Source organism: Hippopotamus amphibius, chromosome X (genome assembly GCF_030028045.1).
Source record: "Hippopotamus amphibius kiboko isolate mHipAmp2 chromosome X, mHipAmp2.hap2, whole genome shotgun sequence".
Taxonomy (NCBI): domain Eukaryota; kingdom Metazoa; phylum Chordata; class Mammalia; order Artiodactyla; family Hippopotamidae; genus Hippopotamus; species Hippopotamus amphibius.
In genome coordinates this window covers 82122065-82266243 of record NC_080203.1, presented here as the reverse complement: position 1 = coordinate 82266243, position 144179 = coordinate 82122065, and the positions used below count along the sequence as shown (strand labels likewise).

Below are 144179 nucleotides of genomic sequence, written 5' to 3'. Positions count from 1 at the left end.
AAGCCAAGCAGGAAATCAATTTTCAAGATCATTTCATTTAAATATCATTTGGCTGCATAAGTTCCACCCCAGCCCATAAAATATGCTTCACCTGCCTAAGCCCCTGTCACTACCAGATGTCCTCCATTTTCCATCCAGTTATTATTGTTTCTGCCCATGACCCAGCTTTCTAAGCACCCCTTCCCTTCCCCAGACTTCCAGCAATCAGCTCACTCAGGATCCCATATTTTGGACAGATTCCTGGAACTTGAAACTCAGATGAGAGAGTAATGAAGAAATATTCATTTATCCCAGAACTCCTGCCTGATTTATAGTCATCTGCCCCTAATTTCATCCTGAAACTAGGCTAGGGCCAAGCCTCATTTCCCTGGCAGCCCAACTCCACCCATATCGTTCCTTCTACCCAGGCATCCAGCCATAAGCCAGCTGATGGTCAACAATGATGGCTCATTGCAAGGGCCAAGCAGGTGGCCCTGGCTTAGGTTCAGCCATAGGGAGCTTCTTGTTTCCTAAACTTCCAAGAATCTCCATTCCCAGATGAGGCTTGCTGTCAGTTCTTGGCAGATGACACAAAACCTGTCCCCCTTTCCCTCTTCTGCATGAAACGAAACCTCCCTTTCCTCTGACCTACAATGTAGAAGATTCCTGCTAGGAACTGAACCAAGAAGGCTTTCGGAGATTAATTAGGGTATAGTTCTGTGTCCAAAGAGGGAAAAGACTAGTTTCTTAACCTCCAAACTAGCTTGTTTAAACCCCTATTGAAAGAATCTGGGACTACTTTCTCACACCATATACAAAAATAAACTCAAAATGAATTAAAGACTTAAATGTAAGACCTGAAACCATAAAACTCCTAGAAGAAAATATAGGCAGTATGCCCTTTGACATCAGTCTTGGCAATATTTTTTGCATATGTGTTCTCAGGCAAGGGAAACAAAAGCAAAAATAAACTAGTGGGACTACATCAAGCTAGAAAGCTTTTGCACAGTGGTGGAAACTATCAACAAAACAAAAAGGCAGCCTAATGAATAAAAGAAGATATTTGCAAACAATATATCTGAAAACAAGTTACTATCCAAAATATCTGCAAACAATATATCTGAAAACAAGTTACTATCCAAAATATACAAAGAACTCATGTAACTCAACATCAAAATATACAAACAACCTAGTCAAAAAATAGGCAGAGGACTTGAATAGACATTTTTCCAAGAAAGACATACAGATGGCCAACAGACACATGAAAAGATGCTCAACATCACTAATCATCAGGTAAATGCAAGTCAAAACCATACCTGTCAGAATGGCTATCATCAAAAAGACAACAAATAACAAGTATTGGCAAGGATGTGGAGAAAAGGGAGCCCTTGTGTACTGTCAGAGGGATTATAAATTGGTACAGCCACTGTGGAAAACAGTATGGAGTTTCCTCTATAAAATAAAAATAGAACTACCATATAACCCACCAATTTCACTTCTGGATATTTACTAACTAATTACAAAATATATATGCACTCCTATGTTCATAGCATTATTTATAATAGCCAAGATATGGAAGCAAACTAAGTGTCTGACAATAGATAGATGGATAAAGAAGATGTGGGGGGGGGATGTGATGCAGTATTACTCAGCCATTAACAAAGAATGAAATCTTGCCTTTTGTGACAACATGAATGTACCTTGAGGGTATGATGCTAAGTGAAATAAGTCAGACAGAAAAAGACAAATACCATATGATTTCACTTATAGGTGGAATCTCAAATACAAAACAAATGAACAGACATAACAAACCAGAAGCAGACTCATAGATACAGAGAACAAACTGGTGGTTGCCAGAGGGGAGGAGAGTGGGGAGATGAGTGAAATAGGTGGGGGAGATTAAGAGGTACAAACTTCCAGTCATAAAATACATAAATCAAGATTGGGAATATAGTCAGTAATATTGTAACAACTTTGTATGCTGACAGATGGTAACTAGAATTATTGTGGTGATCATTTTGTAAAGTATAAAAGTACATAAAGTCATTATGTTGTACACCTGAAAGTAATATAATATTGTAAGTCAATTGTACTTCAATAAAAGAAAGAAAAAAGAAAGAAAGAAAGAAAGAAAGAAAGAAAGAAAGAAAGAAAGAAAGAAAGAAAAAGAAAGAAAGAAAAGTAAAGAAAGGAAAAGAGAGAGAAAGGGAGGGAGGGAAGAAGGGAGGGAGGGAGGAAGGAAGGAAGAAGGAATGAATCTGGGAATGTCCACTTCTCCAGCCCTGAGACCTGGCTCTTCAAATCTGCAAATTCTGGAATTCTGGATAGGGAAGTCTGTGCCAGGATATGAAGCCAATCCTCAGCTGGCCAGATGTGGCAAAGAAATTCAGTTAATATCCAGCCCATCAGCACAAGCCCTGGGATCAGTTTTCAGAGCTGGTTCAGGGAAGGAAGGTCTGAATTCCCTTTTCTAAGTCCCTCCAGGAAGCCTACCTCTCTAGTTCCCAAGCTGCCTGCTGTCTCCACTTCTCCACCTTTCCTGTTAAAGATGTGGAATAATGTTTGGGTCCTGTTCCTTGCCTGCAGAAGGTGGGGCTATGTGGATATCCTGTGGATTATCCTTGGAAGGTGACCTCCCTGTCCCCTCATCCTTCAGGAGAGAAAGGAAGAGCAGGATGTGGCTGGGAATTGCACTTTCGAAGAACAAGGCTGGTAAATGAAGCTAGGCCTGTCAGCCACTGTGTGGCACCATTTACCCACTTTTCTGTGCAAGCCTAAGGGATAGTAGCTGTGTGCAAAGCAAACTGAACTTAAAAAAATGAACTTAAAAACATTTCAGGGATTTAGTTCTAAGTTGGTTACTAATATGATGAAGGTCCTTGAGCAAATCCCTTGCCCTCTGTGAGTCTCAGTGCTCATCCCTGGCTATTAACTGAATGCTTCTTTGCCACATCTGGCCTGCTAAGGATTGGCTTCACATCCTGGCATAGGCATCCCTATCCAGAATTCCAGAATTTGCAGATTTGAAGACCCAGGGTTGTTCCTGTTCAGTTCCTTTTGTGAACTGGGAAGCAGATGATGGGGGGGGGGGTCCCCAAAATGTATTCCAGCTTCATTTTTTGGCAAGTATATGAGTATACTCCAATAGTCACCTGAGTGATGCAATTTTGGGCCTTTGGGCCACACAGAGGATGAGTATAGAAAAAGGCACAAGGGCCAAATTACTTGTGTGGAGTTGGGAGTGAGGAGGACAGGGGTCATGGGAGCAGGAGGACTTATAACACATATAAGACTTGTCCTGAGCCTTCCATGGTACCAGGGTAAAGATGAGAGAGCCATTCATTTGCTGAGTAAACACTGCCTGACCACAAATTTGGTGCCAGGCACTATGTGATGGAGGTAAGGCTGGAGTGGTAGGTGGAAGTGGAGTGGGTGATGGGTGGGATACCAAGGTGAATAAATCCAAATCTATTTACCAGCCAGTGGGGAAGTAGATGAGTAAGCAAACAACCAGCACACAAGGGAGAATGGAGTCCATGCTAAATAGAATTACAAACTGCTGGGAGGATGGAGAAGAAGGAGGGATAAATTTAGACAGGATGGTAAGGAAGATCTCATAGAGAAGGAACCATTTTAACTGGGCTTGGAGAGATGAATAGATGTGGTGGTGGTGGTGGTGGTGCTGCTGCTGTTGCTGCTGGTGTGTGTGTGTAGTTTAAGAAAGAGAGGGCAGTATGGGGTAAGAAAGGCAGGCATTCTTGGCCGAAGGAATGGCTTAGGGAAAGACAAGATCATTCATGCCATTTTAGGGAAATAGAGAGTAGTCTTAGGTGACAGGAGGAATAGAGTTTGCACAAATGGTTTGGGGCCAGATTCTGGATTTACAGAGCATTTTTCACATGCCTAGCTCTGTACAGAGTATAGAGGACGAACTCCCAAGATATGGATATGGTACTAGTTCTCTAGCTTGAGGAAGGCAAGACCCACTCCTTCACACATATAGAAGGCTACCAAAGAACAGTTAGGTGATTGGCACAGGCAGGCCTGACTAGATCAAAGGAGGGAGTGTCTGGGAGGGCACCCTGAAGGAGGATGGTCTTCCTGTGGAGAGTATTCACTCTCCTACTTTCCCCTGCAACACAGATGGCAGAGGCTTTAATGATCTAACCTGTGAGGAACAGGAAGAATGGGACAACAGTCCTGGGAGACTTGGCTAACTGTCCTTGCTATGGCTGCATTGGCAGGGCTTGCTATCAGTTTGTTTCCAGTTAGATCTCACTAGCCAGAGGCAAATAGCAAAAGGGTTGAGGCAACACAGGACCTGGCATCTGTCCAATTAGGGTAACAAAAGCATATAAAATTTAGGTTAGATTTATGGAAGTTTCTGTTCTCTGAGAAGTGAGAGATATGGTAAACGTGACAGGTTATAACATGTGTTGGCTCAATTACTGATGAGTGCCCACTCTGGGCCAGACACATAGCTGGAGGGAGGAGTGCGGGGTGGGGAGTTGCAAATATAAATCAGTCATGGCTTAGGCCTTCGGGAATTCATAGTTGAGATGGATATGGTAGGTAGAATAATGGGGCCCCAAAGATTTTTATGTCTTAACCCCAGAAACCTGTGAATATGTTATATTATATGGTAAAGGGAAATTAAAGTTGCAGATATAATTAAGGTTGCCAATCAGATGATGCTACAATAGGAAGATTTTTCCTGGATTATCCACATGGGCCCAATGTCATCCCAGGGTCTTTATGAGTGGAGTAGGGAGGAAGAAAAGGAGATCGGAATGATGAGGTTTGAGAAGAACTCCACTTACTGTTGCTGGCTTTGAAGATAGAGGAAGGGGGAAGAGAGCCAAAGAATGTAAGTGGCCTCTAGAAACTGGAAAAGTCAAGGAAACAGATTCTCCATTAGAACCTCCAGAAAAGAATGGAGTCCTGCCAACACTTTGATTTTAGTCAAGTGAGACTACTGTCAGACTTCTGATGTACATAACTGAAAAATAATACATTTATGTTGTTCTAAACCACTAAGTGTGTGGCAATTTGTTACAGAAGCAATTAGAAAACTGATACAATGGGGCAATGGACACATAGATAATTATGTTCTACTATGAAAAGTGCTCTAGGAAAAAACCCAAAGATGATTGTGAGAATGCAGAGGACAAGACCTTTTCTTAGGGAGGATTCGAGAAGACTCCCCCAAAGAGGTGGCATTGGAGATGGCTGTGGAAGAATAAGTAGTCTCATTGATAGATAGCAGGAGGGGATGGGACAGTCATTAAGAGACTGGCTGAAGACATCGAAGCAACCTAAATGTCCATCAACAGATGAATGGATTAAAGAAGATGTGGGAGACTCCTCTCTGCGCAGGTGGTGGGAGCGGAGGTGTGGATCCGGCTTCATGCAGTTTGCTGGCTGCACCCGGCGTGTGACGAGCCATGGGATTCAGTTCTGTTGAAAACACAAAGCAAGCCTAGGAGATGCATCAGGAATACCTAAAAAGATATAATAATTCCCATAGAATACTGGCTGAACACTAGCAGAAGACCTTGGACACCAGAAAGGCCTGCAAGGATCCTGACAAAACTGGGTAGGGTGGAGGGGGGAAGAAAAGGAGAAAGAGGAGGAGAAGAAAGGAAAGCGATGAGTCCTACATCCTGAGGTGGGGGGAGTTGAAACAGAGGAAAGATTGCCGAATTCAGGGAAACCTGATGGGGAAACCACCTCTCCAACAGGGAATTTGATTGGTCAGAAGGGAGGCATTTGGAACTGTCCAAAGAGGGTGAAGTGGCTGATCTGTGGCAAAGGGGAAAGAGTGAGAAACACACAAAGGGTCCGTACCATGGCTCTGCGTATCCTGGACTAAGACCTGGGTTCACAGCAGTACAGGGGGTCTGGGAGCTGGAACGTGGGAACCGGAGGGCTGGTTTATGGTGAGAAACATTGTTGGCTGTGGGGAGATGGATGGATGGGACAGGAGGGCAGAAATCTGCAGCAGAGAATGCCTACTGAGGAAAGCTGTGCGGCCATGGTGGTGGGGTGCTACTGCTGTCACAAGTGGGGGGAGGAGCCACCGTTGTAGCCTCTATTTCAGCACCCGTGATGAATAATGGAGGGGGTCCCCTCTGGGCCTGGCTGCCGCAGTCAATAAGGGATAGAAAAAGTCCTCTGGGGGCGCTGGCCTCTTGTGCCTGCTGCCAAGAGCCAGAAGAAGTCCACAATGCAGGCCATCTCTGGAAACCTTCCGCTTATACACAAGACTTCCCTCTGCAATTGGCACCGCTGCTGCCAGGGCTCCCACGACCCAGGCAGGGCACTACTGCTGAGTCACATGCTGGGGAAGAAGCCACTATTGTACCCTCTCTCTTCCCACACACTGGCACCTACAGATGAACAATAAAGGAAGCTAATCGTACACTCTAAATGTATGCAGTTTATTGTCTGTTAACTGTATCTCAATAAAAGTTCTTAAAAAAAAAAAGGTCCCCAAGGGCTGCCCAACAGGCACCTTGCACTGGGCACCAGTAAAGAACCACACTAAGGCCAGATTTTCTATACCCACAGCCACCTGTGACCCTGCAGATCTGGCATCATCCCTGGGGCTCTGATGATCCAAGCAGGGCACCACTGTTGAGTCACATGCAGGGAGAGGAGCCACTACCAAAGCGTCTCTCTCCCCACATACCTGCGTCTGCAGATGAACAATAAAGGAAACCCTCACTGAGGCAGACCCAAAGAGCTCCAAGGCAGCCTCAGGACCAGACTCTGATGGTTAGACCACACACAGAAGCAGGGACAAAACCAAAGCTGAACACCAGGGACAGGGGGACCAAGGCAGAGGTTCTAAAATCTTTCCATCAGATATACATGCTGCAAACTAAATCCCTGTGATCAGCTAGGTAGACCCTATGTCTTTGAAATATCTGAGTAGACAATGAATGTTCCCACAATGAAAAAGGTCTAGTTCTGGCAGCTGTGGACTGTGGGATCAAGCACAGACAGGAAATGGGCCAGATCAGAGCCTAAGTGGACACCATAGGACCCACAGCCAAGTCCAGAGTCCAACCCAGAGGCAGAGGAGGGCCTCTAGGGGAGGCGAAGGTGGCCTGGGCCTCAAGGCATGTACAAGGACATTCACAGCTGAGACCCCAAGGAAACAGAATTATTATTATTAATTCTATTGATCTGATCCTTTCTGTTTTCAGTTCTAGCTTTTTCTTATAATTGCAATCTTAGTCCTAAGAGATCTTCACATTTTATAACATACTTTTATTCTATTTTTACTTTTATTTTTAGGCTTTTTTATATATTTGTATATCTAGCTAGCTTTTTTGTAGTGCTGAGTTTACCTCCCCTAACTTCTTTCCTCCTTTATCTTTAATACATTTCTATTCTATTTTCTCTTTTTCTTTTTATATTTCCAGTCATACTACACTCTTATGTTGCTCTGTGCTTATCCCTTTTTATATTTTTTATCATATTATACTTTTAATCAATATTATTGGTCTGCTCTGTTTCCTTGCTTTTTTCTTCAGATGACACACTGCTTTGGATTTTCTGAATAGGTTTTGTCTTCATCTTAGTTCTAACTATAATTGTTTGATTTCATTATGGGGATCTGCAGTCAGTCTGGTTGTTCTCTTGCTTTGTTATTTTTGCTCCTTCTTTCTACTTGGTCCCTGTTATATTTGGTCATCCTTTCAAAATTTCCCTGGTGTTTTTTGGTTTTTTTTTTCTCTTTAATTGTCTGATTGCCATTTGGGGTTCTTTTGTCACCTTGTTCTAGTGCTTTATGTTCTATTGGGTTCTGGTTTTGTTTCCCTTGTGCATGTACGTGTTTCCTTGATTCAGTATTTGTTTGTTTGACTTAACCTTTTACTATCAATCTGGGGCTTGGACAGTATTTTTTTAATTAATTAATTTATTTATTTATTTGTTTATTTTATTGGCTGTGTTGGGTCTTTTTTGCTGTGCGCGGGCTTTCTTTTAGTTGCGGTGAGTGGTGACTACTCTTTGTTGTGGTGCATGGGTGCCTCATTGCCGTGATTTCTCTTGTTGCGGAGCACAGGCTCCAGGCACATGGGCTTCAGTAGTTGCAGCACACGGGCTCAATAGTTGAGGCTCACGGGCTTAATTGCTCCACAGCATGTGGGATCTTCCTGGAGCAGGGATCGAACCCATGTCCCCTGCATTGGCAGGTGGATTCTTAACCACTGTGCCACCTAGGAAGCCCTGGACAGTCTTTTTTTAATCCCCTTTACTACTATGATGAGTGACCTCTGGAGCCTGGATTCTTCAACAAGAAGTCAAGTCAGAGGCTGAGGATGGAGCACCAAGTCCAGGACACTAGACCACTAGAGAATTCTCAGCCACAGGGAAGATTAACCACAGAGAACTCTCTTGGAGGCCTCTATCAGAGACTAAGCCCCAGCTTCACCAAACTGCCTGCTAAGGCTAGTGCTGGATACCTTGCACCAAACTACAAACAAGACAGGAACACAAACCCACCCATCAGCACACAGACTACCTAAAGGCATATTAAGCTCCCAGATACCCTAAAACACACCACATGACATGGCCCTGCTCATCAGAGGGAAAAGACTCAGATCCAAACACCAGAAAGAAGGCAACAGACACCCCATCAGGAAGCCTACTGAAGATACTGGGCCAACCACACCACAGGGGGACAGAGAGCAGAAACAAGAGGAATTATGACTAGCAGCATAGGGAAAGGAAAGAACAAATACTACAAATTAGACAAAATGAGAAAACAGAGAAACGCCTTGCAAGCAAAGGAGCAAGATAAAAACCCACAAGACCAAATAAGTGAAGAGGAAATAGGCAAATTGCCTGGAAAAGTATTCAGAGAAATGTTAGTTAAGATGATTCAAAATCTCAAAAACAAAATAGAGAAAATACAAGAAACATTTAATAAGGACCTGGAAGAACTAAAGAGCAAACAAACAGTAATGAACAACACAATAACTGAAATTAAAAATACTCTAGATGCTATAAACAGCAAAATAACTGAGGCAGAAGAACAAGCAAGTGAGTTGGAAGATAGAATGGTGGAAATAACTGCCACAGAGCAGGAAAAAGAAAAAAGAATTAAAAGAATGGAAGACAGTCTCAGAGACCTCAGGGACAATATTATTCATACCAACTATCAAATCATAGACATCCCAGAAGATGAAGAATAAAAGAAAGGGTCTGAGAAAATATTTGAAGAGATTATAGTGGAAAACTTCCCCAACATGGGAAAGGAAATAGTAAATCAAGTCTGAGAAGTGCAGAGAGTCCCATACAGAATAAACCCAAGGAGAAACACACCAAGGCACATATTAATCAAACTAACAGAAATTAAACATGAAGGAAAAATATTAGAAGCAGCAACAGAAAAGCAACAAATAACATATAAGGGAAAACCCATATGGATAACAGCTGATCTTTCTGCAGAAACTCTGAAGGCAAGAAGGGAGTGGCAGGATACACTTAAAGTCTTGAACAAGAAAAACCTACAGCCAAGAATACTCTATCCAGCAAGAATCTCATTCAGATTCAATGGAGAAATCAAAAGCTTTACAGACAAGTAAAAGTTAAAAGAATTCAGCACCACCAAACCAGCTTTACAACAATTGCCAAAGGAACTTCGCTAGGCCAGAAACACAAGGGAAGGAAAAGACTCTATATTCCATGCAAATGTAAATCAAAAGAAAGCTGGAGTAGCAATACTCATATCAGACAAATTAGACATTAAAGTAAAAACTATTACAAGAGACAAGGAAGGACATGACATAATGATCAAGGGATCCATCCAAGAAGAACGTATAACAATTGTAAATATCTATGCACCAAACATAGGGGCACCTCCATTCTTAAGGCAAATGCTAATAGCCATGAAAGGGGAAATTGACAGTAACACAATAATAGTAGGAGACTTTAACACCCCACTTACACCAATGGACAGATCATCCAAACAGAAATTAAATAAGCAAACACCAGTTTTAAATGACACATTAGACCATCTCGACTTAATTGATATTTATAGGACATTCCATACAAAAACTACAGAATACACTTTCTTCTCAAGTGCACACAAACATTCTCCAAGATAGATCACATCTTGGGTCACAAATCAAGCCTCGGTAAATTCAAGGAAATTGAAATCCTATCAAGCATCTTCTCTGACCACAATGCCATGAGACTAGATATCAATTACAGGAAAAAAAAACTTAAAAAATATAAACACATGGAGGCTAAACAATACACTATACAACAACCAAAAAATCACTGCAGAAATCAATGAGAAAATCAAAAAATACCTAGAAAAAAAAATGACAATGAAAACACAACAACCTAAAACCTATGGGATGCAGCAAAAACAGTTCTAAGAGGGAAGTTTATAGCAATATAATCCTACCTCAAGAAACAAGAAAAATACCAAACAAAGAACGTAACCTTACACCTAAAACAATTAGAGAAAGAAGACCAAAAACCCTCAAAGTAAGGAGAAGGAAAGAAATCGTAAAGATCAGATCAGAAATAAACGAAAAAGAAAGGAAGGAAACAATAGCAAAGATCAATGAAACTGAAAGCTGGTTCTTTGAGAAGATAAACAAAATTGATAAAGCATTAGCCAGACACATCAGGAAAAAAAGGGAGAACATGCAACTCAACAGAATTAGAAATAAAAAAGGAAAAGTAACAACCAAAACCGCAGAAATACAAAAGATCTTGAGAGACTACCACAAGCAACTATATGCCAATAAAATGGATAACCTGGAAGAAATGGATACATTCTTAGAAAAGTACAGTCTTCTAAGACTGAAGCAGGAAGAAACAGAAAATATGAACAGACCAATCACAAGCACTGAAATTGAGACTGTGATTAAATATCTCCCAACAAACAAAATCCCAGGCCACATGGCTTCACAGGCAAATTCTATCAAACAATTAGAGAAGAGCTAACACCCATCCTTCTCAAACTTTTCTAAAATATAGCAGAAGGAGGAATGCTGCCAAACTCATCCTACAAGGCCACCACCACCCTGATACCAAAACCAGGCAAAGATGTCACAAGAAAAGAAAATTACAGGCCAATATCACTGATGAATATAGATGCAAAAATCCTCAACAAAATACTAGCTAACAGAATCCAACAGCACATTAAAAAGATCATACACCATGATCAAGTGGGGTTTATCCCTGGAATGGAAAGATTATTCAATATATGCAAATCAATCAATGTAATACATCATATTAACAAATTGAAGGATAAAAACCATATGATAATATCAATAGATGCAGAAAAAGCTTTTAACAAAATTCAACATCCATTTATGATAAAAAAAAAACTCTCCAGAAAATGGGCATAGAAGGAAATTACCTCAGCATAAATAAGTAAAGCCATCTATCACAAATCAACAACCAACATCATTCTAAATGGTGAAAAACTGAAAACATTCCCTCTAGGAAAACGAACAGTACAAGGGTCCCCACTCTCACCACTATTATTCAACATAGTTTTGTAAGTTTCAACCACAGCAGTCAGAGAAGAAAATGAAATAGAATGAAACCAAATTGGAAAAGAAGTAAAATTGTCACTCTTTGCAGCTGACATGGTATTATACATAGAAAACACTAAAGATGCTACCAGAAAACTGCTAGCTCTAATCGATTAATTTAGTAAAATAGAAGGATACAAAATTAATGCACAGAAATCTCAGGCACTCCTATATACTCACAATGAAAGAGCAGAAATAGAAATTAAGGAAACACTCCCATTTACCATTGCAACAAAAAGAATAAAATACCTAGGAATAAAACTACCTAATGAGGCAAAAGACCTGTATGCAGAAAACGATGAGACACTGGTGAAGGAAATAAAAGATGAAACAAACAGTTGGAGGGACATAGCATTTCTTGGATTGGAAGAATCAACATTGTGAAAATGACTATAATACCCAAAGCAATTTACAGTTTCAATGCAATCCTTATCAAATTACCAATGGCATTTTTCACAGGACTAAAACAAGAAATTTTAATATTTGTATGGAAACACAAAAAAGCTCGAATAGCCAAAGCAATCTTGAGAAGGAAAGATGGAGCTAGAGGAATCCAGCTCCATGACTTCAAACTATGCTACAAAGCTACAGTGATCAAGACAGTATGGTATTGGCACAAAAACAGAAACATAGATCAATGGAACAGAATAGAGAGCCCAGAGATATACCCATGCACCTTATCTTTGACAAAGGAGGCAAGCATATACAGCGGAGAAAAGAGAGCCTCTTCAATACATGGTGCTGGGAAAATTGGACAGCTACATGTAAAAGATTGAAATTAGGACACTTCCTAACACCATACACAAAAATAAACTCAAAATGGATTAAAGAGCTAAATGGAAGGCCAGACACTCTAAAACTCTTAGAGGAAAACATAGGCAGAACACTCTATGACATCCACCAAAGCAAGATCCTTTTTGACCCACCTCCTCAAATAATGGAAATAAAATCAAAAATAAACAAATGGGACCTCATGAAACTTAAAACTTTTGCACAGCGAAAGAAACCATAAACAAGACAAGAAGACAGCCCTCATAATGGGAGAGAATATTTGCCAATGAAACAACTGACAAAGGATTAATTTCCAGCATATACAAGCAGTTCATACAGCTTAATACCAAAAAAGCAAATAACCCAATCCACAAATGGGTGGAAGACCTAAATAGACATTTCTCCAAAGAAGACATGCAGATGGCTAATAAACACATGAAAAGATGCTAAGCATCACTAATCATTAGAGAAATGCAAGTCAAAGCCACAATGAGGTATCACCTCACACCAGTCAGAATGGCCATCATCAGAAAATCTAGAAACAATAAATGCTGGAGAGGCTGTGGAGAAAAAGGAACCCTCTTGCAATGTTGATGGGAATGTAAATTGGTGCAGCCACTATGGAAAACAGTATGGAGATTCCTTTAAAATCTAAAAATAGAACTACCATATGACCCAGCAATCCCACTCCTGGGCATATACCCTGAGGAACCATAATCCAAAAAGTAACATGTACCACAATGTTCATTGCAGCACTATTTACAATACATGGAAGCAACCTAAATGTCCATCAACAGATGAATGAATAAAGAAGATGGGCACATATACATAATGGAATATTAGTCAGCCATAGAAAGGAATGTAATTGAGTTATTTGTAGTGAGGTGGATGGACCTAGAGTCTGTCACACAGAGTGAAGCCAGAAAGAGAAAAACAAATACTATATGCTAACTCATATATATGGAATCTAAAAAAATGATACTGATGAACCCAGTGACAGGGCAAGAATAAAGATGTAGATGTAGAGAACGGACTGGAGGACACAGGGGTGGGGGAGGGGAGGGCAGTGTGAAGGGGAAGCTGGGACGAAGTGAGAGAGTAGCACTGACATATATACACTACTAAATGTAAAATAAATAGCTAGTGGGAAGCTGCTGCCTAACACAGGAAGATCGACTCGATGATGGTTGATGACTTAGAGGGCCGGGATAGGGAGGGTGAGAAGGAGTCATGGGAAGGAGTCAATATGGGGATATATGTATAAATACAGCTGATTCACTTCGTTGTACAGCAAAAACTGACACAGCAGTGTAAAGCAATCATATTCCAATAAAAAGCTTTAAAAATACTTATAAACAAGTTAAATGAACAGTTATACCCATTTAAAAATAAGAACTAGCTTTTTTTTTCCATATTACTAGCATTTGGGCGTCTTTTTGTAAAATAAAATATAAAACTCAGGAAAAACATAAATTACAATTTGAAATTCTACCAGCAAGGATTGTATCTTAAACAGCAGACAAAGTAAGAATAAAATTTTTGTCACTATTATAAAATAGAACAATGAAATGTACAAAGCATATACTTTAAATTTAATCTTTCATTTTAAGTTGATCTTCAATATTTCAGAAAGTACATTAACATTGCCTACACACTACACATACATACTAGTTAGCCCTGAATCAAGAATTTACAAATATTTAATGTTTATAAAAGGACGAAGATTCTAAATTATGACTTTCATGAACTATTTACTGTTTTTGTGGAATTATAATGTGATATATTAAATAATGGGAATGAACATAATCGTACTGCTATTACTAATAATTATATCAATAGCCTCTATACATGGCTGTTTCAAACATTTATTAACTGAAAATCATGATTCCTCCCTCCCTTCTAACATGAACATCCATACATTAGCAATATACACACACACAAAAATGACCTAGTTCTGTATGTGTAAATTATTTTTCTATATTTTCTAAATTTGAAAAATGTATTACCTCATTCTCGACAGGATCCCATTTACATTTATTCCACTATGTTTATGGTTTTGTGACCAATTTGAAAAGTGGTATATCATTAAAAACAGATTAAATTAGCTCCCTTAACTCCTTTCTATATCTGGTAACTGTACTAAAGAAATAGGCACTGGTTTTGAACATGGTAAGTTACAGTTTGTGAAACAGTTGTGGGTAAGTAAAGTTGTTGTGCAGAAGTAAGCCATAATATGACTAAAAGTAAACTGTCACTACTGTATAGGAAGAAGAAAAATATGTAGGAAGAAATCCATTATAGCAGCAAATGTGACCTATTATTTCCAAATTTTTCAGATATTTCAAAATTACAAGAATTAAAGAGTAGTCTTTTCTAAGATGTATAAATGATTTACTTTTAATAATAAATATGTATTGATTTATAATATAAATAAGAAAAATATAGGTAATTTGAAATCAAAAAATGGAACACATAAAGTATTTTAATACAAATCATTAGAATATATTTATATTACATATAAATCTACACATTAGAAGATACTACTGAAATTTTGCTCTACAGAATATCACTCTAGAATTCTAAAAAAAATCACTGGGAAGAATTAGATGATGACTGTGAAACAGATTCTCCCATTACAATACTGCGTCTTTCATTTAAAGTTTTTTTTCTTAAAGCCATTTTTATTTCACTGGAGGTATTAAGTACAAAATAACTTTGTAATTAGGATACTGTATCAGTCATTAAAAAAGGAGAAAACAGGACAGTATGAAGAGATTTACAAACAAACAAATATATAAGCTGACAGACTTAATGGGCAACTTGAATGGGATTGCTTTTTTTTCTTTTAGAGAGGCTAAGTTTTCTTAACAGAAAAGGACAAATAAAATACAATGCTCTAAATATGTGTAACCATGAAAACAGGAAAAAGCAGTCATAAACACTTATACTATTAGTACAAGAGACAGCATTGCTTCTATTAACAGCCTTTGCCAACATGTGCCTACTCCCTTTCCTAGCTGTAAGGAACAATTTCCTCTAAGAAATACTAGTGCAGCATAACCCCTAAATAATTTTTTATTTTTAAAGTTACAGTATACAGAGAAATTAACACTTTGTCAGTCTAGAACAACGCAGGCAACCATTTGCACTTCTCTTAGAATAAGTCCCCTGGGCTGGTAGGATGAGGTTTATACTATAGAACCTTCTCTCCCACAGCCAAGAACCCCCTTCTATGACAGGCCCCTACTGCCCTCGGCCCCCCATCCCCACACCGGCATTCACCTTTTTCATCCCAAAAAGTGCAACTCACGGTAACCTTTTACAGAAAATGATTTTAACGAGTGTCCCAGCAAATTCACTTTTTTAAAAGCCCCTCTCTGAAAACCAGAGATGATGAAAATGAATTGTGTTCTTAGATTTTTTTTTTAAGCCTTCACTGGGTTGAAAAGGTGTGGTTCAGAATATTTGAGTTTTGTCTTGTGTACTTGTTTTTCCCTGGGATCTAAAGGGGCGAACAAAGCCATTTTCCCAAACGAGCGAGGCCCGCTGGGGCTTAGCTTCCCAGCCCTTTTCCTGGCTCGGGGTTTCCCCGGGAACCAGTTATTGCTTCCACAACACTGGCAGTGAACGTTCCACAAAGCCCGTGCGCCTGGTCACAGCCCACCTGCAACAGCAACTCTGCGCTGAAACACACACCAGCCCGAGAGCTCTTACCCAGAAGAAACATCTTCAGCCCTCAAGCGCACTGAAACGTCATTAATGTAGTTTAGAGGAAACGTTTGGTATCTGGCATATATTAAACGATTATTGGCACAATGTTCTCCATATAGTTTCATGTATAAATATTGATATGCGCTTGGGCCAGAGCTGCGGCTGAATCAGCAGATCTGCACCACGATTATGTCTGCGATGACCCTGTCCCTACCCTTCGAGCCCTGCAGGGACAGCTGCCATATCCTGTCCTGCAAGGCCTGGCCCTCCGGCTCTTGCCACTGTCACTGCTGCTGCTGCGGAGACCCCGATGGTTGCTGACTTTGTCACTTGTCTATTCTCTGCCCCTTCCACCCTGACTCCTCGCTCCACCTCGCACTCGGAGGAGGAGGCCCCACTGCACTTGCTGCGGGGCCCCAGCACTGGGAACATCATCCCAAACTCCGACAGGGACACAGAGCTGGACAGGTCATGGCTGCCAGGCCTCACGGCCACGGGGAACTGCTCAGGCATCTCTGACAGGCTCATGGGTCCCGAACTGAAGCTGGACACGGACTGGGTCTCCGAGTCATCTTCAGACACAAAGGTGCTGCAGTTGACATCTTCGAAGACCTCGGAGGCCACAGAAACAGCGTCAGGCTCGGGCTTGCACCCCGGTAGGTCTTTGGCGGCGGGGCTGTCACCCTCGGCCCCAACGCCGCTCCCTTGGGGCCCCATGGCATTGGAGCGCCACCGCTCGTCGATCTCGTCCGAGATGGTCTCCAGGTTCTTGTACTCGCCCTTCTCCAGGGCCAGCTTGGCCTGCAGCTCACCCACCGTCTTCTTCAGCTGCTCAAGTTGCATGTAGTTCAAAGTAAGGTTTGGACTTGATGGCTCTCTTGAGTTTTTTCTCCAGCTGCCTCATGCGGCCCATGGCTGTGTTGTACCTGGCCGCCCTCTCCTTGTGCACCAGCTCACTCCCTGTCTTGGTATGCTCCGGCTCCATGAACCTCTGAGTGGTGTGGTTCAGCATCTCCTGCCAGGCCGAGTGGAACTGCCACTTGTCATCCTCCCATAGCCGCTGCTTGGCCAGGGAGATGGTCTCCTTAATGGCACGGAACACCTCGGTGGCCCTCTGGAAGTCCTGCGTGGCTCTCTGAGCTCCCAACTGCGCCTGCCTCGCCACCCTCCACGCCTCCCAGTAGGGCTTTGAGTCTTCCACGGCTTTGCCAATTTTCTTCACCAGCTCCATCCAGCTTCACCATCGCCTCAACCAGCACAGAGCAGAACTTCTGACAAATGTCCTCAAGTTCAGTCTCCCGTCTGTTCATATCATCCGTGGATTGATTTAACTTCTCCAGTTCTCCCTGGATCCAGGGATCCACCTCTTCCTCCTCCAGCCCCGGCTCTATCATCTCCTCCTCCCCCTCCCCTTCCCCCTCCCCCTCCTCCTCCTCCTCCTCCTCCTCCTCCTCCTGTCGCGGGCAGGCGGCAGGAGCTCGGTCCGCTCCTCCAGACAGCTCCGCTTTGGCGTTGCGACCTTGAGCAAGGCTGACTTGGGAGCATGGGGGTGGCGGCCGCAGGCTGGGCGGGAGCCCTCTGCCTGTCTCCTGGTGCACTTCGAAGGTGCAGCTCGCCGCCATGGGTCCCTGGGCCCAACTCAAGAGGAAGTTCCTTTAAAGTTTTGACAACAGTTGTAGCTGGAGACTGGAGCACTTTACGAGAAAGCCTCATTCTTCCATCAGGTGGATCACGTCCAAAGTATTTCACCTGTGTTAAAGAAAAAAATATACTTTAAAAGTTACAGCGCATTGACTGATACCCAAATTAAAAGATATTTAAATTTACATGGTCAAAATAAGGCAATGATTAATGTTTTTACTTGTTCACTGAAATCACAGCTCAGTGCTAACTGGTGGTATATGCTAATAAATGTAATTTGGTTAAGTAGTGATTATAAAAAGAAGAAAGACAGGGGTATTTAGTTGCCCAGTTATATTCTTGTGTTAGACTTATCTGTGCCTTCTGATTCTCTCTGGGCCAGGTGCCTGTACTGGGAGAACAGTGAAAGCCACAGTGAGTAAATCTAGATAAGGGCTTCCTGAGCCTATGTGTGCTGAAAACTATATAGGATTATGCTTAGGTCATTCACACTAACACTCAAAGGACCATCTATCACACTGGAGGTTATTTAGCTTGACCACAGACATTAAATTTAATAAAGACTTTAAAAAAGGTCCACATCAAAAAAAAATCTTAAAAAAAAAAGTCAGGGGGAAATGTAGTTTTTAAGCCCCTTCTGATGTAAAAAAAAATCTTATACAGAGAGATTATGTTTTAGTTTTTATCTTTCCCTAGAGGCTGCTTGAACAATGGGCTACAGATTGAGAATAAAGTAGAAGTCTTAGTTATTCAGGTCATGGGTATTAGGTACAATTGGAACAAAATATGGTGCAGCCAAAAAACCAAGAAACAAACAAACAAACAAAAAAACCGAGATTGGCAACCACTTCTCTCATCTACTCATGCAGCACTATTAAAAAGTTCAATTTTGTTATCAAAATTCTAGAACTGACATCTGACATCATGGCTTTAATCAAACTCAAAAACTTTTAGCCTCAAGCAATATAGAAGAACTAAAGTCTCAACTCCTCAAATATGATATTCAAAGAGCTTCAACAGTTACCTTATCAAATTTTTTATGTCCTGTCTCCAAATCATTGACTCTACATAGCCATCACTGACCTGCTCATGTATTTTTAAAAGCTCAAAAGGGGATTATTGTCTTAACCTGTAAGCTCCTTGAGGGAAAGAATTTTATTCTAAATCCCTAATGAGTCTGTTTTAAGCAACTCTAAAGTTAAAAAAGAAGCACAGCATATAAATAATATAAATCACAGATGCTGATTTGATTCTTGCAGCTTATTTGATGAAACAAAAAATTGAAAATTCAAGTATAATTTACAATTTTAAGGCTAAAAGATTGAATACAAGTACCTGAATTTTTTGGCCAACTTCTAATCCTAAAGCAGTGGGATGTTTAATCTGAACGAGAACATGTTAATCTATTAGCTATCATACATAATTACCTACTATCCATAGTAGTACACATTTTTTTCCAAGTGGAAAACAGCTTTATTGGTTTCTCTGATAATAAAATCTGTTAATTACAAAGATTTAAAATAATACAGAAGTGTTCAGATGATAGTAAAAATCATCCAAAACCCCTCTGCTTGTAGATAACCAATGCCAGCACTCCAGTGAGTATCCCTTCAAATATCTATTTAGTGTGTCATTGTATTTGTAAAAATGGGTCTTACTCAGCTTATTGTTTTATAATATGCATATTTTTACTCAATATGTTGAGATCTTTGCATATTAATAAATGAAACATTACAATTGAATATTGAAATTGTATCATTTGTTTAACCAGTCACCTAAAGATGGTCATTTAATTTGTTCTAAATTCCAGTGTTGCAAATGTTAATAATCAGTGAAACTAGGTGAAAGGTATATAGGTGTTCGGTCATTTATTTTTTCAACTTTTCTGTAGGTTTAAAAATTTTCAAAATAAAAAGTTGAGGGACAGATGGTTCAAGAAGGCGAAGGAGAAAGAAGTGCGTTCACTCCCTCTTACAAGAGCACCAGAATTACAACTACCTGCTGAACAATCATCTGCAAAAAGACACTGGAATGCACCAAAAAAGACACCCCACACCCAGAGACAAAGAAGAAACTGCAGTGAGATGGTAGGAGGGGCACAATCGCAATAAAATTGAATCCCATAAGCACTGGGTAGGCAACTCACAAACTGGAGAGCAATTATACCACAGAAGTCCACTCACTGGAGTGAGGGTTCTGAGCCCCACATCAGGCTTTCCAACTTAGGGGTCTGGCAATGGGAGGAGGAATCCCCAGAGAATCAGACTTTGAAGGCCAGCAGGATTTGACTGAACGACCTCCACAGGACTGGGGGAAACAGAGACTCCACACTTGGAGGGCACACAAAAAGTAGTGTGTGCACCAGGACCCAGGGGTAAGGAGAAGTGACCCCATAGGAGACTGAACAAGACCTACCTGCTGGTGTTAGAGGGTTGCCTGCAGAGGTGGGAGGCAGCTGTGGCTCACCCCGGGGACAGGGACACTGGCGGCAGAGGTTCTGGGAAGTGCTCCTTGATGTGAGCCCTACCAGAGTCCACCATCAGCCACATCAAAGAGACTGTAAGCTCCAGTGCTGAATCGCCTCAGGCCAAACAACTAACAAGGTGGGAATGCAGCCCCACCCATTGGCAGACAAGTGGGTTACAGTTTTACTGAGCTCTGTCCACCAAAGCAACACCCAGCACTACCCACCAACAGTTCCTCCCATCAGGAAGTGTGTACAAGCCTCTAAGATAACTTCCTCCACAAGAAGGCAGACAGCAGTATCAAGCAGTATCAGCAGTATTTCGTTCTGTGGAACTGGAAACCACAGCCACAGAAATATAGAGAAAATGAAAAGGCAGAGGACATTGTACCAGATGAAGGGACAAGATCTAACCCCAGAAAAACAACCAAATGAAGTGGAGATAGGCAACCTTCCAGAAAAAGAATTCAAAATAATGATAGTGAAGATGATCTAAGACTTTGAAAAAAGACTGGATGCAAAGATTGAAAAGATGCAAGAAAAGTTTAACAAAGACCTAGAAGAAATAAAGAACAAACAAACAGAGATTAGCAATACAATAACTGAAATGAAAAATACACTAGAAGGAACCAATAGCAGATTAACTGAGGCAGAAGGGAGAATAAGTGACCTGGAAGACAGAATGGTTAAAATCACTGATGCAGAAAAGAATAAAGAAAAAAAGAAGAAAAGAAATGAAGACAGCCTAAGAGACCTATGGGACAATGTTAAACACACTAACATTCACATTACAGGGGTCCCAGAAGGAGAACAGAGAGAGAGAAAGGACCCAAAAAAAAATACTGGAAGAGATTATAGTTGAAAACTTCCCTAACATGGGAAAGGAAATATGCACCCAAGTCCAGGAAGGACACAGAGGCCCAGGCAGGATAAAACCAAGGAGAAACACACCAAGACATATAGTAATCAAACTGACAAAAATTAAAGACAAAGAAAAATTATTAAAAGCAACAAGGGAAAAATGAAAAAAAACATACAAGGGAACTCCCATAAGGTTAACAGCTGATTTCTCAGCAGAAACTCTGCAAGCCAGAAGGGAGTAGCACAATATATTGAAAATGATGAAAGGGAAGAACCTACAACCAAGAATACTCTACGAAGCAAGGATCTCATTCAGATTCAATGGAGAAATCAAAAGCTTTTCAGACAAGCAAAAGCTAAGAGAATTCATCACCACCAAACCAGCCCTACAACAAATGCTAAAGGAACTTCTCTAAGTGGGAAACACAAGAGAAGAAAAGGATCTACAAAAACAAAACCAAAACAATTAAGAAAATGATAATAGGAACATACATATTGATAATTACCTTGAATGTAGATGGACTAAATGCACCAACCAAAAGACACAGAGTGGCTGAATGCATACAAAAACAAGACCCACATATATGCTGTCTACAAGAGACCCACTTCAGACCTAGGGACACATACAGACTGAAAGTGAGGGGATGGAAAAAGATATTCCATGCAAATGGAAACTTAAAAAAAGCTGGAGTAGTGATACTCATATCAGATAAAATAGACTTTAAAATAAAAAATGTTGCAAGAGACAAGAAGGGACACTATATAACGATCATGGGATCCATCCAAGAAGAGGAGATAACAATTATAAGTATATGTGCACCCAATATAGGAGCACCTCAATACATAAGGCAAATGCTAACAACCTTAAAAGAGGAAATCAACAGTAACAAAATAATAGTGGGTGACTTTAACACCCCACTCATACCAATGGACAGATCATCCAGACAAAAAATTAATAAGGAAACACAAGCTTTAAATGACACAATAAACCAACTAGGTTTAATAGACATCTACAGGACATTGCATCTGAAAACAGCAGATTACACCTTCTTCTCAAGTGCACATGGAACATTCTCCAGGATAGATCACATTTTAAGTCACAAATAAAGCCTTGGTAAATTTAAGAAACCTGAAATCATATCAAGCATCTTTACTGATGACAATGCTATGAGATTAGAAATCAATTACGGGAACAAAACTGTAAAAAACACAAACACATGGAGGCTAAACAATACGTTAGTAACTAACCAATAGATCACTGAAGAAATGAAAGAGGAAATCAAAAAATACCTAGAGACAGATGACAATGAAAACACAGTGATCCAAACCTATGGGATGCAGCAAAAGCAGTTCTAAGAGGAAAGTTTATAGCAGTACAATCCTACCCCAAGAAACAAGAAAAATCCCAAATAAACAATCTAAACTTATACTTAAAGAAACTAGAGAAAGAAGAGCAAACAAAATCCAGAGTTAATAGAAGGAGAGAAATCATAAAGGTCAGAGCAGAAATAAATGAAATAGAAACAAAGAAAACAATAGCAAAAATCAATAAAACTAAAAGCTAGTTCTTTGAGAAGATAAAATTGAAAAACCTTTAGCAAGACTCATCAAGAAAAAGAGGGAGAGGACTCAAATCAATGAAATTAGAAACAAGACAGAAGAAGTTACAACAGATACCACAGAAATAAAAAGCACCATAAGAGACTACTACAAGCAACTATATGCCAATAAAATGGACAACCAGGATGGGCAGATTCTTTGAAAGGTGTAACCTTCCAAGACTGAATTAGGAAGACATAGGGAGTATGAACAGACCAATCACAAGTAATGAAATTGAAACTGTCATTAAAAATCTTCCAACAAACAAAAGTTCAGGTCCAGATGGCGTCACAGGTGAATTCTGTCAAACATTTAGAGAAGAGCTAACACCCAACCTTCTCAAACTCTTCCAAAAAATAGCAAAAGGAACACTTCCAAACTCATTCTATGAGGCCACCATCACTCTGATATCAAAATGAGGCAAAGATGTCACAAAAAAAAGAAAATTACAGACCAATATCACTGATGAATTTAGATGCAAAAATCCTCAACAAAATACTGGCAAACAGAATCCAACAACATCATTAAAAGGATCATACAGCATAATCAAGTGGTGTTTATCCCTGGAATGCAAGGATTCTTCAATTTATGCAAATCAATCAATGTGATACACCATATTAACAAACTGAAGGATAAAAACCACATGATCATCTCAATAGATGCAGAAAAAGCTTTTGACAAAATTCAACACCCATTTATCATAAAAACTCTCCAGAAGGTGGGCATAGAGGGAACCTCCTTCAACATAATAAAGGCCATACACTACAAACCTACAACAAACAACATTCTCAATTGTGAAAAACTGGAAGCATTCCCTCTAAGAACAGGAGCAAGACAAGGATGTCCAGTCTCTCCACTACTAACCAACATAGTTTTGGAAGTCCTTGCCACAGAAATCAGAGAAGAAAAAGAAATCAAAGGAATACAAATTGGAAAAGAAGTAAAATTGCCACTGTTCACAGATGACATGATACTATACATAGAAAATCCTAAAGATGCCACCAGAAAACTACTTGAACTAATCAATGAGTTCGGTAAAGTTGCAGGATATAAAATTAACACACAAAAATCTCTTGCATTTCTATATGCTAACAATGAAAGACCAGAAAGAGGAATTAAGGAAACAATCCCATTCACCATTGCAACAAAAAGAATAAAATACCTAGGAATAAACCTAACTAAGGAGGTAAAAACCTGTACTCTGAAAATTTTAAGACACTGATGAAAGAAATCTAAGACAACACAAACAGATGGAGGGACATACCATGTTCTTGGATTGGAAGAATCAACATTGTGAAAATGACTATACTACCCAAAGCAATCTACAGATTCAATGTGATCCCTATCAAATTACCAATGGCATTTTTTACAGAACTAAAACAAAAAAATCCTAAAATTTGTATGGAGACACAAAAGACCCTGAAGAGCGAAAGCAGTACTGAGGGAAAAAACTGGAGCTGGAGGAATCAGACTCCCTGACTTCAGACTATACTACAAAGCTACAGTAATCAAGACAATATTGTACTGGCATGAAAGCAGAATTATAGATCAATGAAACAAGATAGAAAGCCCAGAGATAAACTATGGTCAATTAATCTACGACAAAGGAGGCAAGGATATACAATGCAGAAAAGACAGCCTCTTCAATAAATGGTGCGGGGAAAACTGGACAGCTACATGGAAAAGAATGAAATTAGAACACTCCCCAATACCATACACAAAAATAAACTCAAAATGGGTTAAAGACCTAAATGTAAGGCCAGACACTGTAAAACTCCTAGAGGAAAACATAGGAAGAACACTCTTTGACATAAATCACAGCAAGATAATTTTTGACCCCCCTCCTAGAGTAATGGAAATTAAAAAAAATTAAATAAGTGGGACCTAAGGAAACTTCAAAGCTTCTGCACAGCAAAGGAAACTATAAGCAAGATGAAAAGACAGTCCTCAGAATGGGAGAAAATATTTGCAAATGAATCAACAGACAAAGGATTAATCTCAAAAGTATATATATGGCTCATGCAGCTCAATATGTATATAAAAAAACCCATTCAAAAAATGGGCAGAAGACCCTAATAAGCATTTCTCCAAAGAAGACATACAGATGGCCAAGTCGCCCAGGAAAAGCTGCTCAACATCACTAATTATTAGAGAAATGCAAATCAAAACTACAATGAGGTATCACCTCACACTGGTTAGAATGGTCATCATCAGAAAATGTACAAACAGTAAATGCTGCAGAGTGTGGAGAAAAAGGAATGCTCATGCATTGTTGGTGGGAATGCAAATTGATACAGCCACTATGGAGAAGAGTATGGAGGTTCCTTGCAAAAGTAAAAATAGAGTTACCATGTGACCCAGCAATCTCACTGCTGGGCATATACCCAGAGAACACCATTAATTCAAAAAGACACATGCACTCCAATGTTCATTGCAGCACTATTTACAATAGCCAGGACATGGAAGCAACCTAAATGTCCATCAACAGATGAATGGATAAAGAAGATGTGGCACATATATACAATGGAATATTACTCAGCCATAAAAAGGAATGAAATTGGGACATTTTTAGAGACATGGATGGACCTAGAGACTGTCATACAGAGTGAAGTGAGTCAGAAAGGGAAAAACAAATATCGTATATTAACACATATATGTGGAATCTAAAATAATGGTACAGATCAACCAGTTTGCAAGGCAGAAATAGAGACACAGATGTACAGAACAAACATATGGACACCAAGGTGGGAAAGCCAGGGGAAGGGGAGGTTGCAGTGGGATGAACTGGGAGAATGGAATTGCCATATATACATTACTAATAAGAGAAAAAAAATCAAATTTTACCCTTTAAATATATGCAGTTTATTGTAAAAAAATTTTGAGGGAAAATTAAAGAAATAAAGATGTGGCATATATATACAATAGAATATTTCTCCACCATGAAAAGGAGTGAAATTGAGTTATTTGTAGTGAGGTAGATGGACCTAGAGTCTGTCATACAGAGTGAAGCCAGAAAGAGAAAAACAAATACCATATGCTAACTCATATATATGGAATCTAAAAAAATGATACTGATGAACCCAGTGACAGGGCAAGAATAAAGATGCAGATGTAGAGAACGGACCGGAAGACACGCGGTGGTGGGGGAGGGGAGGACGGCACAAAGTGGAAGCTGGGACGAAGTGAGAGAGTAGCACTGACATATATACAGTACCAAATGGAAAATAGATAGCTAGTGGGAAGCTGCTGCATGAAACAGGGAGATCAACTCGAGAATGGATGAGGACTCAGAGGGCTAGGCTAGGGAGGGTGGGAGGGAGTCACGGGAAGGAGTGGATATGGGGATATATGTATAAATACAGCTGAATCACTTTGTTGTTTAGCAGAAACTGGCACAACAGTGTAAAGCAATTATACTCCAATAAAGAGCTTAAGAAAAGAAAGAGAGACTGGCTGGTTTAGGACTGTTTTGTTTTTTTCGTTTTTTTTTTTTTTTTTTGTTATGGCCATGCCTTGCACATGTGGGATCTTAATTCCCCAACCGGGGATTGAATCTGTGCCCCCTGCAGCGGGAGCATGGAGTCTTAACCACTGGACCAGCAGGGATGTTCCAAGACTCGCTTGTTTAGGGAATCAAAAAGCAAATGGACAAGTGTGGATGAGGAGCAGGACGTCTGAGGCGAAAGGGGCAGGGATGGATGGAGTGAGAGAGGAAGTTGCTGTTGCTGTCACTTGGAACTTGCCCAAGTTATTTTCTGCCCTTTCTGGCTGAGGTAAGAATTAGGCTTTACAGAACTAAGGCCTGAGACTTCCCTGGTGACACAATGGTAAAGAATCTGCCTGCCAATGCAGGGGACATGGGTTTAATCCTTGGTCTAGGAAGATGCCACATGCTGTGGAGCAACTAAGCCTGAGAGCCACAAGTACTGAGCCTGTATGCCACAACTACTGAAGGCTGTGTGCCTAGAGCCTGTGCTCCACAACAGGAGAAGCCACCGCAATGAGAAACGCAAGCACTGCAACAAAGAGTAAACCCCGCTCTCCACAACTAGAGAAAGCCCTCCCACAGCAACAAAGATCCAAAGCAGCCAAAAAATAATAAAGTTCTTAAAAAAAAAAAAAAAGAACCAAGGCCTGACACAACTGTGTTTGTCACCACCACCCTCTCCTCCCTCCATTCTCACCATGAGGTCCACTGAGGTGACCCTCCCTCACAGCAGCCCCCCAGCAAGGCAGTGACCGAGAGGGAGGAGGAAAGCAATGTCTTGAAACTCTCAGTCCAACAAGGCCCTTCCAACAAGGCCCCGGCTCTGAGAGATGGGCTGAAAAGGAAGAGTTGGGGAGGGTGCTGGATTGCAATAAGAATCTTCATTCCTCCTGGGAATTTCTGGTCTAGTGATATGGGAAAGAGGTATAGAGGCTGGGCCAAGGAGTGGGGGCAAGGGCTGTCTTGGAGTTTAGGATCATCTGGGTGCTCCATTGGCAAACTCTCATCAGCAGCAAAATAAGAGACTGGCCAAATTCCCAGGGAGGATTTCTGGAGGAGAGGTTGTGGGAGAGGGGGAGGAGATATGATTTGTCCCAAGGGGCTGGAGCCCCTGCCAATCCTGGCACAGGCCATAGGCAAGCAGGCTTCTCTCTGAGGTGGCTTCTTCCCTTGCCCTTCCCCTTTTCCCGTTCATACCCCCATCCTTGGCACCAGGGCGTCTGGAGAAAAGGGAAGAAAAGTGAATGGGCAGAAACAGCTGGATACAGCCAGGAACACATCTGGCCTCCCAGGCTGTCTTCTGGTTATCACTTTTCCCTCCCCCCCACATCCCTTTCTCCTTTGCAGGCTTTGGATAGGAGAACTGTAATGGAGATGGGGGGAGGCAGAAAGAAAGAGAAAGTTGTTCAAAATATTAAAGCAGGGATGGGTTGGTTGCGATTGGGGGAGAGAGTTATTTGAAATATTAACTGGTCTTGTGAGGCCTCTTGGCTGGAGCTTGACCACCTAACTTCCTGTTTTTCCTCCAGCTGCCTCCTCCCCTCCCTCTGCTCTGGGCTGGAGCTGAGCCTGGGGGAGGAAGGAGGAGCAGCAAAGTTGGCCAGGGTCTCTTGTCTGATTCCCAGCAGGCTGGGGTCCAGGACAGCCTCCCTAAGCAAGCAGGCAGGAACACATATAGTCTTGAATCAGTACTTGCTCCTCTGGCCACAGCAGGAACAAGAGGTTCCTGGAAAACCCCACCGCCTTGCCAGCTCTTCCATGAGCACACCCTGATCCTGGGGCCTGTTATCTCTCCATGCAGGAGCAGTCACAAACTCCGGAGGTGGTGGCAGTGCTGGCTACACGACCCATCCCAGCGCCACTGGCCCCGATGCCCAGCCAGCTGCCAGTCCCTTCACTGCCAGTGTTTGTGGACCACGCAAAACAACCAAGTGAGTGAGCAAGGGATGACCAATGGGTCAGGGGAATTGTGGGTAGCGGGTGTGAGGTTCCCAAACTGGAGGTGGCCGCCTGTGTCCTCTTCCTTTTTTGCCCTCAGGGACAAACACAGGAGACCCCAGCAGGCTGCCTGTCAGAGGATAGGGAACACTGAAATGTTGATCTGTGTAGGTGTTTTGACTCCCCTCATTTACCTTTCTGTGATCATCCCACCCTCTCTTTCTCTTCTGCCCCACCCCACTGTGTTCTTACTCCTTTCTGTTCCCAGGCAAGGAACACATTAAGCCCAAAGCAATTTTAGGGCACCCAGTAGAGAGATCCACAGAGCTTGCTGCTTCTGCTGCTAGTGCTGGTGGTGCTGGCAGTGCTGCTGAGGAGTGCCTGGGACCGGGTGCCAGGGAAGTCAGAGTCAAAAACCATTGACGTCAAGTCTGCCAACCCCCCAGCCAGTTTCTTGGGTTAGGCACTTCCTACTCTCCGTGGAGGCCTAGGGATTTCTAAGGCCCTCCAGTTTCCCCTGTCATCCCCATCCTCACTCCCCATTCCCTGCACTTAACCTTCCTCAGCGCTCCTCTTTTTATTCCCTCCCCCATGCCACCCCATCTCTGTCCCAACTTTCCAAAGTGAGGGACAGAGGATTGAGAGACATCCTTGTCCCCATCTGGGCCGTTTAGTCTGTGTTTGCCTGTCTGTGACTTATCCTGCTGTATACCTTGGCACAATTGTACTCTCAAAGTCATCAGGCCAGGTGTCTCCCAAGAGCCTCTGAAAGACAAATGTTTCCACGCTAGGCTGATTTTTCTCCTGAAATTGCTGGCCCAGGAGAAATTCTGGCTATTCTCTATGACCACACCTGAGAGGTGGCTGTCCTCCTGATTCCTGAAGACCCAGGAGGAAGAGACACTCCCAGCTCCCTGCCTGGGGTAGCCTCTCTTGGGTGCCTGGGCTACTACATCACTTCTGTGGCCCTTAGCCCTCTGCCTGCTCTGGCCAAGCCTGGGAGGGGAGAGGAAGGCAGGAGGACCCTGTCCTAGCCCTTGTCCTTCCTCCTTTGCTAGAGGATCCGAGCCAGCCAAGAAGCAGGCTGATGGTTTGTCATGGAGGGCTTGGACAATAAACAGATCCTGAATGTAGAGGGCACACACCACAAGGCCTACATCAGTACTGTGCAGGCCTTTCCAGGCACCCTCCTCTACAAGTTGACCTGAGCCACCCCCACCTGGCATCCCAGCTGCTCAGGGTCCACCTGTTTGAGAGTTTTTCTTTGATCGAAATTCTGAGCTCTTTGGCTATGTGCTGGGCTACTATCATACTCGGCAGCTGCACTGCCCTGCCAACATTTGTCAAGATGTCCTAGAGGAGGAGCTGGCTTATTGGGGCCTGGCAGAAGCACCGCTGGCATCTTGCTGCTGGTTTAAGCTGAGTGGCAAGGACACCCAAACCCAGGACTTCCTGTCTTGGGAAGCCTGTGACAATGCCCACGTGGATAAGCACCTTCAGCAGAATCCCATTGAAGGCCAGAGACTGCAGAATGCGTGGAAGTCATGGCTCTGGGTGCTTCTTGACCAACCCTAGTCTTCCCTAGGGGCCAAGGTAAACTCATTAAAAGTGTGTGGTGCCATGCTAGACACTTGTACTCCCAAAGGGCCCTGCCAAGTTACCATAATGGCTACACACTTGGCATGGTGTTTGGGCCCTGAATCTGAACAGATGCCCAGAACAATTTGAGGGAATCTCCAAAAGGGGGGGGGGGGAGGAAAAAGGGTGGGAGTCTAGTTAGAGAGGTGGGATGACTGGTAAATGGGGGTACTTCTGACATGCCTCTTTTCCCCCACTGCCTTTCCATGATCTCCACACTCTTTGCCATATGTGCTCTGGTCATCTTCCAGGAGACAGAGGTCCAGCTGGATTACTTCTCTGCCAGCTTCACTCCTATGGGACATGGGATGGGGGCAGGGAGAAAACAGCAGCAGCAGCAGCAGCAGCAGCAGCAGCAGCAGCAGAACAACAATATCGTTTACCACCATGCCTCTTACCTACTCTACCTGGAACTACTCTGTGCCCTTTGGTTTGGAGCTGAGGTCTTTGCCCATTTCCTGCCCTGATAAGGTGTGCTTCCTGTATGGCCCTTTCAATCTAGCCTACATCTTCTGTCTGTTCCCTATGCTGGTGGAATTGGTAGTGGGTAACAAGGCTGAACCATAACCCCATCTCTGCCTAATGCTCAGGGCCATTCGTTCTGTGTCCTCAAGCTGGTTCGTCTCCTGGGCTTCCTTGACAAGTCCCTGGCCATTAGAGTCCTGGTTCATACCCTCTATTCCTCCTGGAGGGAAGTGTGTGCCTTGTTCCTGATGTGGGTGACTGAGATCTTATTCTTTGGCTTGCTCTTCCTCTATGGAGAGCTCTTGGTATGTCTACCCCAAGGCAGGGTGGGTCTCACTTTGGAGACATCTTTTACATGTCTCTGGTGGACTGTCATAACTCTCACCACTGTTGGCTCTGGAAACGTCTACCCTTTCTCTGCTCTGGGCCAGCTCACTGCTGCTGTCACAGCCACTGTGGGCATGTGCACCAGTGTCTTGCTGGTGCCTGTGCTCCTTGTCCACTTTCAGTGCTATTTTGCTGTAGCCCTAAGGCCCAGTGGGATCCTGTGATGGGCCCAGTAGTCTAGAAGGGTGTACCCCACCTTCTCTTCCTTCCTCTTGTCAGTTTTTGGTTACAGATAAGGATTTCTGGCTTTGGATTTAGCAAAGAATCCTTCAAGAGTAGTTCCAGGTCATGGCAACCCCTGCTAGTCAGGATCAGCTAGCCATGGCCTGAAGGGTAGGCTCCTCCCCATCATCAGGGGGGCACTCTGAAGGAGGCAGCTTAGGGGCAAGGCCAGCTAGGCTTCAGCTTCCCCTTGCCCCACCCTAAGCTTTTCTCTTAATCCTAGAATGACCAGGAGGGATAGAGGATAGTTTTTCTTGGATTGGTGCTATATCCCCTTCTCAACAAGTTCTCCCTTCCCATCACCTAATCCCAGTCCCTCAACTAGACTGTAGTCTAGATGGGGGACTTTTGAGTGGTGGTAGCTATAAAATATCAACATCAATCACCTATAGATATCATTGGTGATTTGCTGTGGATATCTGACTGGTTATGGGTATTGATGGTGAACGGTACCAGCAATGCCCAGGCATAGCCAGATTGTAGCATTGCTCCCTGTACTGCTCCTGGCACAAATCTCCTTAGAATCATAAAGGGGCCTTTGAAGATTCTCAGAGACTTTAAACAGATGAGAGTCAGTCAGGTCTGAACCCACAGAAGCACTCTAACTCCACAATCCCATTTTGTCCTTCCCCACTTCTCCCTTCTCCTTCCCATCTCTGGTTTTTGCAAAATATTTTAGATATAATATTAACCATCATTAACCATGATATATTAGTCATTACTAGCCACACTGTTTCAGCTATGATAACAATATGTAGTCGCCAATAGACAAAAATGTTATTTTACATTGCATAGACAGGAAGGAGGAAATTGGATTTGTTGGCAACAATAGGCAAGTGATTTCCTCTTCAAGATTTTTTACATATTGTTGGATTTTTACTCTCTACAAATACTTTAAAAAAATTCTTTTAAACATTTTTCAGTACCCACAATGGGTCTACCTCCAATCCTTACTGCTATTGAATATTCCCACTTTCCTACCTTTTCTTCTCCTGCCTCTCCTTCTCCCCTCCTCCTCTTTCTACTACATGCATGCTCTTGCCTCCTGGCTTTTCCTGTGGTGCCCACAAGCATGCACCTCTCTTGGAACTGGCTTCCAGGAAGGAAAGAGGGGACCTCCCCAGGTCTGACTTCAAGTCAAGCCACTGGGATGTCTGAGGAAGTGCCCCAGGCAACTAGGCTGAGATTGAATTGAACTCTCACTATTACTGAATCTGTGAGTTTAATTCTGTTTACAAAACTTTTAAATAAAATATCCTTTGAAGTCTCCATTCCAGGGTCCATCTGTGGTTTTTCTGATGGTAGATCACGGGCACCAGCAGGGATGGGGTGGCGTAATAAACTAATGACAAGATATGTGGGCAAGTCATTTGATAGGATAAAGAGCATTTTTCTATCTTTATTGTATGTGTTCCTCACAATAAACTATTATTACTCACAGACACCTTGACTAGGAAAGAAGAACTTTTTGTTTGTGGTGGGAACAGGGTGGGGAGGGGAAGGAGACAGGTCCGGGAGTTGAGGAAGTGTAATGGAAGGCTGGCATTCCTGTTTAGGGCACGGTGGTAGAAACCCTTATCATAGGTGGGAGGTTGGGGACGGAGAGGTTTCCATTTAAGAAGCACTGAAAGAAGATCAAGAGTATGACAAAACATCAAAGACAATCTCCATCTTCTCATTACCTAGAAGTGAAAGAAGTTGGAACAGTTAGCTGCTTTCAGAGACCATTCTAGTCCACTGTCCTTAAGTTAAAAATGGAAAAAATTAGGTATAGCAAAGGGAGGGGATTTTCCCAAAGGCACACAGAAGTAGTGGCAGAGTTGGGAGTTCTGTCACTTCAGAGGAATATTGTATCAATCTTTGTTAACTCACCAGCATCAGAAGTGGATGATTAGAATTTCCAACCAAAAGTAGAGAAGACCGTACCCCGTTGTAGGCAGCAGCAGTGGTAGCAATGGGATGAGGGGATGGAGGTGGGTTGGGATGTTAGGGAGAGCCTTGAAAGCCCTTAGGGAATGGCTAGGCCTTATTTGGATAGGAAGAGAATGTAACAGAACATTATACAAAGAACCAGGTAAAATGTCAGGCCTGGGAGAAGACTGGGAGCTCATCAAGTCCAACCCCCTCTTGTTTCAGGTGGGGAAACTGAGACCCAGAGAGAGTCTGGGACTTGACCTAGTTTATATAGTGAGTCAGGAGCAGAACTAGACCTGCAACCACCTCTGTCACATGAGAACACTGTCATCCTTTGTTTTCCCCCTTGCATCTGCGTTGGACGGTCAGACTTTTTAACCAAGAAGCGGGGGAGGGAGTATATGGTTTCATGACTTGCCTAGTACTTTTATAATGGAACATAGAATGACAGCAATAAAAGGTTTAGTATGTGCCTATTTCTGTAACAGAACTATATATCTGAATTCATCCTAAGCCTCTAGCACATAATGCCCTGCAAGAATGAGTCTGCAGGTTGTCCCAAATGTAGTGAAACTCTAAGACTAAGCCCACAAATCCCTTGAACCTTAGGGCCTTCCCCAAATACTGGGCATTTTCCAGTATTTATTCTTGTTATGGTTTAGGTTCTCAGTTCTATACTAAGGTCATACTGGGTCTTCTGCAAAGTCATGAATTGCTTCTACTCTGAGGAGGGCAAGAAGTAGGTGAGGATGCTAAACACTTTAATTTGAGCATATGGTAGATATAAGAAGAGTTCTTTGCCTCACGTGTGAAAACTTCTCAATCACAGGATTAACCTATTCTTATACTCACCATCACAGCACACTCACAGTCCCCCCCCAAACACTAAGCCCCATCCCCCCAAATCTACCTACTTTACCCATGGCAGAGACCCCACTGGCCATGGCCTCTGTACAGCACTGGAAAACCTCTTGCTACTGGTGGCTGGGAAGGAAGGTACAATCTCCTAGCACACACTTCTATCTGGATCCCTCTCATTAGGGAGGAGCCAGAAAGTCTGCCAGCCAAGCCTAGTTTATGTGTCTGGCTTTCTCTGGTGAAACATCCACTTGTCTTCTGTGTCCCACCCCTGCCTCAGCTCTTTGGCAGAGTTGGCCTCAGTTGGTCAATCGCAGTTGGGCCTGCGCTTTCAGGCCAGACCTATAGAGGGCAACCACTGCTAGTTTATGAGAAATTATTCAGGGTGTAGTCTCCCCCTCCCTGCACTTCATTTTTAATGTCTGTAAAATTCTAGAACCATAGGCTATCAAAATCAGAGGGTATGGGACTTCTCTGGTGATCCAGTGGTTAAGATTGCGATTCCACTGCAGGGGGCATGAGTTCCATCCCTAGTCGGAGAACTAAGATCCTGCATGCCATGTGGCGTGGCAAAAAAAAAAAAAAAAAAACACACACAAGAATCAGAGGGTGGTATGTCTAGACAATTTATATTTGGATCCTTTTATAATATAAACAGGGGAAATTGAGGCCCAGAGAAGGGATGAGACAAGTCTAAATTCAGACAATGATTCAGCCTGGCAGTTAGAGCTAGAACTCAGAGTTTCTGAATCTCAGTCCAGAACTTTTGAAACATGGCACTAAACCTCTAATCCAAATGCTTCGTTTTATAGTTGCAGAAATTGAGGCCCAGAAAAGAACTTGTCTAAAGTCACGCAGTTGTTTTTCCAGAGCTAGGACTGGAACCGAGATATTCTAGAGTCTAGTCCAGGACTCTTGAAAGATAATGTTAGGCATCTAGATTAACCTATATGTTACAGATGAAAAGGGCTCAGAGAGGGAATGCAATCTTCCTGAAGTCACAGAATAAATTAATTACAGTCAGAACTAGAGCCCAAGGCTGGCTGTAGAATAGAGACTGATGAGAAATTGGGGATTCTGACTTCTGATGCCTCAGAAGCCCCAATGGCTTGGGGACTTGGTAACTCTGAATTAAATAGCAGATACTTGCAGTCCTTGCTTAAACTGGACATTTAGTCCCTAAGAGGCTGGAATCTGGGGCACAGTGTGTGTGTGGGGGGGGAGGGGGTCCTGTCCACCCCTGTTCCAGCCCCCCTTCATGGAAAAATCTCTCAACGAAAGCCTCACCTCATTTCTCCTCTTTCAAGGCCTCTGGTTTGAGAATGAGAGGATGACTCATTCGGCACCCACAGTTGCCCCTGCTGAGAACATAATTGCTAGCTGGGACATCACCATAGCACCCAGCCATCACATTTGCAGAGTGCTGTCTTGTTTTTGTCAAAGTTCTTTCCTATCTTTTTTCTTTCACTGCAACTGCTCCAAGCCCCAGGGAGCCAGATGAGGCAGATATCATTACTCCTTTTACAAAGAGAAACTGATTTATGGGGGCTGGTGAGGGGGGAACTCTTGACTGAAAAGTTTAGAACAAACTGAGACTAAATGCCTTGATCCTTTGATTTCCAAGTTTCTGGAGTTTTCCACATAAATACCCAGAGCCTCAGGGGAAGCATCAGTGTCCCCCAACTGCCCTGATGGCAGGTCCCTCCCTCATTTATTCATCAGTCTGACACTGACACTGATGAATAAATGAATATATTGAACTCTCATTGGAGATGAAGAAGATCTGGACCCTGTCTTCAAATATTCACAATCTGGGTATCTATCAAGTCTCCACCCCAGCCATCACTATCCTCAGCCTTCTCTTCTAGCAAAATGCTCTGAAAAGTGCCTTTCAACTGATGGTGTTGAATCAATTTCATATCTTTTCAGAGCACTTGATTAGGAGTCAGGAGACCAGCATTCCAGTTCTAGTTCTTCCATTACTTCACTGTGGAGTGGTGGGTCATTCCTTTCCCATTATCTGTGGGCCTCCATTTTCACATCTGTAAAATGATAGGGCTGAGGAGTGGGAAGATGGAGCATTTGGGTGTTAAGAACCTCTGTCTCAGATCATCTAGGAGATGGAGATCCTTGTGGTCTGTGGGCCATGCCCTCTCTTTGGGTGAAAAGCTGAAGGGTAGGAGCCAGCTGACTCTGCTGTGAGGCCTTTCATCCTGCTGCCTTCCTCCTTAGCAATATGAGCCCTTTCCTAGGGGAGGGGTGAGGGATTTGAGCTTCCTGAGGCCCTCAGAGGGACCTCATTTCTACCTCTACTCTCTAGCAACATTCAGGAAGCATCAGAGCTGTTTTTGAGTTAGAAGCTATTCAGCCAGATTCACCCCCTGGGGTTGGGGTGGGGCAGAGACAGAGAGATAGAATCTGAAACAGAGACATAGAAGAGAGAAGCAGAAAGGAAGAGGCAGAGAAACAAAGAAGGAGCAGAGATGGAAGGGCAGAGAGGGAGGAAGGGAAGAGAGAGAAGAAAAAGAGACAGAAAGATGGAAGGGGAGAGAGAAGGAGAGGGGAGAGAGAAGGGAGGGAGAGGGAAAGCCAGTGAGACTGAGAGAGAGAGAGCGGGAGAGAGAGAGGAAGAGACAAAAAGACAGAGACAAAGAGAGGGAGAGAGAGGAGGGAGGGAAACAGAAAACAGAGGAGAGAGAGACACGTGGGGGAGGTGGCAGAGAAAGAGAGAGAATGATAATGAGAGTGGATATACCTAGTCCCTGACGTCCTCATGGGAGTAACTGCATAAAACCCTGCAACTTGCAATAACAGAATCCAGAACTGGAAGTATCCTTGAAAAAACTGAGGCTGGAGAGGAGTTAAGACTTACCCATAATCACACAGCAAGCTAGTGGCAGTGTCAAGACTCAAACCCATGACTAGAATAAGGTAACCCAAAAAGAGGCTGGACTGAAATTCCAGAGGCCTGGGCTTTGTCAGTCTGTCTTTGCTGTACTGTAGGCAATGCAATAACACAAGAAGAGTCCCAGCATATTGTCTACCCCAGAGGAGGAACTAGCGCGAAGGAATTTCCTCCTTTTCCCCCATCAGCTCTCTTCTGAGGACCAAGACACACATACCTGTGAAGGCTGAATGGTAAGTTCTGTTCTCTTATACAGTACTTTTGGGAGATTTTAGAGGTAGACTTCATGGAAGAGGTTACTTTAGGGTTCGGCCTTAAAGGATGAAAACATTAAAAAAAAATTTAATGACAAAAATGAAGTCATTCTTCTGAAAAATTCAAACATGGGTAAGATTTTGATAAGTGCAGAGAGAGTGGTTCTAGTTCAAGTGATTAGCACAAGGGACAGGAGAGCTTGGGGTGGGCAGAACTCCCAGTCAGCTGTCTTTTTTTGTAGCTTCCCATTGGAGTGTGTGTGTGTGTGTGTGTGTGTGTGTGTGTCTGTGTCTGTGTCTGTGTCTATGACTGAGTGTCTGTGTGTGTCTGTGTGTGTGGGGGTGCCCTTTTTTATTCTGTGTGTCTGCTGCTCTGAGTGTGTGTATGTTTGTTACTTTGTGTCTCCCAATGTACATGTGCAGCTTCCTGCATCTGTGTATGGATGTGTGTCTCCAGGAATCTAAATGAGTCTATATTTTCTGTGTGTTTCATCTAATCCATGCTGTGGTTAAATTGTTGGCTAACAGAATGACTTCACATTGTCTTATGCACTTTGGGGTGCAGGAATAGTCATCCTTTTCCATGAATGTGCTTCTGGATTCTACTTGCTAATCTAGGCTGTGATGAACTTGATTGATTAAAAGAGCTATTTCAAATTGCCTGTGCTCTATGTCACAGCTACAGCTTGAAATCCAATTACTGCTGGCTGTAGGAACTACCATAATGTGTTTGGCTTGATTTCCAGACAATAATTTAGGACCTCATCACCTTTCTATGCAAATGTACCCAGCTAAATGAGACCAGAACTGGGAAAGTTTTTTGCGAATGGAACTCTGGCTCAATGAGAACTTTCTGCTGCCTTGTGAATGAAGTGGGGAAGGGGCTGCAGCCCTGAAGGACCTCAAACCCCCGATTATGGTTTGATTCTGCCTAGGGACAGAAGCATGGAGTCCACACAGGCTTTAGGTCATTTACAAAGTTTAGACCATCCACTTCATTTTCTTTCCATTTCAACCTGTGAAATGGGGAGTATTTCTCGTCATGCTTTCTCCTCATCCCTAGGAGCCACCAGTTCTGCCAGGTGCAGTAGGCTGTCAATAAGTATGTCTTGCCTTGAATTGAATTATGGCTGTCTAAGCCAAGGCTCAGGAAAAAAAAAGAAATTTTATCTAAGCTCTCATAGAGGAATTGGAGCTTGACCCCGATTTCTGAATTTCCTGTCAAGAACTCTTAAAACTATATCATCCTGCTCGGGCTTGAGATAGCTCAGGTTCAGACCTCTGGAGTGGATGGCTTATGCTGCACTGACCAATGGTGTGACTGGAACCAGTTCCTTTTCCCTCTCTGGGCCTTAGTGCTCTCATCTATACCATGGAAAAATTAGACTATGGGGTCTTGAAAGGGCCCTTACAGTCCTGTTTCTAGGAATTTGTGACCAACACTGAGAACATAAACTTGTATGCCCCTGGGTGAGGTAGAGAGGGGAGGAAGCAGTTAGGGCCTGTCTCAGAGTCTGTGTGTCACACCCTTCTCCCCTTCTCCTGACTCCAAGTTTCCATTAAAAGAAGTAAAATAACTTTTCCGGTTTAGGAAATCTTGCTCTGACCCATAAGCCACTGGGCCTCTGGGAAGTGGGACATGTCCGGCCTGCAGCCTCCAAAACCTTATAGGGCTAGAAAGGCCTAAGCGGCTGGCTGGGCAGGTGGGGAATGGTTGGCCAGAGAAGTTTTCCAGTTCCGGAGGATCTAACGCTGGTGGGGAAGGGGGTGCAACTGCCACTCAGCCCTGGGCAGATTGGCAGGCTGGGCCAAGCCAGTGTGTTCTGGAAAGGCCAGGAATGATGTCATGGGACGCTTTGGGCTGCAACAACAGGAAACCACTGAGTGTTTACATTGGCTTGTAGAGCCCAGGCAGCCTGTTTTTTCTTCACTTCCTCAGTCTATCTGTTTCCTCTGATTCAAATACTATGAAGAGGGACTCACTGCCCAGGCCAGGAAAAGCGGAAGGGAGGACCTCAGAAGAAACAGCCCCCTTCCCAGTCCAGAGAACTAGATGATTGGGAGGGAAGGCAAGCATTACTCTAGCTGGGGCCCTGCCAGGGGCAGACCTTAGGATAGGGGAAGCAAGGTAGTTAGGACACGCTCTGAGTGTTCTACAACCATAATGCCTCCTCCATAATTGTACTGAAGTGACTCTGACCCACCTCTCCAGACAGGGTGGTTGAGAATGTGGTCTTGGTGCCAGGTGGACCTGGGTTTGAATGTCTACCTTGCCACTAACCATTGGCTGTCTGAAAGTGAACAGTGGCTTTGCTTTTCCAAGCCCTTACTTCTCTAGCCTCAGTTTCTTCATTGGTCACATGAGGATAATAACTACCTCACAGGGCTGTTCTGTGAATTAAATGAAATAATATATGATACATTTGGTGTCCAATGCAGAGTTAGCTCTTGATAAATGGCAACTTCAACTACTATCCCTCAAGCTTTTTTTAAATCTATCTTAACTCCTTTATGCCATCTGAAATAGGATCCTTTCCCTTAAAGCGTGCTTCAACTGGTAGGGTAAAGACATCATCTAGAGTAGTGCAATCACCCCACTGAGGCCAGTGAGGGTGAAACAGTGTGCCCAAGGTTACACAGAGAATGAATTCTATAGCCATGACTGGAACCACTACTAGAGCTAAAACTTGGATTCTCCAGAATCCTAGCTCAGCGATGGTTCCAGTGCACCATGCTGCACTCACGCAACACCAACTACTAGATCAAACCCTTAACCTTTAAGGTTCATCAACTGGTAATACTACTTTTCTCTAAGAGGATGTGTATATTTGTGTGTGTGTGTGTGTAGTATCACTACTGCTAAACGAAAATACTAAAATTTATTGTTTTCTTATGAACACTTTATAAGTATCAACTCATTTCATCCTAACAACAACCCCCTAAGGTAGGTACTATTATTATTAGACCCATTTAATAGATGAAAAGATAGGCTCTGATAGGTTATGTGATTTGTCCAAGGTCACATAGTGGAAATGACAGGTCCAGGATGTAAATCTAAGTAGCCTGACTCCAAGTTGATGAGCACTTGAAATGTGGTTAACCTTACTAAGGAACTTAATTTTAATATGATTTTATTTTAATAAATCTAAAGTTAAATAGCCACTTGAAGCTAGTGGCTACCATGTTGGACAGAGCAAGTATAGGCTATCCTGCTTCTCCAGACTCCAGAAGGATAGGAATCATATGTAATAAACTTTTGTTTCATGACAGTGCCCTGTACAGTGCATGGCACATCTATTATGTTCAAATTCAGCTAAGTTAAGAGGATCTTGTGATTCAGGCAAGAAGGGAGTCTATACTATGGCAGTCACAGTCAGGAGGGATATTTGAGAAGACATTGTTATCATCACCATTATCATAGATAGCTAACAGGTATTAACTACTTAGTTTGTGCTAGGCAACTGTTCTAAGTGCTCTACCTAGATTAATTAGCAACTTTATGAAGTAGGTATAAGTACTGTTATCATCATTCCCATTGTGCAGGTGAAGGCACTGAGGCACAGACAGTTTAAGTGACTAATAAGTTGCAGAACCAGCATATAAGCCAAGGAAAGCTGGTATTAGAACTCAATCTCAACCATGAATCTATACGGTGCAGAAGATAGTATCTGTGGGACTCAGTGTTGGGTTAGATGTGGGGACTAAGAGCAGTCAAAGAAGACTTACACGTTCTTTGGTCAGGGAACTCTGGGTATCCAGGAGGACATTTTTGCATCTAGGGAACACTGGGGCAAAGGAACAGATGTACAGGGAGCAATATGAAGACTTTGGTTTAGTTCATAGTAGTGTTGTGTTGCATGTGGGATGTCCAGGGAAAGATATCCAGTAGATGGTTGGTCATGTGAGTTTGGAGCTCAGAAAAGTGTGCAGAGCTATAGATAGAACATTGGAAGTCATCAGAATAATAGTGGTATTTGAAGTCACAAGAGTAGATGTGATCTCCCAGGGATAACTTGCAGTGTTAACAGAGGCCAGAAAACTCTATGCATCAACATGAAGGAGAGATTCTCTGATAGTGGAATTTCATGTATGGACTCCTTTTGAAGCTTGTTGCAGACAGGCAAGAAAAAGTAAAAACAAAAACAAAAACAAAAAACAAAAACAAACAAACACAAAAAGGAGGTCAGGGAAAGAAACTGAACATTTTCCCTTGTTGGGGAATTGTCTCTGGGTTCCCCCAGTGGGAATGTCTTTCCTCCAAACCTATTCTTATCTAGTGGTCTCTAGCTCAGACTATGGCTCCATCATGAACACAACTGGATAAACCCCAAACCTGGGGATCATCTTTGACTTTCCCATCTCCTTCATCTATCACATCCAATCTATTAACAAGGTCTGTTGGCTCTTTTTCCAAAATATATCCTAAACTTGACCTCCTTCCCCCATCTCCATTTCCCCGGTTCAAGCTGCCATCACTTTTTGCCCATATGACTGAACTAGCCTCTTTCTTGGTCTTACTTACATCTCTGCCTCCTTACAGTCAGTTCTCAACCCAGCATCCAGAATGATAATGTTAAAACAAAAGTTAGTTCATGTTGCTCCTCTGCTCACAACTGCCCCAAGTCTGCCCCAGCACACTCAGGACTTATAATTCTATTAAAGATTCCCAGCCCCTCTCTTGGGCTCCAGACTCATGTTTAACATCTCCATTTGGATGTCTTCTGGTAAACTGAAGACAACTGAAACAGAACTTCTGTTTCCCCCCACCTCAGAGCCTGTCCTTCCACAATCTTCCCTATCAAAGAAAGATGGCCTCACTATGTATACCCAGGTGGCAAGTCAGAAACCTAGGAGTTATTTTTGTCTCCTCTTTCTCTATCACCCCCTCATTATCCAGTCTATCAGCAAGTCTTGATTTACTCAGAATATATCCCTAATATATCCACCTCTCTCCTCATTTACTTCTAACTGTCACGTCTTAGTCCCCATCATCTCTCACCAGGACAACTGCCCTAGCCTCCTAACAGGTCTCCTTGTTTCCACCCTTACCCCCTACAACTCATTCTCCACAAAGAACCCAGAAGAATCTTTGTAAAACATAGATTATGCCTTTCCCCTGCTCAAAACCCTTCAGTGTCTTCCTATCACATGAGGACCACAAACCAAATTCTTTACCATGGTCCACAAGACCCTACATAATCTGGCCTCTTCCAGGCTCTCTGATCCTACTTCTTGCTACTCATTCCCTTTCTCACCACAATCCAGCCATGCTGACCATTTTCTGATCTATGAATGATCCAAGCTCATTGCCACCTTTTCTTCCTTACTTATCGTCTGATTCGCTCCTTCTTCAGGTTCAGATGGTCACTTGCTGTGGGAGACTCCCTCTTACCTTCCAGACTAGGAAATTCCTTTTGTGTGTCATTCTCACAGTATCCTCCCCTCTTCTTTCATAGTATTTACCCCAGGTTCAATTACTGGTGTGGTTATCAATTTAAATGACTAGATTGTAAACTCTATAAAGACAGGTATTGTCTGGCTTAGAACTCTGTCCCACATGCCTAACACAGTGCCTGGAATATAGTATTCATTCATTTGTTCATTCATTCATTCAAGAAATATTTATCAAGCACTTATTATTTTCCAGGCCCTGTTCTAGAAGCTTGGGGTACAAAACAGACATAAAGCCTCTACCCTCAGGCTTCCCTGGTGGCACAGTGGTTAAGAATCTGCCTGCCAATGCAGGGGACATGGGTTCGAGCCCTGGTCCGGGAAGATCTCACATGCTGCGGAGCAACTAAGCCTGTAAGCCACAACTACTGAGCCTGCACTCTAGAGCCTGTGAGCCACAACTTCTTGACCTGAGTGCTACAACTACTGAAGCCTGCATGCCTAGAGCCCGTGCTCCACAACAAGAGAAGCCACAGCAATGAGAACTCCATGCACTGCAACGAAGAGTAGCCCCCGCTCTCCACAACTAGAGAAAGCCCATGCGCAGCAAAAAAGACCCAATGCAGCCAAAAATCAAAATAAATAAATAATAAAATAAGTCTTAAAAAAAAGCCTCTGTCCTCAGGAAGCTTGCATTCCAGTGGGACACACAGTGAGTGGCAGGTATTATATTTGATATTTATTTGGCCTGCAATCCTGAGCCTGAGTAGAAACTGATTATTTTCAATGAACCAGGAACTTTTTCATCCTTTCATTTAATCCTCAAAACAACCCTATGAAAGAGATACCATCATGAACCCCATTTCTAAGACAGAGCAACTGAGGTCAGAATGATTTAGGAACTCACCTTAAGTCAGATGACTAGTAAGCAGTCAAGTGCAGGCAGTTTAGCCATAAGGCCTGCTAGCTTACTCATCACAGTATAGCATGCTACTTTTGACCTGTCAGTTCTGGGCCTAAAATGATATGCAAGAACCCCTGCAGGACTGCTGACCCAGAGGGAGACCTTGAGAAAATGCAGCCATGCAGAAAACTTCCAGTCTAGACCAGGCCTGATATGACTTCCTTTACATTCTCCACCTCTCATAGTGATAGGGTAGAAATTATAATTGGTTTCTATTTGACAGATGGGGGAAATAGAGACAGGGCCAGGAAAGGAGTCACCTAAAGGCAAAGTGACAGTGAAGAAAGACCCTGGCATCCTTTTATTTAAGGGCCCATAGAATAGGGCACTGAGGGTTAACTCCAGAAAGGGGGAAGGTAGTGGTAGCTATAGAACAAGTACTTGATTGTCACTCTAAAACCTGAACTCCTAGGGAAGACACCACTTCCATGCCTTTATATGAGAACTGATCTCCAATTCCTCCTTACCTTGGGCTAAATATCAGATAAGAGCCAAAGCAAATGGTTCAGTGGTTCATCTTCTCCCACTATAAAGGCAGATATAGAGAAAAGACTCCAACACTGAAAGGGGAGTATGGTGCAAGGACAGGTAGAAAGGGGCATAGTGCTACCAGACTGGTCTTCCCTGAGGTCCAGGGTAGAGCTCTGTCTGCATAGCCACCTTCTGCTAAGTGACTCCCAATCCACAGTGCCAGGGAGACAAACAAAGGAAGTAGGGGAGTAGTTGGCAGTTCCTGGGTGTGGCCTGGGCTGGGCCTATCTGTGAGTATGAGCCTGTGCGTGGGGTCTGTTTGTGGGTAAAATAAAGACAGCTTGGCATGGAGATAGAGCAGGTCTGGGAAGGGAGAAGATTCAAAGGGGGATATGGCAGAATAAGTGAAGAATATCTGTGCCTAGTTTTGTTGCCAGAACACAGTGAATGGGAAGGAGGCAGGGCTTATTATTTACAGGGCCTGTGCAAGCATATGTGTATGTGTCAAAGTGCCAGGGGAAGAGGAGTTATACCAGTGTCTTTGTATGATGTCCGTATGGATATGCATGTTAGTTTCTGTGTGGTATTCAAGAAACACTAGATATAGACAGTATATCTAAAAGAGATGTTACATGAGAGGTATGCAAGAGAAACATGGGTGAAGTGAGCAGTGTGTGCTGTGGATTGTAGGGGTACATTGAAAAGTGAGGTGTTGGCAGAGTGCACGGTGCACTGACTGTGTGGAGTATACATGAGCTGTGGAATGGCCTAGGTACATCAGGCCCCTCAGTGATCTTAGCCATGTCTTTTTGAATCTCAGTTTCTCTGCTGAAAAATGGGGAAAATCCCCACCCCTACACAGGGTATTATGAAAAGTCAGTGAGTTAATCCATGCGACATGTCCAGCACATAATAGGTGCTCAAGAAATGGTTATTTACCATTATTCTGGCTGCAAAGTGAAGTTGTGAACATCTGAGTCATAGCAGGGACTCTTTAAATATTTGCCAAATTGAGGAATGAATGACTTTGGTTTGGTTTTGCCTGTTTGACACCAAATACTTAGTCGATAACTAAATCGACTTGTTTTATTTGAATTGGCCCATTATATTGTCTATGTTGAAAGCCCTGGAGCTGGAGCCCTGAGCTTTCAAAGTCCCTGGTGGGTGAGATGCGGAAGAGAGAAGATGGTTGAAGTCAATCAGCCAGGCCTGCACAAAAAGCAGGGGAAGGATAGTGCCAGGAACAGTCCAGGCACTCAAGGAACTGATTCAAGGAGAGGTGAAGGCAGTGAGGTGCCAGGATCCAAGGGAATATTGTGAAGAGTGAGAAACATCTAAATTCTCCATGCCTGGCCTGGGTTCTGCTATTCCAAGGCAGCTCTTGAGTTTGAGGCTCAAGCCTATGCAGGACAGGGCAAAATTGGCTACCTGGAGAGCAAAGGGAAGGGAGGGGCAAAAACTGCTTGCAGAGTAGCTAGCTACTCATTGCCATGAACTTGACCATATGTAAAGCACAGTTCTACCACCTAGGTCTCTAGAACCTGGCCCAAGGCAAGGGCTCATGAAGTGGTCAGGGAGAACAGAAGCCACATAATGCCAGAGTCACAACAGTGTTGGGCTATAAATTAGGTTTCCTGATTTCTTATTTGTTTGTTTATCATCTGTCTTTTCTCATAGTTCTTCATGACTGTTTCCCCAGCACTTAAAGTAGTATCTGGCATGGAGGAAGTACTTCACAAACACTAGATCACAGCAGTAAGAGTAGTACTTGTAGGTGTTCTTTTCACTTTTCCCCTCTTTTGGATATTTTTTATTGCAATAAAATGTGTATAACATAACACTTGCAAGTTTAACCATTTTTAGATGTACACGTCACTGGCATTATTATATTCAGTGTTGTGCCACCGTTACCATTTATCTATTTCTGAAATTTTCCCATTATCCCAAACAGAAACTCTGTAACCACTAAGCAATAACTGTTCTTTTTTTAAAATAATTTTTATTTTATTTTTATTTATTTTATTTCTTTGGCTACATTGGGTCTTCGTTGCTGCATGCAGGCTTTTCTCTAGTTGTGGCAAGCAGGGGCTACTCTTTGTTGCAGTGCGTGGGCTACTCAGTGTGGTGGCTTCTCTTATTGTGGAGCATGGGCTCTAGGTGCGTGGGCTTCAGTAGTTCCATCACACAGGCTCAGTAGTTGTTGCTGTGGGCTCTAGAGTGCAGGCTCAGTAGTAGTGGCACACGGGCTTAGTTGCTCCGCAGCATGTGGGATCTTCCTTGACCAGGGATCGAACCTGTGTCCCCTGCATTGGCAGGCAGATTATTAAGCACTGTACCACAAGGGAGGTCCAATAACTCTACTCTTCCCCTCCCCACAGCCCCCAGTAACCTGTAATCTACTTTCTGTCTAGAAATTTTCCTATTCTGGATATTCCATGTAAGTGGAAACATACAATATTTGTCCTTTAGTTTCTGTCTTATTTCACTTAGCATAATGTTTTCAAGGTTCATCCATGTATCAGTGACATGTGTCAGATTTCATTCCTTTTAGTGGCTGAATAAGATTCCATTGTATGTATAAACACACTTTATTTATCTATTCATTTGTTCATGGACACTTGGGCTGTTTCCACATTTGGCTATTGTGGATAATACTACAACGAACATTAGCCTACAAATATATAAGTCCCTGTTTTCAATTCTTTTGGGTATATACATATGAGTGGAATTGCTGGGTCATATGTAATTCAATGTCTAGCTTTTAAAGGAACTGCCAAATTGTTTTCTTCAGTGACTGCGCTATTTAACATTCCCACAGCAATGCAGGAGGGTCTGAATTTCTCCACAACTTTGCCAACCCTTATTTTCCATTCTTTTTTTAAAGCTTTTGATATTTATTTATTTATTTTTAATTCTGGTAAAATATATAAAACATAATGTTTACAATCTTAGCAATTTTTAAGTGCTCCGTAGTGTTAAATACATTCGCATTGTTGTGCAAACAACCTATACAACTCTTCATCTTGCAAAACTGAAACTCTATACTTAATAATTTCTTCTTTGCACCTTCCTCTGGTCCCTGGCAACCACCATTCTACTTTCTGTCTCAATGAATTTGACTACTGTAGATACCTCATATATATGGAATTATACACTATTTCTCTTTTTGTGACTGGCTTATTTCACTTAGCATAACATCCTCAAGTTTCATCCATGCTGTAGCATATGTCAGAATTTGCTTCTTTTTTAAAACTGAATAATATTCCACTGTGTGCATATTGCACATTTTTTAAAAAATTGTATGTAGTTTGTTTATTTTATTTTATTTTCTAAATTGATATATAGTTGAGTTGCAAGAGTATATTCGTGTACAATATAGTGATTCAAAATTTTTATAGATTATACTCCATTTATATTTATTATAAAATATTGGCTGTATCCTCTGTGCTTTACAATATATCCTTGTAGTTTATTTATTTTATGAATAATAATTTTTACTTCTTAATCCCCTACCCCTATCTTGCCCCTTCCCCCTACTATCTCCCCATTGGTAAACAGTAGTTTGTTCTCTATATCTGTAAATCTGTCTCTTTTTGGTTACATTCACTAGTTTTATTTATTTTTACTATAGGTATTTTATTTTATTTATTTTAAAAGATTTTTTATTGGAGCATAGTTGATTTACAATGTGTCAATTTCAGGTGTACAGCAAAGTGAATGTTATACATATACATTTACACACTCTTTTTTAGATTCTTTTCCCATATAGGCCATTACAGAGTATTGAGTAGAGTTCCCTGTGGTATACAGTAGGTCCTTATTAGTTATCTATTTTATATATAGTAGTGTGTATATGTGAATACTAATCTCCCAATTTATCCCTCCCCCCCTTATCCCCGGTAACCATAAGTTTTTTTCTACATCTGTAACTCCATTTCTGTTTTGTAGAGAAGTTCATTTGTATCCTTTTTCTAGATCCCACATATAAGCAATATCATATGATATTTGCTTTTCTCTGACTTACTCAGTATGACAATCTCTAGGTCCATCCATGTTGCTGCAAGTGGCATTATTTCATTCTTTTTATGGCTGGAATAATATTCCATTGTATATATGCAGGTGTGTCAAAAATCATCCGCACTCCGGTTATAGTAAAACTTCTGTTGGCCAAGCTCTCTTATCAGTGCTTTCCGTTCAAGGCTGCTATCTCCCTAGTCACTGCTGTGCAGGTGTGAACATGTTACATCAGTTCATTTGTAACTGTGGTGCGGACAAAAATGGATGCCCCACTTGTGATTTGCATGAAAGAAGAGCAGCATGCAGTGATTCGTTTTTTGTGGTCTGAGGGTGTACCTGGTGCCATTATTTGTCGAAGATTTTGTGCGCATTATGGAGAAAGTGTTTTGCTGAGTAGTGTGTATGAGTGGATAGAGAAATTCAAGGAAGGTCACACAAGTGTTAGCCATCAAGAAGGAGCTGGACGCCTGTCCACATCCATGGCTGATGATAATACTGAGCGTACATGTGAAATGATTCTGTTTTGGGGGATTCTCAAGGGCCAGTACTGGAACATTATCAGGAAAAAGGTTCAGCAATTGACAGTGCTCGTTACAGTGAGATGCTTATTGAACAGCTGAAGCCTAAACTTTGGACTAAACACAGAGGACTGCTATACAAGGGCATTGTGATCTTGCATGACAATGTACGTTCACACACTTCTGCCCACACTGTCGACACTCTGCAAAAACTTCATTTTGAGGTGTTAAAGCATCCTCCTTATAGTCCTGATCTTGCTCCATCGGATTTTCACCTGTTTGTTCCCCTGAAAGCCGCCCTATGAGGATGAAGACTCACTTCTGATGAAGAAGTGAAGATAGTGGTGCATTTGTGGCTCGCAGCTCAGCCTAAAACATTTTTTAATGAGGGAATACAAAAGCTTGTTGACAGATGGACAAAGTGTATTGAAAAGCAAGGAGATTATGTCGAAAAATGATGTATTTGTCTTTTCTAAAAGTTAATTAACATAAATTCTACTGCCAGAGTGCAGATAATTTTTGAGTCACCCTCATATACTAGTGTCTGGTATAACTAGGTAAATGTTATCTATCATTATTATTACAAAAATGTCAATGATACAATCCCCACCCTCAAAATAGTCATTATCTTATTGAAGAAAAAGACATGGAAACAAATAATGTCAATCCAGATTGCTAAATGGAGGAGTCATGAACAAGAAATTATGAGACCCCAGACTGGGGATAGAAGATAGTTGAGGAAGATTTCCTAGGAAAGGTGATCTTTAGCTAAGCTTTGAAGAACAAGTTAGTTTAGCTAAGCAAATGGAGGAGTGGCATAGATGCATTTCAGGCAGAAAGTACATATAGGGTTAAGGTGGCCAGAAGTTTAATATGGCTGTGAGTCAAGGAGACTGGGGAAGAGAAAAGCCAGAGATGAGGCTGGGGAGGAGGCAGTGAGGGATAAAGCAGGGACTTACTACAAAAAGGAGTTTAGAATTAACCTCATAGGTACTGGGGAGCCATGGAATCTCCAGGAATGACACTTGGCCAGGTTGGAGACTTTTATGTTGCCCCTCATCTCCTGAGGCTTCTTGCTCAGACTCCTGCTGTCAAGGAGCTGGCTACTTTCTGGGTCTCCAATGGGCTGGCCATGTTCCCTTTCCAATGGTTTGTTATAAAAAGCTCTCTACATATTAGGCATATTTATAATTCCTCCCCAACCCATCACCAAACAAAGCCCAAACATGGCCATAAACAGGTAATTAATCACATCTCAGTTCTTATTAAGACAATAGACTCAGATTTCCATTTTTTAACCCTCTGCTCCAGTTTTTCCTGTTTTTCCCGAGGCCTCTTTCAGGCTTTCTTGCTTTCTCCCCCTGTTTGTGCCCTAGTGAAATTCAGAAAGCCTGGGTTGCCTCATCTGTACCAGGAAGTGTGTTTGCTTTAATGGTCTGATATTCACTAAAGCTATTGGTAATAATAAGAACTCTTCTCACATTTGTAGTTTCTAATAGCTTATTCTCTTGTTAACCTCATGAGAACTCTGGCAAGATGGGTATTAGTTCAGTTTTATTAAAAAGGAGGCTGAGTTTCAGAAGGATGAAGTCACATGCCCAAGTTCACACAGTGTTTCTGGGGCAGAGTTGGGCCTTAAACCTATTTGGTCCAATGCCTTATTAGTAGATTAGACACCCCTTCTTTACCTTCTTGGCCAAATCTCTTTGCTTTCTCCCCACTTGTCCTTACAACCCCCAAAAGGCAGGTTTTGGCTTGAAAGTTTCTACTTCTTATCCAAGGACTCTGGTAAAATGACTGAGAAAGGGCAATCAGAGAGCCATTCAAACAGATCCAGAAGGGAAGCATGTCTTTCATCACTGTACACTAACACCCAGAACTATGGTGGCACATCAGGTGAAAACTTTTAAAGGCCCCAAATGATGAACAGATTGTGGTGCCCCTGCCAATACATAATTCAAAATAAAAACAATAAGCCATTGGAATCAGTGTAAATAAGTTCATTAATATTCTGATATATCTTATGATAACTAATTTGAAGTGTTTTTAAATATCAAACAGGAAGGTGTTCTCATTTTAGAAGTCATTTTTTTGTGCACTGGCTTTGAGGTTGACTATTGGCCCATCTGCAGTACATGGTGGGTGTGAGTGCCTGATGACAGTACCACACAAATGTAAGGAATGTTTGGGCTGACTGCCATGCTTGCCTTGGTGTCTCTGTCTGTCATGGCTTCTGGGGGGCCCTGTCAGCTCCCACCCCTGAGGAACTGGGTAATGTAGGGATTGCCTCGAGGGCTCAGTTCAGGCCTCTAACTACAAGTTGTTGGCTTGATACAGGAGTTTAGGACAGGACAAAGAACTGAGGCTCCCTCTTTTCTCTGGCTCCCACTCTCCCTTCTCTGTCTGTCTCTGACTACATATATATACCTTTTCCCCTCTTTCTCTTTGCTTTTTTCTTGTCCTCTCTATTCTTTATATCTCTGAGTCTTTCTCCTTTTTTGCCCTAGTCTCTCAGACTGTTTCTCCTTTTATTTTATCCTTTCTGTTTCTCTCCTTGTCATTCTGTCTTTCCTTCTCTATTTTCCTCATATCCCAGTGTTTCTTCCTTTGCTTCTCTGTGGATATGTGTCTTGGTCTCAACATCTCCCTGTCTTTGTCTTATTTTCTTTCCCATCCCAGAGCCCACAGGGACTTTTAAAGAGGATAAGTTGCTATGTCCTGGTCTTTCTCTCCAGAGGAGTTAGGGGTGGAGACTTAGGGCTAAATTTGAACTTTTCAGGCTTGGGTGGGGCCCTCCAAGGAGAAAACTAAAGCAGGAGGGAAAACTGGCTTACTCAGTAATAGGATGGAGGCTGGGGTGGGAACTTGGCAAAGACTGTGAGTTCTAATGTTCAGTCAGTGTCCTGGCCCTGCGCTCTCTGACTGAGGCCTTGAGGCTATTTTTGGAAGCTTTCAAAATATCCCAGAAGGCTCTTACCCCCTCCATTTAGCCTGAGTTGTCAGAGGATTCATTGATGATAGAAGAACTGAAGCCTGCCTTCTATCCTTCCTGAGCTCTCACCAGTGCTAAGAAAACAATAGTGGCACTGCCCCAGAGTGGGGTGTCATGGAGAGAGAGGGGAGGAGTGCCAACACATGATGAGACAGCCAGGGAGCACGATGAAGGTAAGTAAAGCACCTCAAACCCCAAGATGCCAAAGTATCCCATCTGGAGAGTATCCTAAAAGTCAGCTGGTCTTGCTCCCTCAATATGTATATATGGGTAAGATTGGCGAGGGCACTATTAATATTTCTCAAAAAGGAAGGGAGAAAAAAGAATTTCTTAGATCCATTTCCATCACCTGTGCCCTAGTTTACTATCTCTGTCATGGATTGTTGCAATAGCTTGGTCTTTCTGCTTATAGCCTCTCTCTGTGCAATCTAGCCTCCATACTGGCCAGAGAAACATATCAAAATTTGGGGTTGGGGTGGGATTGTAGGAGTGTGTCACACCTGCTTAAAGCCTTCACTAACTCCCCAGTACGTATTGGATAAAATCCAAAATCCCTTAGCTTGACATATAAGCCTAACCCTGTTCGTTAGTTCCCACTTACCTTTCTAAATTATTCTTACTTGCCATGTTTCCTTTTGGAATGCTCAAACTTCCTGCCACTTTCCATATTCTCCTAACCTGACATTCTCTCTTATCCCTCTCCCAACACCGCCCCCCCCCCCAAAAAAAAAAAACATTAACACATGCCTACAGGTAGAAATTAAAACAGCTTACCGAGCACCTACTATCTGTCAGGTACTGTGCTGGGTGCTGGGAGTGTACAGTGAACGAGAGCAGAGCAGGACACAGAGGGCAAACAGGTGATAAACATAAAGAACACGTGGTAATCTTCTCATTTTATGGATGAGGAAACTGGGTCTCGGAGAGAGAATATGATTTGGCCACAACACACAGCTACTGCTGAGATCCCAAATGCAGATTTGTCTAACTTTAAACTTGGTACTATTTTCACTACCTACCTCCCTGAACCTGCTACCTCCCAATCATTTCCTTCACCTACCTGTCTTAGTTTTCGGAATTTCTCCATTAGAAAGATACTCTTGTTGGGTAGCACATGCTCCCAATAATTCCCTATTAACATGTCAGGACAGCATACCTGGGAGCCTGAGAACAAACAGGCCACTATTAGCATTTTCTCAGTTTACAGGCTTTAATCTAGCAGTCACCTAGCAGGAAGCAGACGAAAGTGGGTGCCAGATGCTGAGTTCTGATGGAAAGCAGAAGAAAGCTATAGTAACTAGAGTGAGGGCTTAAATGTATTAGAAGTAAATATGGATTAATATTTTTATAACCTTGGCAGGACAAGACAGAAATAACAAAACAAATATTGATAAGGTTGACAACAGAAAAAAAAATTGCATTGTGAAAAATTAAAGTCAGAAGAAAAAGGAAAAACTGATGACATATTTGCAAGATATTTGACATAAGGGGGTGATATCCTTAAATTATAGGGAAATTTTCTAAAAAAATAATAAAAGAACACCTCAGGAAAAATTGAAAAAAGGATATGAATCAATTTATAAAAGAAGAAATGTAAATGACTAACTTAACATGAAAAGATACTCAACCTCACTAGTAATAATGTAAATGAAAACAAGGATGAAGGGAATTTTTTTTGTCTAGAATATTGCTAAAATTAAAATGACTGATACCAGTGTTGGTGGGCATGTGGGTATGAAAGTAGTTGCCTGCACTGCTCATGGAAATGAAAGAACAATCACTCTGAAGATTATTTGGTGACATGTATCAGAATTAAAAATTTGCTTACCCTTTGACTCACTGAGGAATAAATGTGGACCAGTGAGTAGAGATATACGCATAAGGTTATTCATTACAATGTTATTTGATAGTACAAAATTAAAAACAACCCAGTGTCCTGTGATAGCAGAATGCTTAAATAAACTATGGTACATCCATGCAATGAAACACTATGCAGCTACCTAAAATGGTGAAATAGATTTATACTAGTTGACATAAAAAGATGCCCATGAAATACTTTTTGAGTGAAAAAAAAGCAAATTATAAATCAGCATGTAGAGAGTGTAAATTATGGTTTAGCTTTAAAAGTAGTTTATTTCCTTCTTCACAAACACATGAGCCTTCTGACCACTGTGCAAGGCACTACAAGTTTATATATATATCCTGGACTATATTAAAAGAAATATCATTTCTAGAAGAGGTTCATCTATACATTGGGCAGAGTCCTCCAGGGTCCAGCTTTGGGCATGGTGTGTTAAGAGGCACACAGACAAATGACAAATTGGGGTCTATCCAGAGGGAAGTAAGTAGGCTAGAAGGGACCCAACTCAGGGAAATAGGTAAAGGTGCTGGAGCCAGAGAGGATAAAAATCCCAGGGAAACTGGTTCTGGATTAAATAAAAGAAACTCTTCAAGTGCCCTAGTTCTCTTGTGATTGAGTAGGCTGTCTAGCTAGGGATGGGAAGTGAGTTTCTCACCACTGGAGGTATGTAAAAAGAGGGTCAGGGAGTCAGTTAGATGGCCTAGATGGCTTCCAAGTTAGTTCCCTCCTGAAAGTTTTTGAGAGTCTCAGACTTGACAAAGGTTGTGGACCTACACTGCCTGCCTGGGACTGATGGGAAAGGCAAGGGCAGGAGCCCCTGGGAATAAAGCCTAGTGGGACCTGCAGTGAGTTAGAGCAAAGACTAGTCAGCCTGGCTTCCCACCTTCAGCCCCTTGGAGAGATCTCCTCTTACCTCTCCTGGTCTCTCTTCCCCACCAGCCCCTCCCTTCTCCTACAGCATCTGACCTGTGGGAACTGCAGGGTTTCCAGCAAGGAGATTGGAACTCCTACAGCTCTTCCCTCCTTCTGGGTCAGAGAGTTTAAATTGGCTCCATTGTTAGCCTGAATAGGTAGGCGGTTACCTAGGTGGTGTGATTCCAAGGGCACTAGGCGGATCCCCTTGTTTTAAGAGACCTCCCCAATGTCTGATTTTTCACCATTAGTGCTTTGTCCTTTGAATCTTGAATGCTTTCCAAAGTTCCTTTGCAAAAATGCCAATAATTCCAGGAAGGGGATCACCTTAAGCTGCCAGGAAAAGGGGAGGGGTGGGGAGGGGCTTCTGCATTTTGCAAAGAGCCTCTTCTTAGTGTCTAGGGAAGTTTTGTATGCTGGGAAGCTAAGTAAGGCAGAAGAGGGAAGGAGGTTTTGGGGAGGAATTTTTCTATCCAGGGGCCCAATCTACTGTGAGGTTAAAGCTTAGAACAGCTAGACTCAGTAGCTTCTGGGCCTGGCTGCACATTAGAATCACCTGGAGAGCTTTTAAAAATACTGATACCCAGATTTCACTTAAGCCAGAAGATTCTGATTTAATTGGTCTAGGGTGGGGTTCAAACATAGTTATTTTTGCAAGTCTTCCCAAGTGATTCTAATGTGCCAGGACTGTGAACCAAGTTAAGAGAAGCCCAGTTAGAAATAATCTAGTTTGGGGGAGAACAAACAGGGCTAGATCAGCCTCCTGGTTCTCAGTAGTGCAGAACCATGGGGAAGGGACGGTACTACCCCTTTGCCCCCCAGCTACAGTCCCTTGCCTAAAGGGTGATTAGAGGCAGGAGGGCTAGTTACTTGTGTAAATTACCAAACTTTCTGGTTTTCCTGGGACTTTTCTGACTTTAAAACTAAAAATCCCACATCCCCAGCAAACTGGAAAGGTTGGTCACCCTACACAGGGTGACTGCAAGTATTTAAACCTCAAGTCATTTATCTAATCACAGATTTGGACAACCACTTCTTTTTCGCCCTCAGTTTTCTCTTCTGTGAAACAGGGCTAGCCTTTAGATGCTTATGCTGCCTCTCTCACTGGATGCTGTAAAATGGTGAAAGGGCTCAGTGATCTGTAAAGCACTGCACACACTACTGCATGGAATGTTATAAATAATAAGCCCTACCTGCCAGGCTGTAAAGGTCATAGGATTCTTGCCAGTTAAATCTGTAATGTCCATTGTGGTGATGGGCTGGCTCTCATTTATCATTTTCTTCTCTCCCGTGGGTTTCTTTACCTCTTTCCTCAACATTTACAAAATTCTAGGTTAGCAGATGTGGAAAGGACCACTGACACCTTTCAGTCTTATCCCACCATTAAACAGTTGGAGAGATGGAAGCCTAGGGGCAAAAATAACTGATCCAATATCATACAGCTCATTAATGCCAGAGCTGGGATTCAAACTCAGCATACCTTGATGCCCTGCCCCTTCATTCCAGAGTTACATAACATTGCCCAACCACCTCCCTGACTCCCATAAGCCCATATGTCCTTTTTGAGGGCACTGTATTTAATTTCTCTCATAAACACTGAGTACAAAGAGAAAAGGAAGCTCAAGGGACTATGGGAGTTCACGGCGGGGGAACCAAATTCAGCTTGGGGAAGTGGCTATGGTCAGGAAGGACCTCTCAGATGAGATGAGCTGAGACTAGAAGAAAAGTAATACTTCAAGTAAACAGCAGTGTTGGGTGGGGAGGGGAGGAAGCCAGCAGGGAAAGGACATTTTAGGCAGTGGGAAAAGCAGACCCAATGGCCCAGAAGAGTCAGAAAACATGGTTCTTCAGTCCAGTCCAGTGGTTGGTATGATGAGAAAGCAGGGTGATTGGTAGCTGGACAGATGAGGTTGGTCATATAAACTCCTGTGAAGGAGTTTGAACTTTAGCCTGTAGATGTCAGAATACCATTGAAGGGTTTTAAGCTTGGGTCAGATATTTAACTCTCTCTAACCACTTTTAAGTCCATGGCAAATAAGAGAGGGATTAACAAAAACAGTGCGAGAGTTAGTGCTATCCTCAATCTCAGAACAAGACACTTTCCTGGCCCAAGTTGCTGAGTAATGGAGTGACGCCTAGCCCTGACTCATCCCTGGGATACTGGGCTGGGAGGAGGCCCAACTCTTGTGTGGAGATTCAGCCCCACCCTCCGATCTGGGCTGATTCTAAGCTGAGCCAGGTAGACTCTGGGATCAGGCTGGCTGGCCTTCAGGCTGTCCCACAAAGAGTGTGCTTCCCAGGTCGCTTTGGGACAAGGAGCCCAGGGGCCTTGGGCCCCTCTACCCCTGGCAGTTCTGCCCCCTGGCAATGCATGCCCTAAGATCTCTGCTCTGGTTCTTGTTCCCATCTGCACTGGGGGAGCGTTCCCTATCTGTATTCTGGGCTTTATGTAATGACCCCTTCAATTCAGTTCCTTATCGCACAAGGTTCTCTTTCTTTCTCCCCCATGGAGTTTCCCTGAAGCATGTTCATTCACTGACAGTCTAATGAGGAAGGCAGACAAAAGTAATTATAGGACACTGGGAGAGTTGGGTGTCCAAAGCATAGTAGTAGCACAGAGAAGGAAGGGAGTTTCTGTGGTGGGGAGGCAGCTTCCCAGGGAAAATGACATTTGGCTTGAGATGTAAAGTTTGATAGGGGTTGGTCGGGGGGGAAAGGATTATAAAACTGAGGGAACAATAGGCTTGAAAGAACAGAGCTTTGAACCTACTTGGGGATGATCAGGAGGCCTGAAGCTGGGCAAGTTTCTGGGAGATGAGGAGAGAATGCAAGCCATAATCCTTGACTTCAGGAGCTTTGGCTGGAGATCTGGAATTCATGTTGCAGGAGGAATAAGACCTACCCAGTTTCCAGATCAGCTGCTAGACAAGAGAGCCAACATTTTCTTGGGTTTCAGATACTGAACCTGAGCCATGGTAGGTACATTGTCCAGGTTTGCTCTTGGCAGAGAGACTCACCAGCCTGCATCTGTACCTTTATTCCCCTCCCTAAGAACCACTCAGCTTCTATTTCCAAGACATATCCCCAAAGCAACAGAACTGTAGGACCATTCCTCTTTTTCTCTAACTTGCTTGATCCTTATTGCTCTTGAGTTTGGAGATCCAGCAGAAAGAACACTGGCCTGGGATTCAGGAGAGCTAGGTTTTTCCCTGAGCAAATTCTTTCGCTTCTCTTGGTTTGTATGTCCTCACATATAAAATGGGGACATATAGCCTAGATGATGTTAAAGATGTGATATTTCAGGATTCTGATTTCTGCTTTCATCCTTTCACAAGGAAATGAAAGAGGTGAGATTAGGCAGCGATAAAGGACCAAGCCAATTCTAAGATTCAGTGTTTCTATGAGTTAAACACAGGGCTCTCTCTCTTCTCCCAAACATTCTGACACTCAGAATAATTGACCAGAGGTCTTCGGACATCTGGCAGCACATTTGAAGCCTTGTTGATCTGAGGAAAGTAGAGCCAGACCTCTCGAGCCCCCAATCCCAAAGCCTTGGAGAAGGGGAGGCTGAAAGTGTTGGGGAGTGATACGTGTGTGAGGGGAAGCGGAGAACAGCTCCTCTTTTTCCCCTGAGGCATTACACCCACCAGCAGCACATGCTCTGGAGCCACTGGGGAGATTCTGGAGCACATGATGAGTGTGGTTCTGAAAGGCATGTCCAACCCAGTGGAAGGCCCTGCATTTTCCCCACTGAGAAACATCCACATACGGGCTCTCATCTGCATGTACACACATAGCTGGGTTGAACATAAGCAAAGTGCCTTGGTGGGGGGTGGGAAGAAGGGGAAGGGCTCTCGAAATATAGTTAGGGATGTTTGAGACTAGCATTTCTCAGATAAAAGAATGTTAGAATGTTTTCTGGTCTGAGACTAGGGATTAAGGAATGAGAAAAAGTATTTCAGGAAGATGAATCTACATGTCACTGACTTGGGAAGGCACATCAGGAAATACACATACATGCAAATGGACATATAAACAAGCAAGTATGGGGGGCATATAGACAATACACATATGACCAAACAGAAGCACATCTGGGCCCAGGAAAACCCTGGAACATACTTTTCTACCCCAAATAAACATAGCTATGATCATCCTTTTTCTGCATGCAAGCACCTTATGGTTTGCAAAAACACTTCTCACGTTCAACCTTATATATCTTTTTTTTTAACTTATATATCTTTTTGACAGCAATCCTGGAAGGTATCAATTTTTATTACCTTGATTTTTACAGATGAGGAAACTGAGGCTTGGGGTTAATCAACCGATTTACCTAAATTTATCAAACTAGTAAATGGCAAAACTGAAGCTAAAACCAGGTCTTTTGGCTTCAAATTCAGCGCTCTTTTATACTATCTCATGCTGCCTTCCAAGTGGCACTTTCTTTCTCCCATACACATACAAAAAATCATGCTATCTTGCTGCATATATGCATATCTCTATATGTTGCAAATACACATTCACATTTTCTGAATGAATAAAATGGATGGATGAATAATAAAGTCAAATGGCTTAATTTCAAGTCCTTACTTGTAGTGTGATAATGGACAAGTACCCTAACCTCTTTGAATTTCAGTTACCTTATCTGTCAAATAAGGATTGATACCTACTTTGTCTACCGAAGTCTACCTAAGTTTTTCTTAGGAGTGAATGAAATAATGATTTGAAAATAGCCGCATTTTCACTTGAGGGTTTTTAACATGCTGGTTTCATACACTCTCAGAGTATAAGAATCTCCTCTTCAACCTCCCAGAGTGTGTGGTCATCCAACTTTTGCTCACACACTTCCATTTATGACTTCAGCATTCATTGAGTAGCCCTTTCCAGTTTTAGATATGACCATAAGAACCTTCTTCCTTGCATCCCATCATAGCTTTCTCCAAGCTCTCCCTTTTGGGGCCATATGGAGCCCATCTGTTCCTTCTTTCTTATTTATTTATTTTTGTTTGTTTGTTTTTTTGGCACATGGGCTTAGTTGCTCCGTGGCATGTGGGATCTTCCTGGAGCAGGGATCGAACAATAGAGTGTTTCCCTAAGACAGACTGGTAGTAGAGCTGGTGCATACACCCCCCCCACACACACACAAACAGAGCTGTGAATGGGGGGAGAAGGAGTAATGAGATAGGAAGAGAAGGCTCTATTCATTGGTCTTATCTCCTAACAGGAGAACTTGAGGCAGTGTAAGGGGAAACTTGGGCCTTTAGAGAATCTGGACTTAATACCAGTTGATAGGCCTGTAGGGCTGGACATGAGAATAGCAGATACTTCTCTTTAGCTGAGCAATCTATCCTGAGCTCCAAAGATATGCCTGGAAGTGTGCTGTGTTTCTTCTGCATGGAACATTAAGTGTGATCCCTTTTGGGGGTGCAACTACAGCCCAGCCTGGAATGGAGGAAAAAAAAAAAAAGCAGCAGCTGACAAGACAAAGCAGGATGTGGGAGGGAGGCCAGATGAGCGCTGCAGACCTGGGCACTATAGGAGCTGGCAGGAGGCAGAAAGCACAAGGAGGGCAGGAGAGATCAAGGGAGGGCTTCATGCAGAGACAAGAGCCAACACACCGGGCTGTGTGCACGTGGTGAGGGTAGCCTGGCTCGAGGGGAAGGGCTGTGCTGAGGAGCTGTGGGAGCAAGAGAAGCCTGCAGATGTTATGTGTGTGTGTTGGGTGAAGAGGGTCATCTGACGTCTCTGAGCATAGGTGAAGGCTCAGGTGATCTTTCTGAAGATCACCATGGTGACCATGTGGAGGATGGCCTGGGTGGGGCAGCCTGGAGTCAGGGAGACCAGGGAAAGTCAGTGAGGGCTGACCTAGGGCACTGGCAGTGGAGACGGGAGGGAGAGAAGCTGTGAAGGACAGACAGACAGAGAGCAGGGCTTGGTGACCAGATGGTAGGGGACAGGTAGAGGAGAGTTAAAGACAATGACATCGTGCTCACAAAGGACGGTACTAACAGCAAAACCACCAACAAATACAGAGCCTGGGAAGGAGAGCGCCTGGGGACGAAGAGGGTGAGTACCCTTGCAGAGCCTCACATAGAACCGGGCACCTAGCAGGCACCTGGTCAGTGCTGGTGGCATGCGTAGGATGGACAGATGGATAGTTTCCTTCTAAGTGTATCAAGTTTGAATTGTGGGTGGTTCACAGAAAGAAGGGCCATGTGCTCAGCGGGCTGTTTTCTCTCTGGGCCCAACAGGCAGACTGGCCACACAGGTTTGGTTGCTGGTCACTGGCTGCTGGGGGCAGGGCTGGGAGCTAGTGACTCCAATGGGAGAGTGGGAGACCCTTTCTGCAGGGCTAATTTCATATTCCAAGATGGCACTGGCTCAGATTGAATTCATATTGGCTGGCTTGGGGAAGCTCTCAAAAAGCTTCCAGCCTTACTACTAAGAGGAAAAGCCAGAGAGAAACTCTCTTTCCTCTCAGCGTGGTCCATTAGTATGATTAATAATAAATATTCCTAGGCACTTGATATTGGCAAGATGCCATGTTGCCACAGTTTATTATTACCCACCCGCTCTCTCAAGCTGTCTAGTCTGACCACTGAGGTGCAGGGATGATAATGAATCTTAAAATCCACCTCCTTCCTCGGGTTGGGCTGGTCACAGCTAGGAACTGAGAAGGTCACAGATCAGACTGGTGGAAAGAAGGTGGACCTTGGACTCACAGGACACGGGCCCAAATCCTAGTCCCATCATCAACAAATTGCGTGACGCTTGGATAACTCCTTAGAGCCTCAATTTCCTCACTTCTACCCTTAAAAGTTCTTGTTAGATAGTGAAATGGCCTCTCCACTGCTCAGCACATAAGTGCCTCATTAATATTATCTTCTCTTTAACCCAAACTCTAGCTTTTGTTTCTAAGTGGGTAGAAGACTGAGGATGGTTAAAAGCAACATTTCTCTACTGCTGCAGTTTTTACTCAGCCACATTATACCAAGAGGATCTCTTCCCTTTGGGGAGACAAGAGTATATTCTTCTGCTTATTTTCTTGTTTGTGTAAAGGGCACAGCTAGCCTAGTGCTTGGGCTGCTGATCCAGGGGAATGAATAGAGAGAGAACTCGGAGTGTGTAGCCTTAAACTTATGTTTGGGGCTTCCTAGGTGGCGCAGTGGTTAAAAATCCGCCTGCCAATGCAGAGGTCACAGGTTCGATCCCAGCTCCAGGAAGATCCCACATGCCACAGAGCAACTAAGCCCGTGTGCCCAAAAAAAAAAAAAAAAAAAAAGAAAAAGAAAACCAAACTTATGTTTGTCCTCATCTCTCTCTACATTTCTATTCTATGAATGAAGAAGAGCAACTCAGAGGCTTAGTTAATTCCTTACCCAAGCATCAGCCAAGAGCAATTGTGTGGAGTGAAGCAGAAGAGGTCTAATTTAGATGTAAAGAAGGACTTTCTAACAGTGATGAAAATGAAAAGCTGCCCTCAGGATGTTCTGAGTGATGGTGAACTTTCAACTGTTACTGTACAATGGGTTGAGGAGGAGTGCTTCTTTATTCAAAGTATTCCTGGGATTCAGGACTGCTCCCTACCCAGTTCCTCTCTGATATTGCCTCTCCTGCACTATTGTGTCCTCTGAAAGAGGAATTACATTTAGGATGCAGAAGCTTCTTTACTGCAGTGAGCTTATATCTTGAGTGGGAGGTGATTACAAGTCCAATCTCATTTCTCTCTTGAGCTTGGCATAGGCTTTCACATAAATCAGCCTTATGCAGTTCCTGCTTGCCATTTCCTTGACTCTGACATCCAGACTTGCTGCAGCTCTGGAACAATCTCAGCCCCCCTAGGAATCCTGAGCCTTTCCACTTGACCCCATGTATGGCCCTAAAGCTCAGGTCAGATTTCTCCTTTTGTATCTCCTACCCCCTGATTCAGATCGCCCCCTCCACCCCAGCTTCCTTGGACTCCATCTTCGGCATGTCCTTGTACTACCCCTCACCTAGCTTTACTGCTTGAAAGATACTTGCTTGTTCCTCCTTGAACTTTGAAATCAGCTCTTCTAAAAACCCAAGTGTTTTCATATGTCTTACTTCCCTCACCCAGCCAATATATGTGGGGATGTTTAGCCCTTATTCCCATGTCTTCTCTCTACGAATACTGGCATAAACCTCATTATATCTAAATCTAATTATTGGGATTATTCTGGCCCCAAGAAGACTGAGCTAACTCAATTCATATGGGATCATGTAAGGGTGTGGGGTGGGTGGGGGAGATCAGAAGTTCTGGCCATATAGGTATGAAGTATTTCACAAAGAGATAAAAACAAAGGTGTGTTTCCCTGGTCATCTTGACGAACAAGAGAGCACCTCAGCTGCCTCTGCTCTGCTTTGGAGACATGGAGATATCAAATAAGGGTCCCTCCTAACCAGGAGGTTTCAAGTCTAACCTTCAAGCAATGTCCAGCTGCGTGACTATAATTAGCATAACAAGTTTCTGTCTGGTGAAGTAGGGGCAGCACTACTCCTCTGATTAGTCTTCAAAAATTCTTGCTTGTATTATGGAAACAGCTTAACTGAGCTCTTTGTCTTCTCTATTAGCCCTGAATCCATTCTCCACACTAGTTGCCCCATCGTCAGTATGTTCTTTCCTCTTTTGGATCCTCAGTTCCCTTGACCTGAATGGGGGCTAGACTAAACAGTCTCCTCCCATTTCTCACCCTTCTTCTCTCCAGGGAGCCAACCACCTTCTTCTCTCTCAGCCCCTCTTTCCATCAACCTCCTTAGCTTCCCTACCCTTTTCTTCCCTTCTCTCACTTGAACTCCTGTGTCTCTTTTCCCTTTTAACACTGTGTTCAGATGCTTGACACTCCCTAACCAGGTCTCTTGTGTGTGTGTGTTTGAGGCAGGGTGTATGCTGGCATGGGATGTGGGGGTTTCCACCTTCCAGGATGGATAATGAAACTTGGAGTTTCCAATCAACTTCCCCTCCCCCTTGAGGTACTTAGCCTAGTTCCAGGCCCCTGTGGGCTCTAAGATATGAATGAGGGAATCAGTGAGTTGTTAAACTCCCAGGAGAAAAGGGCCATGGCAATGTCAAGGAATGTGATTGATGCCATTGCTACCCATGCTGCTGAGGCTTTCTGGGGAGTGCTGCTCTTCCTTGGGTCAACTGTTTAGCTCCAGAAAATGGTTTGGGCAGGGAACTTGGTTTATGCTAGCACATATCAATGGATTTTGACAGCAGTGAGAGAAGAGGAGTAGAGAATAGGACTGCTGACTCCTGAGAGCAAATGCAAGGCCAGGACTTATGCAAGCCTGCTAGACTCATCTATTGTCCCAGGAGGTCTACTTCCTTTCTTATCCTTTTATAATGTCAGAGTGGGAAAGGACCTTGGAAGCCCAGGAGTTCAGCCCTTGTTACAGAAGGGGAAACTCAAGCCCAGAGAGGGGAAGGGACTTACCCAAGGCTACAAAGTGGTCAGAGAGTGAGTTAATGGAAAAGCTATGACTAAAATCCAGGTGTCCTGACCATCCCTCTCAAATATCCTTTCATTGCCCAAGCTGGCTCATCATCCCTGAGTTATGTGTTGCCCTACCTCACAAAGAACGTTCAACCATGCCTCCGCACAGTTACCCTTGGATAGAAGAAAAAAGAACTATGGCCTGTCGCTTTCAAACTAAAGCTCAGACTTAACTAGATGACTGTTACAGTCTAGAACACCTCTATCCTGGGATTCTGTGACCTTGACAAGAAGCAGAAAGGGTGCTGGCAGACATATCTCAAAGGAGTGGGCTGGGGATGCATCTAACCTGGGGGAATTATCAGAAAGTGAATCAGGTATCAGTGGAGGCCGGGTGGGGTGGGTGGGTATAGGATCAGAATGTGAAGAAGGTGGAGACTGGGATTTGAAGGGAGAAAGTGAATAGAGGACAGATATGGGAAAAAGGAGCCTAATTCTGATAAAAATGAGCACTGAGCAAAGATGGGGACGAAATATGATGGGAAAAGCGATATAGAGTCCTACAGAAGAGAATCGATGAAGTATTGGAGAAGCTGAGGCAGTTTAGCCAAGGGAAAATAAGTTTCAGGGGGATATGGGCTCTTCAGACCTCTGAAGAGTTGTTAGGGACAGCCGGGGATTTGTGTGGCCTCAGGGAGCAGAGCTGAGATCCACAGCCAGAGCCAAAGAGAAGTTCAGATACACACAGGAAGAACTTTCTGAGAGTCAGAGCCGTCTTGAGCAGGAACGGAGAGTTATGGCAGGTAGTGAGCTCCCCATTAGTGGAAAGTTGAAGTCAGGGCTGTAAGCCTCTTTCCACTGTGCGGCCTAGGGCCCAGCCCTGCTTAGGGGTGGGGCCGGATGGCCCGGATGCAGAGGGCCAGGGGCTGTGAAGGGGGTGGGAAAGGGGCCGGCAGGCCCGGGTGAGGGGTGGGAGCCCCAACTGGGGCGCCCAGGCCCAGCCTGGCCCCCAAGTAGCTGGTGTGGTCCGGCAGGGCAGGGCTGGGCTGGGCGGGGCGAGGCTGGCGGCCGGCTAGCAGGCGGGCGCGAGGGCGGGGAGCGGCGCGGAAGCCCGGCCACATAAAGGAGCGGGCGGTGCGACGGGGGCGGCTCTTTCCTGGGTGGGGTTTGTGAAGTCGTGGCCCGTTAGCAGGAAGCGGAGCAGTCGCCCCGACGCTAACGAGAGACCCAATCCGAGCCCCCAGTACCCGGATTCCGAGCCGTGTGTACTGCGTGCTCAGCGCCGTCCGACAGCTCCCAGCCAAACTTCGCCAACTCCGTTGCCTTTGCCGCCACCATGCCCAAGACGGTGAGTGCTGGGGGTGGGCGCTGCCGGCCTCGGGGGCTCTTGCGGACCCTCGTAGCCTCTCGCCGATGGCCCGGGGCTTGGCCAGCCACGCGTCCGCTCGCGATGCCGCGCCTTCCGCCCAGGCCAGGCGTGGGGAGGGGCAGGGGTGGAGTCCGGGTCTGGAGCGCCCTCGCGGGGAAAGGGGTCCAGGGGTGTAAGTGTGAGCCGGGCGGGCCGACCTCTTCTCAGATCTAGTTCCTTGTGTCTCGAATGCCACAGTAGGGAAGGTTTCCTTGGGGGCCCAAGGTTTCCTTTTACCCCTGACGGGCCCCGGGCTCAGGGGAGAGTACTCTGGTTCGGAGGAGGACACTTAGTCCAGGAATTGGCGCTTTTATGGGGCGAGGCTGCCACTGGCTAGGAGGGGCCATGGGAACCGAGAAGCAAGGAGGAGAGTGGGAGCTGCTCAGGGCGGATCCCGCACCCCCACTCACCTTTCCCACAGCCTCCCCAGGCGGCTTCAGCAGTTTCCCAGTAGGAGGGGAGGAGAGAGTTGTGGACAGACTAATCGAGGCCGCTTGCTCTCACCCGGGAGCGCTAACGCTTCCCTAGACACCAGCCCGAAGGGAGGGAAGAAGACTTTTGCGGGCGGGGCGCGGCGCGGAGGGGAGGGGTCGGGGAGAAGAAGACTGGTTTCTTCCTCCTCACCACTCGCCAAATCCCTGCCTTTCCCATTACTTACTGGCTCGCTATTCCCTCCTATCCACTCCGTACTGTTCTGTGAGGTGTGGACTCGCCTGTGGGGCCACACCTTTTTAGAGTGGTTGTAGCTTCTAGGATCTGGTCTCCACCCTACTGGCTCTTTTGAGAAGAGAAGAAGCCTCCTGGGCGTGCGGCCTAGGGGGGCCGGATGCCCCGGAGGGAGGGGGGAGGGCTGTGCCTGAATAATGAGCCCTGCTTGCTTTTGTGCAAGTCATGCCAAATGGCTGCTGAGGCCCTTCCCTTGCTCAGGAAGGCTGGGTGACCACCCTGGCTTGGGTTCCCTAGGCCAGGCAACTTGTTGCACTGGCTTAGGCTATGCAGTTCTCCCTGACCCCTCTCTCTAGGACTGCCTGAGCCTTGTAGAGCTGAGAGAGTGACTAGTAGCCTTGAGGAGGGCTGAGGGTCCCTGAGAGGAGTGGGGGGGCCCAGTTCTTTGGGTGTGTGCTGAGCTTTGGTTGCCACGTTGCTGTGTTCCAGCCTTACTGTGAAGTCATTGTTGCCTTTCCAGAACTCTGTCCTTCAGAAACACCAAATTTTCAACAAGTGTGTACTTCTACCATCTCTCTCTTTTCAGTTGCTCGTGGTTTTATATGAGGCTTTTCCATACTCACGCCTCACCCCTGGCCCCAGATACATACAAAGTGAGAGGATGGTTTTGAAAAGGTGGGGGGGACAGTCTCTGCCATCACAGAGGATTATAAATATCCTTCCAGCAGCCTCTCTTTGGGTTTATCTCTCTGTGGTTGACTCCTTAACTCCTCTTCAGATGTGGCTTTACTTAAATAGGTGGGTGGATCTCTGGGAATAGACCGTGCCTCACAACCTTTCTTCTTTAGTGCCATCTCTTATCCTCAATTCTGAGATATCTCTCATTTAAATGCAACTTAATGGGCCTGGAAATTATTTCAAAGTTATCTAAACCATCCTGTCTCAGTCAAAAGTGGCAAAGACGACAGCATGATGACCCTCTTCCTGCTGTGGAGAGAGACTGGAGTATGAGCTGTTTGAGGTCAGACCTAGGGTACTGAAAGTACCTGAATACTGAAAATATTTTTATGCAGATTGACTGAAACTTGAATCATGTTGGAAGGAGAGGGCTGAATTTTGATAGACTGGAAGCTTTGGAGAATTTCCCTTGCTGTTTGGCTCAAGGAATGGTCAATTTTAGGAGAAACAACTCTCTCATGCCTGTTAAGACCATAGAATCTTAACCTGAAAGGGATATCAGACACTATCTAATATCTTTCTCTCTTTCTTTCTCTCTCTCCCTCTCTCTCTCTCTCTCTCAACTACTTAACGTATTTAGGCCTAACAGGAAAGGACCTGCCACCTAAGGGCACATGATGACAGAACCTGGGCACATGATGACAGAACCAAGATCGGAGTCCATGCTTTTTGCTGCTCATCCCATTGACCTTCTATTCTCACTCAATGAAGGATTCTTGAAGTTGAGCCCCCTCTCTTGCTCAAAGCAAATGCCTCCTATTCTCAGGACTTTTTGGTCCTCAGATAAAAGGAATTTGATGATTTGGGCAAAGTAACCAATGTTGGCATTTTTGTGGTCTCCTGGTGAGAGTTTGAGGTGTCACAAAGTGCCTTCTGTTACTTTTCTCATTCCTTATCCCAAAGCTGAGGCACCCAGGAGCACACACTAGTTCACTGCATACCAGCTAGTAACTTTAATGAAAGGTGAAAATTCCTTATTCTCCATTCCTTCTTCACTAGTGTGCTTTAGGCTATTTCTGGAGTATGACAGATAGGGAGGGTAGTGGAAAAATCAAATCCGTTCATTCATGTGAACCATGTCTACAGTCTGTCCAGGGTTGGTTTCACTTTTACAGCCAACTTTTTCCTTTAGTCACCCAGCTCCCTTTAAATCTGTTAAAACATGCTCCTCTGCACCCCCGCTCCCCAACCAATTCTTGGATTCTGTGCTTCTACTTGCCAGTTTCCTGATTCTGCTTTGGTAGCCAGGATGGAGAAGTTTATTAACTGCCACCTATACTTTGTGGTGATGATAAGACAGTTGTAAAAAAAAAAAAAAAAGGTTTTCTCCCCTCTCTACCCTCTTTAACATTTTTTTAGTTAAAGTCTTTGGGAGTTTTGGATTCCCTAAAAAGTGATTGTTTTGAATTTTCAAGGTGTTCTTGAGTTTGTGGTTTATTAGAGTTGAAAAAGTTCTTCACAATCATCAAGTCCTATTGTTCTCACTGTACAGATGGTGAAACTGAGACCCATACATAGGAAGGACAGACCTAGAATGATGAGCAAGTCAGTAGCAAAGCTAGGATTTTAATCTGGGACTAAGAGGATCAGTCTTGGTAAAACCTCTTCAGTTTGCTGAGTTTTTAGCCCTAGCTGAACAGGACAGGGGGAAGGTGATCAAATAGTCATTGATGGGACCATCCCTGTGAGCAGATGTAGGGAGTCCATCTCCTTAAAGTATTTGTAGGCTTCTGGGTCTGCATTCAGCTAAACTTTAACAGAGGCTATATGAACAGTTTATTCTCCTGCCATTCCTAGCATTACTTGAGCCACTTGAGTGGCACTAAAGTGGTACTTGGTGAATAGGAGGCAGAATATCAGTCTCTTAACCCTTGAATCAGCCCTGCCTGTAGACTTCAGGAGTGGACAAAGGATCAGGAGTGGAGGTTATGTGAGAGAGACTGACTCTTTGAATCCTGCATTTGTCCACTTTGGTTCTCCAGTTCACTTGGCCCTCTGTGAAACTTTAGATGATACAGCAGAAACCATCTTGGGGATTTTCTTTAGGCCTTTCCTTGAATAGATCTCTGGGTAGAGAGGGGCTAGTGGGGCAGGAAAGCCTTTGTGGGGCCTTCAAAGGTACCAACTAATCTATACTCTTATCATGCTAGGCTTGAAGAAGGGAAGGTTGCTCTGTGAGTGAGTGACAGAGATGGTATTGATCACAAGTCTGCTAACTCTTCATTATTATCTAGCTGCCTGTAACAATAGCATGTTTTAAGGGTGTCCTTCTTAACTTTTCTTTCTTCCTTCTCTCAGAAGATTGCTTTACTGAGTGGTGGAGCTGGAAGGGACATTTAGAGGTCATCTGGTCTGTTTCCCTGACTCCAATTCCAGTTGTCTCTGGATGAGATGAGTTGACAGCTACATTTATTCTGAAATCTTTTCTATCAGTATTACTTGGCAACAGTATATCTTGGTCTCTTTGTGTCTTCCTGGGAGTCCCCCTCACTGGAATTTCAAGACTCAAGGTCTGCAGAATGGAGAATATCTGGCTGCCAGCACTACTAGGGTTGGGTCTTTCATGGTTAGAGTTTCTGAAAATTGGCATCGTTACAGATTGGGAACAGTCTGTTTCTGATCTTTCAAAGATATAACTGAGTTTATCATGTATATCTTTCCCAACTCATGATGTTTTCCCCTGCTACCCCGCTCTACTCTTCTGCCCTCAAAGAAAAAACAGTACAAAGGTGGTCTCTTTTGGGGCAGTCTATGGGTCAAGTGAAGGAGGTGGTCTTGTCATGATTGACTGGTTTTGCTGTTCATCCCTCCTCCTATTTCATGCTTGATAGAGCTGAAAAACTTTTCAATTCTAGGTTCTGATTTGTGGTACAGGAGCAGTCACTTGGAGGGTTAGCTCAGGACTCAATTGATTTGAAAGGTGGGTGTTGGGAAAAGACAGGTAACACTGACCTGATAATTTTTCTTCTTCTCTTTCCATGTAAGAAGAATATTTACCCTGTCCTCAGTAAAATGATCCAAATGAAATTGGCCTTTAGATAAGTTCTTTCTTCAGGCCCCCAGTCTCTCCAGCTTGTCATGAGAGAACTATACAAGTGATAGATACACTTTAGGGACCCCTTTAGTACTGATGTTCTTGAAAGCCTTGATGGTACAACCTCAAGTCTTCCACTTGTAAGTCTGTTCCTTCAGATATTCTTTTCTTAAAATTTGAGTGCCTTCTTTGTACTAGGCAGTGTGCTAAGCTATGCTGAGAATACAAAGTTGAACAGCATTTGCTGAAATGTATCTTCTTGTCCCCCTGCACCTCTGGAGTGCTATTTCTTCCTGGGTATGGGTTCAGAATAGAAAGTTTCTAGCTTGGGAATTAGTTTGTCTCATTAGTAGCTCTGACAAGAACACTGGCATGAGTATTCTTGGTTGTTTCTTCTTGAGCCTGTGGAGGGGAAAGGGCTATGTCTGAGGAACAAGAAAGAAACCAACTGAGACTAAACTCTGAAGGCTGTGGGTTGATTGAAGAGCCTCAGACAAACATTGAAAACTTCATGGGTTCCCCCCCCCTTTCTTCTCACCGCCTGCCTATAGCATAGTCCCCTCCCTTTCACCCCTGACCCTGTAGTTCTGCTGAGAGGCCAGGAAGCTACTGAGTTATGTTTCAAGTTTCCTTTTTTTTTTTTTTTAAAGATTTATTTTATTATTAATTTAGTTAGTTATTTATTGGCTGTGTTGGGTCTTTGTTGCTGTGCATGGGCTTTCTCTAGTTGTGGCGAGCTGGGTCTATTCTTCGTTGGGGTGTGCTGGTTTCTCATTAGGTGGCTTCTCTTGTTGTGGAGCACCAGCTCTAGGCACGCAGGCTTCAGTAGTTGTGGTGTGTAGGCTCAGTAGTTGTGGCTCACAGGCTCTAGAGCACAGTCTCAGTAGTTGTGGTGCACAGGCTTAGTGGCTCCTCGGCATTAGGGATCTTCCCGGCCCAGGGATCGAACCTGTGTCCCCTGCATTGGCAGGCGGATTCTTAACCACTGCACCACCAGGAAGGCCCTTCAAGTTTACTTTTAGCCTCTTGAGTGTGGTAGTTAGATATACTGGGAGACAGTGGGGAGCTGGTGGGCATAAACCAACCTCCTAAGGTATCTACCACCAGTGAGCTGAGGGCTGGCTGTTGTGGGGTACAGCATTTCAAATGCATCTGTATTTAGGATGACCCAGAGCTTCCTCAGCTTTAGCTTCCCCTTTAGCTGATTGTTCTCAGTGGTCTCGGTTTCTCACAGGAGTGTTTTGAATCACAGAGCAAATGAGCTGGCCTTAAACTTTTTAGTTTAAGTTTAGTTTATATCTTAAATGGGGATACCAAAGCCCAGGAAAGAGAAGTGATTTGAATGAACTGGTAATAAGGCTACGACTAAAATCCAACTCGCCTGGCCCCAGATTAGGGGAGGAGTTTTGAATGTTTGCCTTTTAAATGGTACTGGCGCCAGGGTGCTCAGTGTTTTCACCCTTTGTGCTGCAGGTGACTTGACCATAGTGTTAAGGTGGTCCTGGGAAGAGCAAGTACTTCTGAGCATGTAGAGCTGATCTCAAAGGTTACTTTGTATGGAGATAATCCAGATGGTTCAGGCTCTGACCTTGCTTTTAGGATTCTTTGTAGCAATTCCCAGGAAGGTAAGTGTTTTACTTGGCTGTAAAGTGTTGTGGAAAGTAGATATGTGCCCTGAAGGGAGGTAAGGAGAGGAGACTAGCTGTTTTCCTGCTTGAGACTAGGCTTCACTGTCCTAAGAGTGTTTATTGAGTTATTTCTTTTCCATATTCATAGTTGGAAAGGTTAGCCAGCTAACCTTCATGTGTTCAGGATCACGTGAAGTTGGTAACAGTATTGAAAGGAGAACATGGCTTTCCAGATTCCCAAGTTAGTGGTCTCTCACTGGACTTGCCTGACTTGGAAGGATGACTCTTTTCACCAGTGACATAGACTTCCAGAGAATTGGCTCTGTGGTGATTACATTAACAATATGGCCACAATGGAGTTCCCCTAAATAGCTTATGCCGTAGCAGGTTTCAGTCTGGGTGACTCAGTTCTTCTGGGACCTCAAAATGACTTATTTTCTCTTCCTGCCTGCGCCTCACCCAAATTCCCCACTTTCTCTTCGTCATTCAAAATTTTGAGCTCTGACCTCTGTATTCTGACTCAGTGCTCCAACTTGACTTGTTCCTTGAGTTAGGAGAATATTTATTATGCTACTTTCTTCCAGTTTGGTGACAATATTTTCTGCTTTGCAACCATTTGAATACAGACTGGAGTCTCCTGGCTTCAACCCTCACTACTCACCTCTAGGTTTTCTAGGCCAAACCTGATGAAAGTAGCTAGCCAAAAATGGCCTTTTCAGGCCTGTATAAAAAGGGAACAGCACAAACTCTGGAACCAAACTTCTTGGATTCAAATCCCAGCTCTGTGACCAGCTAGTTTTGTAGCCTTGGGCAAGTTACTTAACTTCTGTGCTTCATTTTCCTCAACTGTAAAGTGAAGATAATGGTAGTACCTTTCTTGTAGGGTTGTTGTAAGGATTAAACAGGGCAATTCCTATAAAGTGCTTAGAACTGTGCCTAGCATCTAATCAATGCTATGCAAATGTTATTATTTATGGAACTACTATATGCCCAACCCTGTGCTAGGTAGGATGGGTAAGAATGCAGGCAGGCAGCTGCATTCTCATGGTTTATTGAGTGGTTACTAGGTACTATTTACTATAAGGGATACAAATAAATGAATGGAGGATACGATTGTTGCCTTCATAGCTCTCCTAAATAACTAGAGATTTAGGGCTAACTCACTTAAAAGCAGTTTGAGAAAAGTATATACATGACAGTTTCTGTAGATTTTGTGAAGAAAGTTGTTTATTGGGACATGATAGGGGCCTTGAGAAGAATGTTTATTGGGACATGAACAAGGATGTGTACACTTGGGGGCAGTGGCCATTCTGGGTAGGACAGTGATGTAGTTTTGGTATGTGGGTATAAACCAAGTGGCCCTAGGCCAGTGAAAATGAGTTTGTCTGACATGAAGGAAGGCTTGATGTGCTGATTGTTTCAAGGGGAGCCACAGAGTACATGTAAGCATAGACCAGGTTGCTCTTTCTAGGGTCCCTTGGAGCCAACAGTCCTGTCTCAATTGGCAAAGTCCTTCTGAAGGGGTTTGTTGGGGGAGACTGTACCTTGAATTTCCAGAATTGGGTGAATTAACTGAAACAAATTTTGTTGTCTTTGTTGCCCAGGTGGGTGTGTGAGCAGTGCCTTCCTTCATGTTTCCATGTGAGCTAAACCAAGGAATAGAGCTTAGTGATTACTCTCTTTAGGTCAGCAGCCTAAAAACAGCTTTTAGTTCTCTCAGTGGCTTTGCTATGAGATAGGTATTTGAGAAAGGATGGAAATGAAGGGAGGATTTCTTCGTGTGTGATTGTGACAAGTTGAAGAGTGTGGCATTTTCTGGCCAGGAGCCAGCTGTGGCATCTGGGTCTTAAACTTGGAGAAAGGACCTTTTGGGTGACTTCAAAGCACAGCTCTTTGGCTGTGCCTGATGACAGAACCATATTTGATGCTCCTTTCAGTGGGCCTGTTGTGGCATAAAGTAAGTGTTGACAAAGCTCCTAGGCCACAGGTATGGTGACCTACCAGTGTGTTTGCTTTGTAGTAATCTTTTGACAGGTAGCTCCAGTGATTGGTGACTTCAAAGGTTGAAGTTTCTTCCTGTCCCTGGTGACCCTTCTACTTTGTGGGAATTTGATAGATGTTTTGTGTGGCCAGGGTATCAATCAGGGTCTAATGAGAAAAAAGTTGAGATGTGGGCATTTGGTTATAGGTGACAAAGTATAATCCTGAGAAATCCTTTTCTGGATATTTATTTGGCAGATAGGAGGGGAATAAGGCATACCTATTGGGCTTGGTCAGCATTGCCTCCCCTATCTTTAGTCCTGGCCTCCCTTAAATACCTGGGAAAGGTCAAGGCTCCAGTGAAATATGTTTAGATAAGGTTCCTGATCTTACTGTCTTGGTCTTATCTGCTCCTCACCCCTCCCATCCCCCTTTCCTTTTTCAGAAATCTCAGCCTGAAGGTTAGATGAAGTATACCAAGAGGCTCTTACCTATTGCAGTCTTTAACTGAGGTTGACTAATCTTGTGTTATGGAGTTGGAGAGTGGGGGGGTCAAGGTAATAGCCAATTTGGGTGTCTTTAGTTAAGTTGTACAAATCTTTGCTGTCTTCAAGGGTTTTAAGTGAGCTAAACTTCTCTCCAAATACCCTTGCAGATACTCCTGGGAGATTGACTAACACACAGAAGTTCCCTTGTTGAGAGCAAAAGTCACTTAACATTTTTACCTTTGAATTTTTCTTTTTCCTAACTTGAAAATATCAACAATATCAGAAATATATAACTGGAGTAGAGCCCTTTTCCTCAGGTTCCTTACTCTTCTTGGCACCTGGGCCATGGCAGATCTAGCATATGCTTGGTGAGAACATCTGCCACTTTACTTCAGGGTTATACTACACCTCCCTGCTGGTACTTTGAGAGGTGCTCCAACAGGACCTGAAGAGGGCCTGGGGAAAATTTAGACTTAGTTGCCTTTCTCTCTGCCATAGCCTGGGCATTTTCCTAAGGTTGGGAGTTTGCCACCTGGCCTTAGGCCAGTTGCCAGAGGAAACCAATGACTAAAGGCTTCCACCCTGCGACGTCAGCTTCTGGAACCTTTCCTGATGATTCCCTACCAGTCAAGTATGCCTTATTTGGCTATATTTTCCCCCCTCAAATGCCCTTGCCACCTCAACTAGTGCCTTGTTTTTCTTTGGTGCAGGGAACACCTTCCTCATGTTTATATAGTGCAATCTGCAGACTTTTTCTTTTTTCCTTGTTTAGGGCTTGTTTGGAGCAGGAGTGAGGCCCTAGTTGGGGCCAGGGTGGGGGCCAGTGAGAAAGGAGAGAGGAAGATGAGAGAGCTCTGGAATGACTGTGATTTCTCCACCCTGCTTTCTTATCTCTTCTGGCCCTCCTCACTGAGCCTGGTCACCTCCCTCTAGCTTCTTACCTAGATCTCTGATAGTCTAAGAGTAGTCTTACTTGTCCTGAAAAGGCTCACAGTGTTGGGGTGGGGCGGGGCGGGGCTGGGCTCTCAGCATCTGAAACTACTCCTTTGGAGTAGGTAAAGCCTTCCAGTTGCTAAATTCTTTATATGTGCCTTTTGTATACCTAGGCTTCTAACTTGACTTTACTGAGTAGGCTGGGTCCAATGTCCCTCAGCCTCTTATCTCCAGTCCTGAGCTGTCTAGCCCTAGCTTAGAAGAGCTGAGCTTTTGACAGAGCTTGAAGCACTTCTGGATTTTTTTTTTAATGCTTTTGAGTAGAAATGGTACAACAAATCAGGATGTATGGTTTTTAGTCTCTGCCTGTGTGACCTTGGGCAAATCACTTTTATGGGCCTTAGTTTTCATATCTGTAAAGTGAGAACATTGGCTTTTTCTGACATTCAATTATTTGTGCCTAATCTTTAAGAAGATAGTAAGAGGTTCTTGGAAAGAGTGTAACAGAACAGAGAACAATTGACTATTTGGAGAAGTTGCTCTTTCCTCTTTAGAATGGTATTGGAAGTGTCATCCCCTCCCAGCTATCAATGTGTAAGTAGCCCTCTCTATTTCAGTGAGCTCTCCTTAGACATATTGAATCCACTAACCACAGAGCTTGTCATGGGTATCCTGGCTTGGAGAGACAACTGTTAACTGAGTGCATTGGGTGTGGGGCCTTGGAGTTCAGCCTGCAAAGTACAGTTGCTGGCTATTTTGGGTCATTGGTGACTCCAGGAAGAACAGAAGACCCTTGAATTGGTCATTGTTCCAGTAGGGAATGGGAAGACCAAGAAACAAACCAAAACTGAAATGCAAATGAGGTTTGACTTCCTTTACTCCCTTCCCCCACAACATCCCTCTCCTTAGAGTTACGAAATTGCTTTTGGCTGAGTCTTAAATTGCTAAGCTCCCCTTCCCCTTCTTCTGTCTGAGTCACTGGTGTCTTTGTTGCCCTTGGATTGGGAGAGCTAGGTGATGTGGACTTGGGGGGAGTGAAGGGGAGGAATTTTGATTGAGGGAGATTGCCACAGGCCTAGTGTTCAGCCTTCAGCTTATCCTGCATTTTGTGAATATGGCTTTCTGTGGTGGTAGACCTGTAGATGAAAGGGGAGGGATTTCTGAATCTCCCATGAGGGAGAGGTGGGTTGATGAGGCATAAGTGAGCTCCTGGAGATGGTGTGCCCTTGGCTGGATCTGTTTTTATCCTTCTTCTTCCTCCTCACTGACATTTTTGTACAGTGCTTGCTTGTAAATCAAGGATCCCAGGCTGTATCTCAGCCACCTAGGAGTTGGCCATGAACATGATCTTCACCTGCCCTGAGCCTCCTGCAGTGAGGGCAAGATAGTAGTCTTCTTGGCGTCTGTGTTTCCTTTGGGAACAAGCTCTTAGGGCAGTTTAATCAGAGAAGGCTTAGTTGGGTAAAGCTGGACAGTGCATTTGGGTGGAAGATTCTTCTCCAGCATTGAGTGGAACAGCCTCTGGACCATGCAGGAGCTTGCTGCTTGGAGTAGCCACCTTGCTGGTAGCCTTTCCTTCCTAGTGGTTTCACATGTGTTATTAAGGATTCCAGTCACAGGTGGTAGATTAGAAACGCTGTTGGTGAGGGAGAGTAGGGAAGCCAGTAGAGGAAAGAGAAGGGGAGAAGGAAAGAGGAGGCAAATAGAAGAGTGGTTATTTTTATACTTCCCCTTTTTATAAAACCCAACAGGCATATGACACAGCTTAATAAATAGAGGGAGCCGTCTCCCATAAATCCACCATTTTAACACAGCAATTATTATTTACGTGTATTTCTCATCACATCTCACATATGTACCTTAGTTGTCCATGGTATAATCGTATTGTACATAAAAAATATTACTTCTTTATCCCTATTTAACATAACACTAAAAACTTAAGTAAATGTTATTTAGTTTTTAAAAATGAATATTTTAATGCCTTTACAAAATTCTACCCAATGACTATGTCATAATTTACTAACCATCCCCCTTTTGGCTGGCATTTAGATTGCTCCCAGCATTTGCCAGTATTTATAACACGGCAGTGAATGTGAACAAGAGAAAATCTAAACCCATGGTATATATGGTATATATGGAGAGCCCTTTGATACCTGGCTCCATCCTAGCTCTCTCTCCAGACTCAGGTCCCATTTGTCCCCACATGTACACTATACTGTAGCTTTGTGGGATTAAGTTTCCCCAAGTAAGCCATACCTCTTATATCTTTCACCTTTAGCATATGTTTTTTCTTTCAACTTGAAATGTCAAGTGTCTCTTCCTCACCTCCCCCCTCTCCATGACACCTCCACTGGATGCTTTTTTTTAATACTCCCAGGTAGTATTAGTTGCACTAGCTTCTGTGTGCCCACTGTACTTTGTAAGAATTTCTATTATGATACTTACCATGTGGTATTGCAGCCGTCTGGGTTCCCATGCTTTCTCCTTTAGTAAACTTGTGGATTTGAAAGTTCCTAACTCCTCCTGCCTCAAGAAGAGGCTGTTCAGGTGGAGATGGTTAGGGATGGGCAGGCCTCTGATGAGCACATAGTCAGTGGCAGACATGGAAAGGGGAAGCAGCAGTAATGTATGCAAGGGATCCAACGGTGTTGGATGAGCACCTGGTAGGACATACTAGGCACCGATAATAGAGAAAATACACCTTGGAGAAGGGAGGGGTGCATTAGCACCTATAGGGAGGAGAGGCCTGAGAGAGAGTCTCACTGGCCTTGACACATCAGTGCAGACTTCTCAAATCATTCCAGATCTCAGTTTTCCATCTGTAAAATGGAAAGAGTAATAGCACCCTACTTCTTAGGTTTATGGTGAAGAGTCAGGCACTAATGCATCTGGAAGTGCTCTGTGAGTTGTGGGGCACAGGGGAGGGAGGATAGGCCCAGGACACCGCATAATTTTTGTTCCATTTGGCCTTTTAAAGTTCTGTTCTATGTGTGTTGCTCATCAAGCTTCTGAGCCCATAATGTCAGATGCTACAGTTTCCCTGAGCAAACATTCCCATAGGTGCCCCATAACCTGATGTTTTTAGTGGGAGGTATGCAGGGAAGTCACATCTCCCCACTTACCTGGACAGCATGGCTCCAACTGGCCCCAGCACAGTCCTACTGAAAAATGGCCACAAGTGGCTAGGGAGGGAGGTACCACCTTCTCCTCGGCTCTTTAGCAACAAATGACTAGTACTAGAGTAGAGGGTTTCTTAACATCCCTTCAGCTGGAGGTGGAAGTATTTATAGAAGCTACAATGAAACTGGGTACCTTTCAGGCCTTCTGGCCCCAAACCAGCCTTGTACTGTTAGAATGACAGAGCTCTGTGACTATCACTGACTATATGCTCTTCAAAGGCCTGCCCATCCCACCTGTCTTGGTTAAACAGTTCATGGGGAACATTCGAGGTCTTTGGATAGAGATTCTCCTCCATCTAGTGTGATTTTTGTTTTCTCCACATGCTACCTATGGCTTCTTGCTGCTGTCCTGGCCATTTGAAAATCCCAAATACACCCCAGAATTTTATGTTTTATAAAGGAAGCAAATTATCTGAATCTATGGAAGGTCTGTTGGTCAACTATAAAACACAACAAGGGGAAGAGATTTGCTCATCTTGTAGTGAGTCAGGGGCAGAAGCAAGTTGTTAAGCCAAGACTCTCAGGAGTGTGTTCTTTTCATTCTGTCAGCTTAGCCCACTGAGAATGTAAGCTTCTTAAGAACAGGGTCATTTTCCCACTACCCACTGTATCCCCAGTACCTAGCACAGTGCTTGGCGTAGAGGAGGTGCTCAACAAATATTTGTTGAATAAATATATTAGTAGCTACTATCGTCAAGTTGGAATTGTCTAGCACAGACTCCTTTGGCTAGGTCTACTAGAAAGCCAAACAACAATTTCAGGGGCCCACTGGAAATTACCTAATGTGGACCCAGCTGGGCCCTGGCAGAATGGAGCTAAGTAGTGCCAAGAAATGGGGAGGAGTTTTCCCTCATGTGCACCTTGAGGAACCTGTTTACATGTGAGTGGCCAGCTTGTTCATAGCTAATTTTCATTCCCTTTTCCCATGTCTTCACACAATACAGTACTGTTTACACCAAGGGAGAACATTCAAATCAAAGTTTGTAGTGGATTCTAACAGGTAGCCGTGCAAGCATTTCTATCTGCCTTTGTGAAGCAACCCAGAGTTTGGCCCTAGAGTACATATTTGAAGCATTACCCAGCTTTTAAAAATTTTTACTTTTTTAAAAAATATTTATTTATTTATTTATTGGCTGTGTGGGTCTTTGTTGCTGCTCATGGGCTTTCTCTAGTTGTGGTGAGTGGGGGCTACTCTTCATTGTGGTGCGTGGACTTCTCATTGTGGTGGCTTCTCTTGTTGCAGAGCACGGGCTCTAGGCATGCATGCTTCAGCAGTTGTGGCACATGGGCTCAGTAGTTATGGCATACGGGCTTAGTTGCTCCATGGCATGTGGGATCTTCCCAGACCAGGGATCAAACCCATGTCCCTGGCATTGGCAGGCAGATTCTTAACCACTGCACTACCAGGGAGGCCCCAAATTTTTACTTTTTTGTATGTGTGCTGCTCATTGTGGCATGGTCAGCATTGTGTAATCTAATCCTGAGAGGTTTGTGCTCCTGGCACTTAAGGACTGAGTTGGCTCCTCCGCTCAGAGATAGGTAGGGCCAGACACAGATCAGGGAGGACAGCAGGGACCCAGCAGCTGCGTTCTGCTGCTGTCACCAACACTGCCACCACCATCAGCCAGGCTGCCTTAGGTTACCAGGCTGCATATCTTTGCAGATTTGGGCCTGTTTTAGTCAAGGTAGGCTAATTTGCGGGATCAATAGAAGGTTCTCTTCCTCCTACACATTCCCTGAGAGAAGGGTGTGACCAGCATTTGGGAGGTATAGGTTTACACCTACTAGATAGGTTGGGTGGCCTAAAATAGCAAGAGCCTCTGAAGGTCATCTAGTCTTTATTTTTATTTTTTTAATAAATTAAATTAATGTGTTGTTTGTTGGGTCTTCATTGATGCATGTGGGCTTTCTCTAGTTGTGGTGAGCAGGGGCTACTCTTTGTTGCAGTGCTCAGGCTTCTCATTGTGGTGGCTTCTCTTGTTGCGGAGCACTGGCTCAAGGCATGTGGGCTTCAGTAATTGTGGCACATGGGCTCAAAAGTTGTGGCTCACGGGCTCTAGAGTGCAGGCTCAGTAGTTGTGGCACATGGGCTTAGCTGCTCTGCTTCATGTGGGATATTCCCGGACCAGGGATCGAACCGGTGTCCCCTGCATTGGCAGTGAATTCTTAACCACTGCACCACCAGGGAAGTCCCTCATCTATTCTTTAAAGGACTTTTTCCACCTGGTTTTTTTTTTTTTTTGACATTATTAAACATTGTTTTTAATAGTATGAAATAACATACTATGTACATAAAGTGATGGTAAGTGAAAAAAGGCAAATTCAAATAGTAAATATTACACAATTATAACTTTGGAGAACTACAAATTCATGAATTAAAAAAAAAGATTCAAAGTGAAACATACCAAAATATAAATAAGGCTTAAATTAGATGGAAAGACTATGGCTTTTCATTTAATGGCTTATTTTTTACTTCTACTTGATGTTAAATTCTTTTTTTTAAATAAATTTATTTACTTTATATTATTTATTTTATTTATTGGCTGTGTTGGGTCTTCATTGCTGTGCATGGGCTTTCTCTAGTTGTGGTGAGTGGGGGCTACTCTTCATTGTGGTGCACGGGCTTCTCATTTCAGTGGCTTCTCTTCTTGCGGAGCATGGGTTCTAGGTGGATGGGCTTCAATAGTTGTGGCACACGGGCTCAGTAGTTGTGGCGCATGAGCTTAGTTGCTCTGTGGCATGTGGAAAATTCCCATAGCAGGGCTTGAACCCGTGTCCCCTGCATTGGCAGGCAGATTCTTAACCACTGCACCACCTAGGAAGTCCTAAATTCTTATTTAAGGATTATTTCCACCTGTTCTCATAGTGCTGAGCTAGACACTGTACAAAGAATATTAACAGATGCAGTCTGTGCTTTTTGGTAGAGCAGACTTAAACCAGACTTTATTTATTTTACAATTTTTGATTTGTGTTTTTTCATTGTGAAACTAACACGTATTTACTGTGAGAAATAAAGCAGCACTGAAAAATATAAAATCCCCTGTCTTCTACCCTGATTCTGTTCTCCAGAGAGAACCAACATTTATGTGAACTAGTTATATGAAATTGGACTCCTTTTTAAATGCATTTATACACATATACCTTTTTTTTATAAAGCTCTTTACTGGAATATAATTGCTTTACACTATTGTGCCAGTTTTTGAGGTACACCAAAGTGAATCAGCTGTATTTATACACATATCCCCATATCCCCTCCCTCTCCCGACTCCCACCCTCCCTATCCTGGCCCTCTAAGTCATCACCCATCATCGAGTTTATCTCCCTATGTTATGCAGCAACTTCCCACTAGCTAGCTATTTTACATTTGGTAGTGTATATATGTCAATGCTACTCTCTCACATATAGCTTTAAATACACATATAATACAAATCCATACTGTTCTGCAACTTTTTTTTTTACCTTACTATGTGGTGGCCATCTTTTCATATCAAATCAGATTTTAACATCTGTATGGGCTCATTAATAATCAGATTATCAAGTGGGTGGAACACTTAACAGCATTTAGAAGCATTTCACAAATGAAAAGGGCTCATATTCTTCATTGAATGGAAAATAAAGAGAACATTGTAAGGGCTTGCCTGCCTGAGAGAAAAGGCTTTCTGGAGAAGGTGGAAGTCGTGGACCCTTCTGTTGGGATGAAGGACAGGATGATGAAAGCTGTTGCCCTTTTCAAGCTCAGTAGGCCCCACTTCTAGAGATTACTGTGATGTCATCCGTGTGTAAGTGATCTTAGTGGAGTGATTGGTGTTGGGTAAACCACTTTCCTGTGCTTACCATGGCCCTCTCCCTCTTCTATGGTTTTGCCAGTTTGGGATAGTTTGATTCCAGACAGTACCTGAGAACCCTGTTCCTCAGAAGACCTCTGGCTGCTGTAGCTATCTGAGGTTGAGGAAAGAAGCTGTGTGTGTGTGTGTGTGTGTGTGTGTGTGTGTGTGTGTGTGTGTTTTGTTGGTGTTCACATGCCTTTCCCAGTCTTCCCCAGAAAAGAGCAGTGAAGCTAAATTAGAATCTCCTCAACACTTACTTACCAGGGATCTTGTCCAAGTAGCAGGAAAGTAGAATTCTGCAGAGTGCTCAGCAATAGCTGAGGCATCCAGTTGAAGAGCTGAGAAAGACAGTGATTTTTGAAATGCAAATAAATACACTTGACCCTTGAACAATAGGGAGGTCAGGCCCCCTCCATATTCTGCCAGTCAAAATTCTGCATATAATGTTACAGTTGACCCTCCATATCCCTGGATTTACATCTGCATATTCTACCAACCAACCACAGATTGAGCCAACCGCAGATTGTGTGGTACTGTAGTATGTATTTATTGAAAAATTTGCTTATAAGTGGACTAGCACAATTGAAAGCCATGTTGTTCAAGGGTCAACTGTACACAGTATATTAAAAGGAAAAATCTAGCCCAGTGGCCACTCCTGCTCTTAGAAGCTTGCTAGCTTGAGGGTATTGATCCTGTTGAAGAAGCCAGGCCAGGCAAGGAGAAGCAGGATTACCAGAAATGCAGGCTCTCCTCTGCCCACTCATGGCATGCCCCACCCTTTTCTTGTCTTCTTAGTTCCCAGCCTTTCACAGTGGGTGGAGCAGAGCTTATGCTTGACCAGCCTTTAATCCTTGAGCCTCTGCCACCAGAGGTTAACCTTGACTGGGCTAGGCCTACTACAGGCCACTGCAGGCATTATTGCCTTCCTCTTTAGACAAACAGGAAGCTGCATGCAAATTGAGTGATTGGAGCTTTCTGAATCCTTGTGGGGCAGGGAGAGCAAGGCTCTGAGGTCAGACTCTAAAAAGGGAAAGGGAATGACATTTTAGAGAATTTCTTTGGCTACTTGAGAAAGCTTAGATCCAAAGTATCTTCAGGCATTTATTGTAGGCCAGGCTTGTAGGAAGATCTGTGTTTCAACCCTTATTGGCCATGGAAGCAATATGCATTGTAGTTTTCAAAACCCTTTTTACCACTATTATTATGATGTCATTTGATATTCATTAACTCTCTCCAGTTGGCAGGTTAGGAATTATTAACCCTACTTTTTCATATGGGGAAACTGAGGCTCAGAGAGGTTAAGTGACTACAGAAATCACTCAGCTAATGAATAAGGAAGAAAGGACTTGAGTGGGAAACAGAAGACTTTGGTTTTAAGACTTTGCATAGGATAGGGGGTGTAGAAAGGGGAGATGAATGTTGTTACATAAAGGCCTGGGCTTAAGCTCTAGTCATGATTAGGCCAGAGTGTTGAGGCTAGAAAAGAAGTTTCAGCTTTAAACATCAGGCCTTTCCCTTGTTCTGATAGTTGCTCAACCTCCCTTTGGTCTCTCTGGAAATATGAGTGAAGAATAAAGTTTAGAGAGAATTCTAGTAGTTGGGGTCCTTGTGTGGATGTCCACCTGTCATGTTTGTGTTCTGCCTGCCTGGGGTCTGTCCTGACACTTGTTTTGCTGTTGGTTTCCTATGTTAGCCCCCTTTTTTTGTCACCCTTCTTGGTAATGTCAGACCACTGCACTCAAGGCTGGTTGAGTTTTCTACCTGGTTGGGCCAATAACTTGCTTGGCTTTACCTTGCTCTTGGACACATAGATGTTGCTTGTTAGGAGGTGAGAATTGTTTGGGGATTGCTTAGGCCTGGCTAATGTAGGGTCTTAGTTGGACCTTGGCGGGAGCATGAGTGTTGGTCCAACTTTTTGAGTGGAAGCGGTATTGGAGAATTGTGGAAAGAGCACTCTTCTGGAGTTGAAGAGGTGGAGTTTAGTCTGAGCTCTGCTTACTAGCTTTCCAGGGCAGTCTTGGCTAGGCCCTGACCCTTTTGGGACCATAGTATGTTCTACAAGCAGTTGGTTTGGCTAATCTCTGAGGGCCATTCCTGCTCTGAAAGTCTGTGATTTATTCAGAGATGTTACATTCCCTCAACAATGGAGGTTGGTCTGCCTCACCTTGGGTAGGGGGATTGTGGCACACGTCTCAGAAATGTTCTCATTCTGTAGGATACTGGACCAAATGGCAACTCTACCAGCTCTGAGAGATTGGGAGTGATTAGCTACACCTGGCTTTAGAGGAGAAACCTTCATAGAAAGGCCTTGGGAATATTATGGAGCATAATTGGGTGAAGGGTTAGGCAGGTAAGGGTGGCAAGAGTCAGACCTGGCCTGATCTGGGTGAGGAAGAGGTGCTCTGGAAAGGTAGTACTTGGGGATCCCACCAGAAACAGGCAATTGGCTGACATCTTGAGGTAGACAGTTTAGTTCCTGGCCAGATAGTCCCTGGTCACAAGTAGTTGGTAAGCCCTCAGGAGTGTGGCATTGTCACTAGGAAATGTGTCACTAGAGCAGTCAAAGGCTGTGGAAGCGGGAGGAGCAACTCTCCCTTGTCACTCTCCCCATTGTGTAGAGTGTGAGGTCCTTAAAGTTGGGCAGTGGAGACCAGATACGGCAAATGGAAAAACTCATTTCATAATGACAGATAGGCCTGGTCCTTTAGAAAAAGGAAAGTCATAATGCTTGCTTAATGTTAAAGCATGTGAGGTTGAATTTACTAGTGCTGATACATTTTAATTTTTTTTCTTGCGGATTTGAAGCAAGGTTGGGAAAAGGGGGAAATTTGAACTCATGATCCTAGTGGCCCTAAGGGCTAGAATGAAGTTGGATTTTAACTGTTAGGACTGCCCTTCTTATAGTAAGGTGTTGGGTTCTGCGTGGGACCAGCCTTCTGATCCACTGGGGAAGTCCATCTTGCCTATACATTTAGTTAGTCTTGGCCAGCTTGTGGAAGCATGTAGACTCTGATTCAAGTCTTGGCTTAGGGCTTTGGACATCAGTATTTTTTCAGAGCTCCCCTAGCCAATAAACTTGGTTATTGGGCCTGGATATTCTAATTTGGGGCCAGGGTTGATAACTACATCCCTAATTGAAGCCTCTCCATGTTACATCTGAGAAAACCGAGCCTAAAAAATGGAGGCCCATGCCCCATACCCACATAGCATGAATATAGCTAAGCTGAGCTGAGTCTTTGTCTAGGGCTATTTCCACTCCATTCATAATTGGAAGTAAAGGTGGCCCAGACAGCCTAATTGGGCATCCTCTAAACTTGGTTATTGGGCCTGGATGAGATGGGAGTTATGTACCACACTGCCCCCCTCTCCCACCCCAAGTACTAAGGGCTGAGGTTCAGTGAAACTAACTGGACCCCAGGGAGGTAAGCAGCTCTCTTTAGAGCTCGAGTTCACTGTCTGGGCATGTGCATACCAGTGGTGGTAGGGGAGAAAGGATAGGACAGGATGGAAAGTGAGTAATGCTGTGGATACCAAGACATTCAGTTAGCATCACAGAGAGTTGGTAAGTAAGAGCCCAAGGACCTGGTGGCTTCATTCCTCAGTTCCATATAGAAGTGCTAAGCTGGAACTCTGCCTTGTGTCCAAGGCAAGGTGCTTTGGAACTGAATACTGCTGATTCTCCACTTCCTGCTTCAGCTGTATGGCCTTTACATCTGACTAGGTCCCAGCCCCTGCTGCTCTATACTTTAAGAGTACACCAAGGGACTTCCCTGGTGGCGCAGTGGTTAAGAATCTGCCTGCCAATGCACGGCACATGGTTCGAGCGCTGGTCCAGGAAGATCCTACATGCTGCGGAGCAACTAAGCCTGTGTGCCACAACTACTGAGCCCATGTGCCACAACTACTGAAGCCAGTGCACCTAGAGCCCGTGCTCCACAACAAGAGAAGCCACCACAATGAGAAACCCTTGCACTGCAATGAAGAGTAGCCCCCGCTTGCCACAACTAGAAAAAGCCTGCACACAGCAACAAAGACCCAACACAGCCAAAAATAAATAAATAAAATTAAAAAAAAAAAAAAAGAGTACACCAAGCTCTCTCATAAGCCCTGGCACCATATCACAGTGTGGTCTTTTATTACTTTCCACTGTTTTCTTTGTGGCACCCCAATTAGAGAATAAATTCCTTTTATGATGGGAAAGAGGACTTTGTTCCCAGTCTTCCCAGGAGCAAAAGAAGGTGCTTTTTGTGGAGAACCAGGCAGCACTAGGAGGATATCTTGGTTTCTTTTCTCCTACCAGCCTCCAAAGGAACTTTTTATTTGAAGAGAAAGGTGACTGGGAGCTTTTGCGTGGATATAGCACAGATTGCATTCTGTGGGATCCAATAATTAACATCTTTTCACTACTAGCTGGGGAACCCTTTGAAGTAGGGGCTTGTCATAATCTCTGTATTCTCAGTGCCCAGTACCCTGCCCCACACTTTGTAGGTGCCCAATAGCTGCTGAATTGATTTGAAGGCATCTCTTCTCCTGTTCCCTTCCTTGAGTCAGGCTAGATTCCCTTAGAAGCCTTCTATCTCCTGGGGGAAGAATCTGGAAGCTAGTAAGGAGGAAAGGGCTACATCTGAGCATTGGCTTCATTGACATCCCTTGTATCCAGTAGTCCACATTTCTTAGTAGTAGTTGACTTTCATTGTACACATACTTTCATACATATGTTTTTCTTTTCTCTTTTTTTTTTACTACAGGTGGGGCAAGTATGAGGAGCTAGGGCATGTTGTGGGAGGTTAGAAGGTGGGCACTCCTGAATGGTTGTTTCTTCTCACCACTTCGTTGTGAGAGAAATGCTAGCTGGACCCTGAAGATCCTAGACCTCATCCAGGGGAGAAAGGCTTGTGTAGAGTGTTGGCCACTAATGGAGGTCTTTAGCCTTGGAGTTTTGTGGTTGGCATTCTTAGCTCTCCCTCCCACTGAGTTTGGCAGCTCCAACTTGATTTCCTTTTATTCTCCAAATGTTTTCTTAGGGGATAGGGAGGGAAGCAAGCCACATATGTCCCTTTGTTTCTTGAGCCCTTAGTAGGCCAGCTGGGAAGGTCCCCTTCTTTCTTCTTCATGTATTCCTCTTGCTCTTCAAGGCCAGAGGCTTGACCCAGAGGCCTAGGAGCCAGGCAGTCCTTGACTCAGTCCCTGGTCTGGGGGTCAGCTTGGCCCATGGCCTTTCTGGTATGTGAAAGAACCTTTGGGGAATAGATGGTTACTTGTCTAAGCTTTTATCCCCCAGTGCCTTTACATAGGAAGGGAATAAGCTACTGTGTATGATGGTCTTGGTCTGGTCCCGTTTTCTTCGGTTATCTTTCAAATAAGACTCCTGCTACCCATCTTCTATAGAAAGTAGAATGTGAAGAGAGCTATTGGTCCAGATTTGAGGCCTTGCAGATAGTGAATGGAGTTACTAGCCTAGTCTAGCAGTTAGCAAACTTGCCTGTGAGGCCTGATTTTGTATGTAGTGTAAGAATAGGTCTCACATTTAAAAAGTGTTAAAAAGAAGAAAGAGGAATATGCAACAGAGACCATATATGCCCCACAGAAACAGTTTGCCAACCCCTGGTAGTATATGCTTTACACTACCAATTTATTATATACCGATTTCTTGTAAACTCATGGTTCCTCTTTTTCAAGCCAGGAACACGGTAGGCCTTTGACTCCTCTTTGGGATGTTTATAGCTAGTCCCTTCTGCGTTGGTTACTAACTAACCAAACCACTCTGTCTCCTTCTGGTGTATACTTGGTGTCATAGTCACTGGGGGTTAGAATTAGAATTGTATCCTTCTTGGAGGGGAAAGAACCCGATAGATGATGCTCTCCTCCAGCTCACTGTTCCTATGTAAGACTTAGCTTTTCATCTCAGATGGCCCAAAATCCGATAAGTAAGCAGCGTCTGTTGATGGTAATTAGGGAGATTTGAAAACAAAATCACAAAAGTCCAAAGCTGTATTCAACAGGGGATTTCAGAGCTGGGGCTAACTCTTCCCCGCACACTTCATCCCTGGCTTTACTGAGCCTCCTGAAATCAAGCCTGGCTTTTTGAGAAGGTACCTCCTTTGTGTTTTTTCCAGACTATGCCTGAATAGAAGGAATCCTGGGTACTTTTGGAGTAAGATAATGAGATGGTTTGTTGTAGAGGTGGTATTAAGAGTGTAGCTCTTACCCAGACAAGGAGGCATTCCCAGCTCCATCTGGAGCCCTTACATCCAGTGTTCTGGAGGTTTGCATTTTGTTAACTGTTGTGTATTTATGTGAGTATATGCCTGTTTGGTCACCCATGGCCATTCTTGCCAAGTGCCTGGGAATCCTGGAATGGAGAGAGTATGATGCCAAGGCTGTCATTCTCCTGGAAAAGCCAGGATTATAAGAGGTGTTGCACCAGATCTGCTTTGGAATGCTTTCTCTTCTCTCTTCTGCTGTCCCTACCCTTTCCCAAACACACCTAGGATTGTAGACACCCACCCAACTCTAGGCTACCAGGCCTAGGAAGGAGACCCAACCACTGAGCTTCCGGAGGGGTAAGCAGGGGTGCTCCTCCCCTCCCCTTCCTTTCTGTCCCCAAAGCCCTACACCTCTAAGCCCAACAGTGTAGAAGACTTGTGGAATGTATAAAGATGTTCTGACCCTTAGGGACTGAAGCATATTTGTGACTAGTCAGTGAGTAAGGTTAGCTTAAATGGTTTTAAGGTGACAATTAATGATGAACATTAGAAGTAGAGTTGCCCTCCCATTCACCATTGCAACAAAAAGAATAAAATACCTAGGAATAAACCTGCCTAAGGAGACAAAAGATCTGTATGCAGAAAACTTTAAGACATTGATGAAAGAAATCAAAGACGACACAAACAGAGGGAGGGACATACCATGTTCCTGGATTGGAAGAATCAACATAGTGAAAATGACTGTACTACCCAAAGCAATTTACAGATTCAGTGCAATCCCGATCAAATTACCAATGGCATTTTTCAGAGAACTAGAGCAAGAAATCTTACGATTTGTATGGAAACGCAAAAGACCCCGAATAGCCAAAGCCATCTTGAGAAGGAAACATGGAGTTCGTGGAATCAGGCTTCCTGACTTCAAACTATACTACAAGGCCATAGTGATCAAGACAGTATGATACTGGCACAAAAATAGAAAGGAAGATCAATAGAATAGAATAGAGAGCTCAGAAGTAAGCCCAAACACATATGGGCCCCTTATCTTTGACAAAGGAGGCACGAGTATACAATGGAAAAAAGACAGCCTCTTCAATAAGTGGTGCTGGGAACATTGGACAGCAACACGTAAAAGAATGAACTTAGAACACTTCCTAACACCATACACAAAAATACACTCCAAATGGATTAAAGACCTACATGTAAGGCCAGACACTATAAAACTCCTAGAGGAAAACATAGGCAGAACACTCTATGACATCCATCAAAGCAAGATCCTTTTTGACCCACCTCCTAGAATCATGGAAATAAAATCAAGAATAAACAAATGGGACCTCATGAAACTTAAAAGCTTTTGCACAGCGAAAGAAACCATAAACAAGACTAAAAGGCACCCCTCAGAGTGGGAAAAAATAATTGCCTATGAAACAATGGACAAAGGATTAACCTCCAAAATATACAAGCAGCTCATGAAGCTTAATACCAAAAAAGCAAATAACCCAATCCACAAATGGGCAGAAGACCTAAATAGACATTTCTCCAAAGAAGACATCCAGATGGCCAACAAACACATGAAAAGATGCTCAACCTCACTCATCATCAGAGAAATGCAAGTCAAAGCCACAATGAGGTATCACCTCACACCGATCAGAAAGGCCATCATCATAAAATCTGGAAACAACAAATGTTGGAGAGGGTGTGGGGAAAAGGGAACTCTCCTGCCCTGTTGGTGGGACTGTAAGTTGGTACAGCCACTATGGAAAACAATTTGGAGGTTCCTTAAAAAACTACAAATAGAACTACCATATGATCCAGTAATCCCACTCCTGGGCATATACCCAAAGAAAACCATAATCCCAAAAGAAACTTGTACCATAATGTTTATTGCAGCACTCTTTACAATAGCCAGGACATGGAAGCAACCTAAATGCCCATCAACAGATGAATGGATAAAGAAGATGTGGCATATATATATATATACAATGAAATATTACTCAGCTATAAAAAGGGATGAGATGGAGCTATATGTCATGAGGTGGATAGACCTAGAGTCTGTCATACAGAGTGAAGTAAGTCAGAAAGAGAAAGACAAATATTGTATGCTAACTCACATATACGGAATCTAAAAATGGTACTGATGAACTCAGTGACAAGAACAAGGACGCAGATACAGAGAATGGACTGGAGAACTCCAGGTTTGGGAGGGGGCGGGGGGTGAAGGGGAAGCTGAGACGAAGCGAGAGAATAGCACAGACATATATACACTACCAACTGTAAAATAGATAGTCAGTGTGAAGTTGTAGTATAACAAAGGGAGTCCAACTTGAGGATGGAAGATGCCTTAGAGGACTGGGACGGGGAGGGTGGGGAGTCAAGGAAGGGAGGGAATACGGGGATATGTGTATGAAAACAGATGATTGAACTTGGTGTACCCCCCCAAAAAAAAAAAAGTAGAGTTGCCTCAGGTTTTTCTCGTGACTTCTTTGGTCAGGTGTCTGGTCAGCATTGTTCAAGGTGACTTGAGAGAAAGGAGGATGGTAGCCATAAGATAAATTAAGTGGGCCAATTATGTAGAATTATTTTCAACCATTATTTATAGCTGCATGACCTTGGGTAAGGTATTTAAGCTTCTGAATCTTAGTTTTCCATCTTTAAAATGGAGATAAAAATGATACCCACTTCCTTGGAATTTATGAGAGAGAGAAGAGCTCATGAGTGTGAAAGTATACCTAGAAGGGTGCCTGGCATATTGAAGGTGCTTGATAAAAGCCCCATCTCTCTTCATTTCTTTCACTGTATTTTGCCCTCTTTAAATATTGGAGATCAAAGAATTTTAGGACCCTCGTTAGGCTTTTCCTCTAATTTGTAAATGTGCTCCCTGCACTGCTCTAGCTTCCACTGCAGCCTGTTGAGGGGAGACAGTCCAAAAATTTTTGTGTGTGTATCTGTTGCTCTGTGAAAAAGAACCCCAGCTCTGAGGAGTCCTGTAAGTCCTAAGATGAGGGAGTGGGGTATCATGAGACCCAGGTTAGACAGAATGGTTATGGGATGGGAAGAAGAGAGAATGTGCAGAGGAGAAAATGGTTAGAGGAACCTTTACTCAAGAAGGCAAAACAGTTTGTGAAATCAGTGGGTCCCCACCCCTTTGCAGAAGCCAGGCGGCCATAGCTGAGGCCCACCCCAAGCCCTTGCTGTGTTGGTAGCTTTCACTTCCTCTTTGTGTGCGCGCGCGTGTGTGTGTGTGTTTGTGTGTGTGTGTGTGCGTGGTAGAGTGCAGGGGGATCTTAGTCTGGTCACCCTTCCAGGTGTATCTGTGGGTAGACAGGTTTTCCATATGGACTGAAAGTAGGTTGTAGTAGGATCCCTCAAGATCTGGAGAGTGGCCCTCGAGGTTTGTGGAAGTTAGGTTAGAGACTGCTCATTAAGCTCAGCTGGTACCTCAGTGCAGCTGTGCGGAACAGAACCAGCTTTCTACCCATGTCTTGTAATATTAGGCCATCTTGTCTGGCTTTGTCTTCAGGGATTTCTGTCTCTGCCTGTGGCACACCTCTTCCCCACATCTGATGAGCTGGTATTTGATACTGTGGTGGTGGAAAGGTCTCTAATGTATTCTTTTTTTTAATATATATTTATTTATTTTTACTTTTGGCTGTGTCGGGTCTTAGTTGCGGCACACAGGATCTTCATTGTGGCACGCAGGATCTTTCGTTGCGGTGTGTGAGCTTCTCTCTAGTTGTGGTGCGAGGACTTCTCTCTAGTTGTGGTGTTCTGGTTTTCTCTTCTCTAGTTGTGGTGCGCAGGCTCCAGGGTGCATGGGCTCTGTAGTTGCGATGCATGGGTTCCAGAGAGCATGGGCTCTGTAGTTTGAGGCACACAGGCTCTCTAGTTGAGGTGTGTGGGCTCAGTAGTTGTGGCATGCGGGCTTAGTTGCCCCATGGCATGTGGGATCTTAGTTCCTTGACCAGGGATCAAACCTGCGTCCCCTGCATTGCAGGACGGATTCTTTACCACTGGACAATCAAGGAAGTCCCTTTAATGTATTCTTTTCTGATAGTTTCTGGCAAGAGGGTCAGAGACCTGGGAAAGGAGGCCTTGGTCCTTAACTTTGTACTTTGGGGAGGCATTTCATGTATTGTATATTTTCCTGTGGCATTTGAAGGGCCTACACTGTGTTTCTTTCCTCTGTGTCCTTGTACAGGCTATTTGTCTACCTGGAATACTATGAGCTTCCCTTTCCCTTTAACGTCTTTTTCCTGGGAAAAATATTATTTATCATTCAGGACAGGTCTGCTGTTTCTCTAGAAACCTGTGCTCCTGGCCTTCTCCATTATGGCCTGGGTGCCCCTTTATGTTCCCTCGGATTACCTCTATCACTGCTCTTGCTGTATAGCATGGTAATTCCCCATTTACTTGCAACCCCTCCCCAACAAAAAATAGTCTCACACACTTGATCACTCACTTTCACAGTGCACATTTACAAGCATTAGAATCATCTCAAGGCCTGGCCATATTGGGTGTCTTTTAACTTAGTGGTGTGTGGAACAAGCATGTGTATATATATATATGACTTTGTCAGGGGTGGAGGTCGTTTCTGAAACACCTGAGGTAGGTAAGAGGTGGCCCTATTTGCTTTTCTAGGTCTTATTAGAATTTTAGGTAAAATTTTAGGGCTTGTTTTGGATTATGGAACAATATTTATTGCCTAGGCCATTAGGGAGGCTGTCGGGTAATTTCTATAGATTCTGGTGGGCCTCTTTCCTGCTGCTATCTAAAGACACTAAGCCAAAGTTAGGTTGGGGATGCTTCTTACTCTACCCAAAGAACTCTGATGTGTGTATGTGTTGATAGTGAGTGGTTTCATGCATGCTCACCTTAGCATTAGGGGGTACAAAGATTGTAAGTTTCTGGTGGTAGGGGTGCTCAATACCCTAGTATTGTTGGTTGGACAGGTTAAAAAGTTTTTACTGGTCTCAGTAAATTAGTAGCTGAGCTTGTGGTTTGGAGGACAAGATGTGGCTTTATCAACTCAAAAAAAAAATACAAAGCCAGCATTTAGAGAAGTTATGTAAATTTACATAGGGACCAAAACTAATAAGCTGGATGTCATGTCCCTGTTCTCTTACTGACTGTCCCCCACACCCTGCCCTAGGACTTTTCCAGAACAATCATAGATCCACTGAGCTCAGAGGCATTATTTGGGCTCTCTATACTTCTGCTCCAGGAAGGTGACCATGACAAAAATAAAGACTGTGGCTACAGACAGATACCTAGGGCAGGTATGACACCACTCTTCATCAACTGGAGGCAGGTGCTTAAGAGTTGGTGTTTCCTTAAGGCCTACATGATAGACCTTGATCTTTGATGGAGGCAAGAGTTAGATTGGGCTGCAAGATTAGGTGTGGGAGAGCAGCAGGCTGGTTGGGACTGGGGACAACTTGTTTAAGGGTAGTAAGCCAAGGTCTCCCATACAAGCCTGGCCTGGGATTATGCTGCCCTGAAGGTCTGCACTTAGTGAGGCAGTGCTGTTGAATGGCATCTGCCTTCTGATTTCTCACCCTGGATGAATGAGGAGGCCCTCCCTAAATATTCAGATGGAATGTTCAGCTACATTCTTCGCTACTTATAGTCTGGGAAGGGAAGACAAGGGGGGAGCCAGGGCCTCAGCTGGTCAGAGGAGTGAAGGGAAATTGAACAGTGAGCAGGCTCAGACTGTGGTATCCCCTCACCATCCCTTCCTCTGGTCTTCTTGGGGGAGCTGTTCCTGTTGGTCTGAAGTCATTTTCTTTTACCCAGTGGCCAAAGTCACTCTAGGCCCATTAAGACCCTGTGCAAATCATGTTGCTTTAGCAGAAATGCTGACACTGGCATCTAAAATCCATGTGTAGTGAGACTTCAGTGATGTTTGGGAGCCTTTAAAAAATGTTTACTGTATTTTTGCGTCTCCTGGTTCATTAATCGAGGAAGAACACTGGCATGTTTTCTTTCAGTTTCCAAAAATAGGAAAAGTTGCCAATTTGTGTTTTCTCAGAAAGTTCATTTTTCCAGAAGTACTTTGGACCATCACCATCTTTTATTTTTTTTTTATATCTCTTCTAACTACTCATTGTTGATGTTGAGAGATTTGCTCTCAGTTAAACTGCCATTACTTTGTAAATTTATTTATTTATTTTATTTATTGGCTGCATTGGGTCTTCGTTGCTGCACACGGGCTTTCTCTAGTTGCTGCGAGCAGGGGTACTCTTCCTTGTGGTGTGTGGGCTCCTCATTGTAGTGGCTTCTCTTGTTGCAGAGCACAGGCTCCAGGCGCGTAGGCTTCAATAGTTGTGGCACATGGGCTCAATAGTTGTGGTGCACGGGCTTAGTTGCTCCGTGGCATGTGGAATCTTCCTGGAGCAGGGATCGAACCCGTGTCCCCTGCATTGGCAGGCGGATTCTTAACCACTGTGCCACCTAGGAAGTCCCATCACCATCTTTCCCTAGGCATGGATCCTCCAGTGTGGAAGGTCCTTCCATGGTTAGCTGGTCCCCCTTCCTGTCCCTGTCTATGAAACTGGGAGATTACTGCAGATTTTTCAGCTTGATCAAGCAGGTTACTCAGCTCCCTCCCCAGTCAACCAAAGCCTCCTCCAGGGAGGGGAAGTGTGGTAATGACATTATCTTTCCCCAGGCAGCCGCTTGTTCTCTGAGAACAGGATGTGGGGAGGGTTGGGCCCCAGTCACAGGGTATGGGGGCGGGCGCGGGAAAGTGGGCTGGTAGTGTGGCCTGGTAGTGTGGCCATGCAGGTTGGTGCCTGCCTCCTTGGCTTTGAGAGGCATGAAGAGCCCCTCTATTCTCGAGTGTTAACTCATGTGTACACCCACCCACCCATGGCATGTCTGTGTTCTTGCTCTTAAGAAAGAACTGTAAACAGCTGTGAATGAGGCCCAGCTCTTCAGGCTGGAGAAACTTAGTGGCAAGGAGTGGGTGGGCCCAGGCCTCCCGCTGTACCAGCCCATGCTTTGTGATAGGCCATTTTGGCAAGATTTTTTCGGGGGAGCTGGACCCCAGTAGAGAATGGCGTTGCTTTGTTGCTTTTTCCCAGGCCCCAGTCACTCCTCTCTGCACAGATGGCTCCTTAGCACATTGAGGTGATTTGCATGTTCAGTTTCCTTTCAGACCCCATCCTCTTCTTTTCCCTGCCCCCACTACTTCTGCTGGGGACCTTTGGAGATGTGCTGCCTGGGGTGGGGAAAAGAGGATGTAGCTAGCTTCCTGTGCAAGGGAGGGTGGGGCGCCCGCCTTCCTGCCTGTCTGCCCACCCGCCCAGCTGCCAGTGCTTGAGGAACTGTGTAGAGTTAAGTTCAGAGTCATCAGAGACAGAGGGGCTCTCTGGGGCGTAAGGATGAGGCTCTCTTCACAGTTCTCCACCATGGAGATTGCTGGGGTCCCTTTTCCTAGAATCACAAGGCAAAAAAAGTGCTTTTAGAGACTAACTGGTCCAGCCACCTCATACCATAGATGGGGAAACTGAGCCCCAGGGAGTCTTTAAGTCCTCTAAGGAATCAGTAGCAGAGTTAAGATGAATAGAATTTTACCAGGTTAAAACTGGAGCTTCTTCCCTTCCCCCAGGCTGCTAGTCCAGTGGTTTGCAAACTATTTGGCGGAGCTGCCTGGGGAGCTGTAGCCCTCCTTCGGCCAGAACAATTCTACTTTTATGTACTTTATATCTTGAAATTTCATCCGATTTTCTGTTTGGGAGAGTGAAGAGGCAGGAAGCTGCTAAAAAAAAAGGTGATGAAATTGAAAACCACTGATCAAGACCTACCTAGTACAGTTGGGGACACTCTGACCTAGAGGGGAAAGGGACTGCCTGAAGGTTATTGGCCCACTGTTCTTGGCTGGTTGCTTCCAGCTAATGGTGTGGCTCCCTATACTACAAGAAAGACTGTTCCCACTCGTGCTGCCTTGATCTTCTCCCATCCCAAGGAGAGCCCCTCTTGTAGCACCCTGAGACAGAGCTAGAGGCCAGAGGCCACTAGATTTCTTGGATGAAATATACAACAAGTAAGCCTTTGGAAGGACCCTCTTGCAACCTTAAATAAGAGAAACTTGGAAGGGCAAAGAACAGTGTACTTATTAGTACTTGAGGAGACCTGGGTTCTGGTCCTGTCTTCTTCACACTTGAGCACATTGCTGTTTGCCTCACTGAGCCTCCATTTTTCCCGCCTATAAAATGGTGCTCATCTATGCTCTGCCCTCCATACAGAGTTGAGTTCAGTGAGGGAATGCACATGCACAGTGTCTTTTAAACTGTAAAGCACTGTGCACATGGGGTTAGGATTATTTTTGTATAAGGGTGAGCCAGAGGTCCTGAATTGGATAATGAGATTGCAAGAGAAAGGAACTAAAATGTATCAAACATCTAACACATGCTCGTTGCCAAGTCAGGTCCTTTCCTGTAAGTAAAGGAGATGATGCTATGCTCATAACAATCCTGTGAGGTAGGCATCCTTACTCCCATTTTACTTGAAGCAGGAAGACTGATGCTTCAAGAAGTCTAGGGACTTGCAGTGCCCCCAGGACCCTCCCCCCAGAGCCCACACTCTCCATCATGTATTTGTAAAGAGACCTTAAGAAAGTGCTGTGGTTTCCTTTGGGTTTTCCAACCCATTCCCTGCTCTACTCCAGCCTCTCTCCTTGGGTGGGGATGAGGTCTCCTTGGGTGGTCTCTTGTTGCCTTCATGTCTCAGTTCTGGGCTCTTTACTCTTTGCTTTCCTTGGTGGTACACCAGGTGTACTTAGGTGCCCTTGTTTGGCCATTAATTGATGGAGGAGCCCTTTGGGTCAGCTACATTTTTGTTGACAAGACGGGCTTCCTACTGCTCTGGGGTGCTGGTAGGAAGAGCCTAGAATTTGTTGCTAGTTTTAGACAGACCTGGCTTCTGGCCAAGATCATGCAACTAAAAGATGGCAGTTGCTTCCCTTCATTGAGACTCAGTTTCCTCATTTGTAAAATGGGCCTAAAGATGCTTACTTCATATGTATTTCATGTGCTGGTAAATGTTTCACAACAAACTCTGGTGAAGCCATGATTTGTGCTGTTTACCAATCCCTGTGGTGTAAATACTCTCACCATGGCCAATTTCAAACTACCAACACAAGGTCCTCGAAGGAGGAGTTGTACAAAGAGGCATGATCAGCTCTAGTGTGAGCTGGTTCCAGTACACTATTATTTTCTTAAGCTCTTTATTGGAATATAATTGCTTTATACTCTCGTACCAGCTTTAGAGGTACACCAAAGTGAATCAGCTGTATTTACACATATATCCCCATATCCCCTCCCTCCCACGACTCCCTCCCTCTCTCCCTGTCCTGGCCCTCTAAGGCATCACCCATCATCGAGTTGATCTCCCTTTGTTATACAGCAACTTCCCACTGGCTATCTATTTTACAGTTGGTAGTGTATATATGTCTATGCTACTCTCTCACTTCGTCCCAGCTTCCCCTTAGCCTCCTGCCCCCCCCCCCACCCCATGTCCTCCAGTCCATTCTCTGCATCTGAATCCTTATTCTTGCCCTGTCACTGGGTTCATCAGTACCATTTTTTTTTTTTTTAGATTCCATATATATGAGTTAGCATACAGTATTTGTTTTTCTCTTTCTGGCTTACTTCACTCTGTATGACAGACTCTACGTCTATCTACCTCATTACATATAGCTCCATTTCATTCCTTTTCATAGCTGAGTAATATTCCATTGTATATATGTGCCACATCTTCTTTATCCATTCATCTGTTGATGGGCATTTAGGTTGCTTCCATGTCCTGGCTATTGTAAATAGTGCTGCAATGAACATTATGGTACATGTTTCTTTTTGGTTTATGGTTTTCTCTGGGTATATGCCCAGTAATGGGGTTCTATTTTTAGTTTTTTCAGAAACCTCCAAACTGTTTTCCATAGTGGCTGTACCAACTTACATTCCCACCAACAGCAGTGCACTATTATTAATCACACCTATCTTAGAGTCCCAGGCTCACTCCCACCCTCAACATGTTCACATCTGCATGCAAATGCAAGACCCTCTCACCATGTCTTTTCTGTTCCCCAAGTTCCCAGAGCATCCAGGAAAGGAAGAGTATCATTTAAGGTCTGCCCCTTGCCTGAAAGTGTTTAAGGGGCAGAGAACTCAAGAAGATTTTGATTGGGGCCCTAATTAGAGTATCTTGATCAATGTTTTTTGGCTGCTGAGGTATTTGCACCAGTTGTTTCCTCCCACTGTCTATTTCTTAAATAGATGGGAAGATAGTGGAAGGCTCTGGACAATGGCCTGAGGGTTTGGTCCTTCCAGAAAGCACTTAGCTTTCTGATTGGAATTCCAAAGCCTTCTCCTCCCTCTCTTGCCTGCAGAGCCTGCTCTGCTGTTTCTAACCTAAAGTTCCCTGCTATGAGGATCTCTGGGCCAGAAAGCATTTTGGAGGACCGGAGTTCTGGTCTGACCTCTGTTCTCATCTCAACAGCGTCTGTGCCAGTTGATGTTTCTTTACACTTCCCAGAGGGTGAGAATCACCTAGGACAAAACTACTGCTTCCCAGGCTCCTCCAAGCTTGGAGTGGGGTCCAGGAATCTGGGTTTTTAAACTAGTGCCCCAAATGATTCCCAACAGTTAAGTTTGGGAAACACCACATTGCCACTGCACAACCCTCTGCCAGGCAGGTGTTATTATGCCCATTTTATAAGGTAGAAAGATTGAGCGATCATGGCTTGTTTTTGACAGAGCTGGATCCTGCCCTCAAGTTTTTAGAGTATAAAGCTATGTTCTTCCTACAAGAGAGGAATTCCTTTAGTACATAATAGTGTCTGTGGTGATACTAGGGAAGTGATGATACTAGGGAAGTGATGATACTAGGTAAGGAGGGGCAAGGATAATTCCTGCCCTACTTTACAAATAAAGAGACCAGGTTGCAGAGGGCTTTGGGGGCAGTAGCAGGACTGATTGCATCCCTGATCTTTTTTTTTTTTTTTTTTTTTTTTTTGTGGCGCACGGGCTCAGTTGCTCCGTGGCATGTGGAATCTTCCCAGGACAGGGCTCAAACCCGTGTCCCCTGCATTGGCAGGCGGATTCCCTACCACTGCGCCACCTAGGAAGTCCCATCCCTGATCTTTTGTGGAGGTGAGCTGCATTCAACTCTGGAGAGCTGTTCACTAGGCCCACTGGCCTAGATGTCCTGGCAGTTACTGCTCTCCACTTGACTTTGCTTCCCTTCCATCAAGGATCCCTCTGGCCATATTAACACCAGCCCATGAGAGGCTGTATTCCATGCCAGAGGTTCCCAAATTTGGCTGGGCCTTGGACTTATCTGAAGCTCTTAACTTCTGATGCCTAGGCCCTGCTTCTTATATAATAATAAACCATGATTTCTGTGGGTGAGGCCAGAGAATCTGTATTTTAAAAATTTTTCCAGTTGATTCTGATTAGCCCATCTACAGACCGAGTTTGTGATTTTTCTGGATACCAGCTAGAGGAGTTAGGACATCTTGGTGGGTTGTGTTGAAGGGGTGAGAACTTGTGTATATTGATAGGACATGATTGGAGAAAATGGCAAGGCAGAGCCTAGAATGAGGAAAGAAGATCAGGCACCCTTTAAAAGGACAAGGTAGCATAGATGCTCTGTTGTATTCTGCCTCCCCTTAGGGCTCTGCTTCTTGGGGGAAATCCCCATACCTCCCAAGAGAGAAAACATTTAAAATAATGCAAGGATGTGCATGTCTGCCTGGTGTGCATGGCTTCAAATTGTCTAACCAGGTACAAATCTAATCACATTTTAGAGATTACCCCCAAAGTCAAAGAGTCCTTTGGGCTAAAAGGGCTCTCTGGAGGTCTTCTTGGGCAGCCCACAGCCCTTAGGTACAGTTGAATAGGTTTTTGTTTTAAATCATTCTGGAGAGTTAGAATATTTGTAATAATATGACTAAAAAAGGAGGGGTTAGTAATCATCACATTCTACTTATGATATGCCGAGTACTTTCATGTCTATTTTAACTTAAATCTTCCAGTAACCCTGTTGTGAGGTTGATGTTATTAAACTCCTTTTATAGATTAGAAAACTGAGTTTCAGAAAGAGGAAGGTCAGAGAGACTCCAAAGTCTCTTTCTGCTATACCATGACGGGTTCCTCAAAGAACTGAGACCATTATTTCTAGGATGAGGGCTCCAATTTTGTGAGTTCCCCAGATACCAGGTTTGGCTGTTGGCTTACCAGCAGGGCTGGCAAGAAGCTGACCTTAGCTTAGCTCTGGAGTTGAAAACAAAGTTATTTTATTTTTCTTTTATTTCTACTGGAGTATATAGTTGATTTCCAATGTTGTGTTAGTTTCAGGTGTACAGCAAAGTGAATCAGTTATACATATACATATATCCACTCTTTTTTAGATTCCTTTCCCATATAGGTCATTACAGAGTATTGAGTAGATTTTCCTGTGCTATACAGTAGGTCCTTATTAGTTATTTATTTTATATATAGTAGTGTATATATGTCAATCCCAATCTCCCAATTTATCCCTCCCCCGCTTTCCCTCTTGGTAACCAAAGGTTTGGAAAACAGCTTTTTGATTTAGCCTGGAAGCCTCTTAATGCCCCTGCATAGTTGACTGATCCGGGCTTCAGTGATTTTAATACCCAGGAGCACAGGACAGGGCAGAAATCCCATGAGTAATGGATGGAACCCAAGCTGAGGCTTAGGTCAGCTCCAGTGCCCTTCAGAGCTGGGATGCTGGAGGTCACTGTGGTGTGTTCCTGAGCAGAGAGAATAGAGCCCTATTCTGGTGCTCTGGGCAGAACTGGTGTCTCCAGGCAGCTGCAAACAGGTCTGTGTTTCCATCTATAAATACTTCCTGTGAAACTTGTAGGCAGGAAGCTGGGTCAAGCAGGAAACTGATGCTAGAGATTGAAGCCCATTGGGGTGTGGCCCCAGAGAGGAGCTTAACACATTTGAGAGACTTATTAATGATGGGCCCTCTTTCTTTTTATTTCAGCAGCTTCAAAGTTTTACGAGAATTGAAGACTGTGTTGTTCTTGGCTACCTGGATATAAACCCATTCCTTAAATTCCTTGCCTCTTTCTCTGCTGTTGTCTCCAGCCTCTCTGTACCTCCCCACCCTGTCCGAGCCTCCAGTTTGGGTCTTGGCTGTGCCTGCCGCCAGGGACCTTCCCAATCAGTTGCTCTCCAAGTTTTTGCAAAAGAAACTGTCCTAGAAACAAGGGATCTTTGAGTTTCCTTCCTTTTATTGTTGTTTTAAAAGGTTTAGTCTCCCTAGAATGGGTAATGGTGAATGTGTCAGAGCCTAAAAGTTAGGCTTGCACTCTGTCATAAACTACCCTTCCATTTGGTGTCAGCTTGGAGTTTTTCATGGAAACAAGCTGGTCCTGCCTCTTCCACATAGTCTTTCCAGCTCAAGCCTGATGTGTCTGCTGTTTTCTAAGTGCTAGGATGTTTCTATTGCTTATTATGGCCAGTGGATCAAGAGCCAGGCTTTTAAATCCTTGCTCTCACGCTGTCCAGCAGCTGTGTGATCCTGGGCCAGTGCTTCCCCTTCCTTGGACCTCAGTTTTCCCAGCTGTATATTGCAGAGTTTGAATCAAGTGATCTCTGAAGTTTCTTTCGGATCTGGTAGGTGGGGATTCTGGATTATTTATTCTCTTGGAGAATAGGCATGAGAAGTTTGGAAGGGTTTATTTTGGAGGAATCAGATGAAATTCTAGGATGAGTGGATTGAAATCTCAAGGAAATTTAAAGAGGAGGAAAGGCCATGCTAAGGAGCTTGTACAGCAGCCCCCTGTGCCTAGGAAGGAGAGATGAGCTGGGGTGGGGGGTAAGGAAGTGGGTGGTGTTTGCCCCTGGGATATGGTTTTGCTGAGCTGATTTCGAAAATAAGTCCTGGACTTAGTTATAAATGCTGAGGAGCTAGTTTCCTTCTTGACCTTCATGTGTTGAGAGGAATAGGGGGACTCTACCTCAGTCTGAGGTTGAGCAAAAGGCTCTGCAATTAAGGCTGGATTAATGGGGAAGCTGTAGCTTGCTAAAATAACCTCACTGTTTCTGACCTTTTCAGCTTTGGTCTCTGTCCTGAGCTCTCTTCCCATAGTGACAATATAGTTATATTATCATTGCTAAGAGGGGTAAGTTTCATTTGGGGCTACTCCCCCAAATATATGATAACGGGGGAGTAACACCCAGTCTCCAATGTGCCCTTGTCTTCCAGTTGAAATGCTTCTTAGGGAGCTTTTGGAGGGCAGGATTGGGCCAAAGCAAGTGAAAGGGGACCCTTGTCTCCCATCCCCTTTGCAGCAGTTGGAGTGATTAAAGAATTATTGCTGACCCATTAAAGGTATGGGTGTGCATGGTGTTGGGTGTGGTCTTCTTTCTAGAACCTACTGGGAAAAAGTACAGGCATAGGAAGGGTTAACCCTAGGCAGGTCTTGCTGGCTGTGTTAAGGGTCTGGAAACGGGCAGGAAGAGGTCAGAACAGATAACTGTACCAGGTACCACTTCCAAGTCCAAAGGGAAGAGGCTGAGTTGCTGGGAAGTGAGTGAGTCAGTGGAGGAGGAGGAGGGGAAGGGGAGGGGGAGAATGCCTCCTAGGCTAGAGATTCAAAGCAACCCTTGTCTTACCCCTTATGGAAAACAGCTGCTCGAGGCAATGCTGTCATCCCGAGAGGCAAGACAGACTAGGCCCTGCCCTGCCCTGCCCTGCCCCCAGTTCTGGCAGCAGGAAATGGTGGGTGCTAGAGCCTAAATAATGGGGATAGGCAGTTTGAGTGACACTGTGGTGACTGGCTCTCTGTCCAGGGAAGAGACTGATGTTCTGGGGTTGCCCTGGTAGGGCTTGTCCTTCTTCTGGCCACCCTCCTATGCTTATCTTGGCCTTTTCCATAGCAGTAGTGCCACTGAAAGCCCAGAGGAGTTGGGCCTTTGAAGAGAATGGGGAGGTGGCAGGTGAGGGGTGAGGTCATTAAGCTCAGACCTAGCTGGGCTGACTCACAAGCTCTGCCCCGGCAAGGGGGCCTTCCTGAGCAGTGCTTCCCAGATGTGCCCAGGCTTCCTATGCCAGAGTGTTTGGGCCTTGGCCAGAATAGTTCTAAGGCAGTGTCTGAAGTCAGCAGTGAAATCAGCATGACTGGAGAGGTAGGTGGAGTCAAGTATGGTGCTCTGGGAATGTCCAGAACACATGTCTTCACCACTTGTTGGCTGAGTAAATGTGGTTTCAGTGATGTTAAGTGAGACTGTGAGTGAAGGGGCTTGGCACATAGTTGCTATACAGTAAGTGTTCATTTCCATCCTTCTATTACCTGACTCTATGCTCTTCAGTTTCCTCATCCATGACGTGGGGCTGGTAATGCCTGTTCCCTCTGGTGTAGAGGTCTGTGCTTCAGACAAATCATTTGTGGTTATTCGACTCTCCCTCTGATTTGTCTTCGGTCTCCCCCCAAATTCTTCTCCAGGAAAGAGCCATCTTGTAGTTGAGTGACATGGGGCAACTGGGAGGAAACTTTGCCCTGATCTCCTCACTGTGGCCTAGCTACTGCTCATCTGGGTGCTCCTGGCCCAAGGGAAAGATAGGGTCCCTTATTTGAAGCTGACCAGGTCCAGAGAGCAAAGTACCTCAGCAGTTGCAGCCAAGGCAGAGGTAGCATCTGGCCTGGTTCATTTGTTGAGGGCTTTAGATGACAGACCATTGAGATGGGCTTGTTAGTGTCCAATGAAGGCTTGGTGTGGGAAATAGACATTTCAATTGTTCAATAAATAACAGTGGATTTATTGTTCTTGGGCTAGGGGTTGGAGGGCTAGTGTGTGAGAGGGTGACACCTTCCCCCCCCCACCGCCCCCGCCACCATACCCAGACTTTTTTGTTCCTTAAACCCTAAATGTTCTCCAGAGACACAGTTTTCAAGGACAGGCTTAGACAGGGAGTTAGTTCTCTGTTGGAGACCACATCTTGAAATGCTACCCAACCCAGTCCAGCTCCTCTACTCCTGCTGAGCTGAGGGGCTGCCTGGAAACTTTCTGCTGACTCTGGAGGCTTTATTTTCAGGTTCTTGCCTCTCAAACTAGGCTGCCCTCTTTTCATTGAGATTGAAGAGGCCAGGCCCAAAGGGAAGGTAGTGGGTGCCCACTTGGGTGAGCATCCAGTGGGCCCTGTGTGGCAGTGGGTCTGGGCCTGCAGCCCCTCATGCACATTTGGGTCCCAGATTACCCTTAGGGAAAACGAGGGATCTTCTTTGATCAACACTCCTGCCCTATACCTGTGACCTTCAGCCTATCATGCTGTTATCCTTACTACTCCCTACCTCTGACACACAGCAAAAAGGAGAACACAGATCCATGACCCTGTCTTCATGACTCACATTTTCTTGAGTCAAGTGGTGGCAAGAATAGAAGTCACTTTGTGTTTGCTTTTCTTTTTGATTTTTTTAAACCTAAGATTATTTGTCTACACAGTGAAGTTCAGGAAACCACAGGCTGCTTTTCCTCGAGAAGCAGCCATAGTGGAATAACAGAAACTCTGAGCAGGGATTCTAGAGAAGTAGGTTCCACTTTGGTTTCAGCTAGACAGCTTCAGATTTGAGGAGAGCCCTTATTTGGAGGCGATGCTCTATCTAGGAGGAAGGAAGCGTGGATAGTACTGGCCTCTCTGACATGCTTATTCCTAACCCAGGCTGAGTTCTTTTCTATCAGTTGATTTATTTAAGAAACATTTATTTACCAAATATTTGAGTTAAATATTTGGACTTATGGGCCAGCCCTTAAAGATGATAGATTGGTATGACCTGCGATTGACATGATTTGCAAGAGACACTGAATTTCCTTTGAAAATTCTTCCCAATAGGGTGAATTAAAGGGAACTCCTAGCTGCGGAATGTTCCCTAGAACCCCATCGCTTTCCTCAGTATCCTCTCTGGGTGCTTTCTTCCAAAAGGCCCTCTTCTGATTCTGCCCCACCCTACTCAGAACCTTCAGGTTGGCTGGCCACTCTCAACAGGATTAAGGCCCAGCTTTCTAGCATATTCTTCAAGGCCTTCTACCTACCTTCCTGGCCTCTCTGCCCACTCTTCATTTTGTCGGCCTCATTTACCCTGAGGGAGATCTGCATGCTTGTATCTCTGTCTCCTTTTGGGCTGCTACATGTATTTCTTTCTCTACCTGGTGCATTTGCGTGCTCTTCCCCTCATTCCCACATTCTCCTTTTTTCAAAATCCAGATTATCCTTAGAGAGAAGTGCAAATACCACTTTGAACTGTGGTTCTGTGTTTCTCCAAAAGGTTCCTTCTGTTCTGGTATGGCGTTTCTCAGGGTTTCCCTTGTATATTATAATTTTTATGTTATTCAGTAAGTACCTTGGAGTCAGGGACTGGTTTTACAGCTCTACTGCAACCATAGTTCCTTAAACATAGTATTCCATTAATATTGGGTAAACTGAAATAAATTTATAGGAAGCTCCTTAACCTGGAATCCTTGGGCCTCTGTGAAGTTCTTGGGTATAATTTGAAGTGAGAAAGTTCTATGAAGTTGGATTGAGGAAAACTACATATTTGTTTTCACTAACCTCTCACTGAAATTTAGCCCCTTTTTTCAATTATGAATGTAGGACAAAAAAAAAAAAAGAAAATGGCAGTACCTGTGACTTTGTCACCAATGGAAATCTAAGATACTTTACTATCACAATTTAGTTATTATAAATTTCTCAAGATACCATTTATACCGAAGACAAAGTTGAAATTACAGTAGTAGTAATAAGACCCAGTGCTAGGTAATTATATGGTAAGAAGTACAGGGACTTCCTAGGTGGTGCAGTGGTTACAAATCCTCCTGTCAATGCAGGGGACATGGGTTCAATCCCTGGTCCGGGAAGATCCCACATGCCACGGAGCAACTAAGCTCGTGCACCACAACTATTGAGCCTGAGCTCTAGAGCCCATGAGCCACAACTATTGAGCCCATGTGCCACAACTACTGAAGCCCATGCACCTAGAGTCCATGCTCCACAACAAGAGAAGCCACTGCAGTGAGGAGAGCCCATGCACCACAATAAAGAGTAGCCCCCACTCGCCGCAACTAGAGAAAACCCATGTGCAGCAACGAAGACCCAAAGCAGCCAATAAATAAAGAAAGAAGTATGTATTAAATTTTGATAACTATTTCAATATAATTGATCTTTTTGTATCTACTTTATTTCATGCATTTACAAATGTTCTGAGAAGGAGGTTCATCCTCACCAAACTGCTTGGAGAGGCCCATGGCACAAAAAAGTCAAGATGTAAAATGTTCCCACCTCTGAGTCTGTATGCTATGCTATATCTATCTTTTATATCCCCTTGCTTAGTACTGTTCATTTAGCCAATATTTTGTGAGTACCCACTGACTCTTGGGTACTAGACAGAAACCTTGAGGTGAGAATGAAATTTCTCAATGTACTAAAAGGGCCACTGTCCCTTTTCTATTCTTTCCTGGTTTTGAGGGCTCCCCTGACTTAGCTCAAGGGTAATTTTTTTTTTTTACAATAAACTGCATATATTTAGAGAGCTCAAGGGTAATTTAAGGCTAGATTTAGAGGCCAAATTCCAGCCATTGGGCCTCATTCTCCCTATCTTATGAGGGCCCATTCTGTGGAGATCACTGGATTGGCAGGAAGCCTAGGTAACACTGAGTCAAAGTGGCTAACCTTGCCCGCTGTCTCCCACTGGGGTACTTGCCTTACTTGTTCCTGCCTTCATGGCCTTTCCTGTCCCATTGTCAATCCTGAAATAGATTTCCTCCTTGGCTCCCTCATGAGATTTATTTACAAAATTGTTCCCCAGGCCTGGTCCTCATCAGAATTGTTTAGCTGGCAAAGTTGCTGTCTGGCCCCTTCTTCCCTGCTAGCTGACCCCTGTGCTCAGGAAAGGCCCATAGGTGTCAAAGGATTTGCATCTTTGACAATTCTGTTTTAGGTTCCCCCCCCCCACCAATAGTATAATATGTGAGCATCCTAGAAAATGTAGATTAGGTTTTTTTTTTTTTAATTTTAAAGAAGGGAGAATGCACTCATAAGATCACTACCCAAAAACCAAGACTAACCAACACTTGGGTATGGTTCCAATATCCTCTCTATGCATACTTTTTTACAAAATTAAGCTCATGAAATCTTGTTGCTTATTCTTCCTTACTTAATATTACTGAAGTATTTTCCTTGCTCATGAAATAGTCTTTATGAATGTTTTATATGACCATGTAACAAGCCATCTTGTGGCTATACCATATAGGTTACTTAAGCAGAATGTCCAACAACTAAAACACTTTATTTTTGATTTCTTTTAATGGAGACATTTTACACTTTGATGTAAGAGGGGTTTGGCGTATTGGTTTAAATTGTGAGGCTTGGACTTAGATCTGAATTCAAACCCTGTCTTCCCCACTTACTAGTGATGTGACTTTAAACAAATGTTTAAATCTTCATCCCCAATGTGGAGATAATACTCTACTTCACAGGGTGATTGTTGATATTAAATGGGATAGTGCATATAAAGCGCCCAGTGAGAAATGTCTCCATACATGAAAGCTGCTGCTTATTATTGCTATTCATACTATTACCACCACCACCAAGTTTTCAGCCAAAGGAGCATATCTCTACTGATGAAATTTCAGCTGTCATTGACTGCGGCCAGGGGATCCATTCTTTTTTTTATAATTATTTTATTTATTTATTTATTTATTTATTTATTTATTTATTGGCTGTGTTGGGTCTTTGTTGCTGCACACGGGCTTTCTCTAGTTGCTGCGAGTAGGGGCTACTCTTCATTGTGGTGTGTGGGCTCCTCATTGTAGTGGCTTCTCTTGTTGCGGAGCACGGGCTCTAGGCGCGTGGGCTTCAGTAGTTGCAGCCCACAGGCTCAGTAGTTGTGGCACACGGGCTTAGTTGCTCCGTAGCATGTGGGATCTTCCCAGAGCCGGGCTCGAACCCGTGTCCCCTGCATTGGCAGGCGGATTCTTAACTACTGTGCCACCTAGGAAGTCCTAGGGGATCCATTCTTAAAGGTAGAGGGTACTTTCTCTAGTGCCTGTGAAATACCATGTGTTTCCATCTGGGCCTGTCCCTGTCCCTTTTCCCTCTGCTGACCTGGCTTTGGTAGCACCTGTGTGCTACCCACACCTACCTCTCTTGAGGCCTCTTTCCTCTCTTTTGCCTAGGGAGACCAGTGAGAAATAAATACAGGAAATGTTAACAATATAAGTCAATATATAGAACCATAGACATCAGCACTGAAATGGCTGTTGGAGATTGCCTAGTGTAATTGACAAATTCCACCCCCTGCACTCCTGCCCTTGCACAGATGAGGGGAACTAAGGCCCAGGAGGGGGATAAGACTTATCCAAGGTTGTAGAGTAAGCCAGTTATGGTGCTAGGCTTGGAATGCAGTGTTCTTTATCCTGCCCTTAACTTGCCTCTGCAAACACCAGTGCTGTAGATAATCCAGGATATAGATCAGAGGTGGGGAGAGAATGCTGTGGGCTTGGAGCTGGCTGGTGTAGGTGGGGAAGGCTTCCTGTAAGAAGTACAGTCAACACTTGTTTCCTCTTGATAGTAGGTTGATTTGCATTCATTTGTTTGCCCCTTGGTAAGCATTGCCTTGTAGCTGTGGGTTTTTTTGTCTTCAGTAAACTGGTTGGGAGCGGGGGCTAGGTAATTGTTTATTTCAATAGTCTTCCTTCCTTCACACCAGTATCTAAATTCCTTAGGTTCTTGCATCTGAGTTCCCTCTCCTGTGGTTGGACAGAGATTTGTCCCAGGCTCTGCTGAGCACAGAGCCAGATGAATAACTTGCCTCCTTTGATCTCATTCTAGATCAATGTGCGTGTGACCACCATGGACGCAGAGCTGGAGTTTGCCATCCAGCCCAACACCACCGGCAAGCAGCTGTTTGACCAGGTAAGGGAGGGGTTTGTTGCTCCTTAGCCTCCCACTTCTCCCAGTAACTTCCACCATAAAGCACACTTTTGGGGAATCTCTTCTCCTAATCACTCCTCCAGGATAGGTCAGAACAAAGGCTGACCTCAGCCTTAATAACGAAGGAGGCAAAGTTTCACTTTGGCAGCCTGCACCTTGAATGGCCCTGATTAATCCTATCCTTGGTGCTGAACATGGGAGAAAAGAGAAGCGAGTGGAATAGGACTGTGCTAGATGCTTTTAAAATGTCAGCATGCAGAGCCTTTCTCTCAACTCTGAAAGATGTAAGTGATCTCTATTTTAATGATGAGGCTCAGAAATTAGATAACTTAATTGCACTCAGCTGGTATCTGGCTGGGATTTGAACCCCACATTCTTGTCACTGTATAACATGGCCTTGGTCACATGGTTTTTTCTTTCTAGTAACAGGAAACCAACATATTCTCCCTGAAGTAGTGTGTTCTCTATACATTTCCCTCAAGGAATATTGGGACTTAGGATACCACTGGGGGTGATGAATGCAATAGGAGGATACCTCAGCTCCTCTAATCATGCCGTGGAGTTAATGCTGAAGTGGTCATTCCCATCTCCAACTCAAGGGGTATCCCTTCACTGTGAATCACCATTGTCAGAAGGGATGTGCTATATAATAGGTGGGGGCCACAGACTCTATCAGCATTCAAAGACTCTTGAGGGGCCAAAGGAATGTTCCATCTGTGACCAGACTTCCAGGAGTAAAAATGGGGTTCCCCTTTTCAGAGACTGGAATCCCTCCAGATGGGTCATTATCCTGTTTCCACAGCAGCCTCTGGTGAGGTGGGAGTCAAACATTGTCTTGGATGTTGGGACCATATGTCCCCTTAATGGATTTTCCAGGCCCTCTTGCTTCCCTTTCTCGTTTGCTCTCTGAGTATCTCTGCTGTCTGAGAGATTACCCAGAGTTGGGAAGGGAAAGGAAGAAAAGATTATATTCAGATGAGATCATTCTATCACTATGGACACTCCTGACTGGTGAGGGGAGAGGATGGAGATGGGGATGGTACAGGGCTGTTTTCCATTCAGATCTCTATGTAAAAGGAAGGAAAATATGACTAGAAATGTGACGACAGCTTGGGCATGTCTCCTGAATCCCTGATGTCATGTGGTACAGTGGGAAAATTGTAGTCTATGGCTAATACAGATGAAAGTTAATATTTGTCCAGAGTATATGTCAGATACTGTGACAGGCATTTTGTGTACCATATCAAGGCCCTGTGAGTGCAGGAATTAGTACTGGCCCCATTTTACAGATAAGGAAACAAAATCTTCATATTCCTAGCTAGGCCTTGGGAAAATTATTGAACCTTTCTGTGTTGGTAGTCTCATTCCCCACCCCACAAAAGTGGGTCTAATATCTACCTCACAGGCTTTTTGTGAGGTTGTGAAAGAGTATATTATTTGTATCTCACTTACTACCCAGAAAACTTGTTATGGTGGCTTATAAGGATATATAAAATCCAAAAGGAAAAGTTAGAAATAGGTGAGAAAGGCAATAGGAAAATACAAATAGAGAAGTAAGTGTTATGTGAAGCATCTGGCATGTAGTAGAGATGTAATAAATGATAGCTCCCAAATGCCATGACACTTCTTGTCTCATTAATTAGCTAGAATTGGGAGATGGGCTTGAAGATCCTCAGCATATCTAACTTTGGATTTAGCTAGAACTTGTTTCTTCTCTGGAGTTTGTTTTGTATTGAATGGTGAAAGGTAGTCATTGATATTCAATTTGAGAAAGTACAAATTAGTCAGAGGAACTTTTAAACATACATTTACTACAGTTAATGTGCTGACATTCACATAGTTCACAAGTGATTACGATGCTAGTCTAGAATGACTGAATGCATTTTGATTACATTAAGGTTTTGCATTCTCCCTTTGCATGCAGGTTTTATATTGGAAAGCTTTTAAAGGGACAGCCTGGTGAAGTCGAAAGGACATTGGATAGAAAGTTAGAAATCTTGGACCTTAAGACTGGCTCTACTGCTAACTCTCCTGAAAACCTTACACAAACCTTTTCCCTCTTTGGGCCTCAGTTTCCCCATCTGTACAACGTCTAACTGATATCTCAAATCTGATTATCTCTTGGAAATTTATCTACAGCATTTATTTCTATATTCCATATCTTTTCTTTCCCATTTCTAACCCCACTATTTGGATTTCAGATGACCCCTTTCTGTAAAATGGAGGGAAATGCTTCACTTGAGTATTATTTGCAATTGGCATATGCCATGAGGTAGGGAGGGGAAAGCTACATGGCAGGGGGGACAGCTCTTCCTAGATAGGCTTCTTACTGTCTCTGGGACAAAAGGGAGAAGGTGTCCATACCACAGGTAGCCTGTTGGGCCCTTTGCTTCAGACAGCAGTATCATTCTGGGCAGCAACTGTAGAGGGGAGAGTACAGCCAATGTGGATTTTACAGTCTATCTGGGAACCAGAGGCTCCCTTAGCCTCTACCCAGACTCCTTCCCAGAGCCCTGGTTCTATACCCCGCCTCTCTTAAGCAAGTGACACAGTTCCCTGCCTTCAACAATGGTGGCTTGGTCTTTGCATTGGAGGATGTAGCTGTGGAGGGTGAGGGAGGCATAATTTCGAGCCTAGAGCAGAAAAATCCTTGAACAAAGAGGTTTATTAACTTTGAAAAGCCACAAGGCCTGATAATTCTTTGTTGGTGTTGGTTCTGAGGGAAGCCCAGATGGTAGGGAGCCCTGGGCAGATTGGTGTGCTGGTTCTGAAAGCTACTGCTTCCCCAAAAAAGCCCTTAAGAGACTTGAATCTTTCATACTGGTTGGGGAGAGGAAAGGGAGGAAACCAGGAAGTTAATGATTTCCCACCAGGAAGATCAGTGTTGTTTTGAGAAATATCATTTAGTGAGCACCTACTATGGACTAACTTTGGCTAGGCGTTTTAATCCTTGCAGTGACCCTGCCCATGAGAGCTGAAAGAACACACTCTAGGTATGTAGTTAGTAAATTGTATATGGAGTTTTAAATATAGCTCTGACTATAAAACTATACGTTTCCCTACTGCGCTACTCTGTGTGGGATGAATGAGCCTGTTTGGCTTGGAGAAGACTCAAGAGAAGATGTGTCCTCTGTCTTGAGATCATTGAGGGGCTGTCGTAGGAAGGAGGGGGCAATCATGTTCTGTGAGGTCAGAAGGAGCAGAGCTGGGACCCCATAGGTGAAAAGTACAAGAACAAAAATTTGAACTCTGACACAGAATTGAGCATGTGGCACTCTCGGGGCCAAGGCAGGTCTGGATGGGAATCCTCAGAGGTGCATCTTCACAGGCCATTGAGGGATTTGATCTCTTTCCTCTCTCTAACTTGATGAGGCATAATGGAGGAAGTCCATTCTGTCTGACCTTTGAGACCCATCATTCAGGGAGATCAGCGGCCTAGGAGGAAGGAGCTGGACTCCTTGGGAGGAATTGACATAAGCTCTGGGGCCATCCTGGAATCCAGCAGTTGTCTGGCTGATGACCAGAGAGGAAGCTGACTGGAGAGGAAGCACCCTCGTTGGCACCAGCGATAAATAACAGGCAACAATGGGAAGCCATAGCTTGAGGAGGCCCAAGGCCTGGTGGGAAAGGGAAGTGAGGCCGATAGTTCTTTCCGTTTGCCTTTGTTTCTTCTTGTGTGTGTGTTCACAGCTAGGGAGGAGAGAGAACACATTTTGCTGCAGCCACTTTGTCACTTAGCCCCACTTCTAAAACCTGAGGTTCTTCTGAGGGTGCTTGATTACCTAGGTGCCACTAGGGGGCAGTGCTGCCATAACAAGTTCCACTTTAAGAACCCTCTGCCTGGCTCCTCCTCAACCATGGTCTCTAGCTATAGCTCTGGTCTAGCTCTACTTCCCTCCTCCGCTTAAGGTTTTGAGCTCTAGAAGAGAGGTGAAATCTCAGAGCATCCATCCATTCATTCATCTATTCATTGACTGATTCAATATTGACTGAAGGTCTACTGTGTCTGGAAGAGAATATCTAGACCTATCAAACACCATCTCTGTCCTTAAGGAACTTAGAGTTACTCACCTGTGGAAACAGAAGAGTACATGCAACTCTCCTCTCACATTGAATGAAACAAACACCCTTGAGGCTCAGGTTATGTATAGAGGTGGTATATAGAGCATGGGATTTGGTGTCAGCCTTGGGTTCAAATTCTGCCCTGCTGTTCAGCTGTGTGACCTTGGATGGCTTGTTTAGCTTTTTAGGACTTTACTTTCCTTAGTAAAATAGTAATCACACTAATCTTAGAGATTTTGTAGTCTTATTTAATTCTCGAATAAGTAAAGTGCCTGGTGCAACATTCTAATGTTGCTTGTTCTCATTAAGGGCTAAATAAGTGAGTGGAATTTCCCCTGGGAGTTCAGATAAGGGAGCCATGAAATTGGACGCTTTCCTGGCTCAGTGAAGGCCTTAGGATTTGTCGACTCTGCATTGAAGGCAGCAATCCTTTCTTCCCTTTTTTCCATTTTTATTTTATAAAATAACTAATATCTATTATTGTAATAGTAGTATCCCCATCTTATAGATGATGAACTGAGGCTTGGAGAGGGGAAAAGACCTGTTTAAGGTCAGATAGCTAGGAAGTAGTATAGTGGCTTGAACTAAGGTATACAGCATTTGCAATTTTCCCAGTGCCTTTTGTCAGCTGTGTCCTCTGTGACCTCCCTTTTCTTTGCCTATTTCCATTCTAAGAGCAAAGGTTGGTCCCTAAACTTAGAACCCTAGCTGAATGTGTTCAGTGTTATAGAGCAGGTGGCCACTTGGGCACAGGCAGTGTGGGGTAGCAGAAGCAACAATGATGGCAGTCCCTCCTGGAACTTTCCAGTTGTGCACCGATTTGTTTTCAGGTGGGTGGTTGATGCAGCTGCTGCCAAGCCTGTAATGGGATCTCAGTGGGCCTCAGGTGTTTGGGCATTGGTGCAGTTTTACGCATAATTTCTCATGCCATTTTCCTCTTGAGGCTCAAGCTTTACTTCCCAATTCTGCTCTGAGCTTCTGAAGTGACTGATTATGTCACTAGTTTATTTACTCAGATAGATGCATAGGGGTTATGGGGAGGAGGGCTTTGGGTTCTAGAACTGACTTAATCTTCCCTCCCCTCCCCAGACCTCAGATGTAAGTAGCCTTCACATGCAAAAGAGAGGCAAAAGGGAGTTCTTTCTTACATCCAGCTGCTCCTGGTAATTAGTGATGATTTTCTCAGAGGCAAATCTCTTTCCCTCACTGGACCCGTTTTCTAGTTTATGCTGCTTGAATCCTGTAATGCTCCAGTCTGTTTCAGGGGTTTGTATTGTGTGCCTGGATAGAATCCACAGCCAGTGTCTTACAGCCTGAAGTCCTAGCCTCTCTAGCTGAATGTGGCAGGTTCTAGGAGGTACACAGGGCTATGGGATGGATGTGATTTAGTATCTTGGTGCATCAGTTTTACTTGTAGATATTATCTCTTTCATTATTAAAACAGATATTTAAGGAATAGAAAGTAAAATTTGCACAAATGATTAAGATTAAACCTTCAGGCTTCAAAGAAATTGTGGCTTGCAGTCATCTCCTTGTATCTTGTATCTCATGCTGTGCCCCGCGGGGGGGCCCCCCCCATATGCACTCATTATCTTCTGCTGCTTATGGATTTTTTCCATGGCAACTTTGAGAAATACTAGCTCAGGTCAGATGAGCTGGCTATCTGGAATCAAATGGAGCAGAGAAAGAATTTTTTTCTCAGGGATACAGCCATTTCTCAGAGTGGAATGGTAAGGGCCCCAGTCACTGGAGCCACAGATGTTGTTCCTGGTACTGGGACCTAAATACTCTTTCCCATTGGAAAATTAGGTTTCTCTTTCCTTTGAAGTAAGATCTCAGCTGGAGGCAAAGCTGGAAGCAAGCTAAGCTTGGCCTCATTTCCATATTTCAGGGCTTTGAAATGGGGCCAAGAGTTGCCTGATCAAATTATTCCCAGCACCCCGTGGACCTTAATTGGAGATTTCCTTATAGCCTGGGGTACAGGGGTCATCTGTTTTATCCTTTGTTCTTTTTCAGTCTCGATTCTGACTTCAGACCATATTTCCTTCCCCCCACACCCTCACTTCCTCACTTTGGGACTTCAGTGGAGGCTAAGAGACATTGCTCATGTCTCCAAGTCCTACAGCCTAAGGAAGTGGAAAATTTATATGCATTAGATTTCTCTGTATTCAAAAGGGAAGAGGCAGTGCTCAGAGAGATTAAAATGCCCTGCTGATCCTGAAATCTTTCTTTTGATATCGCTTTAGCTATTACTTTAGCCTCAGAGATACTCTAGATCCTGGAACTATTTTGGCCCCCATGATCCTCCTCTCATCATACCTCTACCCATCCCACTAGTGAAATAGACAACATGGTACAGAAAGAGGCTAAGGAACTCACTCCTGGGACCTGTGGGACTGGCTGTATAGTCCGTGCCTGCCTCAATACCTTTTAGTTCTGGGGTCTGTGATCCTCTACAGCTGGGCCGTTGGTATAGGCAAAAGCTAGTTGCTGCCCTACTAGTTCTGTTCCCAGTCTGCCCCTCTGTGACCTAGCATCCTGGCCATAATGGTCCATTTTCAACATTTTCAGTGGGTCCCTTTCTCTCCTGGGGCTGAATTGCTTTTTGGAACTCATTTCTTTCCACCAGTTGCACCTGGACACACTATTATTCTGCAGCCTTGTGAAAAACCGTTAGAACTGTTAATTAAGCCCTATCTTAGATACAGGATAAGAGGTGCTTTAAAAAAATCTTTCCTGTCCACATTCTCTCCCTCTATCCTCTGCACAAAAAAGCCAGTATCACATTTCAACATGACTACTTTTATTTTCTATCTAAAACTTGCTGATAATACCTACTACCTATTGACTTAGACTCAAGGACTCACCTTGCCATTGGATCCTGGAAGTCTTGATATTTCCTCATACCGTGCACCTTCCCTCATTTATTTATTTATTTATTTTTATTGGAACTAATGATTTTGTTTTATTAAGAACTTTTATTGAGATAAAATTGACATAGAATAAACTGCATATATTTAAAGTGTACAATTTGATATTTTTTTTCTTATTAGTAATGTATATATGGCAATCCCAACCTCCCAATTCTTCCCACCCAACCCCTCCCACTTTCCCCCCATGGTGTCCATAGGTTTGTTCTCTACATCTGTGTCTCTATTTCTGCCTTGCAAACTGGTTGATCTGTACCATTTTTCTAGATTCCACGTATATGTTAATATACAATATTTGTTTTTCTCTTTCTGACTCACTTCACTCTGTATGACAGTCTCTAGGTCCATCCATGTCTCTACAAATGTCCCAATTTCGTTGCTTTTTATGGCCGAGTAGTATTCCATTGTATATATGTATCACTCTTCTTTATCCATTCATCTGTTGATGGACATTTAGGTTGCTTCCATGTCCTGGCTATTGTAAATAGTGCTGCAATGAACATTGGAGTGCATGTGTCTTTTTGAATTATGGTGTTCTCTGGGTATATGCCCAATAGTGGGATTGCTGGGTCATATGGTAGCTCTATTTTTAGTTTTTCAAGGAACCTTCATATTGTTCTCCATAGTGGCTGTATCAATTTACATTCCCACCAACAGTGCAAGAGGGGTTCCCTTTTCTCCACATCCTCTTCAACATTTACTGTTTGTAGATTTTCTGATGATGCCCATTCTAACTGGTGTGTTCCCTCATTTATTTTTTCTAAGCATGTCAAGTTGGCAAGAGGTAGGTGGGGAGTGGGGTTTTATTTCTTGGTCATTTACAAATAACCTAATTTGTAGAATGGTAGAACTTGAGAGCAGAAAGAGGTCATTTAAGTCACACCACTCTTAGTAAATGGGAAAGCTGGATAGATGAGGAAGCTGAGGCCCAGAGAGGGAAATGTGCTGCCTTAACATCACACAGCAAGTTGGAGACAGAAGTGAGACTTCCACTCAGGTTTCCTGATACCTGATTCAAGCTAGAAAGGGAAGGGTGACCACCATGTATACCCTAGTGAGCAGTGAAGGTTAATGACTTAGGGATATGGCTTCTCTCCAAAGTGGTTGTTGACTGAGCCTAATGGGAAAGCCAGGAACTGTATCTAGATGCAGAGGTAGTCAAAGTTCATTTTCTGGCTGGGATATCTGGGCCAAAAGAGAAACAAGGGAGTTAATCACTTGAGAACCGGAGAGCTTCTAAGATCCTTTGAGCCCTTAGCATTAGGAGATAGCATGCAAGAGAAAAGGGTATAGGTTTTGGAGTCATACAATTAGGATTCTAGTTTAGGCTCTACAGTTTTAGACAGGTTGCCTTGTCTCTAAGCCTTGTCTTCCTCATTTATAAAGCTATCTCATGGTTATTCAGTGTCTGGTACCTGGCACATAATAGGTACTTAATAAACATGATCTGCTTTTTCCTTGGGACCTCTGAAGCTCTAGATTGTAAGCTCTGGGAGTGACTATGGGGCCTGGCCTTAGATGCATAGTAGAAACTTTGTGGATACAGTGCAGTGTCTGTGTGCGTGTGTGTGTGTGCATGTGCACGTGCACACATGTGTGTTTTGAGGGGAGATAATGATTTATTCACAGGGAAGACATAAGCAACACTGGATCCTTGTTACCTATTTCTAACTCCAGGTAAATTTCTTCACCTCAACCCGCCCCCCTCCAGCACCACCCCCAGTAGAAGAGAATATAAAGAAGACTCTCTGATGCCAGCATGACCTCATTAGGATGTGGCTCAGCTTTATTGCCTCTATCCCCACTGGTGGGCATGCTGGGGTTGACCACCAGCCAGAACTACTTACATGCTAATGTCTGGGACTGGAAAACAGACCCTATCTGTCTTCTTCTGGCTGGCCTCGCTTTCCTGCCCACTGCTCAACCAAGATGCCCAGAACACCATGGGGTCCCTCAGCCACTACACTGAGGTACTCACCCTGTTTCCACCCTCATTCCCACTGTCAACCTGTGTGAGTGGTAAAGGGGAATCATGACTGAACTCTAATCAGGGCTGGAAAGAAGCATCTCAGCCTCCAGGCACAGCACAGCTTTGGGGTGTATAGATACCACAGTCCCTGCTCTGTCTCCTCAAACATTCTTTCTTTGGGCATTGTAAATAGGATTGAAGGGTGTGGGCATTATTCCTAGTTGCTAAACATAAAGAAGCAATCCAGGGTCGAGTCGTTGCTTTCAGCGGACGTGGACGCGTTGCTCGTCAGCACCCGCTCTTCGTGCCCGGTCGCTCCAGCCTCTTTGCTGCCCACCGCCCGCCCACAGGATGGCCCATAAGCAGATCTACTACTCGGACAAGTACTTCGATGAGCACTACGAGTACTGGCATGTCATGTTACCCAGAGAACTTTCCAAACAAGTACCCAAAACCCATCTGATGTCTGAAGAGGAGTGGAGGAGACTTGGTGTCCAACAGAGTGTAGGCTGGGTTCATTACATGATTCATGAGCCAGAACCACACATTCTTCTCTTTAGACTACCTCTTCCAAAAGATCAACAAAAATGGAGTATATCTGGGGATCATCAATTAAATCTTTTTCAAATTTAATGTATATGTGTATATAAGGTAGTATTCAGTGAATACTTGAAAAATGTACAAATTGTTCATCCATACCTGTGCATGAGCTGTATTCTTCACAGCAACAGAGCTCAGTTAAATGCAACTGCAAGTAGGTTACTGTAAGGTGTTTAAAATTTCTTCTAGTCAGTTTTTCTCTTAATATAAGTGCCTGTTTTTGACTTGTTACTTTTGTTAAATAAAGTTTGTATGTTGCATTAAAAAAAAAAAAAGAAGCAATCCAGGAGAACAAGATGCAAGAGTTAAACCAACAGTGTCTACCTTCAGCCTTTAATCCATCCTGGGAGTATGAAGCTACATGGCATAATTGAGGGGTGGTGGTGGTGGCAGAAAGCGCTGGATTTGAATGGGTTTGGAATCAAACAGACCTGACTTCTACTCAGTAACTGAACCTTCACTTCTCTGAACCTTACTTACATTATCTGTAAAATGGGCCCAATTGTAATTATATCATAGGGCTATTGTGAAAATTCAAGGAGATAATGGATATCAGTTTATTGGTGTGTGGTAGTGCTCATAAGTAATCGATCCAGTCCCTACCTCAACAGAAGTACTTTGCAGAGAGATGTTGACATAATTTCTTAGCTGCTGCCCAAGTGTATTTTCTTGCCAGACCCTGGGTGCCTTATCCTTTAAGGTCAGGGACCATGTGGGCTCCACATTCATGTCCTCTGTGCCTGGCACAAGGTAGGCATTCAACCAATGGTTGTTTTGTGTTTTGTCTTTCAGGTGGTGAAAACTATTGGCCTGAGGGAAGTTTGGTTTTTTGGTCTGCAGTACCAGGACACTAAGGGTTTCTCTACTTGGTTGAAACTCAATAAGAAGGTAATTGCTTACCCCATTGTCAGGTTTGGAATTCACTTCTCTCCCAGATCTTGCTCAGGGGTGTACAATGTGCTAGTTCTTCAAGAGGGGATTGGTATCCTTTTTTCCTTTCCAAACTCAAGGGCTTTAGGAAATTTGTTAAACAGAGAATCATAGACTGTTAAACTGGAAAGAATCTTGAACATCTCATAATCTTATCTTGTCTCTTTTCTTGCCTGTCAACTGATGCCTGAGTCCCATACAGATGTGTCCTTCTTTCTTGATTTTCTATCTCCGTTGAACTCCAAGTGAGATGATTTAACTATAGGTCCATTTGAACTTTCCACCACCAAGCAGCATCTCTGCAGGAACATGGCAGTTCTCCATCTTATTATCCTCAAACTGGCTGACTTTGTCCTTGGAGGTCTCCATACTGTCCTATGGCTTGTTTTCCTGATTGTGTCTAGGGTATGGGAGCTCCACCTTCTGCTGGCAGAGTCTTCCTTTCCCAAGGAGTGGAGACTTGCTGGAAAAATGTGGATCCGTTAGTAGCCAATTTCAGGCTTTAAAAGACAATCTGATTTGTGCTTTTGCCTAGTGAATTCTCAGACTTCAGTCATAACATTCTAGTCTTTGCTTTGCTGATTTATGGAATTGGGGGAGTCTTAAAAGAGTTTCTTAAACCTACTTTCAGAATATGGGGGCAGTTGGATATATTATCAGATGATGATGGCTTAAGTGCTTATGACTACCAGTGGGTGTTAGGTTATATCAAGAAAAAATTTCCAACCGGAAGCAATTATGGATGTGCGATTGGGTCCCCAATGAAAGTAATGTGTCTCTTTTCTGAATTACCAGGAGAATTGCCACCCAACTCTTTGGGATTATCCAAATTGATGACTTTTCAATGTCTTCTCCTCACCCTACAGCCACTCCCCCACCCCTAAAGTCTATTTTTTGAGAGCCCATAACCCTTTGCTGCTACCAGGTGACTGCCCAGGATGTGCGGAAGGAAAGCCCACTGCTTTTCAAGTTCCGGGCCAAGTTCTACCCTGAGGATGTATCCGAGGAATTGATCCAGGACATCACACAGCGACTATTCTTCCTGCAAGTGAAGGAGGGCATTCTCAATGATGATATTTACTGCCCACCTGAGACTGCTGTGTTGCTGGCCTCCTATGCTGTCCAGTCCAAGTATGGTGACTTCAATAAGGAAGTGCACAAGTCTGGCTACTTGGCCGGGGACAAGTTGCTGCCGCAGAGGTGAGGTGGTATCCTGGCCATCTGCCCTGGTCAAAGTGGGCTGCAGCCCAAAGCTGACTGATCCAAGGGTTGCCACATCTGTCCCTCTTCACTAGGGTCTGTCTGAAGACCATGTTATGCTGCTCAGGCAGATACATTTACATATGGCACCATACCCTGTTGTTATTTTCTGGTTCTCAAAATAAAAAGCTTTTTTTTTTTCTCCTCTGTTTGCCTAATTACAGAACTTCATTACACTGGAAACAGGTGCTTATATAGAGGACCAGAGATGGATTGATTCTCCTTGCCCTGGTTCCATTTTCTCAATCCTTTTCACTGATTTAAACCTCTTATATCAGAGGTTCATAGGAGTGAGAGAGAAATACTTAAGCCAGGAATGTGGGGGAGCTCAGTCTTTTAATATTGATAACCAGTGTACAGAGATTTCTGCTTTTGTAAACTTCAAAATTGAACATTCTCAAATACTCAAATACTTTTGTTTTAGTAACACAACAACACACAAAATGAATAAGACAGGCATAATTCTTGTTTCCTGGGTAAGGAAATAGATGTGCAGAGGTGCTCACTCTAACCTGCTCAATCTCCTGTAGCTCATTTGAGGTGGCCTAGACCCCTATTCTCTTGATTTTTTTAACCCCACTGCATCCAGTTGCTATTTTCATAGGCTTTTGGATTGGAAGGAAAAGTTCTGCTTCATTCTGGTAGCCTCAGTCCCAGTGGAGCTGTGGCAAATGTACAACTAACTTTGAAGGTATTAGGGATAGTGGTTGTGCCCTGGGACTCTACCTAAGTCACTTCCTAACGTCTGAGGTAACATATTTAAAGCAAGCCTTGTTTATGATCTGGAAGGTTGAGCCTGTTATCGATAGTTTCTCCCAGAGCCATTTGGGCGCAGTTCTCTGTTCTGTAGCCACAGGCTGTAACCTTATCCCTGAGCAATAGTCTCATAGATGCAAACTGTTGGTCCCACAGTGATCTAGGAGAGAGCATGCATGCCTCCATGAGGCCCATTCCTACTCAGCCCCACAAGTCAGCACAGACTGTTGATATGTTATTGCTCTGCTTGGAGACCACAGCACATTATTGGATTTTCTGGTTAAAATTACAAAGGAAGGTGTCCCCATTGTCTTTCTTGGTCACTCATTCTGTATCTCTCACACCCCTCAGGCAGTTCCCTATGTCTAATTCATACCTCCTGCTGTAATTTCAGTCTGCTTCTGATGTAATGACCCGACATTCTTTTTGTATCAACCCCTTAGGGAACTAAGTAGACTTCCCTTTACCCCTGCATTTGGACTTTGTACTTTAAGCTACTCACCATGCATGTCTTTCCAGGGTCCTGGAGCAGCACAAACTTAACAAGGACCAGTGGGAGGAACGGATCCAGGTGTGGCATGAGGAGCACCGGGGCATGCTCAGGTAAGCCAGCCCGAGCAACTGTGGGCTCTATTGCCCTTGCAGGGAGAATGAGAGTTGGTTCTGGGTGTGAGAAGAGGCAGAGGGCCAGGAATACTGGAGGATGTTGGGGAGAGACAGGAATGCAGTTTACAAGGGGAAATTAGAAATGGAAAGCAAATCAGGGCCATTATAAAACTATACTTTTTGTGAATGATGGCAACTAATAGCCCAGACAATTTTGACCATAAAAAAATGGAGGGGATCTCAGTATCCCTAGGAAGCTTCTGGACCACCAGGGGCTCCTCCCCAAGAATGAAATGAAGAAGGATCTCTATAAACATGGCACACCATTTGGGAGTTGTCTAGTTGAAGAACAAATCTTATCATTTTTCCATCACCACCTCATCTGAGGTCTGCTAATAATGTGCCTATGTAAGAGGATTCTATGATAGCTAACATGCCACAGGCCAGCAAGGGTCAGCCTGCCTGTATATCCCTTGAGAACCTCAGACCTTAGGCTCCTGTGAGCATGTTTTGTCAAAAGTCATCTTGTGCTCCGTTCGCCTCCATCTGCTCACCTTGCATCCTCTTTCCCACCCGTTATGGCAAGATTCTCTCAGAAGTGCAGAGCAAGTAGGCTTTCTGGTCTCCCTGGGTCTGATTCATAGTCTCCTCTTTATTTCTCACCACCCCACCCCTCCCTGCTCTGTTGTTTAGGGAGGATGCTGTCCTGGAGTATCTGAAGATTGCCCAGGATCTGGAAATGTATGGTGTGAACTACTTCAGCATCAAGAACAAGAAAGGCTCAGAGCTGTGGCTGGGGGTGGATGCCCTGGGTCTCAACATCTATGAGCAGAATGACAGGTATAGTTCAGAGCTCACTTAGTTTTTTGGGCCACTTTGACACCTAGGATTTGACAGAGTAGGATCATATTTCCTGGGTCCCACTTGTATCGTTCTTTTTCTACCTTGTTTAGACCAGCACAGATGATTGCAAAACTTCCCTCAGGCCTCTAAATCTTTCATTGACTAGACTTGCACTGTCCACTATGGTAGCTTCTGGCCACATATGGCTATTAAGCACTTGAAATGTGGCTGCTCTGAATTGAGATGTGTTATAAGTATAAACTACACACTGGTCTTTGAAGACAGTGTGAAAAACAGAATATAAAATGTTTCATTAATATTTTTTAAAATTTTGATTTACATGTTCAAATGATAGTATTTTACATATACTGGGTTAAATGAACTGTCGTTATAGTTAATTCCACCTGTTTCTTCTTACTTATTTTCATGTGGCTGCTAGAAAACTTAAAATTACATGTGTGGTTCTCATTATATTTTTGTTGGATAGCACTGGTCTAAAACCTACCTTGTCAGGATTTGTAATTAATCTCACTTCCATATGATGATTAAGTGCCTTTTGGCCTATAGTCTCTCTTGCTACAGCCTTATCTCAACTAGCTTATGTTTTTCCTTGGTTTGCTCTTGATGGGGATGGAGATCAGTATATTATTGTTTTCTGTATCTTCTGAGTCTTGGAACTTATTATTTACCTTCTCCCCAACTTTTATAACCTTGGGTAGAAGAGTTCCAGTTAAGTAGGGCTGGGAATTCTTGTGAGAGATTGTTACAAGGTCCATGCCTCAACAAAAAATAAAACAAACCTCAGATATTGGGACAAGGGATATGTTGATTGTGGTATCAGGAGGTCCTTTGTACACCCTCAATGCTGGCAACTGACCTGGTGGCATGTGATGACACTGGCTGAACTGGCAATGAATCTACCTCCTTAAGAGAGAAGTTGGTGGTGGGGAGGGCAAGGCACCAACCCTCTATGTCCTTCTTGTCTTGCCCTTGTCCTAATGTTCTTGGTATCCATTTTTACAGACTGACTCCTAAGATAGGCTTCCCCTGGAGTGAAATCAGGAACATCTCTTTCAATGACAAGAAATTTGTCATCAAGCCCATTGACAAAAAAGCCCCGGTAAGTGACTCCTCCCACTGGCCAAGACAGGTACTTGCCAAGGCCTGGATAATGCTAGAAGCAATCATATTCTATATTTCTCTCCCTTTTTTGGCTTTTTTGTATATGTGGGTGGGAACAGGAGACACAAAAGGCGATTGGTGATGAAAGGGGATGTTGATGCCAAGAAATGATCAGGAGGCATACTGTAACTGGTGCCACCCTGCTACCTGTTTCTCAGGAGAAGCATGGATTAGGGAGAGCCACAGGCAGTCTAAGTACTGACTCTTAGCCACTGTCTTTTACTTCCCTGAGGCTCTGGGGTAGAAATAGAGAGTACATCTTATCTTTTAAAGCCTCTAGGCCCCAGAAAGTAGAAATTGTTCATGTATTTGGTTTATCTTTAATTGTGGAGAAAGGACAGAGCTAGGAGAAGTCCAGATCCAAAGATGATCCTCCAGATGTTCTTTTTGTTATAACTTTGCTTCTGTCCTCTTAAGACTTCTCTCCAGAGCAATCCAAAAACAAGAAAGTGCTTTGGGTCCAGTCATTCCTCTAAAATGCTTGCCACACCTGTTACCTACTCAGTTGCCTGTGACTGACAAGACTGGAAAGCTGGTGATTGGGAATAGGATAGAAAACTGTCCAACAAGGGCCAGTGGCCATGCAGAACCAGACCCTTCTCATGAGGCCCCAACCATTCTTCTCCAGCTCTGAGGTCTCTGAACTTGCCCTGCTACAAACTTTGTATATGTTGTCTCTTTAAACCCTCAATGACATTGTTAGGTAGGTAGTAGCATACCTATTTTATAAGTGATGAAATTGAGCTTCTGAGGGATGGAGTGATTTGCCCAAGATCACACAGCTTAAAATGGTAGAGCATGGATTTATACCTAGGTTGTTTGACCTCTAGAGCTTGTGCTCCTTCTACTGCACCGCAAGCTGTGTGAGACGGTACCAGTTTGGGTTCGGTGGCAAAGGAGCTGGTGGTTAGCTCATCAGCTGGTGACCTTGGTCCAGTGGTATTTATAGTAAAAAACTCAAACTCACTGGATTTTCATGTGTGTGTGTGTGTGTGTGTGTGTGTGTGTGTGTGTGTTTTACTGCTGCTATGCTCAACTTTCATCAGAAAAAGGTAAGTAACAAAGCCAGCTGAGATCAAGGCTTATTTAAAAAACAACACCCAGGATAATCGATGTTCAGGAGATTTATATATTCATTTATATATTTACAAACTGCCTTATTCCAAACAGGATTGAAGGGACTGGGTCTAAGATATGCTTTTAGGAGATTATAGAACCAGTCCAGCCCACCCATACTATACTCACCAGGGAATTATGCAGGGATTATTGGGCCTCTAAGAGGGGCCTCTGAGACCCAGCAGGATATCTAATTAGCAGATAAAGTCAGTTTCTGTCTTTCAATTGGATTGAGGGTATTTTAGGGTGCTTTTCATAAGCAAAGGTTGAAAGAAATTGTGGTTTAGTGGAAAGAGCACTGGTTTTGGAGTCAAGAAGCCTGCGTTCTACTACTGGGTCTGCCACCAACCTGCCCATCTGACCCTGGGCAAGTCACTTCACCACTCTGATAATTGGTCTTCCAATCTCTAACATAATCTTTCCAGTGCTTTTGCACTTAGCTTTTCAGAAGGCAGAAGTCCATCTTCATCTGTCCCTCTAAACTCTTTCTGACTGCTGGTTTTCCACCAGGACTTTGTCTTCTATGCTCCCCGGCTGCGGATTAACAAGCGGATCTTGGCTCTGTGCATGGGGAACCATGAGCTATACATGCGCCGCCGCAAGCCTGACACCATCGAGGTGCAGCAGATGAAGGCACAGGCCCGGGAGGAGAAGCACCAGAAGCAGATGGAGCGGTAGGTAATATGGAACTAAGCGGGGGCCGGGCTGTGACAAGGAAGCTTCTCAAAGGTGCCAAGCCTGCTAAAGGCAGGGCATGAAGCCATCCTGGTACTGGGGGAGAGAGAGCTGTACAGGGATGACACCCCTTCTATTAAGTCTCAGGCACCCCCATCCCCAGGAAGCAGGCATTTAGAACCCTAGGATTTCAGAGGCTCATAGGAGGAGGGGCATTTCATAGTTCCGCATTATCTATGACCCTCATGCCATTGCTCTTCTAGGTGGACTCTGGGTTGCTCTGGGCTATCTGACCAGTATAGTGGCAATAACAGAAGGCTCCATGCACATTTAAATTTGGACTCTATAGTGGAATTGGACAGAGCCATCAGAATTTTCCCTACAAAGCCCTTTTGCACTGCAGCCCTTTGCTACACAAAGTGCATCAAGGCTCAGCAGCATCAGCATCAACTTTGGAACTTTTTAGAAAGGCAGTATCTGAGACCTACCCCAAACCTGCTGATTCAAAATCTGCATTTTAAGATCCTAGGTGACCATTTCTTCAAAGAAGCAGCAGGCACATGAAAACACCCTTAGTCATTAGGGAAATGCAAATCAAAATCACAGTGAGGTACCACCTCCTACTCACTAATATGGATATAATAAATGAAAACAAAAAAATAACAGCTGTTGGCAAGGGTATGGAGAAATTGAAACTCATGTTCATCACTAGTGGGAATGCAAAATGGTTCAGTTGCTGTAGAAAACAATTTGATGGTTCCTCAAAAAGTTAAATATAGAGTTACCATATAATTCCACAATTCCACTCCTAGGTATATACTGAAAAAAATTGAAAAGAGGTGTTCAAACATGTACATGCACACACGTGTTCATAGCAGTGCAATTCATAATAGCCAAAAGGTAGAAACAGCCCAGATGTCTGTCAGTAAACAAACTGTACAGCCATCAAATGAAATATTATTCAGCCATTAAAAAGAACAAAGTACTGATTACATACTACAGTGTGGGTGAATCTCTAAAACATTATGCTAAGTGAAAGAAACCAGACACAAAAGGCCACCTATTATATTATTCCATTTATATGAAATATCCAGAATAGATAAACCTATAGAGACAGAAGGCAGATTGATGGTCATCAGGGGCTTGAGGGAGGGGAGATGGGGAGAAACTGCTAAATACGAGATAAGAGGTTTTACTTTGGAGTGATGAAATGTTTTGGAACTAATAGAGGCAGTGGTTGTATAACATTGTGAATATATTAAATACCAGTGAATTATTCACTTTAAAATGCTTAATTTTATATTATGTGAATTTCACCTCAGTAAATTATTTAAAAAATAACTTACTGAGTAATTCCTGTGCATGTTAAGATTTGAGAGCACTGTTCTAGTAGATACTCTGTCATAAAGAGTTTGGAACCTCAGGAGGCTTCTAATCTAGTAGGCTGGAAAATGACTCCATGTGTGAGAGGTTAGACATCAAGGTTCACATTTATTCTGCAAAAATGAAATTAGAGGCAGTTTACAGAACTAGATCTGGCAGGAACCTGCCCTTAAAGACCTCACAGTCTATTAGAAGAAAGGGAAAAACCAGTATATACGTAACTGTTCAAGGTACAAATGCTGTGTCATTTATTCACTCAATATATATTTATTGAACAGTGAAAAAAAGAGACAGAAATCTCTGCTCTGCTCCCATGAAGCTGTCATTCCAGTGGGAAGAGACAGACAGATCAAATAAGCATATTATACAGTATGTGACATGATAAGAAGTACTATAGAGAAAAATAATAGGCAGGAGGGATGTGGATAAGGATAGGCCAAGTATCCTGAGGGGTCAGAAAGAGAAAAGACGTCTAACCAAGGGAGAAAAGAAGGCCTCCTAGAGGAGGCGCTGAGGCAAGAAAAAGCAAATACTTATTTTAGATTTCCAACAAATTCTGGGGAAAAGAAGCCTAGAGCTGGGCTTCAGAGGGCAGGCAGAGGACTGATGCCCTAGCCATAGAGATCACCAGGCTTGAAGCACAGTGTATTAGCACAGAGCCAAAACTTTTCTCCCTGTAACTCCATAAGGTAGATAGGGCAGGACTTATTTGGCCATTTTACAGATAGGGTTACTGAGAACAAGAGCCAAGAAATGATGTAGCTAAGGTCACCCACTGGTTACCCACTGGGTAGTGGACGAGCTGAGAATCCAGGTTGGATCTCCTGATTCTGGGACAAACTGACAGGGCCCTGAGCATACTGGCCCATGTGGGGCTATGATGTGAGGACAAGAATATAGAGAGAAGGGAGAGTGGTCTTGCCTCACAAGCCCTGAGTGTGTTGGATGGGTGGGGACTGACAGGCCAGGGCCAGGGACCTTGGGGATCCCAAGGCTTCCGTGTAGCCTGGCTATCCTGTTCCATCCCTTCTTTCTCCTTTCCTAGTGCCCTGCTGGAAAATGAGAAGAAGAAACGTGAGATGGCAGAAAAGGAGAAGGAGAAGATTGAACGGGAGAAGGAGGAACTGATGGAGAGGCTGAAGCAGATCGAGGAACAGACTAAGAAGGCTCAACAAGGTGAGGCTTGGAGTCACCTTGGAGACTGGGTTTTCGTGCAGTCTGACTTTATGAGCTGGAAACCCTTCTGTTTAAGCCACAGACTAAGGCTATATATTCCAGATGTGGCTAAAGAGTAGAAGAATTATGGGGCAAGAGGAAGAGTGTCTAGAGCTTTCTGCCAGCTGTGCCCTGGGGTAAAGCATTTCCAGGAAGGAAGTTAGGTGTCCCTTCTTGATCTCTGCACTCTTCACCACCTTTCCCTCTCCTTCACTTCTCAGAACTGGAAGAACAGACCCGCAGGGCTCTGGAACTTGAACAGGAGCGGAAGCGTGCCCAGAGCGAGGCTGAAAAACTGGCCAAAGAGCGTCAAGAAGCTGAAGAGGCCAAGGAGGCCCTGTTGCAGGCCTCCCGGGACCAGAAGAAGACCCAGGAACAACTGGTAAAGCTACAAAATGGGCTGGGATTATGGGACCTGAGTTTTCTCTTCTGTCTGCCTACCTATTCACAGCTACCTCTGCTTGCAGAACTGGCTCTTTCCAGCAGGGTACCTCTCTGCAGGCTTCTAGCAGACAGCTCCTTCAGAAACGAGCTGAGAAGCCACTTTGCAAATAGTCTTCCCTAACCCTTACTTTTATTCTCTTTCTTAGCAGCTGGGGATTTGAGCTGCAGACCTGACAAAGGAGAGAGGGAGGAAAGAAGTAAAGGGATTCACAGTTGATTGACTAGCTACATGTGTTACAAGCTATACTAGCAACTTTCCCCTTCTCCTTACTTTCTTTAATAACTCTATGGGATTAACCCATGTGGGATAATATGACCAGATAAGGAAATTAGGGCTCAGAGAGGTTGAAGAGACTTGCCAGAAGTCACAGTGCTGTGACTGAGTAAAAGTAAGTCATTTCTGCCTCTCTTTTAAGGGTTTGCTCCCTAAAATCATGCGTAAAACTGTGTGTCTATACATTTTTTAGGGGAGAAGGGTGAACATCTATACTTTCATCACAATTTCCAAGGGTTCTGTGACTCAGAAATTAAGAACCTGTGGCCCAAATTCCTTGACATACGCTCTTCCCCTGTACTGTTTGGGGTGGGAGTGCAGGAAACTAAAACCTAATTCTCAGGGGAAAATGTCCTCTGGGAGATTTGCCCAAGGTGTGAGTGTGCACAAGCTTTATTCCCTTTTTCAGATCACTTTGTGACACTTGAGTGTCGTTCCTATACTTGTCCTGAGAAGAGTTTTAGTGGAACCCTGAGCATAGTAGGATAACAGGAAGAGGTCTGCCACTTCAGGCAGTGACACAGTGATCTCCAAAGGTTTGCTGAGGCCCTAACTGCAGTGGGCAATACCAAGAGGGAGAGAGGGAGAGAAGGGAGAGAGATGAGGAAGAGCCAGAGATAACACATTGTTTGTCCTCAAGTCTATAGTCTAGGCAGGGAGCTCTGACTTACAAGGAAATTGTTTGGAGTTAATAGGTTGCTATAGTAGATCTGAGAATGAATGTTCCTTTAGGCTTCCTGGAGGAAGTGTGGTAAAAAGAGCCTCCAGAGCAGCAAGCAAGTGGAACAGCAAGTTCCCTGTTAGTTCTCAGGGGATCTGGGGTTGAAGATACCTGGGCCCTGAGGACCAGAAGGCCCACCTCTCATAAGCTTCCAATTGATCCATAGGCCTTGGAAATGGCAGAGCTGACAGCTCGGATCTCCCAGCTGGAGATGGCCCGACAGAAGAAGGAGAGTGAGGCTGTGGAATGGCAGCAGAAGGTAAGACACAGTGCCCAGGACAAAGCAGTGTGGGTTGGGGTATAATATGCATAGGTTCCAGTTCCTTAGATTCTTTAGGTTTGGGTTTCTTCACCCTTCCATCCTTGCTCGACAGTGGGTATCATGGGAGAAGGAGCTCAAGACTTTCTCAAATACTTCTCAGAATTCTCCAGTACCCCCAGGGAATTTGGTACAATTACACCTATTATACATGTCAAGAAACTTAGGATCAGTCAGACAAAGTGACTTGGCCTACCTGGTGTCTGCTTTCTGCTGGGCCATTCTAGGCACACATGGGGATGCCGCAAGTTAGCCTGGTCTGACTGCCAGTCCTTCTCTTCCTCTGTTGCTGGACAGGCTCAGATGGTACAAGAAGACTTGGAGAAGACCCGTGCAGAGCTGAAGACTGCCATGAGCACGCCTCATGTGGCTGAGCCTGCAGAGAATGAGCAGGATGAACAGGATGAGAATGGGGCAGAGGCTAGCGCTGAACTGCGGGCTGATGCCATGGCCAAGGATCGCAGTGAGGAGGAGCGTACCACTGAGGCAGAGAAGAATGAACGTGTGCAGAAGCACCTGAAGGTATCCTGGCAGACCCAAAGGGTCACGGAAACCATGTGTGTTGACTTAGTAGCCCATGGCCTTCCCGAGATCATTGGGGTTGGGGAGGAGTAGAGGAGCCTGTCTCAGTGCTGTGCATTTCTCAATGAGAGCTTTAAGGGAGGGCACCTCTCACTTGTTAATCAGACCCTGGACCACCACTTCCTTTTTTTTTCCTCTGTCCTCCACCTATATTCCATTTACCTCTTATATTCAGAAAATAGTTGACACAATTCCTACCTGCATCTTTGGTGTATTGTTCTACTCTCAGGGAATACCTGTCACCAGTTGATCTGCTAAGTTGATGTTTTTTGTTTTATTCTTGCCCCACTGCAGTTCTAACAGGGCTGGAAATGGCTCTCAAAAAATGTGTGTGTCTGTATTTGTGTGTATAAAGAGGGGGTGGGGGTGGGGCGAGAGAGAAAAAGGTTGGGGAGAGGGTGGGAGGGAGGTAAAAAGGAAATAAATCAGGAAATACATCTGGCTAATAAGGGGAGGTAAAATGAGAGTAAGCCATTAACCCCTTATCCTTGCACCCTCACAGGCCCTCACTTCAGAGCTGGCCAATGCCCGTGATGAGTCCAAGAAGACTGCTAATGACATGATCCATGCTGAGAACATGCGACTGGGTCGAGACAAATACAAGACCCTGCGCCAGATCCGACAGGGCAATACTAAGCAGCGTATTGATGAGTTTGAGTCCATGTAATGGGCACCCAGCCTCTAGGGACCCCTCCTCCCTTCTTCCTTGCACCCACACTCCTACATTCTTGCCTAACTCACACTGTGCTGGAGCCACTAACTAGAGCAGCCCTGGAGTCATACCAAGCATTCAGTGCAGCCATGGGACCAAACCTAGCCCCTCAGCCCTCACTCATTTCCCTAGGCAGAGAGATGGCTCACTATGGTGATGATGGGACCCTCTTTTTCTTCTATCCCAGGTGATCTAGCTTGCTGGAAGAGATCACTTTCTCAGCTCAGAGGCACTTCCCACTTGGGAAATACCCCCACATTTACTTTTGTTCTGCAGGAGCCAAGTGTAGAGTATGTTGAAAACTGGCCCCACTACTGCCTTCCTCTTCATGATTCCGTGATTTGCAGAAGTGGAACATCACAGGGTTTAGAGAAGGAGGCAGGGCCATGGCTATGTGCTCTAGGGTGTCAACTACCCTAGGATTAGGCCTCCCAATGTCCACTCCTTCTAGAGTTACTTAGGCTTTGTAATGATAGGAGGCTAAAAAAGATGTTTAGTCATTCTTCTCTCTACCTCCCAGATTGGGCCTGTTATAAACTTGGTCCCAATAAGCCTTGTCCCTGAGTTCAGGGACTCAGTTTCTCTTCAGGGTGATATGGGGGAGACAGTGCCTTCAAGAGGCTTCACCAACATCCCAGAAGGCCATTGGCGCTTCTGTTCAGACAAGATTGGATAGAGAATCTGCTCCTATGCCTTATGGGAGCCTAGGCTTGTTTCAAGTGATCTCTACAGGCAGAGGTATCCCTTAATAAGTAAGTATTCTCTGTTCCTCTTCCCTTCTTGGCATCTGCCCCTCCCCACTCCAATCCCCATATCCCCTCTAGGTAGAACAGTATGGATGGTTACCCTGAAACCCAGCCTGCCCCAACCAGGACTCTTGCCATAGGGAGGAAATATTCACATGTGGCTTCAGTAATTTACCTGCCAGGGGTCCCAGGCTGCTTCTCCCTTCAGACCTACTTGGGCCACAGCTCCTGCTTCAGGACCATTAAGGCCTTGGTTTGGTGAGCCCTGGATCTTGATGTCAGTTGGCTGAATTTGTGAGTGGGTGGAAGAAGCTGAGTATGGAGAGAGAAGTTTGTGGCCTAGATCCTACTGTTTACTTGAGCCCCCTCAGGTGCCTAATAGCCCCTTCCTGTCACCCCTCTTCAGGGTAGTGATTGGGTCCTGCCTCTGTTTAAGAAACCTCTAACCCAGGTCTTGCCACCAGCTGTGCTATCCCTTGGAACTGTAAACCAGAGAGCTGTTAGGGGCTCTGGCCTGGTCCCTTTCACACCCCCACCTTTTTTCTCTCAACCCAGGAGCGACCTCCTCCTCCTCTCTGCCTCATATGTGCTCTTTTTCTTTCTACAAGTATTATATATTTTAGTGGCATCTAACTCAATATTGATTTCTGCCTTTCTTGATAATGCACCCTTAGAAGATATTAGTCTTGGGACAGGATCATTTTGGCCTCATTCCCTTACCACCCCTGTACCTAGGAAGCATATACTATATTATAAAATAATATTTTGCCAGAAAAATTAATGTAAGAAGCTTTCAGTATTAGTGATATCACTGTCACTATAGGTCATAGAATCCTTTTTAAAGTACTTGGTATTTGGTTTTATTGTTCCTTTTTTTTTGCCTTCTCCTCAGAGTTCATTCCCCCAGGGGCCCTGCTGTCCTTCCATGCAGTGCCCCTAGCCCAGAGCCCATGGCTTCGATTCCTCCCTCCCCGTGTCTCCTGCTTGACCTTGGGGAGTCTTATGTGCATTGCTGTGAATTATATTGACACTCTCTTGGTGATATGCCCTATATTGGCTAAATTCAAACCTGGAATTGTGGGGAGTCTAGCTGCCTTAATGGTAGTACCCCACCCAGGGAAGCTGGGGAGAAAGGTTAGATTTTATATTCAGGTTTTTTGTGTGTGTATTTTTGGGGTTTTTAAAATTTGTTTTTGGAGGGGTTTATGCTTAACCCATGTTCTATTTCAGTGCCAATAAAAATTTAGGAAGACTTCACTGTGATTTGATCTTTCTTTGTAGCATGAATGGATTCACTGCAATTTCCACTTTGTGGACCACTTTCCTACCCCTGGTCTCATTTCATTCTCACTTCAGTACTGTGGGAAGTGGATATGACTATCCTAGTTTTATAGAGGAGGGAATGGACTTGAAAAAGTAGAATAACTGCCCAAGGGCACAGGACTGTATGACTTAATAGCCTGTGCCCTTTCCATAACCCTAGGCCAATTTTTCCAGTGTAAATGGGCCCTGCATTGACCATGTGATGCTCCTGGGCTTGTTTGGCACTGGGGCTTTGGGGCTGTTTGTGAGGGATGGTTTATATCTCTGGACTCCTTCTGGGGTGGTCAGGCCCTGTCCTGCCTCCTTGTCAGGAAAGCCTCCAGGCTTGCTCACCTCCTGCTACCCTCACTTATTGCAGTGCCAGTGATGGACAGAGATATTACCTTGATCCCTGTTGGAAAGGGGAGTGGGGAGTGGAGTATGAAGTGAGAATGGAGAATAGTATATGTATGTACAAAAGCTGTTGGGCGGTACTTTATGGTTTATAAAACATGTCAATTTTGTAGCCTAGGTGTGGTTATCACAGTTTTAGAGATGAGGAAACTGAGACCCAGATAAACCTTCCAGGCTGTCTTGGACCTGGCATACTCTCTCACTTACCAGCTCCCTTCTTGGTAAGCCAATACTTGCAAGGAAAAGCAAGTTATGTGTTCTGTGTGCTTTAAATCCTTACAACAACCCTTTGAGGCAGTGACTCTCAAACTTGTCTGTGTATTAGAATCTTAAAGATTCCAAAGCCTAGACCACACCTTCAGATCAAATTATAATCTCTAGTAGTGGGGCACAGGCATCAATATATTTGATGATTCCAAAGTGCAGACAAACTTGGGAACCACTGCTCTGAGGATGTACTATTTCATCCCATTTTACAGATAAACTGAAGCCCAACAGGATGAATTAATTTTTCCAAGGTCACAGAGATAGAAGTAGTAGAGCCAGGATATGAACATAGGCAATCTAGTTCATGAGCCTGTGCTCTTAACTGCTACACTTTTATCTTTTCCCTACCATTTCCACCAGGGGCCTGAGGGAGGACAGACATGTACTGGGAAGAGGAAATACAGTTAACCCTCTGTATCCATGGATTCCACATCCTCTGATTCAATCGACTGTGGATTGAACATACTTGAAAAAAATTCCAGAAAGTTCCAAAAAGCAAAACTTGAATTTGCTGCATACTGACAACTATTTACATAGCATTTACATTGTATTAGATATTATAAATAATCTAGAGATGATTTAAAGTATACGGGAGGATGTGCATAGGTTATATGCAAATACTGCACCATTTTATAAAAGGGACTTTTATAAAACCCACAGATTTTCGTATCTGCAAGCTTCCTGGAACCAATCCCCTGTGGATACTGAGGGATGACTGTACTTGCACAGCTTCAATTCTAGGGTAGCAAATAGAATTTTAGGTCCCTAAAACATCAGTGTAGGAAGGAGTGTTAGGAATATGTGCTAATGATAGTCCCAACTGTTGTTGCCTTAGGGAGTTAAGGAGTCCTAGGTCCCTTCCAACTTCAAACAGAGGATGTCTGCTTCTGTATGCTGTGTGTATGTTACACTGTATATGTGCAAATAACTAATTTCTTCAAAAGTGGGGGACAAGTGGACTTATGCTTCCAGGAAGATGGATGTGGTAGGCAACATAATGCCCCCCCCAAAGATGTCCATGGAACTTGTGAATATATTACATAAGTGGCAAAAGGGACTTGGGGATGGGTATGTGATTAAGTTAAGGAGTTTATGCTAGGGAGATGATGCTGGATTATCCAGGTGGGCCCAATAAAATTACAAGTGTCCTTTAAAGATGGAAGAGGGTCAGAGTCAGAGAGAATTGAAGATGCTATGTTGCTGGCTTTGAAGATGAAGTCACAAGCCAAGGAAAGCAAGTGGCTTCTAAAAACTGGGAAAGGCAAGGAAGCAGATTCTCCCCCAGAACCTCCAGAGGGAACACAGTCCTGCTAACACCTTGGTTTAAGCTCAGTGAAGCCCATTTTGGACTTATATCTGACCTCAAAAACGGTAAGGTAGTAAATTTGTGTTGTTTTAAGCGACTATAACATCATTATACATTTCTCAAAATTCTACATTCTTGAAATGACAATGTTATAGAAATGGAGAACAGACCAGGTTCCCGGTAGTTAAGGAAGTGGGCGGAAGCCATGTGAGAAGTAGATCTGGATATAAGAGTGAAACATGAGGGATGCTTGCAGTGATACTCTATCTTGACTGTATCAATATCTTGGTTGTGATGTTATACCATAGTTTATAAGATATTACCATTGGTGGAAACTGACTAAAGTGTACATTAGCTCTCTTTGTATTATTTCTTTTTTTATTTATTTATTATTTTTTGGGGGTACACCAAGTTCAATCATCTGTTTTTATACACATATCCCCGTATTCCCTCCCTTCCTTGATGCTCCCCCTCGAGTCCCCCCCAGCCTCCCCGCCCCAGTCCTCTAAGGCATCTTCCATCCTCAAGTTGGACTCCCTTTGTTATACAACTTCCCACTGACTATCTATTTTTCAGTTGGTAGTATATATATGTCTGTGCTACTCTCTAGCTTCGTCTCAGCTTCCCCTTCACCCCCTGCCCCCTCCCAAACCTCGAGTTCTCCAGTCCATCCTCTGTATCTGTGTCCTTGTTCTTGTCACTGAGTTCATCAGTACCATTTTTAGCTTCCGTATATGTGAGTTAGCATACAATATTTGTCTTTCTCTTTCTGACTTACTTCACTGTGTATGACAGACTGTAGGTCTATCCACCTCATGACATATAGCTCCATCTCATCCCTTTTTATAGCTGAGTAGTATTCCATTGTGTATATATGCCACATCTTCTGTATCCATTCATTTGTTGATGGGCATTTAGGTGGCTTCCATGTCCTGACTATTGTAAATAGTGCTGCAATAAACATTATGGTACAAGTTTCTTTTGGGATTATGGTTTTCTTTGGGTATATGCCCAGGAGTGGGATTACTGGATCATATGGTAGTTCTATTTGTAGTTTTTTAAGGAACTTCCAAATTGTTTTCCATAGTGGCTGTACCAACTTACATTCCCACCAACAGTTCAGGAGAGTTCCCTTTTCTCCACACCCTCTCCAACATTTGTTGTTTCCAGATTTTGTGATGATGGCCATTCTGATTGGTGTGAGGTGATACCTCATTGTGGCTTTGACTTGCATTTCTCTGATGAATAGTGATGTTGAGGATCTTTGCATGTGTTTGTTGGCCATCTGTATGTCTTCTTTGGAGAAATGTCTATTTAGGTCTTCTGCCTATTTGTGGATTGGGTTATTTGCTTTTTTGGTATTAAGCTGCATGAGCTGCTTGTATATTTTGGAAGTTAATCCTTTGTCCGTTGTTTCATAGGCAATTATTTTTTCCCACTCTGAGGGGTGCCTTTTAGTCTTGTTTATGCTTTCTTTCGCTGTGCAAAAGCTTTTAAGTTTCATGAGGTCCCATTTGTTTATTCTCGATTTTATTTCCATGATTCTAGGAGGTGGGTCAAAAAGGATGTTGCTTTGATGTATGTCAAAGAGTGTTCTGCCTATGTTTTCCTCTAGGAGTTTTATAGTGTCTGGCCTTACATGTAGGTCTTTAATCCATTTGGAGTGTATTTTTGTGTATGGTGTTAGGAAGTGTTCTAATTTCATTCTTTTACATGTTGCTGTCCAATTTTCCCAGCACCACTTATTGAAGAGGCTGTCTTTTTTCCATTGTATACTCGTGCCTCCTTTGTCAAAGATAAGGTGCCCATATGTGTTTGGGCTTACTTCTGAGTTCTCTATTCGGTTCCATTGATCTTCCTTTCTATTTTTGTGCCAGTACCATACTGTCTTGATCACTATGGCCTTGTAGTATAGTTTGAAGTCAGGAAGCCTGATTCCACGAACTCCATTTTTCCTTCTCAAGATTGCTCTGGCTATTCGGAGTCTTTTCCGTTTCCATACAAATCGTAAGATTTCTTGCTCTAGTTCTCTGAAAAATGCCATTGGTAATTTGATTGGGATTGCATTGAATCTGTAAATTGCTTTGGGTAGTACAGTCATTTTCACCATGTTGATTCTTCCAATCCAGGAACATGGTATGTCCCTCCCTCTGTTTGTGTCGTCTTTGATTTCTTTCATCAATGTCTTAAAGTTTTCTGCATACAGATCTTTTGCCTCCTTAGGCAGGTTTATTTCTAGTTATTTTATTCTTTTGGTTGCAATGGTGAATGGGAGAGTTTCCTTCATTTCTCTTTCTGCTCTTCCATTGTTAGTGTATAGGAATGCAAGAGATTTCTGTGCATTAATTTTGTATCCTGCTACTTTACTAAACTCATCAATTAGTGCTAGCAGTTTTCTGGTAGAGGCTTTAGGGTTTTCTATATATAATATCATGTCATCTGCAAAGAGTGACAATTTTGGAGTCCTTTTGTTTCTTTTTCCAATTTGGATTCCTTTTATTTCTTTTTCTTCTCTGATTGCTGTGGCTAAAACTTCTTTTCCAATTTGGAGTCCTTTCATTTCTTTTTCTTCTCTGATTGCTGTGGCTAAAACTTCCAAAACTATGTTGAATAATAATGGTGAGAGTGGACACCCTTGTCTTGTTCCTGTTCTTAGAGGGAATTCTTCCAGTTTTTCCCCATTGAGAACGATGTTGACTTTTGGTTTTTCATATATGGCTTTCATTATATTGTGGTAATTTCCTTCTATGCCCATTTTCTGGAGAGCTTTTATCATAAATGGATGTTGAACTTTGTCAAAAGCTTTTTCTGCATCTATTGAGATGATCATATAGTTTTTATCCTTCAATTTGTTGATATGATGTGTCACGTTGATTGATTTGCGTATATTGAAGAATCCTTGCATCCCAGGGATAAACCCCACTTGATCACGGTGTATGATTTTTTTAATGTGCTGTTGGAGTCTGTTAGCTAGTATTTTGTTGAGGATTTTTGCATCTATATTCATTAGTGATATTGGTCTGTAGTTTTCTTTTTTTGTGATATCTTTGCCTGGTTTTGGTATCAGGGTGAGGGTAGCCTTGTAGAAAGAGTTTGGGAGTGTTCCTCCTTCTGCAATATTTTGGAAGAGTTTGAGAAAGATAGGTGTTAGCTTTTCTCGAAATGTTTGATAGAATTCGCCCATGAACCCATCTGGTCCTGGGCTTTTGTGTGTTGGGAGATTGTTAATCACTGCCTCAATTTCCATACTTGTGATTGGTCTGTTCATGGTTTCTGTTTCTTCCTGGTTCAGTCTTGGAAGATTGTATTTTTCTAAGAATGTATCCATTTCTTCCAGGTTATCCAATTGATTGGCATATAGTTGCTTGTAGTAGTCTCTCATGATGTTTTGTATTTCTGAGGTGTCCGTTGTGACTTCTCCTTTTTCATTTCTAATTCTGTTGATTTGCATCTTCTCCCTTTTTTTCTTGATGAGTCTGGCTAATGGTTTATCAATTTTGTTAATCTTCTCAAAGAACCAGCTTTTAGTTTTATTAATTTTTGCTATAGCTTCCTTCCTTTCTTTTTCATTTATTTCTGCTCTGATCTTTATGATTTCTTTCCTTCTGCTCACTTTGGGGTTTCTTTGTTCTTCTTTTTCTAGTTATTTTAGGTGTAAGGTTAGGTTGTTTATTCGATAATTTTCTTGTTTCTTCAGGTAGGACTGTATTGCTATAAACTTCCCTCTTAGAACTGCTTTTGCTGTGTCCCATAGGTTTTGGGTTGTTGTGTTTTCGTTGTTGTTTGTTTCTAGATATTTTTTGATTTCCTCTTTGATTTCTTTAGTGATTTCTTGGTTGTTTAAGAGTGAATTGTTTATCCTCCATGTGTTTGTATTTTTTGCAGTTTTTTTCCTGTAATTGGTATCTAGTCTCATGGCATTGTGGTCTGAGAAGATGCTTGATATGATTTCAATTTCCTTGAATTTGCTGAGGTTTGATTTGTGACCCAAGATGTGATCTATCCTGGAAAATGTTCCATGTGCACTTGAGAAGAAAGTGTATTCTGTCGTTTTTGGATGGAATGTCCTATCACTGTCAATTAAGTCGAGATGGTCTAATGTGTCATTTAAAGCTTGTGTGTCTTTATTTTCTGTTTGGATGATCTGTCCTTTGATGTAAGTGGGGTGTTCAAGTCTCCCACTATTATTGTGTTACTGTCAATGTCCCCTTTTATAGCTGTTAGCATTTGCCTTATGTATTGAGGTGTTCCTATATTGCGGGCATAGATATTTACCATTGTGATGTGTTCTTCTTGAATGGATCCCTTGATCATTAGGTAGTGTCCTTCCTTGTCTCTTGTAATAGTCTTTACTTTCAAGTCTAATTTGTCTGATATGAGTATTGCTACTCCATCTTTCTTCTGACTTCCATTTGCATGGAATATCTTTTTCCATCCCTTTCCTTTCAGTCTATATGTATCCCTTGGTCTGAAGTGGGTTTCTTGTAGGCAGCATATAGAAGGGTCTTGTTTGTGTATCCATTCAGCCAGTCTGTGTCTTTTGGTTGGAGCATTTAATCCATTTACATTTAAAGTGATTATTGACATGTGTGTTCCAATTACCATTTTCTTACTTGTTTTGGGTTTGTATTTGTAGGTGTTTTCCTTTTCTTGTGCTTCCTACTTAGAGAAGTTCCTTTAGCACTTGTTGTAAGGCTGGTTTGGTGGTGTTGAATTCTCTTAAGTTTTGCTTGTCTGGAAAGCTTTGGATTTCTCCCTCAAATCTGAATGAGATTCTTGCTGGGTAGAGTATTCTTGGGTGTAGGTTTCTCTCTTTCAGGACTTTCAGTATATCCTGCCATTCCATTCTGGCCTGCAGAGTTTCTGTAGAAAGGTCAGCTGTTGTCCTTATGGGTTTTCCCTTATATGTTGTTTGTTGCTTTTCTCTTGGCTGCTTTTAATATTTTTTCTTTGTCTTTAATTGTCGTTAGTTTGATTAATATGTGTCTTGGTGTATTTCTCCTTGGGTTTATTCTGTATGGGACTCTCTGTGCTTCTTGGACTTGGTTAATTATTTCCTTTCCCATGTTGGGGAAGTTTTCCACTATAACCTCTTCAAATATTTTCTCAGACCCTTTCTTGTTTTCTTCTTCTTTTGGGATGCCTGTGATTCGAATGTTGGTGTGCTTAGTGTTGTCAGCAAAGTCTCTGAGACTGTCTTTTATTCTTTTCATTCTTTTTTCTTTTTCCTGCTCTGTGGCATTTATTTCCCCCATTCTATCTTCCAACTCACTTATTCATTCTTCTGCCTCAGTCATTCTGCTGGTTATAGCATCTAGAGTATTTTTAATTTCAGTTATTTTGTTATCCATTGCTGTTTGTTTTTCTGAGTTCTTATGAACTGTTTCTTGTACTTTCTCTATTTTGTTATCAAGATTTTGTATCATTTTTACTATCATTTCTCTGAATTCTTTTTCAGGCATTTTTCCTATTTCTTCCTCCTTTATTTGGTCTTGTGGGCTTTTTTCCTGCTCCTTTGCCTGCATGGTGTTTCTTTGTTTCCTCATGGTTGTCCAAACTCTTGGGGTTGCTTGTCCTGGTGCTAGAGGTGTTTATAGAAGACTGTCCAAGCCTCAGACTAATGTCCAAGTATTGGATTAAACAAATATTATGTCTAGGAAACACATATATGTATAAGACGCACAATTACTGAATCCATTAGGACATAAGGCTCTAGAAAGACCTGACAGAACCCCAATGTGCTATCAGATATTCAAAGAGAAACCCTACAGAAATTGACAACTGAAACAGAACAAATCAGAGATAAAAGCAAAAGCAAACAAGCAAGCAAATAACACATTATCCATGCAAACATTAATCCAGGGAGATTTTGTAAGCTAGGATCAAATATAGAAAAGAGTCAGAGTACCACCAGAGAGAATGGAGATTCTCAGAATGTAATTAGACAACAGTACTAAGAACTAAGATAAAGACACAAACCTAATATTAAATACCAAGGCAGTGCATCATCTGGGGAAAGAGCAAGGAGTCTGAGCAGATTGATAGTGTTGCTTATAAGTATGTTAAGATAAAATAAACTTAAAATGGGTGGAAGAAAGGGGAACAGAAGAGCATAGTGTGGTTGGAAGTATGCAACTAAAAAGAAAGGAATAAAAATATATAAAAGATAGGGATTAAAGAAAAGTATGAGAGATATATTGTCCATACTACCAAAAACTTAGCTAGATATAGAAGTATATAAAAAGGCAAAAAAAAAAAAAAAGAATAAAAAATATTAAAAAATTATGTTATAAAACTTGTAGATCCCTTAGGGCTAAGATCGTATTTAATAAAGAAAAAAAAAAAAAAAGAGAGAGAGAGAGAGAAAAAGAAAAAACGAAGGAAAAAAAATTCAGAACTGATCCCAGAATGGACCAGTTCAATAGGAATTGATACTAATATTTCTGTTTCCTTAGAGTCTCGGCTGTAAGTGTCCTTCTCCTCGCCTTGGGATTTTTTGCATTATTCTGTGACCAGCAGAGGTTCCTTTATTGTTCGTCTGTAAGCGTCGGTGTGTGGGGAGGGAGAGGGTACAATAGTGGCTCCTTCTCCTGGGAGTGAGTGAGCAGTGGCTCACTGTTGTTTCAGTCGGGCTTGGAGGTGCCTGTTGCAGAGGGACGCAGGTGGCTCAGGCGTAAACAGAAAGTCTTAGAGTTGGGCCTCTCTCAGGTTTTTGTTGTTGTTGTTGTTGTTGTTGTTGTTTTTTGTTTGTCTTTTCTTTGCAGCATCCCTGCTGCCTGTGTTCCAAGGGGTTTTAATCTAGCCCCGCCTGAGTGCCTGAGGGTGCTTGTTATCCCTGAGCACCTTAGGTGGCCCATGGGCGTCTCTCCACTGCCTGTTGCAGAGGCGCCGAAAGAGAGAGAGAGGCTTTGCACGGGGCTCTTCCCCCCCGCCCGTGAGCCTGCAGCCTCCAGCCGCCATCATGGCCGGGCAGCTCTCAGGGGCAGGCACTCCTCGCCGTGGACCTCTTCCCTCCTGTCCTCTCGGTCCGTCACGTTACTGGCAACAATGTTTCTCACCCTGAACCAGCTCTCTGGTTCCCACGCTCCTGCTCCCGGACCCTCTGTTCAGCTGTGGATCAACGTCTCATTCCGGGAATGTTGAGCTGTGCTGCAGACCCTCCCTATATTTCTCACTCCCTCCCATCTGCCACAGCTCAGCCGCTTCACCCTCTTTGAGCCCTCGTAGATGCCTCCCTACCGGTTATGTTGGGCTCCTTGCGGTCCTTTCTGGTGCCCGAGGCCGTCTGCTGGTGTTCAGCTGGTTCTCTGTGGGAATTATTGTGTCCTTCCGTGCATTCCCAATGCATCTGTGGAGAGGGATGCATTCCACGTCCCTCTACTTCACCGCCATCTTTTTTCTCCTGTATTATTTCTTATCTTATAACTTCATGTGAATCTATAGTGATTTCAAAAGAAAAAGATTTAATTTTTCAAAAGGGGTGGTGGTGCTCCTGGGTATATATCCAAGAGTAATGAGTGCTTCTGTCCACCAAAAGACGTAGCAGTACTATTTGCAATAGCTCCAAATCTGAAAACAACACAAATATTCATCAACTAGAGAATGGACAAAACTATAGTATACTCATACAATGGTATATTGCTCAGCAGTATAAATTTAAAAAAAAACCTGATGCGTACAACAATATAAATGAATTTCAGAGGCATTATCTTGTATCAAAAAAAAAGTAGACACAAAAGAGAACATATAATTCCATTTATGTCAAGTTCTAGAGCAGACATGATTGTCTGGATCTGGGGTGGGAGAGATTGACTGGAAAGCGACACAAGGAAACCTGGGGTCATGGAAATGTAGGTTTGGGTGGTGGTTACTGGGTATAAACATAAAAATTCATCAAGGTGTATGTAAATTACAAACCCATAAAAAAGAAAAAAAGGTGGGGGAGCTCCCTTGCTGCAAAATTTGAAAATGGTTCTCAGAATTTACTGTCTATTGGAATAACTTTGTGGGCTTCTTAGAACAGATTATTAGACTCCACCTCCAGAGTCTCTGATTCAGTGGGTCTGAAGTGGAGCCTGAGAATTTACATTGATGCTGCTGTTCCAGTGGCCACACTGGAGTCTAGAGCCACTGCAGTCTAGAGTAGAAAAAAACTTCCCTGAGAGATAAGAGACTTGTCTAAGGTCACACAAGCAGTCGGGCAGATATAGGCTTAGAACTTGCTTCCTGATTCTTCAGTGGGCCTTCAAGGCCTGTGTCAGCCCTTCTCTGCCATCCAGGAGTAGTGCTCCATTGCCTGCTTTCCTATATCCCTTAATTATTAATAATGTCTAATCAGGAAGGGACCAGAGCGATTCCTGGATGTAATTATTTCTCCCCATTCTGTAGAGTGGGAAACTAGGCCCAAGGATCAAAGGTACTTGTCCACAGTCATAATGGCAAGACTTAGCCTTGAACTATCTCCTGTATCTGCCCCAGACCTGTACACAGTATATCATGGGGCACCCTTACTGTCTCAGCTGCTTTGTTTCCAATCCTTTTCCTAAAGAAAGCTCCCCCTCCCACATTTACATATCTGTGCACAGGTGATGTTTCTTGAAGTCTTTAGTCGAGATCTTAAGAAAATAGGCCACACTACATCTAGATCACTTTCTAGAGCTGAAATGGAGGGCTCCAAGCCTGTTGCTCTCTAAGAATATCCATTCCCTTGCTTAGCTTAGGAAGCATTCATGACTCTTCACAATTTGACTTGTCTTATCTTCCACTATTCATCGTCATCTATCCACCCCCAGCACTTTACATTCTAGACATAGTAGATCCTTCCCATCCCTTCAACATCTCAGATTTGCTCATGACTTTGTAATAATTGTAATTATAATTAATGTTTACTAAGCACTTACTCTATGTTAGACACTGTTCAATGTGCTTTATAGTTCTTTCTTCATGTTATTTTCATGTCTCTGAGTCAAGGGCAATTATTATAGATGAGGAAACTAAGGCACAGAGAGGGTAAGTAACTTGTCCAAGGTCACACAGCTTGGAGTGAGAGAGGTAAGATTTAAATGTGCCTTGGAGCCTCAAATTCAGAATGTCTAATAAGCAAGTGTATTTTCTATATTGTCACTGTACTGTACTTATCCTCACCTATTCCCCTCTCACTTGGTGGCACCACTATCTACTCATTTTTCCAAAAAAAAAAAAGAATCTGGATATTTTTCCTTGACAATTCCCTCTCCTCTTACTGTGTCCCTGTTCCCAATCCTCCTGCATTTAATCCTACT

At 43.6% G+C, this 144179-nt stretch overlaps 2 protein-coding genes and 1 pseudogene across 3 annotated transcripts; 2 read left to right on the top strand and 1 right to left on the bottom strand.

Moving 5' to 3' along the window:
* Positions 1–16198: 16198 nt before the first annotated feature.
* LOC130841505 (SH3 domain-binding protein 5-like) lies at positions 16199–17653 on the bottom strand (annotated as a pseudogene).
* A 33468-nt stretch (positions 17654–51121) lies between these two features.
* MSN (moesin) lies at positions 51122–132866 on the top strand. 2 transcript variants are annotated; one of them, XM_057717899.1, is made up of 13 exons: positions 51122–51190; positions 108183–108266; positions 118638–118733; positions 119701–119975; positions 121311–121394; positions 122091–122237; positions 123264–123360; positions 125049–125212; positions 127642–127772; positions 128033–128193; positions 129417–129509; positions 129867–130091; positions 130654–132866. In XM_057717899.1, exons 1-13 carry the CDS (start codon positions 51161–51163, stop codon positions 130816–130818), a joined length of 1752 nt encoding a protein of 583 aa, XP_057573882.1. In that variant the 5' UTR covers positions 51122–51160; the 3' UTR covers positions 130819–132866. The 2 variants fall into 2 exon arrangements, with proteins under 2 accessions (XP_057573882.1, XP_057573883.1); XM_057717900.1 differs by lacking the exon at positions 51122–51190 and adding an exon at positions 64281–64590.
* On the top strand, positions 117548–118050 carry LOC130841673 (cyclin-dependent kinases regulatory subunit 2-like). Its single transcript, XM_057717901.1, has one exon. The coding sequence runs from the start codon at positions 117597–117599 to the stop codon at positions 117876–117878; it is 282 nt and encodes a 93-aa protein (XP_057573884.1). The 5' UTR covers positions 117548–117596; the 3' UTR covers positions 117879–118050.
* Positions 132867–144179: the final 11313 nt, after the last annotated feature.

Excerpts from the sequence above, each read along its gene's own strand:
- MSN (XM_057717899.1), top strand. The coding sequence starts at position 51,161 with ATGATGAGACAGCCAGGGAGCACGATGAAG. Across the intron at positions 118,734-119,700 it reads GGTTGAAACTCAATAAGAAG|GTGACTGCCCAGGATGTGCG; the intron begins GTAATTGCTTAC and ends TGCTGCTACCAG. Across the intron at positions 127,773-128,032 it reads GACTAAGAAGGCTCAACAAG|AACTGGAAGAACAGACCCGC; the intron begins GTGAGGCTTGGA and ends TTCACTTCTCAG.
- LOC130841673 (XM_057717901.1), top strand. The coding sequence starts at position 117,597 with ATGGCCCATAAGCAGATCTACTACTCGGACAAGTACTTCGATGAGCAC.